This window comes from Arvicanthis niloticus, chromosome 5 (genome assembly GCF_011762505.2).
Source record: "Arvicanthis niloticus isolate mArvNil1 chromosome 5, mArvNil1.pat.X, whole genome shotgun sequence".
Lineage (NCBI taxonomy): Eukaryota > Metazoa > Chordata > Mammalia > Rodentia > Muridae > Arvicanthis > Arvicanthis niloticus.
Genome location: NC_047662.1, coordinates 98,345,509 through 98,486,952, shown reverse-complemented (window position 1 = coordinate 98,486,952; position 141,444 = coordinate 98,345,509). Strand labels below are relative to the sequence as shown.

Here is a 141,444-nt window from a genome sequence, read left to right as displayed (position 1 = left end):
TTCTAAAGTTGACATGACCCTAACTCTATGTATTTCTCTTAAGAGGCCATTGCAACACCTTCCCCCATGGCATAGTTGTGAAGGTTTCATAGTATGATGGCTAATTTTCACTGTCAACTTGACTGTCTTGTCTTGGCTTCCCAGAGTTTAGCCAAAAATTGGAAAACCCAACCTAAACATTGCTGGTGCCATGCTATGGCCTGGGTATCCAGACTGAATTAGAAAGGGCAAAGAAAGAAAGCCTGGTGTGCATTATTATTCATTTCTTCATGACTGTGGACACACGGTGACAGGGCCTTCACATCCCACTGCCATGCCTTCCCTACCAGAATGGACTGTATCCCCTCAAACGAGGAAGGGAGGTGTCCCTGGGCATTGGTGAAGTGCAGCATGTCTGGACTGCAAGTCTGAGCTGTGGTAGATACCATGGGTTGGAGGCCATCCATGTATCCAGTCGTCCTTTCTACAGGCTCCCACCAAGCTCCTACTTACTTGGCCAAGCACAGTACCAGGTCTCTTCACAGACCACTTGGGCCTTAAGACACTACTGTAAAGCAAGGGTGTTGATTTTTATTCATTTATTTTTTCCAGTAAGTAGAAACTGAGAGATTTACTTAATTTTAAGATGCATTGATGTGTATGTATGGACATCTGTGTTTGCATGCCATGTGTGTTCGGGTGCCTACAGAAGCCAGGAGATGGCATCAGATGCCCTGTAGCTGGAGTTTCAGGTATCTGTGAGCTGCCTGACATGGGTGCTGGGAACTGAACTCAAGTACTTTATGAGAACAGCAAGTGCTCCTAACCACAGGCCCATCCACTGAGAGGTTTGTTAAACAGCTTATTTGGGTCAGTTTCCCGTGAGCATGCCTGAAAAGTCAGACACAGGAGTATACGTAGGAGCCCACATAATCAAGCCTCTATGCCCAAGTCTGTGGTCCCCAATCCACAACGGTGTTTAAGACTCAACCACACCTGCCCTTGCCAGCTCTGATATCTCCTAGGAAGGTTCATTTGGATTGACACCATTATGGGTACAAGGCAGATCTCCGGTAATCCCCACTTTTACTAATTCTCTCAGTTCATTCATTGATCTGAAAGAGAAAAAAAGTCCTGATTGTAGGTGGACCGTTGGGAGAAGGCAAATCAGACAGACAGCCCTGTGGGGCTCACACTCTGTAAGCAAGACAGTTACAGAACAGAATGACATGCGCCGTGGCAAGTAGGAGTTCAGAGACCAAGACGTCAAAGAGCCCCTAGAGGAAAGGAGTGGATTTACCAAGTACTCACAAGGCACCAGCTCACCCAGATGCTAAGTTAAGCAGCTAAGTAGAGCTGACACAACCTGGACCCTCCTTTCTTTCCTCTGTTTGCTCCACTCTGCTCACCCTAAGGGCAAGGCCCGGCAGGAATGGGACAAGAATCCTGATGAATGAAGAGGTAACAAGACCACTGGTAAGGTGTAGGCCTTCTAGGAGAGGGAAGGGCAGAGCCTGTGAGAACTCAGAGACGGAGAGACAGGTAAGCTGTTCCCACAGGAGCAGGGAGACTGGGAAGCTAGGTAGGCAGGGGCTGGAGCATTCTGGCCTGCACCCTTAGGAAGCCATGCCCCCAGTAGGAAGCCCTAACAGGCATAGGCTCATATTCAATTTCTAAAGGCCACTTTGCTTCAATGTGAACAATGGACTTGGGAAAGACTGTGTAGGTCCCTGTTACTCTGTCTACTGTGACATTAGTTTGACCAGGGTGTGGCATAGTGAGAGATCCTGGCCAACCATGAAGCAGGATAAGGTAACAGGGAGACAGATTGGTGCAAGAGGAGAGTTAAAGGTAGCCCTTCTGGTTGGGGGGTGTGTGGGGTGCCAGCTACTATAAAAGGGAGCCTTGGAACTGTGGAGATAGCTCAGCAAGTGGAGTTCTTGCTTAGCATGCATGAAAGACTGGGGTTGGTCCCCAGTATCACATATAATCAGCCACGGTGATACACACCTGGGACCCAAGTACTCTAGAGGCAGAGGCACCAAGACGCCTCACAGGCAGCCCTGACTTATAATGGTGTTCACAATGCAGGAGAGAATGAGGCTCTACTGAGCCACTGTGGCAAGCCTGGTGTCGGGCTCCGTGTCCTGAATTCATTCAGCTGCAGACACCAGAGCAACGTGGTTTCCCTTAATTAATTAAAATATCACATAATAAGTCTCTCTGATTTAATGTTCATGAGTTCCCAGTGAAGCCAGAGAATGAGGAAAGTCATTAGAGGGGACTGTTCCCTGCTGCATTGTCTGGCCTACATCCTCAATCCTGGGAGACAGGAGGGTGGCATTTTCTAAAGATAGGAATTAATGTCATCGAAAAACCTGCAGGAAAACTATCCACCTTACCAAGACCCAACTTTTTGGTGGTCTAGGATAATAAGGGGACACCTTTGGGGTTGGATACAGGCTTTAGAATCACTGTGGTACCCCCTTACCCGTGGAGAATACATTTCCAAGACTCCTCAAAGATAACTTTCAGACGGTGTGTCGTGTGTATGCGTGTACACGTTTGTGCAGATAAACATGGGTATGCAGGCACATGAGCCTGCAGGTGCATACATGAGTTTGTGCACCTGTGGAAGGCAGAGGATCTCAGAGGTCATTCTTCAGAAGTGACCTGATTTTTTGAGCCAGGGTCTCTCGTTGGCTGGCAGCCTGCTGGTTAGGCTAGGCTGTCTAGACAGTGAGCCCCAGGGATCTATCCATTTCTTCTTCCCTGTTGTGGGATTACAGGTTTGCACTACTGTGCCCTGCTGCTGCTGCTGCTGCTGCTGCTGCTGCTGCTGCTGCTGCTGCTTCCTCCTCCTCCTCTTCTTCCACCTCCTCCTCTTTTATTTAGTTTATATGAGTGCACTGTAGCTGTCTTCAGACACACCAGAAGAGGACATCAGATCCCATTACAGATGGTTGTGAGCCACCATATGGTTGCTGGAAATTGAACTCAGGACCTCTGGAAGAGCAGTCAGTGTTCTTAACTGCTGAGCCATCTCTCCAGCCCCATGCCCAGCTTCTTATGTGGGTTCTGTGGCTCAAACCCAGGCCCACAGACTTGTGTGGAAAGCACATTTACTATCTTCTATGTATATTTTCTTATACCTGCCTATGATAAGCTGAGTTTATGGATTAGGCATAACGAGCATAAACAGCAATAAGAAATAGAAAAGCTTAAATATGTTATACTTAAAATTATATGGATGTTATTGCTTTCTCTCTAAACTTCTGGGCAAATGATGGCTCAGCCTTCAGCAGGTTCTCACTCCATAGCTGGCAGGAACCTGATGTCTTATTCTCCCACCCAGTGACTTGCATCCTTCTGGTACCCAATCCATCCCCTTCCTCACTCTGTCCACGGGGAAATGAGAACATAAGAGTAGTGAGAGATGAAAATGTATGAATGAATATGTATCAATAGTGGGACCTACAAGTTCAGGAGTCTCAGAAGGATCAGGCTGGGAATAGTGGATGGTTAGGGCTGGGAGAGACAGTCCAGTCATTAAGAGTGTCTGCTCTTATAGGAGACCTGGGTTCAGTTGCCAGCTCCCACATGGTGGCTTACATCTGTTAACTCTCATTTCAGGGGATCTGATGCCCCCTTCTGGTCTCTGTGGGTACTACATGCAGATAGTGCACAGATATACATGTAAGCAAAACAAAACTAACAAATACCTTCAAGTAGAGGGCTAAACATGATAGAATCACACTTTTAAACCCAGCACCCAGACAGCTGAGGCCAGCCTGGTCTATATATGGATTTTTCAGGCCAGCCTAAACTACACAGTGTGAGCCTGTTTCTAAGCAACATCAACAATACAAAACAAAACCACAAAAATGAAAGTCAAGACCAGGCAAGGAGGTAACCACTGCCCAGGTGGGCCAGGTGAGGAGGGCTATGTAGAAATAGCTAATGGAAGCAGAGAAAACAGACACGATGCATCCCAGATGACAAAGATGGATGAGTGGGACCTGGATCCAGCACCTGGATCTCTCCCAGGGTGGAGAGAGCAAGGAGTCCATCCTTAAAAACACTTATCTCAGAGTGCAGGGGTTGCAACATCATGAAGTCTATAAAAACGGGGTTGGGTGTGTAGGTGGGTAATTGTGCCTCCAAACGGTGACAGTCACAGCACGTGTTCTGGGTCTCAGAAGGGACCCTTGAAGCTTTCTCTAGAGTGAAAAGCCACTAGACTGAACAACCCTGTCGATCCACTTTTTTTTTGACATCGATGAACATTTCAGACAATGCACTGTTTATTCATATCACTCGTTAGTGTGACACACAACCCAGCCCCAGAAGGTCTCCACACTCAGCACTTCACCGGTCTCCTGCCTCCAGTGCAGATCTGAAGTGATCCAGTGACCACCTACACATCGTGCCAACTGCTATCGGGTACGTGGTACTTCTACCTCCTTCTCCACAGCCAGGTGCCTCCAAGGTGACAGTCTTCTGATGTCATTTCACTAAGCATTTGAGCATGTCATCTCCTATTCAATTCATAGGGATGTTATTAGCTGACTCTCAGACATGGAGATATTCACTATGGGGTTGGTGCTGAGGGGTACACTTCTAGTGTAGACATAAGTAGATCCCTGTGGTGGTTTGAATATGCTTGGCCCAGAGAGTGGTACTATTTGAAGGTGTGGCCTTGTTGGAGGAAGTGTGTCACTGTGGGGGTGGACTTTAAGACCCTCCTTCTAACCATGTGGAAGGTCTTTTCTTGTTTGCCTTTCAATGAAGATGTAGAACTCTCAGCGCCTCCTGCACCATGCCTGCCTCTATGCTGTCATGTTCCTGCCTTGATAATAATGGACTGAACCTCTGAACCTGGAAGTCAGCCCCAATTAAATGTTGTTCTTTTGTAAGAGTTGCCTTGGTCACGGTGACTGTTCACAGCAGTAAAGCCCTAAGGCATCCCCATTTCTGATTTTATACAGATAGAGGCTTTCAACATATTTACTAGAGGACACAGAGGCCCACAAGGGAAGGGGCTTGCCCAGAGTCATACAGCGAATACGCACATGGGCACCAAGTTCCAGATTCTCAGGCTTGTCTCCTTCTGGGTGTGCATGCACTACACAGAGGCTACGACATCCCAGCATTTCAGACTCAGATCTGCTAGGGTTAAAGGAAGAATGTTCAGTTCTAATGAGAACTCCAAAACAATAGTTATAGTTCCCCAGGGTTATCTCACTCTAGGTGGACTAAAGTTCCCTGGGCTATCTCACTCTAGGTGGGCTATAGGGGCTATCTCACTCTAGGTGGGTTAGGCTACAGAGAAGGAAAAACACCCATCCCAGTCTCCAAGGATAGGGGTACAGGGACTTCCTCCCTTCATAACACACATTGAGTCAGAGCACCCACTAAGCAGTCACAGACACCAAGTCATGAGTCAGCTGGCATGTGCCTTGTTTTGAGCCCTTTAGAATTACAAACACACAGTGTGTGGCCTTTCTTGGACAGAAGAGTTAAAAAAGAATTGCTCTAAAAAAACGGATTCATTCCAAAAGTGTAAAAAAGCTGCATGCATGTCCATCTTCCCGCCCCCCCCCCAACGGAATGCCCTGCTAAAACCTACATCTGCATAAGAATCTAGTTTGCATTCCCTTAAAAAAAAAAAAAAAAACATACAAAAAGCAGCCATCTACAGGCAGCTTCCCCAGATTTTCAGAGTAGAATGATCACCCATTCCTTGACAGCCATCGTGCGGTGACCAGGTGATCAGGAAGCCTGGGGAGAAAAGAAGGAGGAGGTGTTAGAGGCGATGCCAGAGCTTGCTCTGCTGTAATGACCTCTGTGTTCAATGGGAGGTGGAGGGTGTAATGTTGAGGTTCAAACCCTCCTCAGTGAGGGATGCAGCCAGGGCTGACAGGGAGTGGGTCCTGGGGCAGTGAGAATATTCCAGACCAAAGGCCGGATATTCCAGGCAAGGAGGCTTCTAGGAAAGCACTTTTCACGCCCTGAAAAGCCCCAGTATGGCTGACTGGTGGGAGTAAGCATTGCATTCCCTGAGACACACGACCAAGAGCTAGCCGAGAGTGGACAGAGGGAGCTCAAAACATGGATGTAGATCATGTTATAAGCTATATAAAACAATTCAAATAGTCATATGTGTTGGTATCAGGCTCCGAACCCAGTGACGTCACTTTTAGGCGACTCCCACATTGTCGCCGAGGCAACAGGCGTACGCTCCCAGAATCCACCTGGCTACCTCACCTTTACCTGGGAGATACTACGTCACTGCCCATATAAAACAGGCAGGACCCCGGACTCGCGCTCTCTTTAACTTCTTATCTCTCCCACCTACCTCTCCCCACCTTTGCCCCATCTCCTGAATAAACCACCCCCCCTTTGGAACCGCGTGGTCTGGAGTGGTCTATTCTGCATGGCGGCCGGATTTTCTTTCATCTTTCTTTCAATATGTATCATGCATAATAAAGAAGTTGAGTATTAGGATGGCAACTTGTAAGATCTGATTTCCAAGCCTCACCGAACTCAGCTGGTTTCACACTTCCACACTTTTTGTCCCTCTGACCTCTGATGACCTCTGACCTCTGACCTCTGACAACAAACCCAGCCTTCAAGCCCAGGGCCACTTCATCAGTGACTTCTTCCCTTCAGTTTCTCCAGTGTAAAGAAGTTTCTCCTGCCTCAAGCACACTGCACCCCTTGAATTATGGTGACGTTTCTCATTTCTCCATACGTTCCCTACAGGACTAATGGATGGCAGTCCAAGAAGAGTGGCCAAAAGGATCATGGGATTAAAACCACAGCGAAATCCTGCTTTTAAAATGTTTATTACAGATGGCTCAGCAGCTCAGAGTATTGGCTTCTCTTGCAGAGAACCTGGGTCCAGTTTCCAGCATCCACACGGCAGCTCACGACCATCTGTAAATTCAGTTCCAGGGAATCTAATGCCCTCTGTGATCTCCACGTGTATTAGACACACAGGTGGCACATATACATACATGCAGGCAAAAGCTCATACACATAAAAAAATTAAAATAAATAAAAATAAAAGAAAGTCAATTATATTTATCTCTAATTTTTCCTGTTCTATTAGAGCTTGTTGGTCAGTCTTGACAGTGGTTCATGATGGCAACTCCCACCCCTGGGAGAGGTTCATGCCTTCCTGCTCTTTGGCTCCAGTAAGTGTGTAAGTGGTGTGTGTGTGTTTGTCCCACCTCATCCACCTAGCACAGGTGTGACTTGCTATGGCCAACGATCCATCAGCAGATGTGATATCACTTTTGAGCAGAAACTCAAATGAGACCATGTGCTTGGTTCCTGCTCCTCCCATCTGCCACAAGGACGGACATGGCCCACACTGGGGCTGCTGCTCCTACCCGGTGTGGATTGAGAAAACAGTGGAGCAGAGTCACAGTCACCTTGTAGCAGTTGCATGTCACTTGGATATGAACAAGAGAGCAACTGTCTGTGGCTGTGAGCCGCTAAGTCTCTGAGGCCGCTTAGCAGTCAGAGCTGGCTTCCAAAGGACTCCTTTCCCAAGTTCCCAGTCACCTGTGGGTGGGGACAACTGCAACCAGCTGTCACCTAAGTGACGAGGAGGACAGAAGACAGAAATCTGCCCTTCTCCTCGTCAGGTATGTTGCCGGGCAGCACCCAGTACTGAGGACTGGGAGGCAGGGTTTAGAGCTGTCCAGGAGGGAGTGGGACAAATACACTGGCCTGGGCACCCTGTGGGGACAATTCCATAGTGTCCACAGTGACACTGTCTGTCTTTTTTCATCCCCATAAGAAGTAATTCTGGCTTTTTCAGCTTGTGGGACTTTATGCTCACAGCCCTTAGCTTTGCATTCTGAGAAACTCAGAGATGCCTGTATGGAACACAGCCGAGCTTCCAGTTGCCCGGCTTCAGTCTGCCCGCTCTCTGTTTTTCCTCAGATTTCCCAGGTTTATATCTCTCTTCTTTCTAATAGGCCGTCTAATAAACCACCTAAGTTCTCTAATGCTATGGGGTGGGAGATAGAAATGGCTTTGGACATGTACCGTGTCCATCACAGGAGGTCACCCGGAACTGAGGAGTAGAGGCTTTTGTATCTGTTCAGATCAAGGACCGTCACCGTGCCATGGGACTGAGCCTCTCCAATGGCATTGGCGGCGTGACAGTGGTACACTCCTTCATCTTCCTTTCTCAGAGGGTTGATCTAGAAATACAACAGGCGAGTTTGTAAAGATTGCACACAGCACACTCAAAACTGACCACCTTAGTCAACGTTCTCTCCTGTTAGCCAGGGTCTCTCTCTTGTTGCGCTCAAACTCACTATGTAGCTGAGAATGATCTTGAACTCCTGGGCTTCCTGTTTCTGCTTCCAGAGAGCTAGGACAAGGGACCACTGCTACCGTGCACGGTTTACATGGCGCAGAGGATCAAACACAGGACTTCCTGCATGCTAAGCAAGTGCTCCACCAACCACTTGCAGTCAGTCCACAAGGACAGACATGCAAGCTTGTTCCTTCTCAGAATCTGACAAAGCTGTCTGCTTTCTCTTCTTGCCACAGAGCCAAGGCACACAGGGCCTGCTCCTGCTGTGGCTCTTTTTCAGTGTTTTCTCTGTCTTTACTGTGAGCTACCTGGTCCTTTCACTAAAGGTGATGAGGGATGACTTTGAGGAAAAGAACAAACGTCTACCCACCAGAGAAGACCTCCAAATGTTCTTTATGGGGTAGTCTTTCTTTACAAGATGACACCAAGAGACCTTGTCCTCAACTCTCCTCACACACAAAAAGAGCCAATATGCGTGATTTGAGAAGGCCACACACGTTCAACAGTGTTCCAAGTCCCTCTCTTGGATGAAATGTTGAAGGGACTGACTGGTATTCAGTTCAAGACACCCTAAGACTAAGCTCTCAGCAAAAAAGAGATTTATTTGCCCCAGTGGGATGAAGAGACAAAGAGAGGAGATAGAGGATGAGGGGCAAAGGGGAAAGGAGCAAGGGAGATGGGGAGGGGTATTTGTTCTTGGGCAGGGAGAGGAGTAACAGCAGTTACCTCTGGATGGAGAGGAGACACACAGGAAAATGGCAGTCTGTGAAGGTAAAGAATCCCTGTGTGTGGTGGTTTAAATATGCTTGGCCACGGGAGTGGGACTGTTAGGAGGTGTGGCCTTGTTGGAGTGGGTGTGGCCTTGTTGGAGGAAGTGTGTCACTGTGGGGGTGGGCTTTAAGACCCTCATCGTGGTTGCCTTCAGGTCAACATATAGAACTCTCAGCTCTTCCAGCACCATGCTTGCCTGCACGCTGCCATGCTTTCCACCATGATGATAATGGACTGAACCTCTGAACCTGTAAGCCAGCCCCAATGAAATGTTGTCCTTTATAAGAGTTGCCTTGGTCATGGTGTCTGTTCACAGCAGTAAAACCCTAACTAAGACAGAAGTTGGTACCAGGGACTGGGGTATTGTGATAGGCCTGACCATGCTTTTGTTTGGAGGAATGTGGAGTTTGAAACTTTGGATTTGGAAATCCATGGAATTTTTAAGTGGGGCTTAATGGGACATCCCAGTAGGAAAATGGAAGACACTGGTGCTGAGGTACACTCCCTCATTTTCCTTACCTGTGAGTCTCCTTGGACAGCTCCATCTTAAAGCCTTACCCTCTTTACCCTGTAGCAGCTCACCCACAGCTGAGCACCGGGACATCTTTCAGGTCCCTTGCAGCAGATCGCTTATGCTCTTGGGAGCTATCTAACCTGCCCCACCTATTCCAGAGGGTCCTGTGGGAAACAGACGGGACAAACTGGGTCTGGTGGCCCACAGAAATGACTCAGAGGACTGAGGCAACAGGTTAACGACTTTGAGGTCAGCCTGAAAAACTTAGCAACACCTTGTCTCAAAATAAAATTTTTAGTGTTTAAAAATTGTATTTCTTTCTTTTGTGTATATGTATATATATACAGACACATGTGTGAAGATCAGAGGACAACTTGCAGAAGTCAGTCCTCTCCATCCATCATGTGGGTTCTGGGGAGTGAACTCAGGTCAAGCACTTTTACTCACTGAGCCAGTGAGGTCCTGGGTTCAATTCCCAGCAGAACCAAAAGAAAAGAATAAGAAACAGCTTTAAAAGTGTAACGTGCCCTGAGAAGACAAAGGGTGGTTTGTTGATAATATCCAATAATCTGAAACACTCACCAAAATCCAGGATGTGGTCTCATGGTCAGAAGGGCCCCCACGCACCTGGACAGCTATATTGACATGGTCTCCAGGCAACTCCTCCAACCCCTCAGTGCCCTCTGGAGAGCGCTTGACCTATTCAGTGCAGAGAAAGCACTGAATTTAGAATTAGTTTAGAAAAGTAATTCTGAGCCAGGATGACCTCCCCCAAGACCTCTGGCCACCTGCAACCTCCCTGGGACTCCAAGGCAGAAATCCAAATGCCTCTCATTCTTATGCAAATAACACCACCTTCTTTTAAATCTGTATCTATTCGGACAGTGCCCCCTGCTGGAAACTTTGCCGAAGGGTGGAGGAGGGTGGGAAGAGCTTGGAATTTCACAGTCCTTATTAGGGCTTTTGGGGCAAAGGGCCACCTAAGGTTGTGACTGCCAGTCTCTCAGATTGGTCTTCAGTGTTCAGAACAGGATTGAATCTCGATCACCAGCCAAGTCTGCCTATAGCTCCGTGCCACAGCAAAACAGGCTCTGATGACAGAACAGCTGATAGTATATCAGCTAGCAGAGCGTTCTAGACACCTAAGTGGCCAAATGAACAAAAGGTATGGGAAGGAATCAAACCCCTCCTTTGGGGAAGAGTTCTGGGGTGCCAGCTTTGAGGCACATGGCTGGTGTATCTTCGTTTAATCCTCTGGCTCACATACAAAAGATCCCCGTGCAAACACACCTAAAGAAAAGTATTTACCACTCATAGGTCCTTCTGATTCTGTCTTTCTCTCCCATGTTCACAGCACATGTGAATGTGCACACAGACAAATGCATACATTCTTGGAGAAGATTACCTTCTTCCAGGTGATAACTGGGGTGGGCACAGCCTTCACCTCACAGGAAAGGAATACTTGAGTCCCAGTGACATTGTGAATATCTCGAGGTGGCATGAGGACCACAGGAGCTGGGAGAAGACAAAGAACAACCCTTTACCCTGGCTGGTCGGGAGCCCAACCCTGGCCTCTGAGGGCCTGCAGGAAGCCCTTTGAGGAAGTAGCTGAAGAAAAGGAAAAAGCTATGTCCGGTGGCCAATGGGGGGCTCGGGTTTCAGCACACCCTCTCTCTGAGTACCCCTAGCACCTTGGCTACCATCTGCACATTTATTCCTGACCTAGAATCTGGCTTTATGAGTCACATAAGTACCTGTGGGGGCCGGGGTCCAGAAAAATCTGGTGATAGTCGAAGTTTTCTGAACACACAGTGACCAAAATTTAATTCAAAATCAAACGAAGAATGAATCTGGAGGGCTCTGGTAGTGTTCACGTGTCACACCATATAACCTCAGAGCTTAGAGCTTTACACTGTACACACTGTCCATCATACCACACAATTCTGACAACACAGCAGGGACAGACACCCCACAAACTCAGCTCAGACTCCAGACAGCTGTGTGAGACAAGCTGGGGGGTTTGTGGAGGGTTTATTTTATTTTATTTTTTTTTTGCTAGCTTTTTTTTTAATTGTACGTGCTTCTTGTTCTTGCAGAAAACATGACTGAATTGCAGAAACAGAGGTCTTTTATTGTGTTTTTTGTTTTGTTTTTAAGATTGGGTCTCCTGGGCTGGTGAGGTGGCTCAGCAGTTAAGAGCACCAACAGCTCTTCAGGAGGCCATGAGTTCAAATCCCAGCAACCACATGGTGGCTCACAACCATCCCCAATGAGATCTGAAGCCCTCAGATGGGTGTCTGAAGACAGCTACAGTGTACTTTGGGCCAGAGCGAGCAGGGCCTGGAGCGAGCAGGGCCAGGAGCCAGTAGGGCCAGGAGTGAGCAGGGGGGCCTGAGGACTCGGAGTGAGCAGGACCCTGAGCCAGTGGGACCGACCCGTGAGCAGGGCCAGGAGCGAAAGGGGGAGGGGCAAGGAGGGGGTGGAGCGAGATGGGGCCGGCGGAGCTGGAGCAAGAGGGAGAAAGGGATGTGTGTGTGTGTTGGGGGGTGGGGGGGAGAGACTGGGTCTTCTTAGCCCAGGCTGACCTCAAACTCTCCACAGTGCCAAGGATAACTTCAAACTTCCCGTTCTTCTGCAAGTCTGGAGTGCTGAGATTGGAGCTGTGACACCCGCTGGCTTATGTGACATCCACTGACTTACGTGGTGCTGTGAGTTAAACTCAGGGTTTTATGTGCACTAAGCAAGTGCTCCACGCACTGAGATACACCCCAGAACTCCTCTGACATTTGGTAGTGTATAATTATATGAAGGGGTGTTACAAAAATAAAAATATCAATCAACTTTGAAAAGTGTTGAGGATACTCTACATCCTGGAATACTGATTCCATTCCTTTAAAACATTTTAAAATGTTTAAATTTTTGTATATGTGTGCTGTTTATATGTGTGTCTGTGCAACACGTGTGTATCCAGCATCTGCAGAGGCCAAAGGGAGTATCAGATCCTCTGGAACTGGAGTTGCATATAGTTGTGAACTGCCATGTGGATGCTAGGAATTGAACCTAGGCTCTTTGGAAAAGCAGCCAGTGCCCTTAACCATTGAGCCATCCCTCCAGCCCCCAAGGTTGAGTTCTTTATGTGAAGATTGACAAGTACAATTGTCTTCTTAGGACGAAACATTGTTCTTATCGTCAATGGATGGTAAAAATTATACATACGCCAAAGAACTGGTTTAAAGTATATCTCATTATGATTTATTATCAGTAAGTGTTTGATGCTTATTTTATATACTCCACACTCAGGGTGACACAGGGATTTTTCTATGAAAAGAGGTTTAAGAACCCTGAATGTCAAGTCAAGTTACCAAAGTCAGGGCCGCTAGCAGGTGCTTTTCTGCCTCTGAGTACGAAGGGTTCAGAGAGGAGAGGTGTAAGGTTTTGCTTATTTAAGAGAACCCGAGACCCTGTAGCACAGGCTAGACTCTTGGTTCACCCTTCATACTCTGTTTCTTTCCACACCAGGGTTCAGTGAGGCATCAAGTCTCATCCAGGGGTACCTTGATGTTCATGTTCAGGATGCGGAGTTGAGACAGGCTTTCTTTGTGTTGTCTTGGAACTTGCTCTGTAGCTCAGACTGGCCTCAGACTCACAGAGATCTGCCTGTGTCTGCCTCTCAAGTGCTGGGGTTAAAGGTGTGAGCCACCACTGCCCAGCCAGTGCTCAGGACTGATTACCCTTGCTCTGGCCCCAGCTCCATGGGAGGATGTACTACCAGTCCTGCCAACCTAGCTACACAGTCATGTCCTAAACAAGGGGTCTGTTTGTCTCTGACCATCTGCATCACAGCTGGCTTTAGGATCCAGCCATGAGGTCTGGCAAGAAAGAGGCCTGACCAAGGGAAGGCAATCCGTCCTTGCCTCTTCACTTGGGGAGAAGACCCCTGCTTCTCCTAGTTGTAGAGTGAACAGCCATGGAATGAGAAAGCAGTTACTACGGTGACGACACATGAGCAAGAGTCAGGGACAGGTGTGGCAGACAGCTAGATGAAGAAAACATGAGAGATACCGACATTCTGGGGCCAGCAAACCAAACATGGAAGGGCCCACGGGGATACAGCTGCAATACAACCAGAGAACAAAGGGAGAGAGACCAGAGAGGGCCAAAGTTGGTCACAGAGAGGGATTGCAGGCAGTCTGAGCAGCCCTGTGGGTTCTGGGAACCAAGCCCAGGCCCCTCCAGACACAATGAAACAGACCTTGTCGAGCCAGTGCCTGATCACGGACTTGTGTGGCCAGCCTCATTTACACACCTCCATGAACGGAGAGCTCACTGCCTGCAGAGCTGGGCCCCTGGAGGGCTCTGTGGTGACCTCATTGTCAGGGCAGCTGCCTCTGTCCTCTGTCCTTCAGCACCTGATGACAGGGCCGGAGCCCTTGGAGCAATGGCTCCGAGTGAGCTGAGTACAGACTGCTTGGCCCAAGCTGGGCCACCTGCCCCTTCCAATCAGTCACACTTTCAGCTCTGCCCACGTGACTGCTCTTCAAAGGGATATCCAAAGCCATATCCAAGAGTGCAGCTAGCACGCGGGTAGAGCCCCCTAACTTCCAACACGCCCCGCGGCCACACACCCACACAAGGAGTAGTCTGGCAGAAGCCCCATCTGCCACAACAAAGAGGGGCTAATTTATTCACATTCTCCTCCTGCCAACACCTCCTCAGTGACACAGGCGCTCGCACAGGCAAGTCTGTCCCCAAAAGACGGTCACACCACCTCTGATTCCAGGGCCTTCAATGGGCTCCAAGGGGACGCTTAGTCAACGTGTTTCACTTTTCTTCAAGTAAAGTCATAAATTTTAAATGAGACCTCATCGCTCCCTTTCAAACCTAAATGAATAAACCAGTAAATCACATTTCCTGCGTGCTCCCTGCGAGCCTTCCGAGCCTTCCGCTCCCTCTCTTTCAATAACTACAATTAAGAAGGGCTGTCTGGGGAAGGCTGCCTGCGCCAGGGCTTTCACGGCAGGAAATGCCATTTCTTTTACAAAAGAGTCTTTCTGCTTTCAGTGTTAAGAGGACCTTTCCCAATGCATGTATTTATCTATAAATTTGTATGCTGCACAACTCATTCTGGTGCACAGATCCATGTTGAACTGATGCATACCTTTGGCATACAGTTGGGAAGTCACTGTTGGAACCAGAGCAGTTTTGTGACCTTGGAAGATTTCCTCAGGCTGTGTGGTGTCAGTCAACTTCTCTTAATTTGAATATGTCTGGCATTAAATTTGCGTTCTTATCCATTACAGCTCTGCACAGTCCACAGCAACCACAAAAAGTTACACTATGTAACAAGTCAACAACCATCATGAATAGTTACACCGCTGCTGGCTGCTTACAGCTGGTATCGCCTCCCGCCCCCCCCCCCCCCCGCAATCTTGTCGGATGCCAGCAGGGGGCGCTGCTCAAGCTCAATGGTGGAGGAGGTATGATCTCTTTTCAGTTCTCCAGAAAAACCAGCTTAACTTCTATCTTAACACCATCTTGCCTTTCCCCCAGGAGGGCTCTTCTGAACCCTCACACCAGCCCTGAAAGGTAAGTGTTCTAACTCCCATTTTACAGCTGGGAAAGTAAAGTTTAGAAAGGTGAAGGACCTGGAGGAACAGGGACTCAACTTCATGCCATGGTTCCATAACATTCCATACTATTTTAAAACTGAGAGTATTGTTATCTCGGTGGCTCCATCCTAGAAGAAGGGCCCCCAGGCATAGTGATTTGCTGGGAGATCTCACGGCTTACAGGGGACAGTCACACAGTCATGACCTATGTCAAGTCAAGGACACAGAGCAAACTCAACAGAGAGGAGTCAGGGAGGGGACCCATGCACCAGCTCCTGGAGGAATGACACAGGGCACAGCCATGTACAGAGACACAATTGTGAAATGCTGTCTAATGGGGAAGCTCACGGGAGGTCAGGGCTTTAGTAGGGGCTGATCACACAGGTACTGAATTATGACCCAAAGTCTCAGATTCCTAGATGGTAGCTCCTAATGTTCATGTGCTGGAGGCTGAGTTCCCAGGCTGGTGTGACAGTGGGGCGACAGCCTCTGCAGAGAGCAGAGCCCAGCAAGAGGCCTTTAGGTCACCAGAGGTGTGATCTCAGAGGGGACAGTAGGGTTCTGGTAGCTTCTCTCTTCTGCTTGCTGGCTTGGGAGGTAAGCAGTGTGCTCCCCCACACACTCTTGTCAGGCTGTGCTGTTCTTGCTAGGGAGCTAAAAGAGAACATGGGGTTGTAGATTCTGGACTGTATCCCTCAGAACCACAAGCCAAAGCAAAGCCATCCTGTCATGCTCGCTGCAGGTATTTCATGGCGATGAAATAAGAACACAGGAGTGGACCACATTCTGCAGTGTAAGAAGTCCCCCCGGCCCCTGCCTGCTTCTGGGGATGGTTCAACTTCCAGAAGTCCAGGTCCTCAGAAGCCAGCCATAGGACAACCTTGCCAATAGATCATTCTGAACTCACAGTCTCAGGCCAGTTACTTAGGCTCTGTTCTGCACAGGGAGAGAACACTCCACATATCGCCTTCCAGTGATGCCCACGAGTGATAGCCCATAACACTTGCAGGACAGACATCTCCAGTCCTCACAGTACTCAAGTGTGTCAGCAGGTTGCTCAGTGTCTATCAGAGGCAGGAGAGCTGGTATGATGGGCGGAGTCAAGGAAACCCACTTAGGGCTCTGTCTATGCTGTGTATCCAGTGCTATGCTTTAGTCTTAGCTATGGCTTCTTCAGAATGGGTACAGGTGCCCATCCTCCTCAGAACCTGAGTCAGTCCATGGCTAGCTGGCTCTGTGCCTTAGGTCTGTGGCAAGACAGAGACTTTATAGTTTAAGGGCGGAATGCATGAAAGCTGTTCACTTAATGGCTGCCAGGAAGCAGAGGGAAGATGAGAGGTGGCTCCTGAGACAAGACTTCCCCTGCAGAGGCATGGGTACCCACTTACTTCCTCTGGTTAGGCCCCACCTCCTGAAGACTCCACCACTCCCAATAGTGCCATAGCTGAGGATTAAAGCTTTGATAGACAAGTCTTCCAGGAACACTTCAGATTTAAGTCATAACACCCCCCGCCTGTCCTCCACAGGCAGATGTGAGGAACACTAGAAGGCCCCTTGCAATCTTCCACGGTGTCCTAAGGAGGGACCCAGCAGCTCATGTTACCTAGAACCGACCTTTCCATTGTGCTGTGTCTGCTGCTTGCAGCCCTCTGCTGACCTCTGGTGACAGGGAGTCTCTGGTGAATCTAGAGGCCATGACCCTTAACCTTCAGGATCGCCAGCGCTCAGAGAAACTGCAGTGGCTCAATGCCCTGCAGGCTGGAGCTCCAAGATAGCCATCTTCAAAGAGCCCAGAACCTAGCATCTCACCTCAGTGTTATCAGGGATGTCATCATCCTGGAAGGAGCAGGTTTTCCTTCCCGTCTCCCTTTGACTAGAATAAAGCGGCTTTCCCAGAAGGTCAGCTCTTGGCCAGTCAAGTTTTCTAAATGGATCAGTTCCCCACTCAGTGCTTGCTCCCTTCTGCTCACACTCAGCCCAGGGAATTCATGATGGTACAACCCCATCCTTTCCAGGGCAAGAGAACAAACAGGTCACGGTTAGCTTTGTGTGGTCAGGGTGGTCCTAGTGGATCTAGTACCACTGGATAGGCAAAACAATACCAGGGGGACTCAGCTGCCTGGGAGTCTGCGTGCTGTCCACTGGTGCTGAGGTGGGTTGTGAACCATTGTCTGCTTGGGAAGAGAACAACACTGCCCTATACCCCCTGGGATGTGGGACATAATGTCGGTGTCTGTGTTAGCTCTATGGGTCTGCACAGATCAAAGGATCTGTGTTATTGTTACTGCACGTGGTGATCTGTCTCCCTACCCCTTTCATTAAATGGGTCCTTGGTGGCTGAAATGAAAGATCGTCCCACATGCCTCAGAGATTTAAGTTAATAGTGCCAAAGTCATCCCCCAGGAGACTATCTGCTTGTACTAAGACACACACAAGCAAAGACTTTAATGATCAACGTGCCGAACAGGCTTGATAATTTATGCTCATAATCACGGCTGGATGTGGAAGGAGCTCCGGTTTAATCCCACTGCCTGAAGCCTGTGACTCAAATCCCCTCCCTCGGCATTCATGAAAGGCTTTGGAACACGAGGCCCCTTTCTTTGTCCCTCTCACAAAGTGGCATTCGCTGCCTCTTCTGGTTACCTGGTAACCCGTACCTCAGGCTTCTAAATGGAGCGGGAATTCCAACCAAGGTGAAATTTCTGAGATTCAGTAGCTCAGGCTCTAGAGAAGCTGCTGGGGCTCAAAGGCCTGCAAACTGGAGGATGATAGCAACCCTCCCAGAGTCAGGAAAACCAACCTGGGGGCCCTGTCTCAGCCGGGGCCAGCCATGTAGCTCAAGGAAACCCTCTTGGGTGTGCCTCAATGTTCCCTTCTATTAAGGCAGTGGTTCTCAACCTGTGGGTCAAAACCCATTTGGGGGTCAAATGACCCTTTCACAGGAGTCTCCTAAAACCACTGGAAAACACAGATATTTACATTACGATTCATAACAGTAGCAAAATTACAGTTATGAAATAGCGACAAAATAAGTTTATGATGGGGGTGGGTCACCACACCATGGAGAACTGTGTTAAAGGGTCTCAGCGTTAGAAAGGTCCAGAGCCACTGCCTTAAGAGGATGGGTAAGACCCCCTCCCTCTAGGCTTGCAAAACTCAAGGACAACAATGGATACAAAGGCAATGTCTAACAATAAAATATTCACACACAGGCCCTCCAGGTACAAAGATCAAAGGGCGCTCTAAATATTAGGCAGCGGGCAGTTCTGAGCCAAGGCTTCTGGGAAGGGCAGTTTGCCATCACTGTCCCATGGAAGCATCAGAGAGACACTGTCACCACTGGGGAAAGAGATAATCAATACTCTGAACCATCACTCCATTAAAGTGGAGGTGCCTGGGAGGAGCTGAGGAGTGACTGTCACCAACACTGAAGTAAAACTGTCTGTTTCCCTTCAAACGGGGTCCCCTGGGGCTTTGTTAAAAGTGCTCCCGCTGTGTCTTTTGAATTAAAGATGGCTTTAGGGCAGCCCAGAATGAGGTGCAGCCACTGTAGGGAAACAGTCCCCTGTGCACGGGTGCCCATACCTCCCTGAGACACAGGACAAGGACCACACAAGCTTGTGAAGACAAGAGGTGACAGGGAGACATCATCAGGTCTGAGGTGGGTGACAGAAACCGGGTGGAAAGGACAGCTGGGCGCAGGAGTGCTGAGGCTTGCCACTAATGAGGTCCTGGAAGGTAGCATCTGAATTGCTCCCACTGGCTCTGAGGACCGCTTTATTCTCCAGGCTGGAGCCCAGGGAGGGCCTCAGAGCCCGCAGAGAGTCAGGGGGCTGGCACATTTACTTGTCATTTGGTAATTTTCAGTGAATTAGGGGTGTGGGCTTTCCATCTGCCATCTGTCTGTACTCTGGTAACCATAGCAACCACCATCTGCCTGACTTAATATTATCAAGTCCAGTCCTGAAAGAGTACTGGACAAGGGGTTGGGACCTGGGAGGTGGCAGCCTTAAGTGGGCATCATGGACCAGTCCCTTGCTTTCTCTGGGTTTGGGTCTCCTCTGTACAGCAGCAGCTTTGAGTCATATGCCTGGAAGGGCTCTTTTTCCTAGGAACAGAATGTCGCTCCAGGAAAAAAAAAATCACCCAAGCCCATCAGCACAGGGAAGCTTTGGGGAGCCTGGTCAGCATTTCTTCTGTGTCCTGTGTGTGCCATTAGTGCTACCTGTCTCAGACAAAGGGAACTGCGTGCATGCGTGTGAACCAACTGCTGAGGAGGCAGATTGTAAAAACAGTGATAACAGGGACAGTGTAAAACAGGGAGTCTGTCGGTGCATCGGTGCATCGGGCAGACACAAGCATTCCGAGCAGAGCAGGCACCAACAATGGCTCCCCTGGAGCTGCTGTGGCTGGACGGGGAAAGACCTGGTTCAGTGTCAATGGAGAAGCCAGGAGCTCCCGGAGTAACCCCCAGCCAGCACTGTCCCCCACTGGAGCCTGAACTAGGAGACAGCCATGGTGACTTTTCTGTGTCACCCAACCTGCTTCAGCCCCTCACTGGGTTACACATAGTCCTTGTCTCTGTGTATAGTGGACTTGCTGCCCCATGGCCAGCAGAATCCTGGATGTGATCACATTGCCATGGAATGTCTGGAGAGGAGAGTAGCACAATGCCAGTTACTATCTGAGGGCTGGAAAAAGAGCCCCCAGGTGTCTTTCTTGAAGTGTTAACTTGGACATCTGGCTTAGACATCCTCTCCCAGCTCAGGCCTGAAATCTCCAGAAGCCTGAACCACAGGCTTCATGGCAGCATCTTGGCCCACTTAGCACACTTACCACCCTGAGCTCCCCACTGTCCTGTCCAGGCAGGATAGACAGACTGTTCTCTCAAAGCTCCTGACCAAGTCAACCCTCTGCCCCCCAACACGCACAGGCAAAGTAGGCTAGCTTCTCTGGACACCCATAGACACTAATGTTTTGGTTTATAAAATAAATGACACAGGATAGTGATCAGTTAGGGCACTAGGGACACTTACAGTGTGATGTTGAAAACAGCTAACCTTTGACATCCCTGGCAGTTGGTAGTTTTCTATTGATTTCCTTAAAGCAGGGCCCTTCAGATTATGTGCTCTTCAGACTGGATCAGCCTCTATGGTCCCACAATCTTTTCAGAGCTCAAGTTTCCAAAGGTCTCACCCTTTATGGATGGAAGCTCCTTGAAGCCCTTAATCTGGAAGCCTCCCTGGACACCCAGGATTCTGGTGCTCTGTCTTGGTGATGCTTGAATCCCGTGTGGGACTCCTGCACTCTGGGGATCCTCACCTTCTTTTCTCCGTTCAAACTATCCACCTGGACCCGGACCCACTTCAATCCCCATTTTCAAATAACTGCAATAGCAGGTTCTTAAGCATTCACATTCCTGTTTGTTCTAGGCATAAAGTCTTCATGAAGCAGGTAAGGCAGCCGGCAGGGTATAGAAAGATGTGAAACACTGCTCCTGAAGGGGAAACTGAGGCCCAGGTAGTGTTGTCCACTTTTGTACAATGAAATTCTTTGTCCCACAACCTAGAGCATTGGGGTCCCGCGTTTCCCATTCGCTTGGGCCTTTCTGGGTCAAACCCCACTCACCGAACTCGCAGGGCCCATCGCGAGCCTTGTGCAGGTGGCCATGGTGCGCGCGGGGTGCTTGTCGGGCGCGCAGACGTAGCGCGCAGATGCTGGAGTAGGAGCGGCCGTCGGAGCCGCAGACGGCGCCGCGTTGCGCACACACGCAGAGCCCGGTGCCCTCGGGCGCCGTCCCCGAGGGGCGACTCGCACACACCAGGCCAGGGCCGCAGCGTGCGCCCACCCGTCCCCCGCAACTCGCGCCCTCGGTGCCCAAGCAGCGAGCGCAGCAGCCGCACTCGTCGCGCGCGGAGATCCAGGGCGCTGGGCAAGGCGCGGGCGCAGGGCAGCGATCTGGCTGGCACGGGCTGCACTCGGGATGTCGTCTACCCGCGTCGCGAAGCCCGAGGCCCCGGGCTAGTGACGGCAGGAGCAGGAGCAGCAGCGGCAGACGCGGCATGGCCGGCTCCCAGACGGACGGCAGCAGCGCCTCTGCTCCGCTTAGCGCTCGGTGAGTGCAAAGCCACCGCGCCCGCCCCGCGCCCGCTGATTGGCCCGGCCCGCACCGCGGGGCGCCCCTCGGCCCGGGACCAGCGTGGCAAGGCCCTGCCGCTTCACCGAACTGCAGGGAAGTCTCCCGAACAGCTCTGCCACCTCCAATTAAGCTCTGGGGGAGACTCAGCAAGGTCCAAACGGCAACTTCTCCACGGGCCTTAAAATGTTACGACTCTCAGTCCTCTCACCAGGATGCCCAATTTTACTTTGCTCTCTTTCTAGTTTTGTTTAGCAAAGGGAATCTCTAGTTTAAGATACCAGATTTTACAAATGAATGGATAGATTTCTCTCCCAGATCGAATCCCAGTTCAACAGCCCTGTTTCCAGTGACCACTCTGGCTATCGGGTTCTTGGATATGTTTTCAGGAATCTTCCCTGCCTGTACAAATATGGGTAAGCGCATAGCCCAGTCCCCTCATATAAAATACCCACTGACCGAATGAACATATGACTTTGCACTTGGGCTTTTCTGCCTACAGAATTTCAGGTTTTTCACCTTTTATTATCTCTGGAATCCAACTCTCTTCCAAACAATGGGTGCACAGGTGAGAAGTCTGTGCACTCTTGCGGGTCTTTCTCTCTTTCTTTCAAAAAAAAAAATTCATTTAATTTATGTGCGTTGGTGAGAAGATGTCAGATCCCCTGGAACTGGAGTTACAGACAGTTGTGAGCTACCATGTGGATGTTGAGAATTGAACCCAGGTCCTCTGGAAGAGGAATCCAGTGCTCTTAACCACTGCACCAAGACGCCACCCCCTCGTGGGTATTTCTCAATGCTACATAAAGCCATGCATCTTATGGTTGATAGTGCCTTGTGGTGACTAGATACAAGTGATGTATTTTGGGCTTTGTGTGGACCTGTCTTGATTGTTACACTTTGCACAGTATTTAGATACACAAATGGAAATTAATCACTTGTGTTCTGACCTTTGGCTACTAAGAATGTTGGGATGGGGTCTCAGAGCAAAAATCTCAGGACACCCATGTTGAGGTGTGGTCTTTTGCTATGTATTGTAACGCTAAATTCTGGCCTCTAAGGCCTGGTTGAAACTCTGCATGTATACAAGTGATACTATGTAACCTTCCCCCCCCCCCCAAGTTATCCCTGATTGGTGAATAAAGATGCCTATTGTCTATAGCTGGGCAGAAGAGAGATGGGCAGTGAGTGTTTGGGTTCCAGGACTCGGGGTCTGAGGAGAGACCACAAGGAGGAGAGGGGAGAAGGTGGAGAAAGGAGGGATGCCATTCGGTCGGTAGGTGAGTCATGAAAACACACATGGCCGTGAGGGCTGGAGCTAAGAGCAGTCCAGACGGAACATAGCAAGTTATAACTTGGGGTTCTTGACAGGGAAGTAGACATAATAGCATAGAGGGTAGATATGTGCCCAGCTGTAGTGCGGATTAAGGCATATTGTAAATATAAAAGTTGTATGCCTTTTATTTGGGAGCTGAGTGATCTAAGGTCTACTACAACACACCTATGGCATAGCTGGTAAAGGATGTTGAAAGACAAGTTCCTGCTGTGGGGTACCCATACAGGATCCAAGGCAGGCGCTGCACACCTCCTCCCTGACAAAGGGGGCTCTGTTGCTGGACACTGATGTGTGGCTAGGGGATTAGACCCGAGGGAGAGAAGAACTTACCAAGCCAGGCTTCCCAGGAGCCATCACCTACTGCTCCTCGAGTTTGCTCTCCTGCATATTTTTGGCTTATGTCTGGAGATGGACAAAGCCTCTCAGTGCCTGGGATAAGCCCTGCAGATCTCACAAGTGACAGTCAGTTTCCTTTCTTATTAACTCAATTCCTGCCCAGTCTGCAGTTCTCTGGGGGAGGCCCTTATCCCGGAAAGAAGCCCTTGTGGAAGCCACTTTGTGTGGTGAGCAGAGCAGAGCCATTGAGCAGAGCCACATGGCTATTCACTCAAGCTCTTACCTTACAAAGGGCCCCGTGGAGCAGAGCTGGCCCATGCCTTGGGGAGTGCAGGTAAAGAGTGAAGAATGAGGAGAAGAATGCTGGGAAATCTCTCGGCACACGTTCACTACTAAGATTCCAGTCAACTCAAGACAGCTGCGGGTTGACCTAGACCGGCCTCTTCACCTGTTCACACCTCTTGACTCTGACCCCATCTTTGACTCTTTCCTAAGAAATTAATCGCTCTTTGGCTGGATAGATGGCTCAGCGGTGAAGAGCACTGACTGCCTTTTCAGAGGACCTGGGAAATCTCCTCACATAGAAATTTAGACAGGCAAAACATCAATACACATAAAATAAAAATAAGTAAGACATGCTTAGAGAGAGAGAGAGAGAGAGAGAGAGAGAGAGAAAGGATGGAAGGAAAAGAAATGAAAAGAATTGCTCCATTTGAAGATTTCATCTCTGAGTCGGCTACTGTGTCAAAAACTTGGAAACACTCTAATGATTGAGTAAATTATGGTCCATCTGACAACAGAGGACCAGGTAGACATTAAAATGAGCTAGGTGTAGGCTAATGGAAATTCAAAGGTGTTTATAATGTATCGCTTATTGTGATGGACCTTATAAAATGCACATCTGTGTATGGCATATGCACGGATGCAGGAGAAAGAGGGAGGGAGAGAGAGAGAGAGAGAGAGAGAGAGAGAGAGAGAGAGAGAGAGAGAGTTCATTTAATGATGTGAAGGAAACAATGTTCATGCAACAAAACAGGATTTGGAGACAAAAGTGATAGACTGTGCATTGCCTTTCAGGGACAACCTTCCTGTAACCCGGTGCTTGGCTCCATCAGTGTCCAGGCAGAGAGCAGTCTGCTTCAGAGTGAGTGAGCTCCCTGTCAGTGGATGCGTTTAAGGGCGAATCTTGGAAGCTACGGAAGGGATCAAAGTATTAGATGTTGGAAGAGGTGATCGAAAAATCCTTCAAACTGAGCCATCATTCCTGAGGTCCAAAGTAGTCTGTGAGGCCAGGGTGACCTAGACATGACAAATGTCTACAGCATGGGATTTCTCGGCTTTTTATGCAGGCACCAAGGAAGCGAGCAGACGCTGAATGATGTCACTGTGAAATTCATGTGTGCTTAATGCAGGTTGGAATATACAATCCCACAGAGGCGCATTTACATACGATCTACATTCCTTTTAAATGGTAGGGAAAGCATTATGTATGCATAATGGCCCTGAGAATTAAAGCAAAGGATTCATTTTCCAGCCCTGAGCCTGGGGCATCAAAGTCTGAGTGTGTCTGGGTGGGGAAACATACCAGGCTTTGAAGATGATCACCGCTGTCTCTTTTAAATTGCCCCAGTCCATAGCCCAGCAGAGTCAGTTATTTCTCTCAGTACGCTTCTCAGGGATCCAACTAACACTGTGGGCCACAGATGGGAGCCCCATAGGATTATGGGAAATGATGGGGGTGAACTCTCCTCATAGGGAAGGGAACTGGGGCAGGTGGTGAGATCCCAGGCACCTAGGTAGTGATTAAGCAATAAGAATGGATGTGACTTTTTGCCACACACAGGGCCTGGGCATAAACACAAGGAAAAACCAATTAATGGCCCAATGTGGATGCATGCATAGTTGTCCATTTCATCCAATGAATAGCGGGTGTCCCTATTCCAGTGGGGCACTACAAGGGCACTCTCATGAATAGCCCGACACCAGGCCGCTCCTGGAAGGCCTCTCTGTGTTTTTAGACTCCCAGTGGAGCACCTCAGAGCAGGGGAAGAGTCTTGTGAGTGATGTGCAGGGGTTTTCAAGGAACATGCTTGGCTTCAACGATGTATACAGTGAGCACAGCAAGATGCAGACTTCTGCAAAGACATGCATTCAGATGCTAAGCCGCAGAACAAAAGAACCGCGGAGGATTCCTCTTCTTGCTGGAAAGCTAAATAGAGCAGTGAGACCGGCACTGGACAGGGTGCATTAGGTCAAGGGGCGCACAGTTTTCTCTCTGGGTATCTGTTCCAGGCCACTGTGCAGAGAGATAGACCAAGCAGATCCAAGAGGTCTGGCTGGACAGGACAGGAGGAGGTCAGGGTTTAGGGCTGGGATAATAGGACATTCGGAGAGCAGGGACATGGATGAGGGAGGAGGTATAGAGAGGGGACCTCACAATTCTCTCACCTTCAGCTGACTCTGTACTGTGTCGACACAGAGCAAGATCAGGGCCTGGCGCAGAGCGGCTGCTGGGGCAGAGAGCTGAGCCATGATCCTGTGGCTCTTGTACTGATGGGAGAATGTCCTATCAGTCCAGCCCAGGTCAGAGTGGACTACCCCAGCCTTACTCACAGTGTCCCTTCTGCAAGGCTGGTGGCACGCCTATCAGCTGAGCAGTATGACCCTGCCGAGGTGTGGGGTTCTGCACCAAAGCTCCTCTCCTCTGGGATTCCAAGTTGGAATTATTCCAACCTCCCTTTGTTCTAGTCCTGAGGGCAGCAGCTGCTTCCTGCACTTGCCTCCCGTGACTTACTTAGCTAACAATTTCTTCCATTAAATTTTCTCCCGTTATCTGATAAAATCCCGAAGGACGTATTAACCGATACCGGAAGTGGTCCCGGGAAACAGCCCTCAAAGACGGATCACAACCAAACAGCCAGAGAGCTTCACTAGAAATAAGCTCCGATAATCACTTAAATTATTTATGAAAATAACAAGTGAGGGACGTATTTCTTAGCTGCAGGGCCAGCGTTGCTGAAAATGACGGATGCAGTTTAGTTGTGTGGACTGCATATAATCACAGCCTAAGCCGGATCCACAGCCTAAGCCGGATCCAGTGCCGAAGTCAGAACGTGGGTTTGGAAACGGTGAGCACCTGAAACTTGATAGGGGGATATCAGTGTGGACTCCAAAGAAGAAGAGTCTCCTTTGCTGGAGGAAGCTTGCCTGGCATTTCCTTACTGAAGACCCCGGGACTTACTCCCTGTGACCCCCAGAGTCTCAACAGGCACTGGACATGCATGAACAGGGCAAGTATAAAATCTGGAATATGAAGTTGCATTTATTGATCCACATGCCCTGATGAGAGATTCTGGACTTGGGGTCAGACTGATGTAGCAGGAGGTGGTACTGCAGTCAATTCTTAGCTAGGACCTCATGGTGCAATGACTTCTGTGTGGTGCCAGAACTTTCTTAGTGTGTTGCTGAGGAGGCAATGGAGAGTCTTAGGGCAATGATGGAACATTATTATATTATATTATATTATATTATATTATTATAACAACCTGCATGCCTGCCCTCCCACTAAGTTTCCCAGTGGGCTCAGGGGATGTTCCTGTCACTATGACACTGAGAAAGTCACATGTCTTTACCACTCCTGTACCACTCCTGGGAATCAACCCAAAGGCGTCTAAGGCAGCATATCACAGAGACACCTGCAGGTCTGTCACAGCACTAGTCACAACAGTCAAGCTGTGGACTCAGCCTCAGTGCCCAAGAACAGATTAATGGTTCAAGAAAATGTGGGATACACACACACACACACACACATACACACACACACACACACACACACACACACACTGGGGCTTTATTTAGCTATAAAGAGGGATAAATTTATGTCATTTGTAGGAAAACAGATGGATCTGGAGAGCCCCACATTAAGGGAAATGAGCCAGACTAGAAAAATAGCGTATGCATGTATGCTTTCTCATATATGTGGATCATACATAGAGGTGTGTGTGTGTGTGTGTGTGTGTGTGTGTGCATAAGCTTATGTAGGACATTAAAGTATAAACTAGACTCTTTGGCAAAACGAAGGGGACTAGTCGGAGGTGGTGAGGAGAAAGGGAGATTTGGGAGAGAAAATGTGGTCAAAATACATGACACACTTGAATAAAAATATCTTTATGAACACCCTCACGGTGAACAATGAGGTTAGACAGGTCATAGCCCCTGGAGAAAACCCACTGCTATTCTGCTCTGAGGACATCTTGTCACACCTACTCCTAGTGAATTATTGGTATATCCATAGATTAGTGCATCTCTCAACACTCATCAGAGAAAATTCTTTCTTCAGTAGATGTCAGTTAACACAGAGATTCATAGCCGGTCAAGTCAGAGAGTAAGAGACTTAAGAATGCCTAGCCCTAAATCAGTCTTTTATATCACATCTCCTCCTTTCAGGGTTCAAGCATCACTGAGGAAGGCGGGGCAGAAAGATCGTAAGGCCCAGAGGTGGTTGCTGACACAGGATGGCAGCTGCATATATAAACCTGCAGCAGCTGAAACAGCATGAGCAAAACCAGTGCAAGCCAGACAAAATTCCAGCATGGAGGTGGGAGGCTGAGGTGAAATCCCTCCCCCAGGGGAAGCGCTCCTGATGATTCATAGTTGGTAGGAGAAAGAGAGTTAGTTTTATTGACGTGAGAGGTCCCGGATAGGCTGACCATTCTCCAGTGGAGGTGCACACATCCAAGAGTATATGGGCGGCAGAAACTCAAGTTATTGGAGGTTTGTTTTCTTTTCTTTTGTTTTCTTTCTTTCTTTTTTTTTATCACAGCACTGGGAGGGTAGGGAAGGAGGGAAGGAGATGCATGTAGATTTGAGGGTGGGGATAGGGAAGGGGTGAATCTGATCAAAATAAATTCTATAAAATTCTCAAGGAATTTATAAAAAAGTAAAGAAATAGAAAAAATTAAAAGACAAAAGAAAAAAAGAGAAAAAAAAAAAAGGAGAGAAAAGTCACAGGACTGGAGCGATTACCCAGTGGTTAAGAGTACTGACTGCTCAATTGTGAGGACCTGAGACTAGATCCCGAGACCCAGACACTAGCCAGATGTGGTCTTGGGTGGTTTATAACCCCAGTGCCGATGGAGGGGACAGGAGGGGACAGGAGGGGACAGGAGGGGACAGGACTGCTGTAGGTTGGAGGCTGCCCGGCTGAGAAAGGGAAGCTCTAGGTTTGGCAAGAGAACCTGCCTCAAAGGACCAATGGAGAGGATGCTTAACACTTTCCTCTGGTCTCTACACATGCACACACGTGGATACATGCTCGCACACACACACATACATAAACATATACACATACACACTTGTACAATGCAGATATGCACATGCACACACATACATGCATGTGTTCGCAAACACACAAACACACACGTGCACACATACACATGTGTACACATGCACACACATACACACACATACATACATACACACACACATTTGGAAAGCCTTTTTTAAAAAATGTGGCTCTCCTTTGTCATCCACATATGACAACAGGAGATTCTGCCATAAAGGTGGCTTCTTAAATGCCAGTCCAGTTGGACAGGTTCCCAGAACAGCAGAAGCCAAGTGCGCCTTTAACTACCAGATACTCCATAAGAGGCAGCAGGATGTGTGGGTTTCTGTGATGACTGGTGGTGTCAACCTGACTGAATCTAGAAGGCCTGGGAGGCGGACCTCTGAGCACACCTGTGAGGGATTCCATTAATTGGTGGGAAAATTTACTGCAGTCATTATGGGACAACCACGTCACATCCGTGGTATGTAAATCTGCTTTAATCCTTAATAAAAGTTAAAGCTGTATGTCTACCGAAGAATGGCTTTAAAGTAAATTTCTCTCTGATTTATTACCAGTAAGTGTTCTATTTATAAACCTATTTTATTGACCTGCTTACTGATACAGAAATTTCTTTGAGAAAAGGCACTGTGAGAAGAGAGTTGAAGCCGTACTCTACAAGATGGGAGAAGCTCGCATCTGATGTCCCAAAGTGGATTTGAATCAGTGCCGTGAAGAGCCTGGCTCTCCCACTCAGTCTTCAGACTTAACCTAGTCATGGCACTTCTGTTTGAAATGATGTGTGCTGCCCTCAGGGGCTCTGAGAAGATGCTTTCTGTGTGTTTCTCTCTGGCCATTCTTTATAGTGAGTCACAGCTCAGTAGGGCTGATGGCACCCACATTTCCTGGTTCAGATCACAGGGCCTCCATTCTGGAGCAATCTCCAGGGTTCCTGAATGGACAGACACCCTTGACAACTGGTAGGTCTCATCTTGACCCTGACACACAGAGTACAGCTATTATGGGATAAGAGACCCAGGGCCAAGCAGAAGCCCCAGAACTTCCTCTCCTATGAAAGATCCATTGCTGCTTTCCTCAGTGATCTCTGGAAGAGAAGCTGCATTGCCGGCAGGATGCGTTTTCTCAGAAGGTAGCCTGCCTCCTGTAAGGAAAGGCCTCCTTTGAGCAGGCCTTAGCCCTTCTTTCAAGTCAGCACCATTCCTGTGTGTGGAGGTAGATCCCTTTCTGACCAGGTCGGTGGAAGAGCTGGGCGCTTTCTTTTTTGTCAAGGCACCGCTGAGTGAGGGTCTCAGCTCACCCCACACGGCCATTCATTCGTTTGCTCATCCTTCATTCGGTAAACTTTCTGGGGGCTCCCACTGCATGCCAAGCCTGTCCTGGACCCAGCGTAGGACACTCAAGAAGGTGGCCTGGGGGAGGCAAGGCATCAGTATTCCTTTTATATTTGTCTGTTTTGAGACAGAGTGTCTTTATGTAGCACCGGCTGGATGCTCTGTGTAGTTTAGGTGAGCTTTGAACTCACAGAGATTCCACTGACTCTGTCTTCTGAGTGCTAAGATTAAAGGTATGCACCACCATGCCTGGGATTTTTTTTTTTTTTAAGAAATATGTCTTGTTGTTGTTTCATTTTATTTATTTTAAATTTATTTTTATGCATATGAGTATTTTGCCTACATAAATGCTTGTGTACCGTATGTGTGACTGGTGCACTCAGAGGTCAAAGGATGTGGGTTCCTTGTTCTGGAGGGTGTCTCACGATGATCTCCCAACGTCGCTGTCTCTGACGGGTCTCTCTCAGGTGCTGCACCTGTCTCTCCGTGCTGAACCGGCTAGCTGGCAAGGAGACAGCTTGGTGTCCTAGGCAGGTTCTGGGAGAGCAGAGCTCTCCCCAAGTGTTACAGCTCTTGTGACAAAAACTCTCGGACACCAGGATGATTCTTGAACATGCGTGTCTTTACTTCCCCTAAATAGAGCCCTTATATACAGTTTTGGGGGTGGGTTAGGGTCTGACAGCAGATAATATCTATTGGCTTGACCTGAGAGCTTGGAGATACCTCATCTGCGTGTGGGAGAGCCTGAGGGACCGTTCCTCCTGACCGATGGTCATAAACCTCTCTGTGGGAGGGGTTGTTGGAGGACTGAAGCTAAGTGAAAAGAACCAGGGCCTGGGAGCAGAGCTGAACTCCTGCGTCTGATAAAGGTTCTGGGGTTCGAAACTCATGCTCAAACAAGCACCCAGCTGCTTCTCACAGCCCACTGCCCTACAAAAGGAGAGTTGGATCCTCTGGAACTGGAGTTATGGATGGCTGTGAGTCACCATGTAGCTGCTGGGAACTGAACCTAGGCTCTCTGATAGAGATAGAAGCAAACACTCTTAACTGGTGAGCCCCTCCAGCCCCACCCATGAGTGTGACAATAGAAAAGTACTGGGGAGGAAGGGCACAGAAAGTTGGGGAGAAGTTAATTCCTCAAGTGACTCTAAGTGTTAGAAGCTGTTTCCTGGGGAGGTTGTGTGTGGGGGATAAGCAGAAATCGCAACAGTGGGCATTAAAAGCAGAGTCAGGAGGCCTGAGGACCACAGGGAGCAAGGCACAGCCTGGTGTAGAAGGAGATGGAGAGAGGCCTGGAGAGAGGCCTGGCAGGTCACAAGCTGGTTATCTCAGAGTACTGCCTTGGTGCTAAGACACCCACACTGCATGGGGGTGGGGGTGGGGCAGGGCTTTAAGGAGAGTTCTGTCCCATACCAAAACAAAACTCTTTATGTCCCACTACTGAAGCAAGATCCCTTGACCTTTACACAGTGACATATTTAATAAACAGTAGCCTGTGCAGAAACTATATATATATATATATATATATATATATATATATATATATATATATATATATATATCAATCATTCCTCCAGGCAGGTCCTGGTTACAGTTTGCCAGTTGGGAGAATAGTTAGTCTTATATATGGAAAAGCCTTGACTCTGGCCAGGCTAATCACCTCTGAAAAGTTGACATTTAAGTTTAACTCTGTTTTCCAGCCTTGCAAAGCATATGCATCTGGTGTTCCCCCAACTGTTATTTTCTGCACATCAGCATTCGACAGAAAAAGTGCTTCATCCCACAGATCTACCCAGTCACATCTGAGAAGGCTTTACCGCACACTACTACTTGAGAGAGAAAGTGTTGCCAACCACCCGTGTGAACTTCTACCTCTGACAGCCTGTCTACTTGGCCACACCATACACTGCCAATGGAGACATCCAGCAGCTTCCCGTGTACACCTAGCATTAGAGAAGAGGTCTGTGTGATAGTGGTGGCAGGTGTTATTACTTTAATATCTAGGTAACTGAAGACCCATTTTTTAAAAAATGCCAAATTATTCTCTGCCCTAGACACAGCTTTTGGTCATGTGCCTCAGTTGAGGAAATGCCTAGGTAGGACTGACCTGTGGGCATGTCTAGCAGGAGATATCTTATTAACTGATGTAGGAGAGTCCAGCCCACTTTGGGCAACACAGACCCTAGGCAAGTGGTCCTGGGTTATATAAGAAAGCTAAGTGAGCCGGTGAGCAAGCCAGCACGCAGTGTTTCTGCTTGAGCACCTGTCCGCACTTCCCTCGTTGATGAGCTGTAACAGAGAAGCTGAAAAAAAGCCTTTTCCTCGTCTCAGTTGCTTCTGGGCAGTGTTTCAGAGTGAAACTAGAAGGCACATTTACCTTTCCTCTTCCCATGCTTTGCTGGGTTTCTACGGTTTCTGCAATTAGCATCCTGGAAAGGCGCCACCGTGTGGACAAAGCCAGAATGACTGTTTCTCGTTGGCTCAATGCTAGTTTCCTGTGATGAAGAGCCAGAGTTGATCAGGAGAGATGCCCAGAGGTGTGAGTCTTCTGTCGGTAATGAGGTGTGAGAACCAGCGACACCTTCAGAACAAGCAGCTGTAGACAGAAGAGCGCTCAGATACAACTCTGAGCCCTCCAGCCGATACCTCACTCAAGTGCAGCCCAAGGCAGGAGGGGACTTACGCCTGGTTGCTTAGTTTTCCTGAGAATAATTATAATTTATAAACAACGGGGTAGCTTTGTCCCACAGTTATGCAGCCGGGGAAGGTGGGAGCATCTTGCCAGCATCTTCTGTACTTCTGGAGAGGGCCCACTGTGTTTCAACTCATGGCCAAAGGCAGAACAGCAAGGGGACTGCAAGACAGAAACACCACCAGGGGGCTTGCCTTGCTCTCGTTTCCAATTGTTGAGATAAAGTCTCATGTAGCCCAGGCTGTCCTAGATCTTACTATGTAGCCAAGGATGATCTTAAACTCCTAATCCTCTCACCTCTGCCTTCCAGGTGTTAAGGTTACATAGCTAGGCCAACATATTCTGTTTCCGGCAGTGATGGGGGCGGAACTTAGGGCCAGATGCATGCTGGGTAAGCTCTCTACCAACTGAGCTACAGCCCCCAGGCAGGGACACATTTAAAACAGCCAGCTATGGTGCGAATTAACCCAGTCCTGAGTATGAAAACTCACCTGAGAAAGGTATTAATTGGCTCCCCCCTTCTCTTCCCCATCACCTTCCACATTCACCCCTACAACAGTGACAGAGTTCACCAAGTTTTGTAAAGACTGATCAAGACTCTATCCCTAGAAGCCACACTGCTCTTAGAGAAGACCTGGTTTTTGATTCTCCCAGCTCAGGCCTCTTATTCTGTCTCTGCATGCCTTTAGATTTAAGTGACTCTCACTGTTTATGTTATAAAAGTATCCTTCGAATGACTTCTGGTCCTACCAACTCAATGGCTTCTTGAGAGCCAAGCCTTCTCAGGACAGTCTGCAAAAATCATTTTCTTCCAGATCAAAAGTCATGGAATGCCTGGCTGTGGCGTTTGGTTTTATTTATTAATGTATTTGGTTCTCAGGTCTATTGGTGAACACAGAAGGAATGGAAGCCAACTATAAATTCGTTCTCAAAGAGAGAAAAGCAATTCCCAGTCAAGAATCATTCCCAACCCCAGAAAGCCCTTATTGTCACACAGTGATAAGACCACACTAGGTGACCCAGACAGCAGAGTTCTTTGTTCCTGAACTTAATAATTAAGCCGTATTTCTATAGAAGAAATGGGAGTTGTCCCATGACGAGCTCCTAACCCTCAGGAAGCAAGTGCAGCCATTGTGACACACTGTCCAGTTTCTTTCTGTGGCTTCACCCACAGAAGCACAGAAACCAAAGACAGTGACTTCTCTACTAGGTTCTAGTACATTCCATCATTGCTGTCTTGGCTCTGCCCATGTGCAGTCCCCCTCCACAGAGGTCTCGAGTTGAGGGTCATAGGCTCTTCTCTATACAGGGCTCTGGCTCCTTGCTGCTTGTTTTGTTTTATAAATCAATGACCTGGACAGACTCTGAGAGACCCTTCATGTATCCCAAAGCTGGGAAAAGGAATCAGTGTACATTGAGTAGAAGAAATAATATTCATGAAGCCTCCCAGAGGCTGGCATCCTGGAGAGAAATCAGCTGTGAAAATATATCTTAGACACATGTCAGTTCCTAGGTTAGGATTCAACATAGAACCTTGAGGGAAGGCAAGAAAGTCTGAGGGGGTATGAACAGAAAGGGGTCACAGGGGGCTCATAGCAGCCCCTCAGATATGGAGCCTTGTCTGAGGCCTCATACGTGAAACTCCCCTTAACTTATTCACCTGGGAACAAATGCCTTAGATTTTCTGCATTAGGTGGTTAGGTGGCTGCCTTCCCATCATGCCCTGGGCCAGTGACAATTCAACAATGAGGTTTTCTTAAGAGTGTGAGGAGAATGGTCACGGTCATCTGAAAGTGGAACACATTCACAAACAGCCTGGCCAGGAGCCAGGAGGACCTGCAGTGGGCGCCTCCAGAAGAGATAGGCTGTCAGTGCCTATCAGAGAGCTGGGCACCAGCACTTGAGAACTGTCGTTCCAAGGAAGCAGCAGCTACTTCCTGTGCCTCTCTGATTGCAGGTACCTAGAAGAGAGCTGAGTTGGGCTGGGCCCTCCTGTGTTCCTTTCTACATTTCTTTTAAGTCCATCTTGATACCAAGCATTGGTGGAGCCTCTTCTGTATCCTAAACATCGTGTTGATTCAGATCAGTCAGGCGTCTGAATTGCTGTGATCCATCAGGAGTGCCGGGACGCAATCACCAGTATCTGTGGTGTGACTGGATGCTCAGCTGGTTGGGATTCACAGTCAGGTACTCGACTAAACATCTTCACTGTCTTTGCTCACTTTAGCTTCAAATACCCATAACCCAGGTGCAGTTCATTTTCAGATGGGGTGCAGGAGACTGACGGCTTACCTGGCTACAAGCTACAAGACTTCTTAATGGTGGAGCTGACTCAAGATTTCAAACCACAGCACCCATCAGGTTTGCACACATCCAGAAGACTCATCTGTATGACAGGAGATGAATGTGGCTCAAGCCAAGATGACATTGCAGGAGTGGGTGGAGCTGAGCTGTTTCGGGCAGCGGTAGAAAGAGCAAGTGGGTGATCCCACTGTCTGGGATATCAGTGTCCACACGTGTTCCAACCTCTCTCCCACTATAGCTGATTAGACTGTCTGGGCAGGCTCTAAGCTCGGATGCCAACATGAATTCCTAGCATTTAGGATGTGACCATCTCTGGAGACAGGGCCCTTAAGGACGTCACTAGGCTAACCTGAAGCCTTATTCTTAAAATAGGGGACTTGGGACTTCAGGTGCTGACAAAGTACTCTTGCTCTAGGAAGTATCAGAAAGGGTCAGGTAAGCTCTGTGACAAGCTAGCCCATGTGTCACTGCCAGCTTACAAGTAAGTCAACTTTATTTTCTTGCCTGTGGGCTAGACTGTGAGGGGACAGCATGTAGAGACCAATGTTCTTAGCATGGTGTCTCAAGGTCTCGTGTTCCCGAGCTCTTGCCATTCCCCTCCCATGGGAAAGCAGAAGTGGCGGGCTCCCTCAGTCCTTAAGCACACTGTGCGGAGGGGGCACCCAGCACTCCTGCACCCGTCCCACAAGAATCCTTGTTGGGTGTTTGCTCTTAGAGGCCAGGGTGGCTGGAGCCTGGCCTTAATGGGGAAAAACTACCGAGTAGCAGATACTTTCCGCCCGGAGAATGTGAGGCTCAGCCATGGGCAGTTAGCAGGCTCTGCCGTGAGTCTGGGGTTCAATCTCAAATCTGTCTCCCCTCATTTCTCCAAGCAAGAGGCTGGCTGCCAGTGTCCAAGGAGAACCTCTAAGCCAGTCGTCCAGGTTTATGGCTTGGAGTCCTGGTTTATTAACTATAATAATTTTTTATAGCTAGCTTGGGCACACAGCTGCCAGACAAAGCCTCCACAGACAGCTGGGGGTCCTTGGACCACAGCTGTAGGAGTTGGGGGGATGTAATGAAAGGAAGATCAGGGAGGCCAAGGAGGAGGCAACAGAAGAGAGGAGAGGAGCCCGCGTTTGTGGAATAAGAATCAGAGCAGCCGGAAGTGTTGTGAAACCAGGAAGAGGGCTGCTGCCTGATTTCACTCCCAAGTAAATGTTTGACTGGATGTTTGCCTGTCTCTGAGTCTGGTTCTACAGATCAAACTGGGGAGAATGGGAACTCATGGGGAGCCATCATAACGAAGATCCCGAGCCCCAGGACTGCAGCATCCATCGAGCGGGCGCCACCCACCGTGGTAGTCCTTCAGCAAGATGCTTGCTGGCAGCACAAGGTGAGCCACAGAGGCTGAGCCGGGTCATTCCTCCTAGCTCTTTTGATGTTGGAGATTAACAAAGACGGGGAGAAAGGCACTGACAGGCTAATCTGCAGGCAGGCAGACCTGAAAAGGCAGAGCTAGGATAGATTTACTCCGTGTCAGTCAGTCAGAGCCACGGTGAGTGGGCAGAGCCCAGGTAAAGAGTTAGAGGATCCTGACTCTGCGGTTTCCCACTATATAATTGTTCACATTTATGGAGTACACTTTTATGTCTTGATATGTGTATGATACACTGATCTGATCTCAAACATTTATCATTTCTTTGTGATAAGACACCCCTCTCCCTCCCTGGTTCTACCCCCTAGTTTTGAACTATGCAGCCAACTGTTAATTCTAGTCACCATTCTGGGCCACAAAACAGCGGCCCCTTTCCCTCCTAACTGTAACTTTGTACGGTGGCCAGCCTCTCGCCAGCCTCCTCCTCCCCTGCTAGTTTCTGTCCTATCTTGCACTTGCATGTGTCAGCCTTTTCTGGTCACCGTAGATGAGTGATGTCATGCACTATTTGTCTTTCTGTCCCTGGCTCATCTCCCTGTAATGCCCTTTGGGTTCAGCCACGTTGTCAGGGTTTCCGTCCTTATTTGAGGCTAAATAATATTCCATCCTGCGGATGTACCACGTTCTCTTTGTCTCCTCACCGCAGTTGGACCTGCTGGTGGATGCCATGTTTTGGCTGTTGTGAATACTAAGCAGGGGTGCAGCGGTCTCTTTGACACAGTACTGGTACTTTCATTTCCTTGGTCTGTGTCTTCACTAGTGGGAATGTTGAACCGTGAGGAAGTTTTATTTTTAGTTTTTTGAGGCCTCTCCATGCCCTCTTCCATGATGGTCAGGCTGATTTACACCCAGCACGTGCAACAGTCTTCTTTTTTCTGCTCTCAGCAGCATCTGCCATCTTGCTGAGAAAAGCCATTCTGACAGGAGAGAGTGGGCCCACAAACTTGAGAGCATCAGAGAGGACCTGGGATGGGAGGATGGAGGCTCAGGGGAGTCCTGCCCATATGGTAGGCACTGAGACTCTCACTCTGATCTGCGAACATGGGGGTCAAGAAAGAAAACAGGCCCACTGCCTTCTGGAGTCCCATGATCTGGTCGGAATCCTAAGGGATCCCAAAGAAGACAGGAGAGGAGGGAGCCATGGAGACAAAGAGGGGATGATGGGAGTCATCCAGAAAAGGAAGACAGGTAGAGGGAGCAGGATGGTAATCTCTAGAGGGTGCGGGAGGGAATGGCATGCTTCAGAGTCCAGGAGAACCTGTCCCTCTCTCTCCAGTGGGCTCTGTGGCCAGGAGAGAGCAGGAGAGGCTGAGGTGACAGGAACCTGATGCTATCAGATGATGTGGGTTTCTAGAAAGTTCCCTCTGGTCCACATGGAGGATGGGTCAGAGATGGGGCAGAAGGCTGCTGTCTGGTCTTCATGAGGATGATGATTGCCTGGGCTATGGGCATAGACAGAGCTGAATGGATTCCACAGGGATGGAGGAGACAGCAGAATCGCTCTGGATCTGTGATGTGGCCCGATGGAGCCGCAACTCCTGTGATGAGGACTTCAGAGGCTGAGCTGGTTAGAGGGATCATGGGACACTCAGAAAGTGTTCCTCAGGAGGAAGGCAACTGGTGCGGCTGTGCTGGGGGGACTCAGTCCACCCTGTGCCAGTTTCGCATATCCCCACCCCCATTTTCTTGCAATGTCAGTCCTGTCCTCAAGAGCCTCCCTCAAGCACTGTCCCCTCCCTGCCTGTGTCCTGGCTGATTGGGCCTTTCTCACAGGGAGGCTCAGGCCTAAGCATGTTGCTCAGGGGTTTGTTTTTCCAAGCATAGAACTCAGGGTCATTTCCCCTCCAAGGACCACAAAACTCCCTCAGAATCTCTACATCCAAGTATTGTGAATACGTTCTCCATTTGGAAATGCTTAGACATGTTGGACTCTCAGCTCTGCTACCCAGGGCCACTTTGGGCTTTTCCTTGGCTTTTAAGAATTACTCTGTGGGGCTGTGGAAGGGGCTCGCAGGAAAAGAGCCCAGCATGAGGTGAGAGGTCCTCTTTGCTGTAGCTCCCATTTGGTGGGAGAGCATGAAGGAAGGTAAGCATCGCTGTGTGGGGCAGATGGTAGGGAAGGCCTGGAGAGACAGCTCAATGGTTAAGAGCAGACTCCTCTCTTGCAGGACCTAGATTTGGTTCCTAGCACCCATGTCTAGTGTCTCACATCTATTTGTAACTCCAGCTCCAGGGGCTCTAAATTCTCTTATGGCCTCCTTGGGCACCTACACATATGTACACACACACAAAAAGACACACATAAACTATAAAAATTTTTATAATTTTCTTCCCCCCCCCATTTCCTTTCATCTGTATGGGTGTTTTGCCTACAAGTATGTCTGTGCACCACATCTATGCTCTGTGCCCATGGAGAGAATATCAGATCCCTTGGAACTGTAGTTACAAATGGTCTTGAGTGTCCATGTGGATGCTGGGAATCAAACTCAGATCCTCTCCAAAAGCAGGCAGGGCTCTTAAACATGAGCCATCTCTCTGCCCCTGATAAAATTAACCTTTAAGCAAAGAGTGGAAGGGAGTAGAAACAGACCCCTTTCTTTAGTTGCCTATTTTATTTTTTCATGATGGCTGCTATGAGCTTTTCAGATACACACGAAAACAGTCAGGCATGCTCCTCAAGGAAAGGCAGCAACCAGGAGCTGGCCATGCCCAGCCAGGAAGTCGAACAAGTAGAGAGATGGAGACAAGGAACAGATGATGTCTGCACACAGAGAAGAGAAGGGGCCAGGGAGACAGAGTGGAAGCAGAATGTGCACCCCTGGATCTCTCCTGAGTCTTAGGCGTTGCTCCCCAGTGACCAGCTGAGAGCAGAGGATCTCTGAGCCCCAGGATCCCAGCAACCACAGCAGAACTGGGGTGTCACAGGGTCGTTCTCCTTGTGTGGCTTCTTTGATGGAAGAGGCTGGCAGTTCAAGGGGGCAGCTGGGACATCTAAGCAGAAGTGTCCTACCCTGGGCCACATTGCTGGGCTGGTCATGGGGCCAGAGAGAGCCAGGGCAGCCACCCTGGCTATTGGTTAACAAAGTGAGGGACTGAAATCTATGCAATCCAGCGTATGGCATGGGGCCCTGGGCAGAGCCCCGACATTGTAGATTGTAGCCACTGACATTGTGACAGTGACTCACTGGGTAAAGAAGAGGAGGGGCCGGAAGGCTGATCCTGGGAGGAGGGGCACCAGGAGAGTTGGCCAGGTGCTCTGGGGGCTGGGGAAGCTGCTCAGCCTCTGGAATCCCCTTCAGCTCTCCAAATACAAAATTAACAAACTAGCTAGCTAACTAACTAATTAACTAACTACTAACTTTCCTCCTCCTCTCCTCTCCTTCCTACTCTTTCTCCTCTTCCTTCACTTCCTCCTCCTCCTCCGTTTCCTCCTTCTTCTCTTCCTCCTGTGTTTCCCTTCAATCTTTACAGACACCCTCACTCTGTTGCCCTGACAAGCATCAAATGCAAAATCTAGCCTAGGTTGGTCTCAAACTCCCAGAAATCCTTGCTCTGCCCCTCAGTTCTCTTTAGTGCTTTGATTACAGAGATGTAGGTGCCCCGCTGGAGAAATTCTTTTTATACTCAGAGCTGACCATAGCAGAGGAAGGACTGAGAAAGGAGAGTCCAGAGTTTAGAGGTGAACCTCAAGTTAAAGGCTAGCCCGGGCTATAGACTGAAACTGTCTCAATGTCACCCCCCCTCCAAAAAACCCACAACTAAATCTAAAACAAGCCTTATATGGGCCTGGCTTCTCCAGTGTTGAGATGGGACTTGCAGTAGTGGAGGGTGGAGGGCAGTGGCCATGCTACAGGTGGGGTGCACTCTCCAGGACTGAGCCGTGTCCAGTCCTTATTACTTTTGCCTTTGACATAACTTATTTCATTTGTGTATATTTAATTTTTGACAATGGTATTTAACAGTTGCCGTGTAATGTTCTTCATAGTGACAGTTGACCAGGCCCAAGCCAGCCTTGGCAACACCTGTGTCAACGTCAACTCTCTAAGGCCAGAGTTGGTGGATTTGTGGGAGTCCCCATAAAGCAGATTCCCCAGCACTATGTGGGCACTGAGTCCTGTGCAGACACACTGCATGCGTCTGGTACCTTTCCCATGACCCTTCTCTGCACTGGACCAGGGGCCATTCTTTTTGCTGTCCATGAGACTAGCAAACTGAACTGGACCTGAAACGCTCCTGAACTCTGTGGCTGCCCTGATCACACCTCTCTCTGGATGCCAACCTCTAGAAGGAGGTTCTGGGAATCAGTGGCCATCCCAGGCCTCTCTGGGCCAGGCTCCAGCTAGAGTCTGAAAGAATCAGAGGAAGGAAAGCTGCTGTGCTCTGTCTGGGATGAGGAGGAGCCGTCAACCAGGAACTGATACCCATCCCAGGCCCGGTTCCTTATTTTAAAAAGAGGCTAATGCTACCTAACCTGCAAAAGGTTAAATTATAAATTAGGACATAGTTGGGGGGAGGGATGAAGAGGGAGGAGGGATGGAGGGAGAGGGAGGGCAGATACAGAGAAACAGAGACTGAGAGACAGACAGAGACAGAGTGAGACACAGATACAGGGAGAGTCTGAATTCTAGTTCACATCTCCGTGTGCTTCTCCACCATCCCTGTGCTTCCTGGAAGTACAATTCCCAGAAGTGGAATTACTGCATCCAGAGAGGTTTTGGGCAGATAAGCAAGTGGTGTTCAGAGTCCTCACACTGTTTGCAGTGTGATCCCAGTAAATGTAGGTGAAGAAGATACAATCTCCTCTCAGCCCTCAGCACCTCTGGCAGCTCCTCCCAGGGACTCCTAGTCTAAAGTGTCAGGTGACATCTCCTTTCATTTCAGTATTAGCTGAGTGTAAGGATTTTTAGTTTTAGTTTTAAAAAATATTTCCGGTCTTATGTAATCCAGGTTGCCCTGTGTTCCAAGGACAGCCCTGAATTTCCGATCCTCCTGCAGGCTCACACTGTACCAGATTATTGGCTTTGATTTGAACTTTTCAGCTGACATGCAATAGCAGCAAATGTTTGTGGGTGTCATGTGACATCCCCCCACCCCCCCAACTCTGTAGTGACCAGAGCTGGCCATGAGCCAGTAGTCATCTTAAACACTGAGCAGTTCTTTGTATTGGGAGCAGGCTCAATCTTCCCTTCTAACTATCTGGAAGCATCCAATACATTACTCCTGAGTGTGACCACCTTTCTGTGCGCTGTAACACTAGACCTCACCCCTCTTCTATGGCTGCATCCCATGCCTCTCTTCCTCTGCTCCCCATCCTTTCTGGCCTCCAGACTTCCGTGGAGCCAGTTTTTAAAATGTATTTGCTGTCTGTCTGGCTTATTTCACTCAACCTGATAGTTACAGACTCATTCCTATTGTTGCAAATGAAAAAAAAATTCTGAGTAAGTAACTGAGTAATATTCCATTGCATGCACGTACCACATTTTCTTTCTCCATTAATGAGCACCTCAGTTGATTTCCTTTCTTAGCTGCTGCAAATAGTTCTACAGAGAACATGGGAGCAAATGTATTTTCTTTCCTTTAGATGCACACACCCAGGAATGGTGTGGCTGAGTGTGGCAGCTCCATGCTTAGTCAGCTTGTTTATTTTTTGATAGTGTCTTATGTAGCCTTGGCTAGTTGAGAACTCACTATATAGATCAGGCTAGCCTCTAACTCACTGAGATCCTCCTGAGTAGAGGATTGTGCCACCATGCCAAGCTCTATGGTTAGTTATTTTTAGAAGCCTCTATCCTGTTTGTCTCGGTGGCTTTAGTTTTTATTCCCACCAACACTCTAAGCGTTACTGTCTCTCTCCATCCTCACCGGCTCTGTTACTCTCTGCCTTTTGGGTACCCAGGGGGGGGGGCTCCACACTGGTGTGTGGCCCACTTATGTCTTCTTTTGAGGAATGAGAGCCCGGGGGGCTCAGGAAGAGAGATGGCTCAGCAGGTTAAGAGCACTGGCTGCTCTTTCAGAGGACCCAGGTTCAATTCCCAGTACTCCACATGGTGACTTGCAACCATCTTTCAACTCCAGTTCCAGGGGACCTGACACCCTCTTCTGGCCTCTGCTGGCACCAGGCAGGCATACAGTGCACTTATATGCCTGCAGGCAAAGCACCCATCTACATTAAATAAATAAATAAATTTTAAAAAGGAGCACTAGGTCACTGGCCAATTTTGAATTTTAAGAATTTTTAAATCCGCGCCCCTTTCCTCCACTAACAGCTTAGCTACCAGTCTTTAGACGCTGCTAGACCTGTGGCGTCTCTTTTTATATTGACTTTATTTTCTTTCTCTTCCTGGTCGTCACTGAAGTGTTTTTTTTTTTTTTTTTCTTTCATGTAACTTTTTACTGTGGTGCTGTGTTCTGCCATCCCCCTCTGGTGATCTGCCGCTGAGTCATGATTACGCTCGGCTAGAAGTTCATTTTTACTCTTAAGCTACAGAGGGTGGAGACAAGAGTGTGCATTCCCACGTAAATGGGAGAGCACAACATGCAGTTTTTATTCCCCTCTGTCCTCCATTTGGATGTCATTTGGTACTTAGGTTGATGCCGGCTCAGACAGCCCACAAAGTTCAGACTGCCAATGTCAAGGCATTTACCTGGCTGTTGAGCACGATTGCCCGTTCTTCTATTCCTGTTGCTTTTAAACCCTTCTTCATGGGTTGCTTTTTATTACCTGAGAATTTTTATAATGGAAAATCTTATTACCTGAGCATGTTTATAACGGAAAATAATGTTCAGTTCTTGTATTTATACATATGCATTGACTACATTATTAAATGAAACATTACATGTGAAAACATTTGGTATTTATATATTTAAAATAAATATTTACATATTCAAATCCCCAGGGCTGAGGGATAGCAGTGTGTTCTGCCAATCCCTTGCCAGTCCTCTTCCTCTGATTTTCCTTGGAGAGCTCGCCCCCTAGCGTTTACTGCAGAGAGGACCGGTGTTCCTCTACAACTGTGTCATCCAGATGTGGTCTTAGTGCCAACTCCAGGGATGCTGGAGATCATCAGAGTGATGAAGGGGAGCACTCTATTTAGGAGGACTGTGAGTGAGCAGGCTGTGTCTGGGGAATGCAAGTAAGGAAGTTCAGATGGTTCAAACTCCTGCGAGAACTACTGCAGGCTGCAGCCGGTGCTGTCCTGTGACTACTGATGTGGCTGATGTGACTGGTGGCTGTTTTTCAGGACCAGGCAGTTAAATATCACCTGTGACAACTCAGTGGACGGGGAGGTCTTCCTCCATTACTCCCTCATCCCATCAGTAAGTAAAGATAGGGGAGCCCAGGGGAGGGGGCACTGAGTCAGGAGCAGTGAGGGGAGGGCCGGGGGGAGGGAGGGGATTTGGGATGCTCCACCACACAGCGTTTGAGCAGGCCTGGGTTACACAGGAGAGAGAGCTGATGGTTCTCCTTCCAGAACTCTACTCGGTTTCTTACAGTGTGCACATCCAAGCGCACATACAAAAGAAGCATTTTGGGTTCTAGAGCCAGCGATATGTGAGTTTCGGCAGACTAGGCGTTTTCTTTTTCTTCCTTTCTTTTGTTTTTGTTTTTTTGGGTGGATGTGTGTACAGGTGTGCGTGAACGCGTCCGTGCACGAGTGTGGAGCCCAGAGGCAATCCTGGGTATCGTTTCTCGGGTGCAATTCCCCTTTGATTTTTGTTTTTAAATGTTTAAATTCATGAATATGCTTGTCAGTGTCAGTGTTTTGTCTGCATGCGTGTCTGTGTACCACACGCGTGTCTGTGTACTACATGCATGTCTGTGTACCACACGCGTGTCTGTGTACTACATGCCTGTCTGTGTACCACACGCGTGTCTGTGTACCACATGCGTGTCTGGGACCCTTGGATGCCCTTGAGTTGGGTCTGAGTTCAGGACTCTTCTGAACAACTTAATAAGACATTAGACTGTGTCTTAAAATTAAAAGTCTAAAAGAGGGCAAGCCATGTAGCTCAGTGGTAAAGCACTTGCCCAGCGTGTTCAAGACCCTAGAGGTAGGTAATCCCGGGGGGGGGGGGAAGGTCAGGTTGGGGTGGATGAAGGAACGGGGCAACAGGAAAAGCATGAGTTTCATAAAAAACATGCTGAATTTGAGCTTTCAACAGAAATGCCAGCTGGGTAGCTTAACAGATCTGGAGCTACTGGGTGAGCAGGGTCGGGGCTGAAGGCAAAAGCTTGTGAATGTTTTGTGTCATTAAAAGTTTTCTCTAGGGAGGAGGGCAGGGAGAGGGAAAGGTAGGGCTTGGATGGAGCTGCAGGAACTCTCTATCCAGAAGCCGGGGAAAGAATGATCTAGCCAGGGCCTGGAGAAGAATGAGGGAACAAGCTCACACAGTGGATGAAGCCCAGGGGAGAGGGAGTAAAGAGAAGGTGCAGACAGCGCTGGAGGACTGCCGGCAGATCAGGCTGGAGCTGGCATTGCCTTGGGTGGTAGGTAAGTTGGCTGTTGGTGATGTCATAGCCCCCAAAATGCAATGACAGGGTCTGAAGGGCCAGCAGAGATAAGGAAATAGAGCACATACTGACATTCCTCAAGAAATTTTTAATAAAATTAGGATAAAGAATTTTCATCTGGAACATGACCAAACCCACAGAACTGAAGGGAAGAAAGATTTAAAATCTGACAGGCATGGCTGCCTTTCAAAGGACAGAAACCAAGGTTCAGGGAGGATGTGTGTGTGGAAATTGGACTCGAGCCTCTATCTGTGCAGGGCCACACAGAGGAAGGGTCAGACAGAACCCTCTGATAGCTCTGAGGGACATGGGGTGCCAGCTGTCACAGATGCAAGCTCTCCACTTGCCCATACATTCTTTTCTGTGGGGACACTGAGGCCACTCTGAGGGTGACTGGGTTCCCAGACACACTGTTCTCTCCTTACAGCTCTTCATCATTTTGGTCTTGTCTTTCCTCCAAAGACAAGAACATCGGAGACAAAGAGATGACACCTCCCACCTCCTGGGGAACCACTTTGGAATCATCGTGTAAGTTGACTGAATGTCATTTCCTGAAGCTTGGCATACCCTGTGATTGGGCCCCACACAAAGTGCAGGGCCAGGTAGCTCCGAGGACCCAATCTTCTCCCACTGGACCTATTCCCTAAACAATGTTCTGAGAGGCCACAGCCACCATCAGCACCCAGGGATGCCCAGATAAGAAGAAACTTCTCAGAGACCTAGACAGCCATGGATAGGGCCCTCCATGAAAGTGATTCCTTCGTTGCTATGACAAGCCATGAGACAGAGGCAACTTACAGGAGTAGGGGCTTCTTTTGGCTCACAGTGTAGGGGAGTATGATCCATCACGATGATGAAGGTGTAGCAGTTAGAACAGCTTGGTTTGTGGCAGCAGCAGTGTGTGGCAGAGCTCCTCACATGGTGGCCAGATCAGGGAGCAGAGGACAGACAGGAAGCAATGCTGGGCTATAACTTCAAAGGCCCACTCTTTCTGCTATACTTCTGCCATCTAGAACCTTCTCTGAGGGTCCATAACCTTCCAAACCACACCAATGGCTGGGACCCAACTCTTCAAACACACGAGACAGTGGGAAACATTTTATATCCAAACCATAATGCCTTCCCACTGAGGGAACTGTGGCCACCCCAGGAAACAAGGGGCAAAAGACTCCCAGTGACCAAAAGCAGCCACCATTCTGGTTGCGATGGCACCATGAAGCATGTGTGAGATCCTGCCCAGCTTCCGGAGTCTTCCTAGCTATGCCATTCTGCATTGTGGCACCCCTTAGCATCTTTTTTGTTGTTGTTGTTTGTTTTTCTTGAGTTTTAATTATTCTGTCTCATGACTCCTCCTCCTCCCTAACAAAAGGCAAACTGGGAAGAGAGCGTTTTATTTAGACTTCTAGTTCCAGAAGGGATGCAAACCACTGGGGTGTGGAAGGCATGGTACCAGGAGCATGAAGCAGGCCACATGTTCCTGATCACATTTCATCTGTGCACAAGAAGGAGAGAGAGAGAGAGAGAGAGAGAGAGAGAGAGAGAGAGAGAGAGAGGGAAAACAGGAAACAAGGCCCAAGACATACATCTTCAAAGGCTACCTCTAGTGATGTACTTCCTCCTGCGAGGCTCTTCCCCTAAGAGGTTGCATCACCTTCCTAGACAGTGCCTATTGGGGACCAGATATTTAAACGCATGAGCCTATTTCTTTCATCACAGTAACAGAAAAGTAACTAACATACCCCTTGTGTGTGTGTGTGTGTGTGTGTGTGTGCACATGTTCGCACAGCATTATCCAGCTTTATTTACTGTCCACAATGACTCTGTGATAAGCAAAGCAGGAGGCTTCTATTTCTGTTTTGAGCATGGGGAAACTGAGTCTCACACACACCTTAAGTGCCATGATCGGGTTCTGATGAGAGTCAGTTGGACAAGTTGCATCTCTGCAAACCTGTACTGAGCTTGAGTTTCTGTCGGAGGCCCTATAGGCCCTGCCCAGCAGAGTTTATAGTTTCCTAAGCATTCGGTGACATGGAGGGCAGTGTACTGAAACAAGAACGTGAACTTGATGCTGAGGGAAACAGTCGAGACAGCCTTCTGTGGTGGAGAAGAAGACGGCTCCTGAGGCTGTGCTCACAGGGAGGCAGAAGGGGTCAATAGGACTCTGATCTGTAGTGACCAGCTGTCATGCTACCAGAGTGCACTGTATTTTTCTCTCCTTGTGGCAGGGTCTCCTGTTACCCGCACTAGCCTCAAATTCACTAGGAAGCCAAGGATGACCTTGAACTCCCGATTTTCCTGCCTCTACCTTCCAAGTGCTGGGATTACAGGTGTGCGTCAGTATTCCCAGCTCCAAGTTCTGACTAAAGCCTCCAAATGGACCTTCTGGTTGGAGAACCCTTCCGACATTTGCATACTCTGAACGAGGTGAAACTTTTGCTTAGGACAAACAATATCTACCCACATCAAACCACAGGAAACAAGAAGAAGGAAATTTTAAAGTGAAAGTTGCAAAGTATTTGCAGTAACCAGCTGATTTCCTGAGAACGGAGAGGAAACTTCCAAGGAGGCTAAGCTTGTCTGTTTCTGCCCCTCACTCCCTGGGGCAACTCCGAGTTGCCACAGTGCCTTGTTCCTTTTGGCCACCTGACCTGGGCTCTTGCTGCTCCATGATCCTGGCTTTTCCGTAGCATCCACTCCGATCCTGACTTGGAGTGACTCTAACAGCTTACTGGCTCACAGCCTCGGGGTCACAATGAAAAAAAGACACAACCAGCCACTGGTCCAGTGCATCCAAACTGCCAGCCATGGCCAGGAAAGCACAGTCATGTTAGGGAGTGAAGATTTCACCGTGCCCATCATAGGGTTCTTCAGTTCAGCTTGAGCATTAAATTGAGGGCTGCAGAGATGGCTCAGCCATTAAAGGTTAGATTCACAACCAAAATGTCAAGAGAATTAAATGGACAGAAGACAAACTGGCAGGAACATAAAAACTTAAATTTACTTAATGTGACTTTTACAGGCACAGGGGCCCCATAAGGACATGAAAATTCAAAGATGCAGTTAAAATTAAAGTTGAGCGTGCGCGACACACACACACACACACACACACGCACGCACGCACGCACGCACGCACGCACGCACACACGCACATGCCCTTCCCCGGGTGCAGATGCCCTCAAAGTCCAGAGATATCAGATCTCCCTGGTCCTAGAGTTAACAGACAGTTGTGAGCTCCTTGACACAGACGTTGGAAATCCCACTCAGGTTTTCCACAAGTATGGTCTACACTCCCAATGCTGAGCCTGCTCACTGGCTCCCCCTTTTCTCTAGGTTTTTTTTTTTTTTTTTCCTAAAGTTTTTCTTTTTAACCTTCGTTTTTCTTTTATATGTATGGGTGTTCTTCCTGTGTGTATGTCTGCATGCCATGTGCATGCAGTGCCCGCAGAGACTTGAACAGAGCTTTGCATAATCTAGAACTGGGGTTACAGATGGTTGTGAGCCATCACATAGGTGTTGGAAATGAAACCAGGGTCCTCTAGAAGAGCAACCAGTGCTTTTAAGCACTGAACCATTTCTCTAGCTCCATATTGTCTTTTAACTGTCATTTTCCCCAAGTGTCTTTAAAAATATTCCATATGCGGAAGTGACACATTTTGAAGTGGAATAGTTTTAACTCCTGCAGTTATATGGTACTAGCTTAGTCAGTGATATCCAGACCTTCCTTGGACACCATATCAGAGGGAAAGTCTTCATAGGCTATGTCTGGGTCCCTGCCAGTCTCCCTACAACTGTATGAGATACATTCTTAGTTTGGTCTTCATAAAAGCTTGTTCTGTTTTGCTAGGTGTCATGGCTCCCTGGGATCCTTGTTGAATCCCTACTAGATTTGGAGATCCTCTGTGGGGAGGACTACATCTTCCTCACTTTAAAGCCCAGATTCTGTGCTTAGCTCCAGACTGTGGTTGCAGTGAGCAGCTCACTCTCCCACAATCCTTCACTCTCAACAGGTGGGATGGCTACTTTACAGGTGACCTGGAGACTCACACACCATTTCTGTTGTCTGCAGGCCTCTGGACTTCGTGGGGACTTTTAGTAACCGATGGTCCTATGGAGTGGCCTTTGGGGCCACAGCCAATAAGGTCATGTTCTTGTTCTCAGAAGGCTATCAGCCCCTGAAGGTTCCGCAGTGGGCCCAAGGTACCAGGGCTGCCTCCTCACACATCCTGGGAATGTCTCCTAGACATACTTGCTCTCAGAGGCCATAGGGATTGTCTGGAGGGGTGGAAGAATGTGAGCAGCCACATTCTTCTTAGCCTGTTACTTGCCCAGGGTCAATGCTTAGTAGCCTACAAACGTCACAGCCTGCCTGGGGGCTTCCCTGCAGTTAGATTCAGAGGTGCTTGAGACAGACATAACACAGGCACTGGAAGCACAGTCTTCCTCATCCTCCTCAGCCAGTCCCCTGAGCCTACTGTTTTCTGACAGTAGCAACTTCTGGGGCTCCTTGAGGAATGACCTTTTCTTGTCTCTTGGCTGGAGGCCTCTCTCCCCAGGCTCTGTGTTCATGTCAAGGAACTACTCTGATCAAAAGGTTTGGTGAGCCCCATACAGTCCTGAAACCATCTCTCCACCGTCTAAACTCCTCATAGTATACTTCTGGGGCAAAGTCAACACCTCCAGGAAGGCTGCTCCATTCTTTGCCTCCTGAAGACAGAGTATCACTGGCTTCCTTGTCTGTGTCCCTGCGGCAGGGTGACTGTGCCTTTGTCGCAGCTCAGTCCAGACCACTTTCCTGCCCACTGTACTGTCAATATTCAAAGCAAGAACCCTGGCCATTTCTGCCATGCAGTGCCTAGCACAGGGGCAGCTCGATGCTGACACAGAGTAAAGGGCAGCCTGGATGACTAAACCTTTCTTAGAAGCTGTCAGTTCATCTCAGAGCTAGCCAGTGGCGGGACCAATGTGACCATCACTTCCACAGAGAGTTTTCTATAGTGTGCGTTGCTGGAGCAATGTGACCATCACCTTCCCTAGAGTACTCTCCAGTACACATAACATGCCGGTGTGGGTCTCTGTGATACATGTGGGTGCAATTTTGGTTTGCTGGCTGGTCAGTCTGTGCCTGCCATACTGTGAGCTCCTCAGGTATAAAGTCTTCATCTTCATGGTCAGCTGTCACTTGTCATGGAAAGGGGAGCAGGAATGTTTAATGAAGGACATTGCTGCATTCCTTTGTCATGGTCTAGAGCTCTTCCAGTCAACTCTTTGGGTCCCGAGGCTCTGGCTTGAGCTCAGAACAGAACACCGCAGCTCTCCTGGTCACCTCTGAGTAGAGAGCAGAGGAACCCCCAGGGGAGCCCAGAGCATCTTGGCTTTGTCTCTTGCAGCCTTTGTGCTTCTCATCGGGGGCATGGAAGTTGGCCTCTCCTACTTCCCCTTCTTTGCCTGCCTGTCCTCAGAGTTCCAGCTGGTCAGCTCCATCCTGGGCTTCGGCTACTCCCTGACCTGGTAAGATGACTCTGCCTGCTCTTCTGGCCATATTGGCCATGGCTGAACTCCAGGCAGGAGGACAGGGGTGGGCTGGAACTCCTTGTGGAGAACAGCAAGGTCCAGAGTGGGCAGAGGTGACTTTGCTCAATGTCCCATTGTGACTTCTTCTTGGGGGTACTTCTGAAGCTTCCAAACATCTGTCTAGGATGCTGTGTGCCTCCTGAGAGGGTACCCATTGTTAGAATATTCCTGGAAGCCAAGAATTAAGGAAAATCCACTTCTGGAAACTGACAACGGTCCCCATAGAGGAGTTAAGAGCTCCATGTCTATGGCTTCTCCTAGAGAAGAAGTTGTCATGTCTCTGGCATTCAGGGCCACCTGGACCTGGCCTTGTCCTCGTCCTCCTCCAGTCCCTAAGCGTGTCCAGTGCATACTCTCAGTCACATGGTTTCTTACATTCCATTATCTCTCCATTTACACACTCAGCAGCCATTCTTTATGATCCTCATGGACTCTGGTCCCTGAGCCTCTGTGTTCCTATTCCTTGTGCAGGGCATCTTCCCTCCACCTGGGAGAATGTCTGGCTCACGTTAAATGGCTTCAGCACTGCACACTTATGCAGAGCTGTCACCAGGGATCATCTGCCAATGGAGTAACCTGCCTTGGAACAGTATCACTCCTGAGTCCTGAGGCCTAGTCCTGGACCCCCTCCCCCACCCACCCACCTACTCCTACACTCAGCAAGAGCCTTAGTCACAGTCAGGAGACCTGAGACCTTGCCCTGGCTCTATGTGTCTGTGAGTGGCTTGGACAAATCACTTGCTAACCCTGGACTTCTGCCTCCTTAAATGCTAAAGGAACATCTGCATATTCCTCCTTTGTCAAAAAGGACTCTGAGATGTGTCCCCATCAAGGCAGACTCAGAAAATGTAGTGTTCTGCTAGGCACAAGGAGGGATCCAATCAGGAAGGTGTGGGACCATGCTAGAACTAGCTCAGAGACCCAACAGGTAGAAGGGACAGATACAGTCCTTCTGGGGGTGGCAGGAAGTATCTGGGCTGTGTTCCTCAGGTTTCTCTGGGTTGTGTTGGGACAGAAGCCAACCCTACCCTGCTTCTGTTCTGCAGGTTTGTGGTTACTGTTCTTCAGATCTCACAGTGTCCCCATGGGCAGGTAAGTCCTCACTGACCAGCTCAGGGTGTTCAGTCACCACCTCAGGCCCACCAGGAGCTGTGAGCTCAGAGGAGCCTTCTTTAGACTTCAGCGTCCCCACCTGTGGGGGAGGGGAGCAGGCATTGCTCGCCCCGCTTCTGTCACTGTAGCATCTTTCACTCCCTGCGATGCTTGGTCATCAAACTTACTTTACAGGTGAGGAAATTATGTCAACTTTGTCAAGTAAGTCCCAGGAATGAGCAGAACTGGGAGCTGAGGCAGGGCCTGCCCGTTGTCAGGGCAACTTTCCACCCACTCCAGTTAGCCCCCCCCCCCCTTTCTTTCTCTTGTGAAATTGGATCATTAGGTAGGTGAAACCTTTCCAGCAGGAGTCATTGCTCTTCTCAGAGTTATTGAAAGTTGCAGGCTTGGTCTCCAAACCCAGAAAAGAAGCAAAATGAAGAGGGTATTGTTAGCCCATGCCACTCTGTAAAAGCTCCATGTGGTTGAACTGTGACAATTTCAGGGGCTGCAGTGAATGAATGTATTTCTCTAGATTCCTGCTTTCAGGACCCCAGTAATAGACTCTTTTTAACAATGGACACTCTTTAACTAACTACCCCTAGCAATGGCCAACTTGGGGCCAAAGCTGGAAGTTTTTCAACCTTCTTCCTCACCCCTGCTGCTTCTGCCATGTAACTGCCCCAGCTTGTGGGCAGCAGTGGGTCCTGATGCTTACGTAGGCCTCCTCTCTGCAGGTTTCCTCAAGTACAGGCCTGCACTGTCAGCAAGTTGCTTGTTCCTTGTCTGTCCTTCCTTCTCAGGGTCTTCCAGGTGTCATGATACACTTAGAGGGGTTCCCAGGAAGGTTTGAGGGAATCGGGAGGTTATCAGGGCCCAGAACTCAGGCCTCCCCAGCCCTTCCCAGACATGGGGGAGAAACACCAAAATGCTGATCATGGTCAAGGTGAGCCAGAAATTGGTGGTCCCTTCATCTCAGGGCCTCTCCATCACGTACCCTTACATCATCGCTAGCATCAAGCCCCAATTCCCCAAGGTCCCCAGAGTGTAACAAAACAAGAAACCAGCCAGCACATTGTGAGAGCTGAGTCCCACTAGCACTGGTCTGAAAGCAGTAAAACTAGGAATTTCAAAAATAAATAAATAAAAACAAAGAAAGCACTCCCTGAGAAGCCTGTTAAACTTTGTACCACCCAACTCCCAACCTTGTGGCCTTATAGGTCCTTTCTCCTTCCTCTCCTTGACTCCTCCCACTTCTTTTACCCCTCCTCCCCCTACCCCCTCCTTCTTTCCATTCCTCTCCCTCCTTCTATTTCTTCCTTTCCCCACCCCCACCTCTTCCTTCCATCTATCTACCCACCCGTTTCCCAGTCTCTCACATGTCCCCAAAGGGATATTCACTTTTTTCACTAGATTAAAACAAACAAACAAAACAGAGCAAAACAAAACCAAAACGCTGTTTTCATAAAATAAAAGGGCTCAGAATTTTCCATCCAGGGTTGCTGGACTCCAAATCTGGTTTTCCTTCTGACCATGTAGTGGGAGCAGACATTGGCTGATCCTGTAGGGAGGGGGAAGAGAGATTGGCTGACCACCTAGGGGAGGCGAGCAGGATTGGCCAACTATTAAGGGAGCGTGTCTCGTCGTGTCAGAGATTGGCTGACCATATAGAGCAAGGATTGGTTACTGTTTTAGTTGTTTAGAGAAGGTGGAGCCGCCGGGCAAGCAGAGCCATGTCCCATCTTCATAGCAGTATTCTGGTATTTCTTCAGTACAGGCTACTAATTCCCTGACCCCATCTCTGTTTCTGTTGCAGTTTCTGGGGAGGTTCGAGACCCTCATTTTCTACTGGCCCTCACTGTTGTGCCTGGGTTTCCTGCTGGGTCGTTTCCTGCACATGTTCCTTAAGGCTCTGCCTATCCACCTCGGCCTGGCGCCTCAGACAGTGAGTGCTGAACGCTTATTTCAGAGCAGAACGGGGCTCTCACATGCTTTCCTGCACAGCCTCTCTGGCGAGGGAGACAAGCTTCTTGGAGCAGGGGCTGGCTCAGCCTGGGCTAGGAGAGTTGAAAGGGACCAGGTCTCTTGCCTAAAGGACCAGGTCTCTGACCTTTGGGGACCGCAGAAGCCTGACAAAGTTGAAGCCGGCTCCTAGGCATAACCGGTGCTGGGACCGCTAAGCTTGATTTCAAATCCTGGCCTTCATGTCGATGACCCAGTAAGGGACTAAACCCTAGCAAGCATCTGTGAGCCAGCACATCCCCTCCTTCCTCACAGGAAGAAAAGTCGATGCTGGAGGCCCACCAGGCAGAACATGTGAAGCAGCTCTTGAGGAAGCCCCGCCCACAGTAAGCGCTCTTCTGCCCCTTCGACCCTGCAGTTTGTACCAGGCCTCTCTGACAGGCCCTGGGATGGCAGAGAGACACTGCAGGAGTCCATGCCGATAACAAGAACCAACCCAAAGCAGAACAAAGCAGGGGAAAACTGAGGGTTGAGGCCAGGACTCTAAAAAGACTTTGGGAGAGAGAGTTCGTTGCAGGCTAACTGGACCAGAGACAACTTCAGGACTGTTTGCTTAGTGCTCCCAGCTGCCTGGGCCGTACTCTGAGTGAGCTTTCTCCCCACTGCAGTCTCCAGGCTTTAGGAGAAAAGGCACATTACACTTTCCATTTTTGAAAAAAGTCATTTGAGTATGTTCCCTTGGATCAAATGCCCGCTGAAAACAATTACTCTGTCTAGATGATTGGCTGGGCTCATTTCTGGGTTCAGAAGAGAGACAGAAGCGACAACCTCACTTAAGTAGTAAGACCCAGGGTGGGGATAATTAGCTTCTGAGATGGTCCAGTCCAGCTCACCTCTGCCTCAGACACCACTCATACCAGGTAGATCCCAGAGAAGGGATGTATTTTGTCCCAAATCACCACCTATTGTGGTGAGGGTTAGCTTTGGAGGACTAGATTTGAAATTATACCGGCACTAACAAGACCCAGGCGTATTATTTTGTCATATGTAAGAACTCTGGAGGTAAGCAGTTCACAGTGACCCTAGACGGCTCCCAAGTCACCTGTGTCTTAGTCTGTGCCCCCACCCCACTCAGTGCTGCCTCAAGGGCTCCCGCCTGGACCAGCCACTAGTCTGCATTTCCGAGGATAGACAGAAGGAAACAAGACAGAACAAAAGGAGTTCCTGACTCTGTCAGCTCCACCTAGGCAGTCTGCCCTAAGTCCCACCTCACACTCAGGGTGACAGAAGCCAGTCAGAGGCTCTTAGCTGCTAGAGAAGTTGAAGTTTCTGGGTTTTGTTTTTGTTTGTTTTGGTGTTTTTGTTAAAGTCTTTGTTGGACAGTCTTTGTCCTTAAAGATGAGGGATGATGGGAAGCTCGGGGAACTTCCAATGTTCCTTTCTGTGTCCATTCATCCACAGAGAAGGAGAAAAGTCTTGGTTTCAAACCAGGGTGTATGAGTGGGACCCCTGCTTCCAGTTTCCCAGCAGGATGATTGGGACCCTCCTGCTGGCCTTCATCTGCCTCTACCTTGTAAGTAGCTCCAGAAAAATCCTTTCCTGTTTTGTAAACAGAGCAGAGTCCAGTCTGGGGTCTCCGAGTCTTTGGGACAAGCAGTGTGTGCCTGAAATTTGAGTCAGGCTGAAAATGGGGAAAGTGAGGGAAGTACAGTGATCAACCCTTTGACCTGCAAGGACCCATGTGGTGACACTCACTGGAGAGTTACCCAGCACAAATAAAACTGGTGGTGGCTCACACCTTTCATCCCAACACACAGGAGACCTAGGTGGATTTCTGTTAGCTCACAGCTAACCTAGTCTATATAGTTCCAGGCTAACCAGGGCTATATAGTGAGGCCATATCTCAAAAAAAAAAAAAAAAAAAAAAAAAAAAAAAAAACCATGTGATAAAATTTGTCCTGGACTAACAGTTGATAAGGAAAAAAAATGTTCTATATCATTTGATATGCTAAACTGACCCAGGAAAGTGGATAGAAATAATGATCTCTAAAGAAAACATACAACTATAGACAGTAAGTTATGCTGTGAAAACTTAAATCACCCCCCCCCTTCAAGACCAGGTTTCTCTGTGTAGCCCTGGCTGTCCTGGAACTCACTCTGTAGACCAGGCTGTCCTCAGACTCAGAGCTCAACCTGCCTCTGCCTTCTGAGTGCTAGGATTAAAGACGTGTATGTCACCACTGCCCATTCTCACAAAAATAACATATTTCAGTGACTTAAAAGGTGAAATTGGAAAGATAGAATTGATTTATAGTATGGATCAAAGCTCAACTATCTTTCATTTGCTTTTTTTTTTCTCAAGAAAATGTTTTCAGTGTTAATATGATTCTTACTTCAGTGTTTTATCAGATATAAAATAAAAATATTATACATGTTCTAAATCATTGGAAATAAAGTTGGCTGAGTCCAGGGCAGCTGCAGTCCGCAGAATACAGATGGCAAGGCCTCGTTATCTTTGCTTGTTTTGAAGGCGGGGCTGATGTTTCTGTAGAGTCAGTTTGTTGTTCAGGTTTTAAGGGAATGTGTTAATTAGGTTATACCAAAGTATCGATGCCATTCTAAATGCCAGCGGCTCGTCACTATATGTCCCCCTACCCCACTGCTGAGGGTGTGTTCAGGTCCAGGAGGCAGCTCTCTTCCTAGCAGTCACTCAGATACCCAGCATCCTCTATAGTGTGCCTATCCATTCCTAAGACCTCATGGCCACCTAGTCAGTAGCAGGGAGGGAAAAGAGCAAAATGCTTGCACAGGGTTTTCCTAGACTAGGTGTGTACCACCTTTCCCTTCTGCTCCTCTTCCATTGTCCAAATGGGGTCATGTGGTCACACATAGGGAGGCTGGGAAATGTAGTCCAGTTCTGTGACTAAAGAAAGGCAAATGATTTTTTTTTGTTAATTAATTTAGTGTACTTGGTTGTATAAGTGTGTGTGTGTGTGTGTGTGTGTGTGTGTGTGTGTGTATGCATGTGGGGGCCAGAGGGTGACATCAGGTGTCTTCCTCAATTGTCTTCCTTTATTTCATTAGGCAGGTCTTTCGCTAAACCCAGATTTTGGCAGTTGGGCTACTCTAGCTAGCCAGCGTGTCGTGGAGATTCTGTTCTCTAGCACTGAGAGGTCAGGTGGCTGCTATGCCCACCAGGCTTTCATATGGGTGCTCGGGATCTGAACTCTGATTATATTATAACATAAAATAATATGATATATGTAATATACTTGTAATATAATATAAATAATTATATTACAAGTGGTTTAACCCCTAACCCATCTCTTAAGCCCTTGCTCCTTATTTTTTTGGGACTGGGTCTCCCACTGAGACCTGGGAATTCTGATTCATCTAGGCTGGGTAGGGGGTTACTGAGGTCCTGGGATCTGACTGTCTCTGCCTTCCCAGCTCTGCAAGCCTGCACCACCACGTGATTGCTGGGGACCCAGTTCAGGTCCTTGTGCTTGCTCTGTAAACGCTTCATCCACTAAGCCATCTCCCTTGCCCCCAGACGATGGATTTGAAAGGACAGCTGAAGCTCTTGGCAGCATTGAATAACTCACTTGGCATTATGGTGTGCTTTAAGACTTTATTGAACATCTACCCTTGCCGGGAGCCAACCCCTGGCTTGGGGATGAGAGGGGGAGAGAGAGATGCAGCTGCTTCTTCTTTCTTCTCCTCCTCCCACCATCCGGTTCTTCTTGAGGCAGCCCCTATGCTACTGTAGCTGACCTGCAGTCAGCATCCTGGCCCTAAGACCAGCAAGGAGTTAAGTAAATAGCCTTGTACTTCTGAGGATAAGGGACTGCAGGCTAGGGTGATTAACACCTGTAGCCTAACAGCTGAGGATTAGGCAATGTGGCCTTTGTTCTATCTCAGCAGGAACTGCTGGGCTCTAACTTTCGACTGGGTTGCAGGAAGAAAAGACACTTAGAAAAGTTGCTATAGAGTTTATTAAGTGTAAAAAGTATCCTATGAAAGCTATCTGAGGGGAAAAGTGGAAAGGTCCTGAGTGGGGAAGAAGAAAAGATTCTAACAAAGTAAAAAACCTAAGGGAGAAAAATTCTAGGCAGGGGGAAAGGAAAGGGCGATGGGGTCTAACTAACTGACTAGTCTAACTCACCATTCTAACTGAACTCTCATCTCTTTGTCCTCAGAACTTATACATCTTTCAGAGTACATGGTCACATGTTACATGGTTCATCACAAGTTCACACCAAACTTCAAGTCATAAATTGAAATAGAAGTTTACAACACAGAATGTTTACATGAATATCCATTAGGAGTAATTATCTAGCTAGACATTCATCATCTGTCTCGCTCCACAGGTTCGTAGAAAGTTTGAAACTATAACTTAAGAAATTAGTGAAGTTTTGTATAGATAAACCCAGGCAATATTTTCTCTTCTGTCCTGGTACCTATAATAAATTGTGGATTCCCTCTAGTAACCTAGGCTAATTGTTTTATGACCTCTTGGAATGTGCTCTAAGCAGGAGAAGGTCCAGTTTTAACTGATAACACTCAGGAGACTGGCAGAGTTCTCTTTGCATTCTCGACTATGCCTGAGGGACTTAATAGCAGTCCCGTTATAAAAGAGCTTAATAATCACTGATATAATTTTAGGAATTCTTATAGGATCATCATTAAAACTTAAGAAGTCATCTATTTACCTATATAGTATCACTACAAGACAGTACATCTTCGTGGATTTGCAGAGATCTGCTACAAAGGGGTGTGCTATAGCTCAGTGATAGTTGCATATGGATAATAATAATAATGGGAAAAACATATTAATAGCAGGAATCTTTCCTAAAATCACATCCACCACAGCCTTGCTAATGGGGCACACTCATCGCAGATTATATAATAATCCGAGGCAAGCATTTCAGGATGATCATCTGCTCATTATTAGCTTGTCCCATTATGGCTCCCGACATACCGTATACTACGCATTGTCTTCAGAGCTAAGAGAGAGTGGAAAGATGCTGCGGCATAGCATAGTCCTAGCAGGAGAGGAGCTGTGGGTCCAAGAGAAGGAGTAAGATGTGGAAGGGGAACTCTGCCATTCTCAGAGAGAAAAGAGATGAGGTAGGCGTTCTGAAGTCCAGTGAGTTATTCTGGACTAAGAAACTGCCTGATGATGGCAGTGTTCACACTCCACTCTCAAACACAGACATGATTAGTTGTCGGAGAAAGAAGGTGGTGGGAACCAGAAAGGCAGGTGTGTGTGGTGGGCAGACAGGACAGTGGACAAGCGTTGCTATCATGTGGAATACCTTCTCCAGTGGGGCTCCTGTTTAGATCAGTGAAGGGGCCATGGGAGATATGGCTGGTCTTGCTCCTAGGGTCACCCTCTATCTCTAGATCACATAATCTTCAAGTGTTTTTTGAGTCATTCTGGGTGAAGAACAAGCTTGCATACTATCATGTTCAAGAGACTTTTGACTGTCTGCAAGAGGCTGGCCTCAAGCCCTAAGGACATTTGTATTTTTTTCCATGCTAAGCTGGTCTCAGGAGACCTTGACCCCTGTGCTTTGCATCCACAGTTCATCGTCATTGAGTTTTGTGTGTTCCTACATGTGAAAGACCAGTTGGACATGTTTGAAGACAAGCTGGAGAGCTACCTCACCGACATGAACGAGACAGGGACCTTGACCCCAGTCATCCTACAGGTGAAAGAACTGATCAGCGTCTCTAAAGGTAAGGCCACCCACTCCCATCTTCCAAGTAGCATTCACACTGCCTGACCAGGTGCCTGGATTTCCTTTGTGTGAAAGTAGATTTATGCCTTCCTGGGTCCACTAGGCCAGAGGGCTGAAGCTGAACTGAAGCTGCCAATAGAAATTTCTCATTTTAAGTTGTTTTATCCTGTTGTGATGGTAAACTACACTTACAAAAGCAACACAGGGAAGACATTTTATTCTGGTTCTAGGTACAGTCCGTCATACAGGGAAATTAATGTGGCAGGAGCTTGAATCCATGGGTCACAGCACGCCCACAGTCAGGAAACGGAGGCAAGTGCGTTTTGGGCTCAGCTTCCTTCCTCCATTTAAACAGTCCAAGCATGGGAACGGTGCTGCCCACAGTGGGCAGGTCTTCCCATTTCATTGAATGCAATCAAGATGATCTCTCAGATATGCTGTGGTGGTTTTAATTACAGTCCCGCGTAGGCTCATAGATTTGAACATTTGGTCCCCAGCTGGTAGTCCTGTTTCAGAAACCTTAGGAGGTGTGGCCTCGATGATGGAGGAGGACTTTGAGAGTTTAAAGAGTCACACTAGTCCAGTTGTTCTCTCTGCTTCCTGCTTGTTGGTGAAGCTGTGAGCTCTCAGTTGCTGCTACAGCTACCATGCTTGCTGGCTGCATGCCTCCCCACCATGTCCTTAACAGCTGTGAAGGTTTACATTGGGTTTTTAATTTGCATCTTCCGAAGATGAATAATGAACACTTCTATGTATCTGTTGGGTGTTTGTGTGGAGGAGTGTTTTTTTGAGCCCTTGTCTTTTTTATTTTTATTGGTAACGGGAAAGGTACTTATGAAAGAAGCTTTCTTAGAAAGTGATGTATATATATCATCTGTGGAAAGAGATGTCCACTGTCTCCTAGGTGAGGAAGAATTGTGGATAAGATGTCAGGATAGAAGCCTGTGGGAGAGATGACTAAATGATGGCCTTAGTGTTTTGTCACTGTGAAGAGATACCGTAACCCAGCAACTCTTATAAAAGAAAGCATTTAATTGGGGGCTGGGTAGTTCAGAGTTTAGTCCATTATTGTCATGGTGGGAAGCATGACAGCATACAGGCCAGCATGGTCCTGGAGAAGGAGCTGAGAAGGTGTTCTACATACAGATCCTCAGGCAGCAGGAAGAGAGAGACTTACTGGGCCTGGTTCTGGACTTCTGAAACCTCACAGCTCATCCCCTAGTGACACACTTCCTCCAACAAAGCCATATCTACTCCAACAAGGCCACACCTCCAATCCCTCCCAAGTAGTGCCATTCCCTAATGGCTAAACATTCAAACCTATGAGCCTAGGTGGGCCATTCTTACTTAACCACCACAATGAGTAAGGCACTTACTGTGCAAGCAGGACAATCCGAGGTCCCACACAAAAACTTAGGTATGATGGAATATGCTGTAATCTCTAGACTATAGAGATGGATATAGGGCAATCCTTGGGGCTTGCTGGCCCGCTAGCCCACACCCTAGGTTCTAATGTGAGATACTGTCTCAAAATAGCAACAACATCACAAAAACCATGTGGACAGCTCCTAAGGAACAATGCCCTAGATTGATTGACCTCTGACCTCCCGCACACATACACATGCATGCATGCAAATACACACACGTGCTTGCATGCACACACACACACACACAGAGGGAGGGGGAGGGAAGGGAGAGACAGAGAGAGAGAGAGGAGAGAAAGAGAAAGAGAGAGAAAGAGAGAGAGTGTGTGTCAGTCAGTCATAGGACAAGTCAGAACCTCCTTCTTGGTCTTAGTTTTCTCTTCTATAAAATGAGACTTAGATAAACAGACATCTTGATGGTCTCCTGAAGATTTTGTGGCATTGATGTCTTATGACCCTAACCCACTGAATATCCTTGACTTATTTCCTTTTCTATTGCTGTCATAAAACACCATGACCAAGGGAACTTATAGAAGGGTCTGTGTGGGCTTATGGTTCCAGAAGGATAAGAGTCCATTGTGACAGGAAGGTATCAAGCAGCATGGTGGCTAGAGCAGAAGCTAAGAGCTCCCACTGGGCTGCAGTGACATACTTCCTCCAACAAGGCTTCTTCTTTAAACGTCCCAAACAGCGCCACCAAGTGAGCACCAAGTGTCCCAACAGCTGAGCCTATGGGGAACATTCTCATCAAGCTACCACAATCTCTTAAGTCAGAGGTTCTCAACCTGTGGGCCATGACCCCTTTGGGAGTCCCATATCAGATATTTACATTACAATTCATAACAGTAGCAACATTACAGTTATGAAGTAGCAACAGAATAATTTTGTGGTTGGGGGTCACCACAACATGAGGCACTGCATTAAAGGGTCGCAGCGTTCGGAAGGTTGGGAACCATTGCGCAAGTCATAAAACACCTGTAGCAATGGGATTTTCTTCCCAGTACGACTAACAAGCTGGGAAACCATCAAAGCCAGAAGGGTACATATTTGGTATGAATTGTGTTCTTATAGCTCTGTGGTCATAGAAGGAGCGGAAGCAGCAGCAGCTGATCCTTCCATACCGCCGGGCTTTACTGTGGCCTGGGAACGTTTTACACGTCAGTGTGGATTTGTGTTCAATGTGATGGATCCTTGAGCGCTACACCTGAAGAGCGTTTATGATGCAAGTCTAGTGCCCACTCTTTTTCTTTTTATACTTATTTTTACTTTTGGTGTATGTGTACCCTGTGTGCCTGGTGCCCTCAGAGGTCAGAAGAGGGTCTCAGATCTCCTAGAACTGGAGTTAGGATGGTTTTGAGTCATCTCTCCGGTAACACCCAATCTTTTGTTTGTGAACCTTAGCCTCCAAAGCCTGAGATCTTTCTTCACTTTCATTCTTAATCTTATGACAGTCTCCACTTCTGCCTCTGTTCTGGACTTGTGTTTTTATTTTGAGGCAAGGTCCCATGTAGCCTGGGATAGCTCTGAGCTAGATAGAATGGAGGACCTTGAATTTCTGATGTCCTGGCTCCACCCCCCCCCACCCTCCCATCCAGGTGCTGGGGGTTCACGACGAACCTCAGCTCTTGTTTTCCTTGTCTGCTTGCTTGGGTCAGAGCCTCCTTTATAATTCCAGTAGAACTGGTGAGAGTGGATGCTGTTTTTTCTTGATTTCCAGGTTGGGGGGAGTGCTGTTCACACTGAAGGATAATGTCCTGGGAAGCATTTTAGCAGAAGCCCCTTCACAGGCTGAGGAAGTTCCCTACTGTTTCTCATTTGTTGTGTGTTTGTGAAAAAAGGTTCTCTCCACCTAGTGAAAGTCAGCCCTACTGATGCTTTGAGCCAAGTAGGTTGAGTTAATAAAGCAAGTGAACTTTCCCCTCTTCTGTTTCCGTATTCCTCTCTCATGAGCACCCATAGTCTCTCTGAAAGCCAATTAGAGCCTATGATGGTGTGTACTGATATCAACTTGGCAGCATCTTAGATCACCTAGGAAAGGAGCTTGTGGGCATCCCTGTGAGGGATTTGCTTTGTTACGTTACCTGAGGTAGGAAGACTAGCCATAATTGTGAATGGGACCATTTTATGAGCCAGGTCCTGGGCTGAATAAGAAGGAGAAGAGCTGCTGAGGGCCAGCATTTGTCTCCCTTCACCTCCTGGCTGTAAGTGCCAAGAGAACAGCTGCCTCATGCTAATGCCTCCATGACTCCCCACCATGACCTACCGAACCAACAGGAAAGTAGCCAAGACCGAGCCTAAACAGCGAAACCTGCTGAACGATGAGTGCTACAGCCTCTTGACAATGGAGGTCATGTGACCAATGCCCCACCCCAACTCTTTCAGAAGTCAGCTATTAGGTATTATTTTCCATTCATGGCGCCTACTGATGATGTGGATCACACATAGCCGTCCCAAAATTAATTGAATGTAGTTGAGACATTTTACCATCTAAGGTTTCAGAAGACCATGCAGGAAATCACCTCTACCAAGGATGTGTGTGGCTAAGCTGGGCACCAGCTCACCCACAGAGAAGGAGGTAAAAGAGTGGAACAGGCTTGCCTAGACCTTGCTAACGTGGATCTGTGCTCCGCACTCCCATTTCAGGTGTGTTTTACAAGCCCTCTCATGTTACCCTTTGTATTTCAGGGGTCTGGGTGGTGACCATTTTGCCTGCTGCCCTCACGTGTATCACCTATCTCTTCCACATTTTGGCCTGTTACAGGTAAGAGAGTTCTAGGAGTCATTCGCATGACTTCAGCTCCCCCCCCCCCCGCCAAAAAGCATGACGTTCCTTATTCAGAATCTCTGACCACTACCCGAATGGCTTAGTGTGGCCATGGGGAGTGAATACAAGGGCCAGGTATGGCCAAACACACCTTTGTTGAGAAGAATATAAGCTTAACTCTCAGATTGGGCATCTATGATGATCTATCATTGTGTTTAGAGTCCTCAGGCCAATTTTGCCCCAACCATGGCAGGTGAGTATTTTCCTCTCAATGTTTACCCTTGACAAAGCTGAGACTCAACAAGAATAAAGTGACATGCTCAAGCTCTGAGCAGAGGGACAAGTTCTCCTGAAACCATGGTATATCTGTGTATTCTGCTTCATTGTTGGGTATCAGATCTGTTCCACTCTTCAGGACTGATAACCCCAGGCTCCTAGCAAGTAAGTCTAGCTCGAGGGAACATCTGTAGAGGTGGGGTCATGAAGTGTGGGAGCATCTACCTCAAGAACAGTAGTGCAGGAAGAAGATGCATGCTGGTGTTTTCTCTCTGCAAGTCTCCCTGTGTCCCAGTGTACATCTTATACTTTGAGAGGCACTTCCTTCTTTAGGTTAGGGAACTTTTTCTTCTATGATTTCTGTTGAAAATATTCTCTGTGCCTTTGATCTGGATTTCTTCTTTCTCTATTCCTATTATTCTTAGGTTTGGTATTTTCATAGTGTCCTAGATTTCCTGGATGCTTTGTGCTTGGGTGGGTTTTACATTTAACATTTTTTTTTGACCAAGGTATCAAAGTCTTTCATTTTGTCTTGAGTGCCTGAGATTCTCTTCTATCTCTAGTATTCTGTTGCTGAGGCTTGCCTCTGAGGTTCCTGTTGGAGGTTCTAAGTTTTTCATTTTCAGTTTCCCTTCAGTTCAGGTTTTCTTCATTCTGTTTTCACTTCTGTGTCTTGAACAGTTCTCTCCATTTCATTCCACTGTTTGTATCTTTGTGGCTTTCATTAATGGATCTATTCATATCCTCTTTAAGGTCTTTGATCATAGTCCTAAAAGCCATTTTGAGGACCTTGTCTGTTTCCTCAACAATATGGCATTTCTCATGGTCTACAGTACTAGGATTCCTAGACTCTAGTGGAGACATGTTGTCCTGGCTGTTATTGATTGTATGTTTATGCTGGCATCTGGGTTTGGGATGATTGTATTTCTAGGTGTTGATGTCTGGCCTTGTCTTTGTTGGGTGGGTTTTTCCTTTTTTGGTTTCTGTTGCCCTCTCTGGATCTTAGGAGCCTGTGGTAGCTATGGGCTGCCTGCTAGGGAGTGCTTCTGAGTTCCAACCAGCTGTGGCCACTAGGGGTCCCCAGTAGAACTTATTTCTAGGTATTGGGGCCTAAGAGTACCCACAGGAGGGAGGAATGCTGGGTCTGCCGTGAGGATCTGATTCCCTGGCTGGCATGGCCAGTGGAGAGAGTGCCTGGGTGCTGGTGACTGATATTAAGGGGTGGGTGAGGAGGCTGTAAATCTGCTCAGTTCCCCAGGAGACGAGGTCAAGAGCTACATTTTTCCTTTTAGGCTAAGAGTTTCCAGTTCAGTGATCACGAAAAGTAGAATCCAGCTGGGAAAAAAATACTTGAGATTAGTATAAAGTGGGAAAAAAAAGTATCCCACAAATGTGAGTGTGGCCTAGGGACAGAAAACCTCCAGTGTGACCTTCACATATAGCCCAGTAACTGGACAGGGGTATTCGTGCAGTTTTAAAAGTGACAGCTTTTTCTTTATCCCAGCTAGCTCCCAAATAAATGAGACAGAGACTATACAATCTATTTAGTCAAACTTGATTAAAGTCATGATAGCTGAGCTGTATTAATTTATTCTAATCTTCTAAGCCACATCTGGCTACCTCCCAGCCCAAAACAGGGGTGTGGGAAATGAGGTGGAAGGGGTAGAAAACTCTGAGGGGTTGTTACCACTTTAAGTTTTTTTCTGTTTAAAAATGTAATATTAGATTAGGCATGGTGGTGTGTAAGTTTAGACTTTTCAAAACCTACTTTAATAAGGGTTCTTAAAAGCATCAACCTCCCTTCTAGCCCACCACCCACCAGAGGGAGTGGAAAAAGAAAGGGTAATAGGTTGATGTGTGGATGTGTGTTATAGACCTGTTTAGAAATAATCTTGGGGCCATTCTAATCTTTGTTGTCAGCAATCCAGTCCTCTAGCAAACGCCAGCATGGCTCAGCAGTGGCAGTCCAGTCCACTCAGCAGTCACTACTCACAAATCAGCAGAAGCAGTTCAGTCCAGAAGAAACCTCAAGGCTCTGCCAATCAGCCTGAGTCTGAAGAAGCAGCAAGAAGCTTCCTGAATATCATGAGTTCTTTGGCGAGTTACTCTCTACAAAGTTACGACAAGAGGAGATCAGCAACTCCATGCAAAGGCGAATCAATGCCAGAGCCTCCTCCTACTGTCTGTGGGGTCATATTTATATTCTTTCTAAACATCACACATTCTCTCATGTATCTACTTCAGCAAAACATTCTTTCATGTGTCTGCTTCAGCAAAACATCCTCTCACCTGTGTCTGCCCCAGCAAAACATCATATGACATAATCGAGTTTCCAAAGAAACCAGAAATTTCCACTTCAGTGGTGCACACTTTTAATCCCAGCACTCAGGAAGCAGAATAGTCAGATCTCTGTAAGTTCAAGGCTAGCCTGATCTACATAGAGGGTTCTAATACAGCCAAGGCTATGTGGAAAGACACTGTCTCAAACAAAACAATGTATTACTATTGTGTATGTGGGTGTGTGTCTGATGTGTGTGTCGGGGTCCATGTACCATGGCACGTGTGGAGGTCAGAGGACCACTTGTGGGAAATGGTTCTCTCCTTCTACCATGTGAGTCCCGGGGCGTTGAACTCAGGTCAATAGGCTTTGCAGCAAGCACTCTTACCAGCTGAGCCATCTTGTCCATCCTTGATTTTTTTTAATGTTGCTATAATATTAAGCTATCAACAAATCGACTTCCTGGTATTTACTGTTTTAAAAATATTATTAAGTAATATGTACTCACCATAACAGAATAAGAAATACAGAAAGCAGAATGAAGAAAAACCATATATATTTTATCCATCAGATTCAATTGCTCTTATGACTTGATCAGTATGTATTATTTTTACGAACTATAGTAATCCTGAAGACCGAAGAGAAATCAGAATTCTGCCAAGAGAGGCAGCTGACACCCACTGACTGCCACCCACTGACGGCCACAGGCCTCCACGGGCCTTTTTATTCAGCTTGGACCCCACAGAAAGCACCACAGTTATGAGTGTCACATACTCTTCCTCTTCCCCAGAAAGCATATGAAGAGGCTGTGGGCTGGAGACAAACACTTCCTCCCTCAGAAGTTCCATAGTCCCTCTTCAGCAGCGAGTGTGGTGAGTCTGTAGGGGAGCTGAGCCCCACCTGACAGGGCAGCAGATGAGCAGGAACATAGAGAAGTCAAGCTGGGCCTCTATCCTGAGACACAGACATAAGAAGAACCTGCTTCCGTAAATGGGTTACCCTCAGATCAGGTGGGGTCCTAGGTATAAGGCTTCAGGGGAAAGCATCTCCCGTTCTACTCTGAGACCCCCTGTTTTCCTTCTAACTCTCAGGTGGCCATTGCAAGATACTCTGGCTGGCAAATAGCCTACATCCTCTGGGGTAAGTGCCACCCCATGACCCACGTGACACAGTGCATGTTTCCTGGGCACCTGCAGAGCCACAGCTCTGAGGAGAGACACAGAAGGGCTAGAAAAGCAGCCATAACCTCTAGCTTTGGGGAGTCTGGAGAACAGTGAAGAAACACCATTAACATCTCCCCTCGGCCCTCATCTCACTGGCTTTGCTAAGGCCATCAGGGAGCAGAGGGGAAATGGTCCTCTGAGCTAGCTCAGGACTCAACGGCTTTCTAGGGGAGTTAACATTTGAACTGCATCCTGGACAAGCAGAAAGATAGGAAAACAGCGATAGGTAGAAGAAACAGTACTAGCAGTTATATCAAGTGCCTCTGGCGGAAGAGAGCATAGGTCAGGTCTGCCCGCAGGGAGGAATATAGGGTTCGGCCAAGAGAGATCCCTAGTGATGCCTTCTATTTCATCTCCAGGCTACCTCATCATCCATGTGGTTCAGAGTCTCTGTGGTGTGATGCTCATGTATGGCCTGGTGCTGCCCATCATCCACCACCAAGGCCTGGAGATGCTGCAAGGACTTGGCCTTGGGGTGTAAGTAGCTAAGTAGACATCTTCCTCTTACTGATCCTGGGGACCCAGTCCTGGGTCCAAGGTCTTGTTCTGATCCCCCAGGAAGGGGTCATCACAACACCTCACAGGGAGGGAATCTTACGTTGTCAACAGGCTTCCTCTCCCATCATTTCGTGGGTCCTTTGCAGTCCTGTGCATGATACTTAAACTCCCACTTTCCAGCAAGGAAACAAGTTGGGGAGGGGGGATGAAGTGAGAGGTGAAACAGGAAGGAAGGGCAGGGATCATGGAGAAGTCATCTGATGTGCTCTGTAACCCGGTGTAAAATCCCTACCCTTCCTAGAGCCTCCCTCAGCTCTCTGGAGACAGTGAGTGGCTGACTGCAGAGAACTTGCTGTACCCCTTCCCCATAAGAGCTCTGGGAGTTTGGTGTGGCCAGGAGACACATGTTAGAGGGCTTGAAGGAGAGGAGCTGGAGCCCAAGTCCCTGTTCGTCACCACCAATACTGCTACTCATGTCAATTCAGCATGTGTCACCCTCTGGGAACCTTGTTGCTCTGAACACCTTGACACCATATTTACCTAGAGCTTCTGTGTGCTCCAGTGCATTGCCTGCCTGCTCTCGGGCAGCCTTCTCAAACTAATTCTAGGTTTCATTCTCAACATGAAAGGACTGCATGACTGTATTCTATGCTTATTTTAGGACTGCCACCCTTGGCAAAAAGGGACATTATGGGCAGCCATGGGTTATGATCTGGAGCTAGAGAATCATCACGTGGCCTTGGGGGGGGGACTTCCTCCCATTTGTGACTCTTTTTGGCCTGTGTGCACCGTGGGCTCAGGAGTGGGTGGGGATCACAGCTCAGAGCTTGTTCTTCTACTGTTCTTCTGGTTCGGGGTTCTCTCTCTTCCTCTCTCTCTTCCCCTCTTTCTGTTTGTCTCTGTCTGTCTATCTCTGTCTCTCTGTTTGTCTCTGTCTGTCTCTGTTTCTGTCTCTGTGTCTGTTTGTCTCTCTCTGTCTCTTTCTGTGGGTGTCTCTTTCTGTATGTGTATGTTTCTGTCTCTGCCTTTCTCTCTGTCTGTCTCTGTCTGTCTCTCTCTGCATCTCTCTGTGTCTCTCTCTTTCTGTCTGCCTCTATCTCTCTGTGTCTCTATGTCTCTGTCTGTCTGTCTCTACTCACTGTGTATGCGAAGGTCCTGGAACAGTAGACTAGACACCTCGGGTTGGACATGTCCTGTGTTTCAGCCTCACCCTATCCGTAGCCGTGGGCCTTATAATCCTACAAGTGTGGATTGCTGGCACGTTCTTCCTGCAGCCCAAGCTGGGCATAGCTGACAAGCAGAAGCCCCTGGCTCTCAACAACAGGTGAGGGCGGAAGAGGGAGATGGCATATGTAGGGCTTCTGTACCTTCTACCTAATGGTGGGCGGCTTCTGGAGTGCTCTGAATTCTGTGAGAGGCTATGAAGCTATGCACAAGGGGTGAGATCTGGGGTGTGGCCCTGAGATCCAGAATTGCCTTTTCAGGTAGTAGGAGAGCCACATGAGGTTGTGTAAGCTCAGTAAAGCTGTGAAGCTCACCTTCCCCGTTTGTACATTATTGTGCATTCCTTCAAGAGGAAACAAAATATGGACAGCCAGCCAAGTGCCTGAAAATCCTTTGTCATTCATTCATTCATTGAGGAAACCATAGCACCGACAACAGAGAGACAGATATTCCTACCCACCACCTCTGAGAGCTTTATAACTTGCTGTAGAGGACTGGCACATGGATAAAGGCCAGAAATTCCTGAGTGATCTAAAGATGAGGAGGAGAGACTGAGGAGGGGGCGCAGAGGCAGGGGAGGGGAACAGAGCAGTGGGTGGAGAGGAGGAACTAGCATGGTTGATAGCTCCCACAGCATGGATGGGAGTAGTAAGACACAGGCTACATGTGTTTAGAGATGAGCAAGAGCCCCTAATGTCCACCATAAAGTGTTACACAGCACGGGCACCAAGGGACACGGAGTGACAAGGCCAAACAGTCCTCCATCAGAGGGGTCTGTGACATTTAGGATGCAGTTTGGCCCTGAGGCAACAGGACCATGTCATCGGGTGGCCCTTTGGGACTTTTGGTCCTTTGGAGACTAGGGACAGCTCTGGCTGGGGTAGGTCCAACGATGGTGGTGAACCACAGCGTTGTTGCAACCTCTAAGCCAGCTGTAGCCCCATAGTTTTTCTCGACCTTTAAGAAGCCTCATGCAAGAATCCAAAGGCCTGTATAAAGCAAGAAACACTCACACTGCGATATGCCTAGGGCTCCCCAGCTTCTGGGACCACACATCCCTCCAGCACTGTGGGCAAATACTCAGCTCCACCTACCACCAAGCGTGATGTCATAAGCTTAGGAGAAAGAGTTGTGGAGTTTAACTCCCAGTCTGGATGAAGCCAGAGCTGGCTGTGTTGCTGTTTTGCCTGACAGCAACCTCTTGCCTGCTTCCGTCTGCAGGAGAGCCTTCCACAACTTCAACTACTTCCTCTTTTTCTACAATGTGCTGCTGGGCCTGGGTGCCTGCCTCTCCAGGCTGCTCGTCAGCTGCCTCCTGGGCACGTGGCTGATTGCACGAATTGACAGGACCATCATGCAGAGCGGCTATGAGGGGGCAGACATGGGTGCGTAACAGTCCTGGCCATCTCCTTGGGGGAACAGCTGGCCTCATCCCTTTGTGGAAGCTTCCTGGAAAAGATGGCTATGAGTTCACACCTTCACTTGGGCTTACAATTGGCTTCTGGCAGAGGTCATAAAGCCAGGCACTTGGTTCTGGGCTGGGGAGATGACTCTGCCATGGAAGGACTTGCTGTGTAAGCCCGAGGACCCGAGGTTGATCCCCAGAACCTATGAAAAGAGCCATGTGTGGTCTGCTCTGATTGTGATCCCAGTGCTGGGGATGAGGAGGCAGGAGGTTCCTTAGGGCAGACTAGACAGCCCTTAGCTTAATCAGTGAGCCCCTGTGAACACACACAAGAAATGTGTATTCTGGTGTGTGGTCAAAGGTTCAAGGTTGTTGAACTCTTCCCATCCCCCAGGCCACTGAAGTGTAGGATAGGTGGCTCATACTTTCCAAACAGATTGGAGACTCGAACACAGCTCTGAAGCATCAGTGTTGTGGCTTCAACATTTAGTGAAGAAAGTATTTAGTTTAATATACTCTAAGGCCAAAGCTGTCCATCTGCTCCTGAGGATGTAAAATTAGTCTTCTAGCCTCAAGCCTGGTCATGCCTTCCCTCAGCTGTTTAAGATCTGCACTGACACATGAGAAGACTCTGTCTTCTCATGGCTGCACTGATACCATCTCTCTTCTCATGGCTGCTCTCAGCGCCTTCAAGCTTCGAGTTCTCCATCGAACGCACAGAGTAGAATGTTCTCTCCAAGAATCCTTCCAGATCTTTACACTCACTCTGTAGATTTCTCTGTAAGAACTCAGACCACCAGGGGCAAGGAGTTGGGCGGGGATGGGGTTGGGGGTAGGGGGAGACTAGCAGTTAGCCAGCACAGGAGAGACAGAGGCAGGCAGATCTATCTCTGGGAGTTCAGTGGCAGCTTGTTCTACACAGTGAGTTCCAGGCCAGTCAGGGCTACACAGGGAGACTGCCTTGAAAGCAAAAATTAAAAAAGAAAAACAGCAATTGTAATATAGAAAGTACCAACTGGGCAGTGATGGGAGGTGCAGCCTGGCCGACCTGCTCTTACTTGGGTTTCAGGCTTCGGTGCATGGATTGGTATGCTCTTTGTGGACCACTACCACACCAACCCTGTGTTGGTTAGCTTTTGCCACATTCTGATCACAAGCCACAAGGATGGGAAGCTGCAGAAGACTGTGAAATACTGGTGCCTGAACCAGTCAGCAGGTAATGTCTCCTGTTTGGGCCTGTGCTGGGTTCAGAGTGGAAAATGGATACCCATGGACTCCCAGGGATGCTCAGGAGGCACCAGATCTCCTTCCCACTGCCCTTGCTCTGCCTCCCTTTATGCCAAGCTGCTCGGGAGGCAGAGCTCCCATCATTCAAGCTGCATGGTTGTCCTGCAGACTGGCTCACCTGCCTATTCTGGAACTGAACCCCGGTTCTGCAGGCACAGTTATCTGAACCCCATTGTCTTGGGATGCCACTACACACCTCAGGCTACTCGGCAGATCCGATTTCCAAAATGAAGATCAGTTTGTGGGATTTTTTTCCCTATTGTTTACAGGAAGTGCTCTGAGTTCCTCCTGCCCCTGAAGGGCTTAGGCACACCCACTAATATTCCCTACAGGTCTGGGGATAGCTCACACCCTTCTACCTCCCATTCCCCAGGAGTCCTGATCTAATGCCTCTTGCCACAACTTTGCATTGTAGTTAGCTGCCCCAAAAGTCTTTGAGAAGAGTAGAGGCAACACCCCACTTCCACTCCCTGATCTCTCTGTCTTAGGTCCCCGATTCTCAGCCAGAGCCAGAACGAGGTGGTTCCTGCTACAGACGCTCATCAACAATCCCAGGCTTGTCACGCTCAGAAAATCAAAATCAGGTCAGAGTTCAGGAGAGGTCACACAGATTCTCCTGACCTGCTCAGACTGCTGATTGGGCCACCAACTTCTGCTCCAAGGCCAGGCCATCCCCTCTCATGAAGGCCTCAACTTAACTACCAGCAATTCCCTACAACAGGACAGGATGACATGGGCACTGTTCATGTACATGATAGACAGCACTGACCACTCCTGGGATGGCCATAGAGACCAATGGCTTAAGTCTAGAATGATCTCAATTCCTTGGGAAAAAAGAAAAATAATATAAAAAGCAATTCTGTGGAACAAATTTTGCCCATCAGTGACCTCCCGTGTTTGTGGGAAGGCCGCCATGGGGGTCACCTGCTAAGAAGCATGAAGTAGAGGCTGGATAAATGAGATGGCTCAGGGGCTAAGTGCACTAGATTTTACTTGCAGAGGACTCAAGTTTGGTTCCCAGCATTCACATTGGGCAGCTCACAAGTGTCTGTAACCCTAGCTCCAAGGGATCTGACCCATTTCTGGGCTCTTCAAGCACTTGCACAAATGTGGCAGACACATATACACATAAGTAAAAACAATAAAGAAAATGAATCTTTAAAACAATTTAAAAAAAAAGAAGTATGAAGTGAACTTCTTGCCTCAAAGCCTACTGGGAGTAGAATCAGGTGATCCAGGCCTTCCTCCTAAAGCTAGTCTATCTGTGGGATCCCCTACAAAAGCCAAGCAGACGTGGAATAGGCCTGCATTCCAGGTGGAGAACAGCAATACTGAGTCTGCGAGCAGGAGACCTAAAGCATTTTGATGATGCTGTTCATGTTGGGGACAGAGGCTGAAAGACAGTGAAGCTTATTCAAAAGACACATGTGTCAGGCTGGGCGGTGTGGACATTGTCCTTGTGCAGATCTCAGTACTATCCAAATGGCCCAGGACAGATACAGTCTGGCCATTGAAAGTCCTGAGCCCGAGCAAGTGCTGTGAGGACCCAAAATCTCGAGCACTTGCACCCAGTTGCTGTGTAAAGTTGGTCCTGCTGGTGCATGCGCCAGGGTTGTCACTTTTAGCTGAGTCTTTACGACAGCTCTTTGACAATTTGTTGGGAAAATTAAGAGCCCCTTCCCCACCCCATACACAACACATGTCACTTTCTAGCTCTGTGGCCAAACAACTTTGTCTTTCTCTATTCTCAGACATCTATATCTGCAAAAGGGGCCAGCATTCCAGCTCCATGTATTATCTTGAGGATAAAATTATTCAAAGCACACAGATTCATCTAAGCTTGTGCCTGATACTCTAAACTCTCAAAAGCAGAGATTCAACTTTGGTTGTCTGTATGGTTTGAGTGTAAACAGTATCTCCCAAACACCCAGGTACCTGTTAAGACTTTGGTCCCTAGGATGGCACCATGCAGAGGGGTGGGACCTTTAGGAGTGGTACCTAGTAGGAGGTCCTTAAGTCACTGGAGGCATGTCCTTGAAGGAGACCATGGGACTCTGGTCTTTTTGTTTCTCAGCTGATGGGATGAGCATTTTTGTTTACTAGACATTCCTATCACACATGACATGATGCCTCATTAGAAACCAAAATCAATGGGACATTTCATCGTAGACTGTGGTCTCCAAAACCATGAGCTCAAATAAATTTTTTTTCCATACATTCACTATCTCAGATTTTTTTTTGCAGTAACAAGGAGCTAATACAGATCTCATGTCATAGAAAGATGACATGTGTGTCATAGAAAGATGTGTGTGTGTGTGTGTATGTACAAGCATGCACCTTGTTGTGGCTATGGGTGCATGCGTATGTACATACCTGTGTGTCTGTCTGACTACATCCATATTATTCATCAGGAAAATGCAAAATAAAACCATGATACCATACCACAACATAATGTCTAGATAAAATCTGGTGGCACTACTAAGTGTTGGTGAGGATATAGAACACTAGAACACACACACTGTGGTGTGTGTGAGCTGTTACCACTTTCAGAACCTTTGGTAGTATCTCCTAAGATTTACACACTCACGCTCTCTGACACAGCATGCTCACCATACAGAAGAATGGTTAGAGCAGGGATTTGGATACATTCCCAAATTGTAGAGAATGATGGAATGTTGACATAGGACCCCACAGCTTCAGACTCAGAGGGATTGTGAAACCTTCCTGAGGGGGGGTGGTGAGTGTAAGTGTTGACACCCAGGAGTGGACAATAGAAAATGTCTACCAGAGTGGCCTCCATCCAGATGTTTATGGCCTGAAAATGGCTCCCCTCCAGAGGCTGCTCCTACTGAGATTAGCTAAGTCTGCCTCCTTGTTTCAGATGCATACTAAGAACTCTGCATGCAACAATCCTTGTTTATCTGTATGCAACAATCCTGCCTCTCTGCTCAGCTCTCTGTATTAAACAAACCAAGCTTCTGGGGTGCTGTATTTTCTCCATCTGAGAGCTCAGACCACCACATGGCTTTCTGTCTGTGTGTGTTGGGATGTCTTATCTTTTTTTTTTTTTTTTCATGCCCCCAGTCAGGTTGAGTCCCTGGAGCCAAGAGGGACACAGCTCCAAACTGAACTGGGAAACACACTCATGTCTGTTCTATTTGCATTCTGTTTGCTGTGGTAAAACATTCTGATCAAAAGCAACTTAGGAAAGGGTTTATTTCCAGGTCAAAGTCCATCACTGTGGGAAGCCAGGGTAGGAACTCATACAGGACAGGAACCCAAAGGCAGAAGTGAGAGCGGAGTCTGTGGAGGTGCATGGCTTACTGGCTTGCTCCTCTGCCTCATGCTCAACCCGCTTTTGTAAACCACGCAGGCAGAAGCACCTGTCCAGGGGTGGCATTGCCTGCAGTGGGCTGGGAGCATGAATGTGTGCCTTACACTCATAGTCACAGGTCAGTCCGACTTGAGCAGTCTCTCAGTGGATGTCTCCTCTTTCCAGGAGACTCCATATTGTGGCAAGTTGGCAATAAAAACTAGTCAGCACAGTGCCTTTTATTTTATTTTAGAAAATATAACTCCATGAACCCAGTTAGTGCTGATTCCATAGGCATGGATATGGGGCCATCCACTGGACCGTGGGCAACCCCTCAGATTCTACCAGAAACACTTAGAAGTGATAGATACTTTCAGCAGAGTGTCAGGATACAAAATTAACATTATCATCAGTAGTAACGCTGAATAACAACGGCAAAAATACTAAGAAACAAGGTGGGTGGGATTCCAGTCATAGAAGTCTTTAGAAAAGGTACCTGGAATGTGAAAGAGCCAAAAACTTAAAAACAAAACAAAACCAAAAAAAACAAACCAAACCGAAACAACAACAACAACAAACTTCTGTAATGAAAACATTAAAACACCAAAGAAAGAAATTGAGGAAGACACTTAGAACACATGAAGGGATACTGGATTTTGCCAATAGCATTTCCTACAGTTGAGATGAACAGGTGGCTTTCGCCTTTAAGTCCCTTTATATAATTTGTAACATTTATTGATCTGCTTAGAGTGAGCCATCCTCTCCTCTTGATTGCGGTGAATGATATTTTTGATGTATTCTTGAGTTCTGTTTGCAAGTTTTTTGCAAGTTTTTTTCTTGAGAATTTTCGGACCCATGTTCATTGGGGAGATTTGCCTTCAATTTTCTAATCTCTTTGCTTCTTTGCCTGGTTTTGGAGTCAAGATAATACCAGCTTCATAAAAAGAGGCCAATGAAGTTCTTTTTTTCTGTTTGGTGGAATACTGGGATGAGAAGGACTGATGCCAGTTCTTCTTTGAAGGTAAACTCTACAGCGGCTCCATCCCTGCCGCGACTTTCCATAGTTGGGAGACAGTAAATTACTGCATCAATCTCAAGGCTCGTTAGAGATCACGTGCTACCATGGCCAGCTCCCAGGTAGCTGTAACTGCTGGAGCAGAACCGTCCAGGCAAGGGACAAGTTTCTGATGTTCGAAGCTCAAGCCAGCAGCCTTTCCTGGGATGAGAAAGGGCAGAGACTGAAAACCCCTACTTCCTCAAAAACAGAACAAAACAAACAAACAAGAGTCAAAAAAAGAGTACTGTTTAAAAAAAAAAAAAAAAAAAAACAACCAAACCAAAAAACAAACAAAAAAACCCAACCAAACAAAACCCCATTTTTCATCCCCTTGCTAGGTCACCTTTATTCTTTCTTTGCTTTTCAGCTAAAATGAATCCAGTCTTTATTTTACTTCATCCTGGACCAAAGAATGAGTCTAAAGGGTTTTGCATTCACTGCTTTGTCATTTGCCTCTGTCAAAGAATGAGAATAGTGTTTCTGACTCGAGTTTCTGATTCTGCAGCCAGCTGCGGTAGACCACTCACTCTCCCATGTTACTGTGGGAAGGGCTTGCCAGCAGGTCTGTTCCTGGACCCCACTGACTTCTCCGGAGTGGCCCATAGTACACAAGAAACTCTAGCTCAGTGGTTCTCAACCTTTCTAATGCTACGACCCTTTAATACAGCTCCTCATGCTGGGGTGACTCACAACCATAAAATTGTTTTTGTTACTACTTCATAACTGTAATTCTGCTACTGTTGTGAGTGAGAATGAAAACATTTTTGAGTATAAAGGTTTGTCAAAGGGATCTGACCCACGGGTTGAAAACCACTGCTCTTAATGATCTAGTGCAGGTGGTTCTCGTTCTGGCCAGGCAGGTCTTAAAGCCCTGAATTCTGAGCCTTTGAACTGGGAAAGATCTGATCTCTTTCAGTGTCTTTCAGATTCTTACAGGCAAGGGCCACCTTGTGCTCCCTGCCTGCACAGGTTGATTTTAACCAGCGCAACACTGAGAGACTGGATTCCTTGACCACAAGAGTCAGGATCTGCACAGGCTCTCTGATCTACTAGCTTTTGGGAACATTTTAAGGGCACTCCAAGGACCCAACATTAAAAAGAAGTGGTGAGTTTCACTACTCCATGTCGGCCTCTGCTATAGCCGAGTGACCCGGTTCCCTGAGAAGGAAGTGTGGGCAGGGGCAGCCCCGCCCCTCGCGCTGCCCTGCCCCCTCGGGTTGCCTAGGAGACCGCAGCGTCTTGATGCAGTTGCTGCTGGCTTCTAGGTGAATCTGAACTTCAAGGTGCGGGAGCCGCCAGTCTTGGGTCAGGACCTCAAAAATCGCTGGGCTTGGGGGACAGCCGGCTGATTGAGCAGATAGGAAGGTGGGCGTGTCGCAAACGTAGGCTTGTAATTAGCCAGGCCGGGATCAATCTGCTCCTTCCCTTTGCACCACTCCCCTATTTCTCCCAGAGGATGCGGCTGGGTTCCAGTCTGACATCTTAGGCGGATTGACCGTCCGAGCGTCCCCTGGAGCACAGACAATAATCCTTCCTTTTCCAGAAAGTGCCTGAGGGGTTTACACCCTGTGTGCTGGTGAAAACCCACTCTCTCTTTCTGTCTTTCTCCCCCTCCCTCCCCCACACACACCTTATTTTGTTTGAAATCTAAGTTTCTCCTTAAACAAGGTGTCCTGTGGGATCTGGTGCTGTCTTTGAGCCGGAGGTCCTAGCAAGAACCTGCAAGGCAGGTCCCAGCCTCTGAGTGAAAACTAAGACCAAGTCCCAAGTGTGTTTCCAGAACAAAGGGGAACTGGGCCAGCAGCCAAGATGTCGCCAGTGGGGAAGGTGTCCCAAGTACAGAATGGCAAAGTCTACCAGCAGATCTTCCAGGCCCAGGTAGGCGCCCTGCGGGCCTCTGTTCCGGTTCCCTCGGATCCCACCAAACTTTCCTGATCCCTTCTAATTATCTTTGTTCTGAGAGTCTCCCTGTCTAAAATTCATTTTATTTATTTTTTATTGAAAATAGATATTTCATACAGTACTATTCTGATCTCAGTCCCCACCCCATCTTCTCCCAGATTTTTCCCCACTAAGACCCAATTTTTTAAAAAGCTCTCCTTGACGTAACTTTGATCTTTAAAAATAATTGCTATTGGGTATATTATAATGTACACATAGAAGAGCATTGGGATGTTTGGTCTCAAAATTAAAAACTTAATTCTGGTAAAAAAAATTATCAAAATTATTTAGAATTAGTCTGAGTTAACAATTTTGTGCCTGAGTCTTTTTGTAGAGCATAAAAGCAATTCTTTTTTCTTTTCTTTTTTTTCTGTTTAAAAAGTGAGTCTTGGCCAGGCATGGTGGCACACACCTTCAGTCCCAGCACTATGGAGACAGGGGCAGGTATATCTCTGTGTGTTTGAGGCCTGGTCTACATAGCAAGCCAGAGAGACACTGTGTCAGAAAACCTATGATGATGATGATGGTAGTGGTGGTGGTGATGATGATGATGGTAGTGGTGGTGATGATGATGGTAGTGATGGTGGTGATGATGATAATGATGATGATGGTGGTAGAGGTGGTAATGATAATGATGATGAGTCTTTTTTTGTACTAGTGTTTTGAATCTCCCTTTTCTCCTTGGCAGTCTCTCAGAACTCATGCCCATAGCCAGGGGTATTCACACACTTCACTGGTAACCAGTGTCCACCTCCGTAGAGGACTTGTCTTACAGTGTAAAAGGCTTCACTGGCCATGGCTATTGTACAGACTGCTATCCTTTCTTGAATGTACCTTGCAGACCAAAGAGACCTACAAGCTTCAAATCTAGTGTACTGTTATTGAAGTGGCGTTTTTATTCCTCGTTTGAGCCATAAATCATCCTGCCCGTATAACCGTTAGAAATAATAAAGGTATAGAGAAACCAGAGGACTCAAATTACTCACACAATTCAGCTCTTATACATAAGCACGATATCACTCTCAACTTTCTATTGTTTCCCCGTGTATTTTAAAATTTGAAACCATAATCTAATTTGGGTTGTAATTTTTAAAATATATATAGCAAAAAGGTGACTTTGTTAAATGTACTGGAGGGGACAGCAGGTCTAGCGGTATCCGAAGTGCCACCTTCCTATAATTTTTATTTTATGCTTTAAAACAAGATTTATATTTATTTTGTGTGAGTGTTTGGCTGAATACGTGTGTGCATGGGTGGTGCTCTGGAGGGCAAGCAGCGAATTGTGAGCCACCTCGAGGATGCAGAAAATGGAGCTCTGGTCCCCTGTGAGAACAGCAAGTGCTCCTAATCCTGGAGCCACCTCTTCAGCCCTGCAATTTGTGTTTTAATTGATATGTTTTTAAAAAAATAGTTATTTATTTATTTTGTGTATGTGAATATACTGTCACAGTCTTCAGCCACATCAGAAGAGGGCATCTGATCCCATTCACAGATGTTGTGAGCCACCATGTAGTTGCTGGGAATTGAACTCAGGTCCTCTGGAAGAGCAGTCAGTGCTCTTAACTACTGAGCCATTTCTCCAGCCCTTAATTGATATGTTTAATGGCACACTATTGGGTAATGGTTTCCTTGTCATAAGAAATTTGTGGTAATTCCTGTCTTTAGTAAGCACCTACCATTCCATCAAAAGAATTTTACTTAACTAGTCACCTATTACTGAATGGTTCTGGTTTATTTTGTTCTGTTTTTTGTTTCATTTTGTTTTTCATTTATTATCAGTTTCTTATTATTACAAAAATAATTGTGTACACTAAATGATCTTCCTGCAAAATTCTTTACACATACCTTCCTTGAAACAGCCCGTGCCTGTTAAGAGATCTTCTGCAGTGGGTGGGCACGGAGTCAGAGTACAGGGTGCCTTCTGGATGCCAGGTGCCTCCATGTCCTCATAGGAGGGGCACAGTCATCGAGAAGAACTTGGGCACCTGAACCTTTCATAATACCTATACTCCATCTTTCCTGCATTCAGGTGCAGCTGGTTCAGTCTCTGGCAGCCACCAGGAAGCGGGCTGCAGAGCATTCTGAGACTCCAAAGAATGTCAAGACACCCATGATGAGGAAGGTGCCATTACCTGAGGGGGAAACTATGACCCCTCGGCAGAGGAAGTGGGTGTGTAGCCTCCCCAATGACTGGGTCACAGAAAACCCAGTTCTCTATAGGTAAGTCTTGCTACCAAGCCTCATTGTAGGTTCCCAGTCTTCAAAGACTCAGGAGGACGTGTGCTCGGTAGGAATCTCAAGTACCTTCTCCAAAGAAGGGAACTCGTCACATCTGCTTGAAAAGACGTTTCTCTCCTCCCTCAGTAGTTTTGATGGGGTGTCTAACTAAGGCCAGCGTCTGGGTAGAGGAGCCCCACTGTCACAGAGTTTGACTTCTCAGCAATAGTGACTAGCCACATCCCTTCAAAGGTGGGAAGACCACTCAGAGGACAGGTCAGGAAAGCTTCCTGGAGAGGAGCCACTGCTGAGATGGGATGCCAAGGGAGGAGGGTGGGGATATAGGCTGAGGTCAGTGGGTCTAGATCAGTGGTTCTGAACCTTCCTAATGCCACGACCCTTTAATACAGTTCCTCATGTTGCAGTGACCCCTAACCACAAAATTATTCTTGTCGCTACTTCACAATGCTAATTTTGCTACTGTTCTGAGTCACAGTGTAAATGTCTGTGTTTTCCGGTGGTCTTAGGTGACCCCTGTGAGAGGGTCCTTTGACCCCCAAAGGGGTTGTGACCTACAAGTTGAGAACCTAGAGGGAAAAAGGGCTGGCGCTGAGGCTGGGAGAGGCTTGTGTGCCAGGCATAGCTTTGAACTTTGAATTGATTTGAGCATCTGAAGTCCCCTTGGCAACTCCATGCAGAAAGGTGGCAAGACCTACAAGAAGCGGTTAGAGGTAGAATTCTGTACTCAATGCACCTCGCCCTTTTTTCTTTTGGTTGGGAGATTTTAAATTACTGCTTCTATTTCACTAGGGGTTATAGGTCTATTTAAATTGTTTATTTCATCTTGATTTAACTTTGGTAGATTGTCTACATCAAGAAATACATCCATTTCAAGACTATTAGTTTTCTCCATTTGGTGGTATGCAGACTTTAAAAGCAGCTCTGTGGTTCTCTGACTTTCCTTGGTGACTTTTGTAACGTCCCCCTTCCTCTCTGATTTTCTTAACTTGCCCTGCAAGTCCTCAACCATCAACCCCAGGGCCTCTTGTCCTACTGAAAAGAGAACTTGTCTCAGTCCCTGTCACCGCCCCCACCCCCTGTTTTCAACCTGTGTCTATCTGGAAGAGCCTGTACCTCAACAGTAGCCCCTAGGCCTTGTCCACCCCAGCTGGTTTTGCTGAGGTGTCCAGGGCACTTCTGTCAACTCTGGCTCTGTTCCTGACTATTCCTGCCTCTCTCTGTGAGTCAGAGCTCTTGTGCCTTCTGGGGCCTTTGGGAAGTTCCTCCAGGGTTGGCAGAAGCCACACTAGGATGACTGACAGAGCTACAGTGTCCATACGGTATTCCTCAAGGCCCTTGAGCAGGTGCTTGGGAATTCCATGCAGAATTGTAAAAGGACAGTAAATCCATATGCTCATTCCATTCAGGTTGGGGAGGCCAGCCCACAGTGTGTATGGGTTGGACTAGGGGTGGAGGTGGTGGGGGGAGTTAGAGCTTCACTATACAAACCAACTCCCCAAATCCTGGGGGACAAGTGGCTGAGAAACCAGAGCTGACAGCAGACCTCATTGTCCTGTGGGCTCCTTTGGAGCTGCTTTGGATCCAGAACATTTGAAATACCAAGGTCTGAAACAGCCCCCCCCCCCCGTTCTGCATGGCTGTCTGGCCCCATCAAGCTGCAGTCCAGACCTGTTGTCTTCTCCCACCTGTGGGACAGCGTGGCGACTCATAAGAGAATGGATGGCAAACACTGCTTGCCTAGGACCTCTGGGAACCGTAGAGCACTCTGGGCTTCTCTTAACTTTCCTCATAGACGGACTATTTGTAGACTTTATTCCAGAGTTGATGCCACAGTCTTTCCTCCCAGGTCTCTCCATGAGTTAGCTTACTGAGAGATCCAAACCCGATGGGCTTTGGCGTCATGGAGTGGCTCTGAGCAACCAGTTCTGCTTGAGACAATGGCTCCTTTGCATCTCCTTCACAGAAAATGGGCTCACTCCAGTTGCCTCATAGGACAATGTCTTGGTTACGGTTTTAGAGGGTTAGAGTTCATGGCGGAGAACGTGGCCACAGGCAAGCCTGGAGTAGAATCTAAGGGTTTATATCAGAACCATAAGCATAAGGCAGAGAAAGGGAGGGGGAGGGCGAGGGGGGAGAGAAGAGCTAATTGGGAATGGCATGGGCTTTTGAAACCTCAGCACTTACCCCTCAGTGACGAACTTCTTCCAACAAGGTCACACCTCTAATACTTCTGTCTTAGTTAGGGTTTTATTTCTGTGAAAAGACACCGTGACCAAGGCAACTCTTGTGAAAGAAAGTATTTAACCAGGGACTCGCTTACAGTTTTAGAGATCTAGTCCATTATCATCATGGTGGGACGCATGGCAGTGCGCAGGCAGACATGGTGCAGGAGAAGAAGCTGAGAGTTCTGCATCTTTATTGGCAGGCAGCAGGAAGTGAGAGAGACACACTGGCCAGGCTTGAGCATCTGAGGCCTCAAAGCCCACCCCACAATGACATACTTCCTCCAACAAGGCCACATCCACTCCAACAAGGCCACATCCACTCCAACAAGGCTATACCTACAAGGCCACACCTCCTAGTAGTGCCACTCCCTATGGACAAAGAATTCAAACGTATGAGTCTATGGGAACCGTACCTATTCCAACCACCACACCTTCCCCTAAAGTGAACCAAACCATTCAAATATACAAGCCTATCACAGCCATTCTTATTCAAACTACCACAGATGGTCTGCTGAAGGACCAAATAAGGCTGCATGCTGAGAACTTTATTCTTTGTTGGGCTGTTCACCCATCATGATCCTTAGTTTCCATTTGGAAATGGTTCCAGCCCCCTGACCCATATTGGCCAGCCAAGGAATTTACAACTTGTGTCTGGGGCAGGGACCTGACTCTCTGTCCAGGTACCCTCAGAGACTAAGCTCCGGAGACATAGCAACATTGATTGGGGGCCTGGGACATTGCCTCCAAGGCTCTCTGGGATAGGAAGAAGGCCTGAGCAGTGGCCAATGTCTGTGGTGTCCTGGGTGGGTGTGGGGACAGGGCTTATTCTTCTCTACTTCTTTCCTCAGGGAAAATGAAGAAGCCAGAAAGAAGAAGGAGCGTCTGACGGAGGACATGATTGCTTGCCAAGAGGTGCAGGGCCTCATGGACAACATAGGTGAACCTCTTGCCCTTCAGTTCCAAGAGCGGGCCTGCTCCAGGCAGGAAAGTCTCCAGATGGCACTGTCTGCTATGGCTCCTCCTCAGGGGCTCTTGCCACTCTCACTGGGGTCCTCTGCTCACTTTCCCAGAGGATGCCTTTTGAGTGTAACCCCAGGAGAGACAGCCAGTGGCTACAGCACACTGGGCTACTCCTAAGAAGGAGGGACTGAGGAGCTGGCCACCTTGTGTGATTTGTGGCCCTTGCACTTTCTGAGCTATGGCTCCTCCTCACTGCCTCCCAGCTCCACATTATTTATCCCCCTGTGGGCGACCCTGCTCTTGTCCTTATGGTTAAAAAGTGACTCGGTATAGAAAAACAGAAGGCTTGGACTGCAGATTGCAGGAGTGCCTTTCTCTTGCTGAGAGCCCCAGGGTGGCAGCCAGCTTCCAGAATCTTAGATAGACACAGAGCAGAGCAGGGGATGGGGAGGGTCTCAGGCTCAGGGCTGAGGGTTCAGCTTCACACCTGCTTCAGCAACCCCACCCCCCACCCCCACCAACTTAGTTCTTTAACAGTAAACCAGAGTGCATGGGCCTGACTCTGGTTCTGCTCCTGGGGTATTCCAACACCATTGAGCCAGTCTAGAAGGAAAGGAAGGAAGTTTGTCCAGGTGGGTGGGTTAGCATGATTTTTGTCTGGCTGTGAGTGATGCGGGGGGTGGGGGTGGGGTTGGGGGGAAGGTGGGAGTGTCCTCTGAGAAGTGTTACAGCTCTCCTAGACAACTGCTCTTTTATTCAGAGCTATAGAAACCTTGGGGAGTGGGTAGGGGGCTGAGGGTGAGTGTATCTCATTGGCTGGAGCAGAGGTGCTGGGAGTGCTTCATTTACATAAAGAAGAATTCCAGGTGCTTACACCTGAAATTTGGCCAAGAGTCTAGGTAACTACCTCAAAGGTGGTGGAGGTGGGTGGGTCTGGCTAGGTACAGGCTCCCTCCACACTCCCTCCCACCATTACACTCACCCCAGATCAGAGTGTGTACCTTACAGAAGGCTGTTAACAGCACCAGTCTCCTGAGTTAGTCCTTGGATGCAATAGACTTAAGATGGCGCTGCCATGTGGAAAGCATACTCTAGTGTTGACCAATATTGCCACAGATGAGCTCTCTCTGGTTCAAGTGTACTTCCTGCTTGCCTTTTTTTTTTTTTTTGAAACAGGGTCTCTGTTATGTAGCCCTGGCTGTCCTGGAACTCCCTATGTAGACCAGGCTGGCCTCGAACTCACTTTGAGGTCTCAATCACTTGCCTCTGCCTCCCCAATACTGAGGTTCGAAGTGCTCATCCCTAGTCCTGGCTTTTCTATGGTATGCTGTGGCTTTTAAATATGGTAATATTCCAGCTTCACAGTGGCACAAGGGCATGCTCATAAACGGTTACTGCCCTTTCTACGTTCAATACAGATTCCTGCTCAGATACTCAACATTTTGACACAAAACAGGCTTTGTGTTGTATGATTTTGCTCAGTTGTAGACAAATGTAAGTACTCTGGGCACATTTAAGAGGGACTGGACTAAGCTTTGAAGCTCAGTAGATGAGGTGTAATTAAATATATTTTCAGCTTATAATACCTTCTATTTATAATGATTTCATCAGATCAGGAGTCCTTTGAATTAAAAAAAAAGCACCTATATGTGTATTTGAATCTATAAACCTTTCTTTCTTTCTTTCTTTCTTTCTTTCTTTCTTTCTTTCTTTTTCTCTTTCTTTTTTCCTTTCCTAGGTTGGCCTCAAGCTCCAGCTGTTTTTGCATTAGGTTTCTCAGTGCCAGGATGATGGGCATGGGCTGCCCACTCTTGGCTGAAACACCATAGACACTGTCATTCCACATATACCTGTTGGGAATTTTGCCCCAGTAGTCGCCTGTTTACTCAGCTGTGGTACAGGGGGTTGAAGCCAGGGCTGTGAGCATGTAGGCAAAAGCTAAGCCATCCTCACCGCAGTCCCTTGCCTGTGAGTCAGAACCTTAGTTCCCACAGGCTCACCTCAGGATTCAGATTCATTTGCATCTTTTCTCAAGATTCTCAAGTTTCTGCCCCTGCTGGCCTGGCTTTGGGGTCTGCCTCTGAACTCAGGCCTGAGTAAAGATGCTCTCTGCCATGCTGAGCTCTCTGGAAGCACTCTGCTTTCCCTACAGGTTCATCAGTTCTGTCATTTGCTCCGCAGTTCCCGAGAGGGCGAGCGACCTCCAAGCTCAAGAAGAATACAAGAAGAGGAAGTACCTGAGTGCACTGGCAAGCTTTCAGGAAGAGGTGGAACAGATTGGGGTGGTGAGAGCCTGCTCTTCTCTCCTCTCTCTTCCATTCTTGCAGCATCCCCTGGGTGGGGAGGAGTGTGTTCACTGCTCCCAGCCTCCCTTCTCCTCCCGGTGTCCTCGGTGTCTCACCTAAACATAAACAGATGGGATCACAGGGGGCGTGTTCAGGGGCTTGTTAGAGGACCGGCATAGGCGTAGGCTCCCATAACTCTAAGGAAATCCCTGTAAGTTAAAGGCTGTTACCTCACCTTGCAGAGAGCCCCAGAGTCTTGCCAGGATAGGTTTGAAAGGGGTCAAGTCAGAACCTCACTTGGGTCTGGCTCCAAAGGCCAGCCTTTGACTCACTGCCTGTCCCGCCGATGGAGGGGCAGCAGTATCTAAGGACCACGAATTCCAATGCCTGAGACCATGGAGGACATTTCTCATTCAAACCACCACAGACTCTTCCATACTTCCCCACCCAGGCTCCTCTTCTCTAGAGCCTAGAAAGTTCCGAAATGAGACCAAATTATGCGCAGGCCTGCACATTTCACCCTCTCTCTTCTCTTACCCCGTCTCGAGTCCAAGTGTTTGCTCTGTGTCCAAGGCACTGAGAGCAGACTCCAGCCTGTCCTCCTTACATCCCAACTAGACTAGATGCCAACCCCGCGGTCACTGTCCCTCGCTTTCAGCGGCCTGGCTTTGTATCCACAGCAAGCCCGGCTTTCTCTCGTCTACTCCTTTAGTCGCTGTTTGTGGAACCCCAGTCATGGGCTATGACTGGAATGAGGACATGATCGGTCCCCTGTACAGTTGGGGAGAAGGTTTTTACTGTAGGTATGAGGGAGAGCACAGCCAGAGGCATCTGGAGGGGTCCACACTGAACCAGGGCTATGAGAGGAGAGGTAGGGGGAGAGCGAGGAGGAGAAAGGACCAAGAGTCAAGAGCAGGAGCCAGGAGAACCAAGAAAAGAGGACCAAGAGAGCATGTGGCCAAGACTGCAGGGTTATATAAGAAAGAGAAGCTGAGGAAAGGGGAGGGGAGGGGAGGGGAGGGAGGAAAACGAAGGAGAAGAGAAGAGAGGTGAGAACAGGGGAGGTGAGGGAAAGAAAGGAGAGAAGAGGGAAGGGGAGAGGAGGGGAAGGGAGAAAAGGAGAGGGGAGGGAAGTTTATGATAGAGGGTGTGGTAAGAAGGGTGTTGTGTGGAGCCCTAGGTACTGAATGAGTCTTGAAGCCAAGCAGACACTTTGGTATGTAGGTAGGCACCTCAGCCATTTGCCCTGAGTTTCTTTGGGACCTGACAGGCTGGACTCAATGGCAGGTACTCTTTCAGCTGCAGAGGGGAGACTCAAGTAGTATTAAGCATCACCGGGGCACTGTGCCTGGCATGCTGCAAGGTGTCCCGGTCATCTCTGGGTGTGAGCCCATCATCAATTCTCAGCTTCCCGGGTTTAGATAATGATCTTTCTTGAGACAGGATGGGGCCTGGCACCCCCCACCCCCCATAGGGAGGACTGCCTCCTGTTTGGGGTGTTGCTGCCCTAACCCTCAACCTCCTGGCCGGTCACAGGAGATGGAGCCTCTCATCCTGGAGAAAGGGGATCTTCTTTTGAAAAAGATATCGAAGTCTGATGAGGACGTTGACAAGCTCTTCAAGAAAGTCGAAATAGAGCCGGACCTCGATAGCTACACTATTGAAGTAGGGACTCCCCAGTGACTACGCCTGCTCCCCCTACCTCTCCAGGAACGCCTGGCCTGATCCAGTTTCCCTTTGCAGACCCTGATGGAACTGTGGGAAAAGGTGGCTGAAAGATTCATGCAGCAGAAGCAGGAGATTAAGGAGCTGGATGAGGAGCTGCTGGCACTGGAAGTCTCTCGAGCTGACAAGGCAAGTTGGCTGCAAATGAGCTCCTCAGTGGCTTTCTCTAGAAGGGTTTATGGGCATCTTTCTTTTTCCTGCTAGTGGCCTAGGAACTGAGAGTGACTCATGGCCTTCTCCTCCCCAGCTAAAGGAAGTGCTGAAGAGATATGTCGGCATCATAGAGAAAACCACCTATATCCTGCAGCCCGACATATATAGGCTGATAGATAAAGAAGCCATGGTAAGTGGTGTTCTGTGGTAGGGGGAGCGCGACCCAGGGTATCCTGAGCCTGGTGCCTCAGGAATGCAGGATACCACATCTGTGATGTACCTTAGTAACTCACCCAGGCTTTTTGGTTGGGAACCAAACCTTTGTAACTGCATTTTCAATAGCAGTCATTATGGACTGCTTTTTCGGTTTCCCGCTGTCTATAGCTGTGTGCCCACCATGTCCCAGCTACTCTGTGGTGCTATGGGTGCTATACTCTGAGGTTGTCATCTTAGGGCTTTTACTGTCTCTTCTAGCTCGGCAGTCCCAGCCTACTCTGGTTTTCTCTTTCTTCCTGACTTTCCTACTGGCCAGGGGTATCTATGGCTGCACCACACCTACCTGTTAGATCTCTGTTCCCAGTCTCCCCACACCGCTGTCTGTGGGGGGGAAGTGAGAAATTCAAAGTTGTTCATGATGTCTCTAGAAGAAAGCCTGACCCTTCTGCTGTGTGAGGGGGCTCTTGTTTGGGCTGCTCAGATGCGTTGTGCAGTGGTGTTTGTGCAGAGCTGAGCCTGCCCTAGGTCTTCAACTGAGGACAGCAGTGCTCCCTGCCAGGATGTGTTTAAAGGATGACAGCAGAGGTTTTGACAGTAACAACTGTCCTTATGTTAAAATGTTATTCTTAAGGAGTTATTTTTTTAGATTGATTTATTTATTTCATATATGTGAGGACACTGTCACTATCCCCAGACACACCAGAAGAGGGCATCGGCTCCCATTACAGATGGTGGTGAGCCACCATGTGGTGCTGGGAATTGAACTCAGGACCTCTGGGAGAGCAGTCGGTGCTCTTAACCACTGAGCCATCTCTCCAGCCCCAAGGAGTTATTTTTAAATTTATGTGTATATGTACACGTCTCTCTGTGTGTATGCACCACATGTAAGTAAATACTTGTAGAGACCAAAACAGGGCACTGGATCCCCCAAAGCTGGAGTTACAGGTGGTTGTGAGCTACCCAATATGGGTGGCTGGGAACCAAACTGAGTCCCATGGAGGAGCCATAGACACTTTTAACCACTGAGCCATCTCTCCGGTCCCTAAATTTTCTATTTTAAATTAGCATACAAAATATGCTTCATTGTGGCATTTTCCAAACATGATTTGTTTTGTGGATCCTTCCCTACCCCCCCTGCAGCTCTGTTTTCTTGTCACCCCTCCCCTTCCCTGACACCTCCTTTCCTCTTCTCGTGGTCTCCTCTGTAGTTTAATAATTTATACCTACACTCACACTCACACGTGTACATTAACCACATATAAACATCAGCAGGGCCACATATGACAGAGACTATGCAATACTTGTCCTTCTGAAGTTCAAGCTATATGTGTCTCTGGAGACCCTCCCATCTGGATTGTGACCCAGTGCTGATCTCCTCCCTGTCGCCACCTGGCACGCGCTACACATGTTGTGTGCATTAATCTCGTCCTATTTCAAAACTGCTCTACTGTGACCCTATCCTCAAAGCACTGCTATGGACCTGGAGGGCGAAGAAATACTTGCTTAGGCCCCAGCAGCACGAGGCTTGCTGTGAAGCCTCAGGCTCTACTGGCAAGCCATGCTGGGATTCCTTCCCAGTGGCATGAGCGATGACGGGGGAGGCTGCTCTTTGGGTTAGCGGCAGGGTAATAAAGGGCAGAACCATGGAGCATGATGGAGACCACTGCTGTCCTGTGCCAGGGAATGCAGTTGAGCAATCTGGAAGGACCAGGTTTGGATCTGGATAGGACACATCCTTGGATCTGGATCTCAAAGCTAGCCCATGTGACTGGGGCCCGATGGCAGGGCTCTCAGCTTTTCAAACAAATTTATATAAGGGTAGCAAACAGTCACTGGAGTGCCACCTGCTCCCATTTTTAAGCAGTGACCCAGGGTAGCAACATATCTGGGTTGGGGTTCCTGCTATCAGGAACATGATTAAGCCTTCCAGGAAGACCCCTGAAGAAGTGGTCCTCGCCACACTGCACAGCCAACCACAGCCTCACTTAGCCCTGGCTACCCCTCTCCTGACTTCTCCCCTGGTCCCTCTTACTGAGTCTTACTCTGGCCAGAGAACTGCCCAGTCTAAAACCGTATCCACCTCTGACCACAGGCCATGAACCAGGCTCTCCTGGGCAACCGGAGGGCCATTGCCCAGCTGTTAGTCAACCTGACTGAGGCCACCCTACAGCAGGAGCTTGACAACCGCCACCGCTGGCAGGGGCTGGTGGATACCTGGAAGGCTCTCAAGAAGGAGGCCCTGATACAGAGCTTCAGGTAAGTGGTGACATCCCTCTCCGCCCTCAGCACCCCCCACCACTCCCACCTACAGGTCTCTCAGCCGCCAGGCTGCTCTTTCCTGCCCTCTTCTCTATCATTTACAAATGCTACTGTTTTCTCTGCCCCTATATTTAAAGTTAGAAATAGATAAAAGCATCAAAAATAAACTGAGTCACCACTGACGCTTCCTAGGAGGGGTACAGCAAGGACTGGAGCATCTCAGACCCACAGAGTTCACACCATTTTAGATACCCCCCTACCTCCCCACATAAACGTTATTTCACGACTATTCTCTGAGCTCACTATGAATTATCAGAAAGTGGTCATGCCATTATCTGTATAATTTCCATGCTTTTTGTATTCGTTATAACCCCTGGCCTGGAAGGACAGATATCTCTCAGGTGGATATCTCCCAGCTTTCAGGAGCACCTTTCCTCTGTAGGAGAAATGGGGAGGAGAGGACCCATCTCTACACTGTGTGCTGAGGCTCAGCCTTGCCCTTCCATGTGTTGGTGAAGTCCCCAAGTATTCCAAGCCTGCCTCCTCCACATGACAGGCACCCTACCACCCCTGGGTTCTCGGTGATGACTCAGTGAGATGCTATAAACAAAACCTGTATGGGCCCAGGATTGGGACTGTTACAAAGGTCAACAGCAAATGGCCACAACTGACTTACTGGGCACTCCCCATGATGCAAGGCACAGGCTCAGGGCTTTGTCTGTCATCCTTCTGAGTCCTTACAAGTTCCCAATAAGGACGGTGCTGTCATTAGCCCTATGTTATAGTCTAAAGCTCGGAGTGGAAGTGGGACTTGTTCCGGGTCACAGAGTAGGAGATCAGGACTCCATGGCATGTGTGCTGAGAGATGGGTTGCAGTTCTTCCTGCCTGTCTTCCTCCCTTCACCTCCCTTCTATCCTCAGTGGCCCAGAGGGAGGCCCAGGTGGGATCACTACGGCCTAGGGTGGTAGGTCAGGGTTATGGGGTTCTGAGTGTTCTTGCCTGAGTCTCCCGCCCACTTCTCCCCTGTGTCTGGCTGTCCAGTGAGTTCATGGCTAGTGAGGAGATCCAGGAGCCCCCAGAAGTGAAGAAGGAGCTAGAAGAAATGCAGAAGAACCAGAAAGCCCTTCAAAGAATGAGGCTGGATCATCTCTGTACCATCTGGTATGGTGTACAAGAAGGAGGACCACTGGGGCCAGCACCTTTGGGGGGTCTAGTAGGGAGGCCATGTGGCCTAGATCTTTCCCCTGAAACCCTTCTGTTCCAGGCTGTCTCTTGGTGCTAGAGGTCTGGGCTGGGCTTGACCATCCCAGCCCCATGGCAAGAAAGGTCATAGGTCACTTGCTGTGGAAAGAAGCTTAGATTGGTCCTGCCAAAAAGTTCACTAGGACATAGTGGCCAGGGTAGAGGGAGTAGAGAGGAGAGAGGAGAAGAGGTGAAGGGAGAAGGAGGAGACAGGAGGGAGGAAGGAGAAGGGAGGGATGAAAACATGGTCCCAACAGAGCTTTGGCCCTCATCCTGAGGCACTTTAGAGGCAGGTAGGGGGACACAACACTGGGATGCTGCTGTCACAGTGGAGGCTCCATTCAGAGTCTTTCTGATAGTGACATTGTGAATAACAAGAGGCCTTTTTGTGAGGGGAGACCCCAACAGGTTCTTTAGCTTCTTCAGTTTATTATTGACAGTATGTTAAATATGCTAACCATTTTGACAAACTTCGAGCACACAAGGGTTACCTGTTATCTCTTCTTTCTCCAGCGACCTCCTCCCCCCTAACTATAACAAAACCCAGCTGACTGAGTGGCACGATTCTCTCACTTCCCTGAACAAGCAGCTTGGTGAGCAACATCTGTGGGATTTTCAGAACTTCTCAGACCAAGTGGTAGCTTGTTAGAGTCAGCCCTCCAGCCATGTGTCTGAGGCGCTGAGGCCCCGCTACACTGGGACTTTAGGATGCGGGAGCTCCAAGAACCTCGTCTGTTCACTGCCCAGTTCACAGCCATGCTAGCCTCAAATTCTGACCCCTGACCCCTGACATCTGACCCCTGACTCCTCACCCAAGCCTGGGGATAAAGTCATAGAGTCTCTGCTCAAGTCTCCAGATGGTGCGGTGGCCATGCCCTGAGAGTCTTACAGTTGGAGGTATGAGATTAAGGCCCAACCCTGCTTTGTCCTGATGCCTCAGTGTCTTCCCCTGTAGAGCAGAGTTGTGAACAGGACTAACCCTGACCCCTACCTTGTGGATTAATGACTCTGCATAGTTCAGTCCATAGCTCACACGCAAGAAGGCTCAATCATAAGTGGTAACTATTTAGACTATCCCACATTAAGAGAGTCAGGTCACAGCCACAGCCCAGCCGCCTGGTTTGGAAATAAACTGCAGGGCACGGTCGGTCACACTTGTTTGCCTTCTTGCACTCTCAGGCTGCCTGCTCACTGCAGCAGAGACCGTGTGATCACAAAGCTAGAAATAGTGAGTCTATCACTCGGTGGACAAAGTGTGCCAAGCCGTACATTTGCGGATGTGATCAATTTTCCATCTTTGAGGCTCACCACAAACCCAGTGCGGTCCATCAGTGGCAGTGCGTTAGTGGGACACAACCCTTGATGAGCAACTGAAGAGAGACCAAAGATCTGCTCTGTCTCATGATTTTAGACGATGCCAAAGGCATAGCTGCAAGCAAGATGGTGGGAGCCTGTGGTAGAGACTCCGCACGTCACAGTGGACCAGGGAGCAGAAAGGGTACTTGAACCATGGGCAGAGCTGTGATCTTTAAAGGCCCACCCCTAATGAACCACTTCTGCCAGCTAGGCTTCAGCTCCTAGAGGTTTCAAAGCCTCTCAAATAGCGCCACCTTGCTGTAGGTGGCAAACACGCGCCCAAAAGCGGAGCTCATGGTGTACATTTCAAATTTAAAACTCTCACATGCACCATTGTCTTTGTGTCCCAGAAGACCCCTTCTGCTAGAGATGAACTCTTCATATGAGGTCATCCTCTTGGGGTGCTAGGAACTCTCTGAGGAGGGAGATACCAGCCCTTGACTTGAATAGAGGGCTCTGACCAAGCTGAGCTGGACAACCTGCACCGCGGAGGTTCTTTGCTGAGCAGAGCTGATTCCGTTTGCGACAGGAACACCTCTCCTTCTAATTTTTCTCTTACTCTTGGGAGAATGTCTGACTCATTTGACCCATTTTATGTTCTCTCCCTGGAGACACCTACCACATGGACTGCATGTCGCTGGTACACTTCCTGTATGAGAAGATTTGGCAGCAGTGCCTCTCCCGTGTGCAGGAATGCAAGGTAGGCTTTCCTGTGTGCTGGGACCTTCTCTGCTTCCTCCATCCCCTTCAGTCTTGATCTAGGCTTTTCTTCTTTCCCACCAGTCACCAGGTACCTTCTGGCCGTTGGGCATTCTGGTTCCCTCTGCCTGGCTGACCTTGCAGTCTACAGGGCTTAGCCCAGCATCAAAACCCCCTGTAAAATGGAGCTGTATATTTATAAGTCATCTCTGTCTTCACCTCCCGGCTGTATTCACAGCACTGGGCCTTGTCAATGATGGAGGCCATGTTCTAAGGGGACACCACAAGGCCCCTCTCATAGACAGTGCTGACCTTGGCTCGAGTCCCACCATTGTCTCTGGCCTGACTGCCTCTGGGCAGGGTAAAGCAGCGAGTTTATTCCCATCCTGTCCAGGACAGTGATAGATTTTTCTGGTATTGGGGAAAGTTTGTCAAAATAACCCTTCCCTGCCTCCTTGGTAAAAGTGTCTAGATGAAAAGTCTACAAAATCCTAGGCATTTTGAAAAGTTCTGAGCTCCAATGGCCCACTGACTACCCACAGGGAGTGTCCCCTATTCTCTGGGTACCTCTGGCCAGCTCTTCTCTGCACCCCACCCAACTAGGAACAGACCCAAGGGAATCCACCAGCCAGCTGTAGCCCTCTTGGGCCCCTGAAGCGGCTCGTTGATAACAGCATGTTTCAGAGCCCCGTGCCAGCCTCTGCCTTGTTCTCTCCCCCGCCCTGCAGCAGCAGCTGCTGGACTGGAAAGCTTTCTCTGAAGCAGAGGCAGAGAGCCTAGTAAATCCAACCTTCTTCCTGATGGTAGGGGAATTCCAGAGCAAGGTGGAGAAGCAGCTGGAGCTCCTGGATGTATGTACAGAGGTGCTGGGGACCCTGGAGGTGGGGCACATCTCTGGAGTACTACACTGGAAATCCTACAAGGCTAGGGTGCCCCTGGTGGAGCCACTCCCTGGCCCTTACCACTCCCTTCCTGCATAGGCCTCCTGTGATAACCATACCAGGCTCATCACCTGGGTCCTGGAAACCACCCTGACATCTGGGCTATTTAGGTTTGGGCAAGCCACATAGGCCACGTGTATGTCAGAACCACTGTTGACCCTGTGTTGAGGGCTGGAGAGAGCAAGAGTGTCCAGTACCAAGAAGTCTGTAGTTTTGACCCAGAGTCAGCACACTCTGTGAAGGGCCAAGTATTGTGTGAGGTCTTGCAGGCCACAGGTGTCTGTCACAGCCTGTCACTTCTATCAACCTAACCACCGTGAAAGCAAAGGGCGTGACTGCGCTTTTATTAGAGGCCACGGTCTGCGCTTTATTTATTTTTTCACTACTTTTGATTTATTTAAAAAACCATTTAAAAATTGGAGAATCTGTGACTACCTCACGAGTCCAAACATAAACAGAAGGAGGGCCACATTTATCTCGAAGTCTAGTCTACCAGTCTCTGTGCCAGACTAATGCGTAAAACCTTCTTAGGTTTACTTTTCATATGTGTGGTGTTGGCCACCAAACTCAGCTCTTCACGCATGTTAAGAAAGCCCTCTGCCAACTGACTATCTCTAGTCCTATCATGTAGAATTCTTTTTAAAAAATTTTATATTTATTTTATATATATGAGTGGTTTGTCTGCATGTTCCTATATGCACCATGTGTGCCCAGTGCCTAAGGAGGCCAGAAGAGGCCATCAGAGAACTGGAGTTAGGAATGGTTGTGAGCCACCATGTGTGTGCTGGGAACTTTAAAAGGTAAATTTGTGTGTGAGATTTTACCAGCAGATGTGGAATATCCAGATGCTAAGAGACAGTGTTCTAGAGAAAGATGCCCAGGTCCTACCGCCCCATGCAGGGAAGGCCAGGAACCCAGATGGAGCCTGTCTTAGGAGTGTCAGCTAAGACATCACAATCAAAACAACGGGGAGCAATGGGTCTATTTTGTTTACGTTTCCACGTTGCAGTCCATCACTAAAAAAAGTCAGGACAGGAACCTGGGGGCAGGAACCTGGGGGCAGGAGCTGAAGCAGAAGCCATGGAGGAGCGCTGCTCACTGGCTTGCTCCTGATGGTAGGCTCAGTCTACTTTCTTTTTTTTTTTTTTTTTTTTTTTGTTTTGTTTTGTTTTTTGTCTTGTTTTTTGGGTTTTTTTCAAGACAGGGTTTCTCTGTGTAGCCCTAGCTGTCCTGGGACTCACTCTGTAGACCAGGCTGGCCTCGAACTCAGAAATCCGCCTGCCTCTGCCTCTGCCTCCCAAGTGCTGGGATTAAAGGCGTGCGCCACCACTGCCTGGCAGTCTACTTTCTTATACAGCGTAGGACCCTGGGCCCAGGTGTAGACAGCACCGTCCACGGTGGGTTGGGTCTGCCCACATTAGTCACCAACCAGGGAAATGCTCAACATACTTACCTATGGACCAGTCTTATGGAGGCAATTATCTTAGTTAAGAGTCTCATTTCCCAGCTTATGCCAAGGTGACACAAAACTAACCAACACAGAGCCTAAAGCAGTCATGAGGGATGGTGCCCAGGCAGTAGCTTGGAGACACAGGCTTCTGTGGACAGGCCATCCTTGGGGCTTGGGTTAGTCTGCCCTCCAGGTAACCTTCCCTGTTTTACACCATGGCAGAATTCCTTTGAGGCTTTGGCCAGGGAGACAGAATTGCAGAGCTCGGACATCTTCAGGTACTTCCAGGACGCTGTGAGGCTGTGGGAGGGGCACCAGAGTATTCTGATAACACAAGAGCTGGAGCTGGAGAAAAGGATAGAACAGCATCGGCAGAAGCACAACCAGGAGAACCAGGTGCCTGAAGCCTGGAGCTGTGTTCCCATGCATGTGAGGAGATGTGGGCGGGACCCGGACTCCAACTGCCTGAGCTCAGCCATCTTTCAGATGGGGTGGGGGAAGAAGCCAACTGAACAAAAGCACCATTAACAAAAATGAACTGAACGTAGATGCTAGACTCAAATGTAAAACTCTTAAACTACAATATGTGTGCAGGCAGAGACCCCGGAGGCTTGCCCTCATCCTGGGGGTTGGGGGGAGAGATGGGAGTAACAGGAAGAAGCCTGAACCATGCCAGAGTCCTGAGACAGATCTTGGGAATCAAGCTTGTCTCTAAGAGAGTGCACAAGAAAAAGAGGCAGGACAGGCAGGCAGGCAGGCAGGCAGGCAGACAGACAGACAGATTGACTGACTGACTGACTGACTGAATGGAAGGTGGTCTTTGTGGTTAAAATAACATGATGGGGGCAGGCAGGGCCTAGTTTAGCAAGTCGGGACCCTTGCAGGCAAGCCAAACAATATGAGTTCAATCACTGGGTCCCATAAAGTACCAGGAGAGGCTCCCAAGAATTGTCCTCTGACCTTCACACTCATGTGCCTGTACACACACACACACACACACACACACACACACACACACACACACACAGAGGAGAGAGAGAGAGAGAGAGAGAGAGAGAGAGAGAGAGAGAGAGAGAGAGAGAGAAAACCAGAAGACTTATATAAATAAAAAAATAAGAAGACAAACAAGATGCTTGGAGTATAATTTTATGAGCCATGGCTTACTGATGGACAAAGAGAATGCATTCTTCCTGTCCCCGCCCCCTAGTGTTGAAAGAAGATGCAGGAACTGCACTGCCCCCATAGTGAATACCAGAATTATTCATATGCAGTTGTTCAAGTGGCAGGGGAGGGGGCACAGACCCCTGTAGAAAGTAAAGTCTAATTAAAGACATGGTGAACCATTTTATGAGAGGTTTCTCAGGAGAAACCAGCCAGACCTCTGTTCCCAACTTAACAAATAAGGCTGCTTCCTCATGAGCAAGTGCCAGCATTAACTCCCAAGCTTGTGACAGTCTACAGGGGACAGTGACACCTGCTGAATCCTGAGCTCTCAAAGTGTCTAACTCTTGAGTCCATGTGCCTTTTGAAGTCCCGTTCTGGAATGTGGTCTGGTAAAGTGGTCTAGGATTAGGTAGCATTTCACAGGACTGGCTCCAAGTTGTCACCGAAGGAATCTTGTAAGACATCAGTTGCCTTCTCTAGGGATGGGGAATACACCTCAAGTTCACAGTACAGCATCACAAGTATCATTCATGTAGCAAACTGTGTGTCCAGGATCATTCAAAGCTATGTAATAGGGATATTGGACCACATGTCAGTCGCTCACCTGCCTGTACAGCCAGCCCTGGCCCTGCCTACCTTCATACATGGGCATTCCAGGTGTGACTTGTGACTGAAGTGCAGATGCCTCAGAAAAGTGTAGTTCAGGCCTAGCTATGGGGACAAAGCCATGGGACATGGGAACTGTCCTTGAGGTGGCTCATCTGAGCTGGGCCCTTGGGGAGGTAGATAGGGAAGAAAGAACATTCCAGAAACAGAGAACAGCCTGAAAGTGTATGCTGGGGAGAGTGAGTGTGGTCACAGACTTGGTGGCCCGCACAGGCATTTTGCCTAACCCCAGCTCCATAGGCAGTGGGGTATGCAGGTCACTACCATTCCGTCAGCTCTGGACACTTACCTGTGCTCCTCTTGTTTGCGGAATGGCCGCCAGAACCAAGAGACTTCCCTCGATAAGCTGCTAGACCAACTGAGACAGCAAAGTCAAGAAGAGTCGCTGAAGGCACACATGGAAAAGGCCAGGACTTTTCTGAAGAACATGAAATCCAGGTAGGCTGACCAGACCTCAGAAGACGGGCGGGGATGGCCGGGATTCATTGTTCGAGGTCTCCAGCTAGCACAGACGACCAAGGATGGGATCAGCAAACCCAGATAAAAAGCCACGTCACCAATGCTGGAGAGCATTAACAATCCTTTGCTCCTCACCCACAGAACTTCCCAGAACGAACTGTGGCAAGTTTGTAGTGGGAAATGTCATGGCAGTTGAAATTAAAGGCCAAGAACTTGGGCTTCCCTTTAAAAAAAAAAAAAAAAAAAAAAGGTGTAAACATGTAAACTCTTTGTTAGTGGGAGAGAAAAGTCAGCTTCTGTAACAGACATGTCCCCATCATACTTACCCAGCTGTTCCTTTGTATGAGCAGACACACTTATGCACACAACTACATACCGATATATACATACCGATATAGTGTTTTTAAAATGAAGGAAAATTATTCTGTAACTAAAGATCTATTTCAGTTTTTAAGTGACCATGTAGGATTTCTTACTATAATTACACACACACACACACACACACACACACACACACACACACACACACAATACTTTATCATAGGTTAGCCATCTCGTGACAAGCTTTTGTCCCATTGGTTTGAGCTTCTCCATACACAATTACAAACAGTTCTCTGTGAACTGCTTTCTATTTGTGTGCCTCTGTCCAGCTGATTCTGTAAAGACCATTCACTGAATTAGACTTGCCTTCCATGTGATGGCTGCGCATAGATCCTGGGAGTTTATGTCCAGATGATTAAACTTTGGAGCCTTGTTTACTTTGCCCAAGAAACAGATAAAATGTCTGAGCCTGCTGATGTTTGAGGGTTTGATGGAATAATGTAGATTAAGTTCAAAGACAAAAGGTAGGGATCACAGACAAGAAAAGTAATTCTGCAAAAGTATGAACCCATGTCAGGATGTCAAGGATGAAGAGACTGAGCAAAGACCTTCACTTCACAGTTTAAAAAGATCAGGGACTAGGTAGCTGGCTCGGCAGATAAAGTGCTTGCTTTGCAAGTGTGAAGACATGAGTTCAAATCCTAAGAACCCACCTTACAAACAAAAAGCTCATGAGTTTGACAGAGTCTCTACAAATAGTGTGCATGCCTCAGTATGATCAGGAAAATAGGACAGTGGCCTACAGTCTGCTTCTATGAAAAAGACTAGCCGAGATGGAGGAGAGAGGTAGACATGGAGGCAGATGTTCGCTTGTCTGTATCAGTCAAAGGGAAAGATGTTTGAGAGAAGGTCTCTCTGTGTAGACCAGGGTAGTATTGAACTCCCAGAGATCCTCCTGCCTCTGCCTTCTGAATTCTGATCTTCCTGTCCTCCTGAGTGCTGGGATTATAGGCATGCACCATCACACCTAGTGTTTGCAGTGCTGTGGTTGAAACCCAGTGTTCTGTACATGCTAGGCAAGCACACTACCCACTGACCTGCATCCCCAGCTTTACAAAGGCGGATGGGTTTGAAAACACTGCCATTGAGATCTTCCATTTCAGCCAAGTTTTTATTTGTTCCAAGTTCTGGAGGTGGGACCAGCCTGGAATACTCACCAACATGCTTGGGAGTTACTACTGTTGACAGAACTTCACCCAGAGGTGGACAGACAAACAGCCCTCATGTCCCACCCTAAGACAAGAACCCCATCGGAGCCAGCTGCAAGCAAGGTACACCAGCAGGTACTCGGGTCTCATACACCTGGGCTCTGATGAAGCCTTTGAGCCACACAAGAGGAGAACCCAGGATGACTGATATCATTCTTCTGGAACCTTCTCACTCAGCACAGGAAACACCAGCACTCTGGCATGCTTGGAGTGCCCTCCAGTCCTCACAGAATAAACACACTCCCTTAAAGAAGTGCTGAGAATGGGGAAACGAACTCAGGCCTCATCCCAGCTGGCATCTCAAGCCCAAAGCAGCCTGGTAAAGTGTCAATACCTATGTCCAAGTTCAGGGACAGAAGAGAGGTGACTAAATCTTGGTGCTGTTGCCACGGTGTCTCAGCAAACTTGGGACCCAGTGCCTTGGCACCTTTAGAAGGCTGGCTTTTCTTGGCATCCAGGTTTCGTATGGGCCTCTGAACCCATGGCAACTTGGAGTCAGTACAGATCTTATGGCCTTTCTTGGTGACGAAGCTGTAGGAAAGAAGGGCAGGGGGTTTAGTTTGAAGACTGGCAAGGTGTGGAGACTAATCTTCCCTTCATGAGGAAGTGAGCGTGAGCCAGTCTCAACTGCTCACCCTTGGCACTAGGATGCTCCTGACATGAGACCTCTCTGAGCATTCTGCGTTTTACCACCACAGGACAGGATGGTGGGGTGTGCGGATCCCATCCTCATTCTGTGGCCTCCCTGTGAGACAAAGGAGGTCCTGCCTTTGAAGTGCGATGCTGGATATGATGGAAAAGAGATGGTCTCTATCTGTAGCAAGAAAACAGATCTAAGAAGACAGCTTAGTTGGTAAATCATCTGCCTTGCAATTGTGAGGATCCAAGTTCCATTGTCAGGACTCAAGCATGGTGGTATGTGCTGGCAATCCCAGCACTGGGAAGGCAGAGACAGATGGATTCCCCACAGCTTGCTAGCCTAGACTACTTGGTGAGTTCCAGGCTGGTGAGAAAGCCAGACATGGTTCAACAGAAAAAAATGCCTGCCATCAAACCTGAGAACCTGAGTTCTATTTCTGGGACCCACAGGGTGAAATAAGAGAACCTCTACATATGTTCTGTGGCATGCATGCGTGTGTGTATGTACACACACATATGCACACACAAAACTTAAAAATTAAAAAAAAAAGGCTTTTATTTTGAAGGAGGTGCACAACATACTGGGTGATACCCAAGATTGGCCTCTGGCCTCCACAGGCATGCACACACATGACATGGACACTCATATGCCTAGCCTGTCTGTACATACACCCATTTTAAAAAAGATAAATGTCATCAGATCATACTAGGCATGAAAACATGGCTCCTGGGCACGCTGTAGCTGAGAGGGGAGACTGGGATGCCCCCTTCGGTACCAGCTCTCAGGGACACTCTGACGTCAGCTGGGGAATATTAATGTCATTCCCACTGTACAGCACAGACTAGGACACAAGGTCATGCTTGTTACCTCAGGTGAGAAGGTGGCTCTGAAGTGATGTGAAATCTAGTTGGTCATGTGACCTTGAGCCAGTCGTGAGTCTTACTGAGCCTCAACTACCTTCGGTGAAATAGAAAAAGTCCTATGTTCTCTGTCAGGTTGTCATTGGTTTAGCCATGATGAGGAAGAAACCCAGAGTTTTATACTTGTTAGGAAAGAACACTATTGTTGAGCCACGCCCCCAGCCCCTCACTGGGGGATTCTAGGCAGGGGCTCTACCACTGAGCCACGCCCCCAGCCCCTCACTGGGGGATTCTAGGCAGGGCCTCTACCACTGAGCCACGCCCCCAAGACCCTCATTGGGGGATTCTAAGTAGGCTTTTTGGTATTGTCTTATGAAATTGTTGAGAAGACTAGTTAGGCTAATGACAAACCATGTATTCCCCCCATGCACATGCCTACATTTGGTACTTTGTGGATGTTCTTAGCCTTTGTAGTGTTGGAAAACAAAAACAAAAACAAAAAAATAAAAGAAAAAGACTAGCCACCCAGCAACTCCCCACAATGCTAGTTGCCAGACAGAGGCAGGGGCATGACTCTAGGAGGGTGTCCCAGACTCAGCAGAGTTCCCTTCACACAGTAGTCTCACCTCCCTCCCTCCCAGGTACGAATGTTTTCACATCCTGCTGACCAAGGAAGTGATGGATTACCCGGCATTAGTGCTGAAAGAACTCAACTGCTATAGCTTCACCCTCAGCCGACACTTCTTCGTTCGTGAAATCTTTGAGCAGGTATGAAGGACAGATGGTGTACCTCTGTACCTCTGGCCACTTGCCAAGTAGAAGAGGGAAGATGGCTTCCTATCTGATCGGCTGGACATCTGTAAGCCATCCTTAATTCTACAAAGGAGGAATCCATGTCAGGATGTCAAGGATGAAGAGACTGAGCAAAGGCCTTCACTTCACAGTTTAAAAAGATTAGGGACTAGGGAGATAGATGGCTTGGCAGATAACATGCTTGCTTTGCAAGTGTGAAGACCTGAATTCAAATCCTAAGAACCCACATAAAGTCAGGCACAGTAACTGTCTTAGTTAGGGTTTTATTGCTGTGAACAGACACCATGACCAAGGCGAATCTTATAAAGGACAACATTTAATTAGGGCTGGCTTACAGGTTCAGAGGTTCAGTCCAGTATCATCAAGGTGGGAGCATGGCAGCATCCAGGCAGGCATGGTGCAGGAGGAGCTGAGAGTTCTACATCTTCATCTGAAGGCTGCTAGCAGATACTGACTTCCAGGCAGCTAGGATGAGGGTCTTAACACCACACCCACAGTGACACACCTACTCCATCAGGGCCACACCCTCTAATATTGCCACTCCCTGGGCCGAGCATATACAAACCATCACAGTAATTGACACCTGAAGTCCCCATGTTTCTTTCTTTTTTTTTTTTTTTTCTTTTTTTTTTTTTTTCTTTTTAGGTTTCGAGACAGGGTTTCTCTGTTAGCCTTGGCTGTCCTGGGACTCACTCTGTAGACCAGGCTGGCCTCGAACTCAGAAATCCGCCTGCCTCTGCCTCCCAAGTGCTGGGATTAAAGGCGTGCACCACTACTGCCCAGTAGTCCCCATGTTTCTATGGAGAGATGGGAGTGAGACAGGAGGATCCCCAGAAGCTCAGAAGGCAGCCAGCCTAATTTTATATATATATTAGGTTCCTTAAAATGAAAGGTCTAATTTCTATAATGCTTTAATTTCTATAATGCTTTGAATTTCATTCACAATGTCTATTACCGCCATGTGATTCTGCTAAAATTAAGCCCAGCCCCATTTACCCTTTCCTCAGATGACCCTCACAAGCTCTAATCACTCAAGATCATGTCAATCAGGCTCACTGTATCCATCCTCCTCGGACACTGGTGCAGTGGGTTCTCACTGTTCTGCTCACCCTTCACTTCTGAGACTGTGTCAGGAGCCCTGATTCCATCGTCCAGTGCGTACCAAGCAGGTGTGGTAGCCTGCTGGACTTGGGACACACTGACTGCCCCAGTGAATGAAGTGGGTCATGGTCTGCATCAGAGCCTTTTAACCTAAAGAGACACGAAGCTTTGGAAGTAGCACTCTAGAGAAAGGCATTGCTGGTCTTGTGGTGACTTGTAATTTTTTTCCTTGTAGAACTTGGCTGGGGAAGTGATTTTTAAATTCAGGCAACCAGGTAACACTTATGACCAGAGTCTGGGCCTTCCTGCCATCATCCCTGTACACCTGTGGGTGGGAGCCCCAATCTGGGCAACACTGTGTTCTTACACTTTAATATTGGTCACCAACAGAGACCCACGAGACACTCTTCATTCAGAAAATCAGGAAACTGAAAAAAAAACAAAGGGCGAGAGTGGGGATATACAAAAGCGAAGAAAGCATGGGGCAAGTCACGGGTTCCAAGAAGACAGCAGAAGGCGTGAAGGAAGAGGGAAGTGAAGAGTCAGAGCCCGGCACGGCTGGAGATGCACTGAGCCAGCAGAACAAGTCCCCGCAGAGTGACAGAATGTCTGGGCCCAAAGAAGAGACTCCTCAAGGAACTGAAGAAATGCGGGGCATGAGAGAGACCCCCTCAGAGATATCTCAGGACCTAGAAAATCTAATGGCTCAAGAAGAGAAGGAAGAGATAGAGGAAGAGGAAGAACTAAAAGAGGAGAGAGAAGAGGAAATAAAAGAGGAGAGAGAAGAGGAGGAAGAGAGGGAGGAAGAGGAGGAGGAGGAAATAAGAGAGGATGAGGAGGATGAAGATGAAGATATGAATGAAGACGATCTGGAGTACTATCAAGAGACCTTTTTTATGGGTCAGGTAAGCTCACTGTTGGGTATGAAGAAAGTTTACTCTGTTTGTCTTACATATACTCTGCAGATAAGCTAGGGTTCCCAGTGGTTCAGTCTCTATAGGAGTCCAGAAAAAGTCCCACAAGAGTATTTATTCCTTCCTATTTTGTCAACAAAGCTTCAATTCTTCCCCCACAGAAAAGATTTTTAGAATTTACCACCCTTTCCTCATGCCCTGTAGTCTACTCTGGAGTCATCCTTCCCAAGGCTTACTTCACCCCTGCTCCCCACCTACCCAGGGTCTCTTTCTTATCTCCTATTGATTGCACAGATTGCCTCAGGTCTCTTCTACTTCAACCCTCTTTCTTCCTGTTCACTGGATATGTAACAAAACATTCATTCAAGGCTCTCCTTGCTGGGCAGTGTTAAATTGTCAACTTGTTGCAACCTAGAATCATCTGGAAAGAGTCTCAGGGAGAGACTGTGATCTCAGGTTTGCCTGTGGGCATGTCTATGGGGACGTTGTCCTGAGTTAATTAATGTGGGAAGACTCAGCACACAGTGGGCAGCACCATTCCCTAGGCAGGGTATCTTAAACTGTATAAGCGCAGAGAGATCATGCCAAGCACAAGTAAGCCAATGAGCATAGAAGCTCATTTCTCTCTGTTGTCCATTGTGGATGTGACATGACTGTTTCAAGCTCCCACTACCTTGACTTCCTGCTATGAGAGACTACGATCTGGAATTGCAAGCTAAAATAAACCCTTTCTCGATTGCTTTTTGTCAGGATGTTTTACCATAGTGTCAGGAAAGGCAACTAAGACACTCATTTGAGGGTTGGCGATTAGCTCATTTTAATTGTCTTCAAACTGCATCCAATCACACAGAGCCATAGCTTGAGTTCTATGGTAGTAGAATGGCAACATTTTGAATCCTCCTCCTCTTTTTTTTGCATGAATTCCAAACTCAAATGTTGACACATGTGTTGAGAAAAGAGGGTTGGAGGCCATAGGTCAAAATGGCAAGTGGTGAAAATGTGCTGTCACTACTCAGTCTCCGCCAATGTTAAATAGCACGTTTGGTGTTGTTTCAAAGGAAATAGAGAACCGAGATTTATATATGAAACTTCTCACTCTAAAATCACTGAGGATGTAGCTCAGGAATCCAGGGCTTGCATGCAAACAGCCCTGGGAGCAGCTCTGCACAACAAATAAGCATAAATAAATAGCATTCTTTGTGTGGAGAGGGAGGTTAGGGAAAGTTCTTATTGGCAACCTGGTACAGCACCTTTCATCTGGTATCACCTACATCAGCTGGCATTGATTTTCAAGTCTCATTCTCCATACAGGCTGAAGGCAAGGAAGAGTCTGTGGAAGAGATACCCTATGACGAAATGGAGTTCTTCACAACTGCAAGTGGGAACACTTACTTTGCCTTCCTGTCTGTGGAAGATGAACAACAGATACACAGTAGGCCCCATTCCCACCACACTGTGCTCTTCCATGACTCTTTCAGCACCAAGTACATAGAGCAAGTGTCTATTCCTCAGAAACTAATCCTTCAGATTAAGAAAGGGTGAGTGGCTCAACCACTGTGCTCCCATTCTCTTACCCTGAACTTTCTATGTGAGGTTCTAGAACTAAAGATTCGCTTTAGGTGGAAAGACTGAAGGCTCAGGTAACTGAGGGAGGTTAGGGGAAAGAAGCACCAACATAAAATGTCCCAGAATGCTCCACAGACATAGCCAGCCTTGGTGGCTGTGACCCTAGCATGCTTCCCAGGGTGCTCTGTAGGGCTGGGCTTTGTCATAGAAACGCTTCCCCTGCCACCCACTCTGGCTTGTAATTCCCAGCTCATCCATAATGTTAAAGTTTATTTCTGAAAGATTTGTTCATTTTTAATTTTATATGTATGAGTGTTTGCCTGTAAGTCTGTATTATATTATGTGTGTATGGTGCCAGAAGAGGGGACCAGAACTCCAAGAACTGAGAGTTCACACAGAGTTGTTACCTGTCTTGAACCAAGGTCTTCTACAAGAGCAGCAAGTACTCTGAACTACTGAGCCATCTCTCCAGCCCCCAACACTTCTTTTATTTAAAAATTCTATGGATATAAGCCAAAGGTATGCTACATCGTGTGTGGCATTTTGTATTGACCAAGACAGAAAAGGGGAAAGAAACTATAGATGATGAAGAAATGACCCGTGGTCTTAAAAGGGGGAAAAAAAGATTATTCAGCCCTTTGTATCCCAGTGTTCTGAGGCACTATTCCTGAGGAGATGTGAAAAAAATGTAGAACCCCATATCTTTTAACCTTTGAGCACCTCTGTACTTGACATAGGCACAGGGTTATTTATAGCAGCCTTCTCTGTGAGAATGAAAGATTGGAAACTACCCAGCCACGGTGTGAGTGGATGGATGGTATGCATCCATCCAGTGAGATGAACTGCACGGTGGGAGCAGTCCGAAGCGTGACAGCCGAAAGCGTGTCTGGTCTCAGTGTGAAAGAGCTCTTACTGCTCTTGACTGCTGGCAGAGATGACTAACCCTTGCTCATCTCTCCCCAGGCTTCGAGCTGGCTTCTTTGAACATCTTGAGAAGTGGTTTGACCAGTGTGCCCTCAATGCTCGTGTCATTGTGGCTTCCAAGGTTGATGAACTGGATTCAGAGCTGGAGCTGAGGCTGCACCTGCACAAGCCAAGACTTGAGCAAGTGGAGAAGGACATTCACAATGTTAGAGCAGGTTCGAGCCATCCTGGGAAGGTCCGCCTTGTCCTCAGAGATCCCCTGAAGCACCTGCTGGCTAATGGGAGCATTTTTTTTTAACTGCCTCAGTTTATCCCCATGCAGTGCTGAATAGATTATCATCACACTCTGAAGGTGTGTCGGGAATCAGCATATGAGATTTAAAAATCTTCCTTCTTCCCTCCCTTCCTTCTTTTCTCCCTCCCTTCTTGAGACAAGATCTCCACTTAGCCGGGAGGTGGTGGCCCATGCCTTTAACCCCAGCACTTGGGAGGCAGAGGCAGGTGGATTTCTGAGTTCGAGGCCAGCCTGGTCTACAGAGTGAGTTCCAGGACAGCCAGGGCTACACAGAGAAACCCTGTCTCGAAAAACCAAAACAAACAAACAAACAACAAAAAACCAAAACCAAACCAACCAACCAAACAAACAAAACACCTCCAGGTTGGCCTGAACTTTGTAATGTAGCCCAAGCTAGCTTCAGACTGAAAAACCAAAACAAACAAACAAACAACAAAAAACCAAAACCAAACCAACCAACCAAACAAACAACAAAAAAACCCGCCTCCAGGTTGGCCTGAACTTTGTAATGTAGCCCAAGCTAGCTTCAGACTTGTGGGAATTTCTTTGCCTCACCCTCATGAGTGAGTCTGTGGTACCCGGGTTCATTGTAGGCACAGGTTCTGCCTCTCTTCACCAACACGTCAGCAGGGCAAAGTCCGGGACTGCTAATCTGCAGGCCGCATTACCCTTCACCGTGTCAGAGTGTGGCTGCTCACCAGACCGGAAGGGGAAAGCGGGATCTGGGACGAATGTTTTGGTTCCCGGTCTCCTCTCAGGGTACCCTGGGCGGGCGCTGGTGCCAGTATACCTGGAGAGGAAGTCAGGAAGGGGTTGGGGGCACGTCTCCCTTTGGGGTAGGAGAGCACAGATGCACAACAGACCTAGAGATGAGCAGGAGCTCATCCAACTGGGAGCAAGTGCCAGAGCGGTGGGAGAAGAGAAAAGGCCTTCTTCTTCGGGAGTCTTAGTTTTACCACTCTGTGAGGCAAAGGGCTCCCGGTGCTGGTCCTTAATGAAGCAACTCTTGAGCCTACTTATTCTTAGCTTGTTTGTACTTCTTTATAGGGTATGGGTGTGAACACATATGCTTTATTTTGGGTGAGCCAGGGATTATATAATCCAGGGGAAGAGTGTGAGAATTTCCAAGAAGCAGGTCATTGGTGGAAGGCTAAGGCTATTAAGATTACCTCATTAGCATGGAGAGGTGTTCTAGGTGCTGCATTACCTGACTGACTGCCTGTGGTCCTCTCAGTTGTGGGTTGTGGTTATGTGTTCTGTGGATCCCTGTTCTGGAGGGTGTCCCATGAGGATCTCCAGCCTGGCTGGGGACAGGGTGCGAGCAGGGAGGGTGCGCTACTGCCACTGCCTATGCCCGAGTCTCTGCTGTCCATCGGTCCCCCAGCTGACAGGGTTCGGGAGGTCTGGGGAGGTTCGGGCCAAGGGGAGAGAGTGCCGCCTCCGCTGCTGCGTCTGACCAACCATGTCTCCGCTCGTGCTGCACTCATCTCTCTGTCTTTCCATACCAAGCCAGTCAGGGCAGTGGGGAGGGGAGAATCCCAGAGGCGTTTGGGGAGAGCAGACCTCTTCCCAAATGTTATAGCTCTAGTGTTACAGCTCTTGCAACAGAAACTCTCAGACAACGGGATGATTCTTGCACACACTTTACTTCTTTTGAATAGAACCCTTATATACAGTTTTAGGGTGGGTTAGGGTCTGGCAGCAGATAAGCCTATTGGCTTGGTCTGAGAGCTTGGAGATACCTCATCTGTATGTGGGAGAGTCTGAGGCACTGTTCCTAGTGACTGATGGCCCTAGACCCCTCTGTGGGAGGGGCTGTGGAGGGATGAAGCTGAATAAAAAGAACCAGGGCCGGGGAGCAGAGCTGAACACCTGCTGTCCGATAAAGGTCCGGGGTTCGAGGCCTATGCTTGGCCAGGCACCCAGCTGCCTCTCACAGCCTACCGCCCCACAGTGTTCCAGAGCAGGCACTAGAGGCAAGGAGGGGGTAGCTCCATTCTTACCACCTCAAATCTCTGAGATTCCTCACCTCACCAGTTCCTTATGTCTGGTAGCACGGGCCACATACACTACATGAGTCTTCCCTATCTTCCTCTCTTCCTCCCTCCCTTCCTCTGTAGAGGGTCAGGGGCAAAAGGAAGGGTATCGGCCCATTGTAACTCTTGGATTTCTGATCTTCTCACACATCTGTCAGATACACATCTGTGTGATGGATGATCTAGCAGCAAGTCTATAGCTTAGAAACCAGAACTCTCCTCTACAGGAGAAGGTGTTCAAGTGGTGTGGGAGGAATCGTGAGCAGGTGGTCTGAGGCACGGTGCCCCAGAGGGGAAGCCATTCTTCACACACTGGTTTTACTCAGAATGGCAAACCTTCTCTCTTTTAGGTGGGAAGCTCCATTAATGGGGAGGAGTGCATAACTTTAGTAAGATTCTTAGGTGGCCCCACGATATTTCATTGCCATTTAATGCTCTCATGGAGCTCCCACATGATCCCATCCAAACTCCCAAGGCCCAGTGTGGTGATGACGGCAGGTTCCCAGACCTGCAGTCTTTAGTACTGGGAAATGTGTGAACTAAATGTTCCAAGGGATGAAAAAGACCTCACCAAAGGCTGACTTCTTTTGCCTGTTTGAATCCCCAGACCAATGCTCAGCTTGGAAACCCAGACCACAGCAATGAAGTCCCAGTTCCACACTGTGTCTTTTAAATTTCAAAAAATTAATTATTGGACAGAATAATGGCTTTCACGATGACACTTTTCTCATTTGTGCATATATGCAGATCACTGTACTTTGCTCAAAATAATCCTCCATTACTGTCTCTTGTCCCCCATTCCTGCTCCTGTCGGTCCACTTCCTTCCTCCTTTCTTGTTTCATGTCATTCATAGATGATAGACAGACAGACAGACAGACAGACATATAACAGCTAGATCCCACATGAGAGAAAACATGTACTATTTAACTTTCAGAGGCTGGCTTGTTTTGCTTAACATAATCTCCAGTTGTGCCATTTCCTTAAAAAAAAAAATCACACAATTTCATTCTTTTCATGGTTGAGTAATATTCCATTAGTACTATGTACCACCATTCAGCTAGCCACTGTGTGTTGATGGTGGCCACCTAGCCATCTTAGGTATTGGAATAGTGATGAGCTAAGCATGGGTGTGTGGGTGTCTGTGTGGTTTGCTCTGTGTGTGTGTGTGTGTTTTATTAAAACCACACCCACAGCCCTTCTACCAATTACTCTAAGTAGTAGCACACTCAGTTGGGAAGTGTGTGGCTCTCTGCCTGCCACGAAGGTCTGTGAAGGGGCTCTGGAAACCTGATCCTTTTTCATTCCTCCTCACCTTGGAGCCATTTAGAATTTGGCTCCACTCACCCCTTTGCTCCCTGAGATTCTCTGTATTCCTAGTTTGCCCTCTTGGCAACCGGAAGGCTCCACCAAGCAGGAAGTCCAGTCTCACAGCCTCTCTCCAGTGTGGACGTTGAGACGGATGCTCATTGGCCTTCCTGGGGTCTCAACCCAGCTCAGTCCCACCCTGGAGAGAGCATTTGGGGCAAAGCGAGAGAGAGGCCTTCATTGACATGAGTAATTTTTGCCCTGGGCTGGCCTAGGAAAGGCAGCGGGTGGATGGGATGGCTGCAGACAGTAGCAGCTCTGCCTGCCTTCCCGCAGCTGAGCTTCTGCTTCACCAAGAGAGGCTGGATAGCCACTGTGCCGGTGTGATCGAGACTCTGAAGAAGGAGAGGCTGATGTTCTGTCAGTTCCAAGAAGAGCAAGCCCTACGGAGCAGGAACTTTCGCCGCAAGATCTATGACATGGAGCACATTTTCTTGAATGCCACCAAAAGCCAAAAGTAAGCAGTTGGAGCCTCCTCTTCCCAATCCTGGTTCTAGACGTCCAGCTCCTTCTGGCAAAGGGGCAGAAGGCTTTGTTTTTTTACCAAAGCCAAAGAACCAGAGTCCATGGGAAACCTTTGATGTGTATGAGGCAGGGTGGGGGGAAATAGCCTGGGAAGGAAGAGGTACACGTAGTCCATATGCAAGGTTACAGATGCTGTGCCCCAAAACGTCCACAATGAGAAAGACAGCTTCCCTTTGGGGTATTTAGAAGGGCTTCCTGCATGAGGGCATTGCTGATGAACCCAGAGGCTCCTGTCAAAACCTGGGTCATCTGCAAGGCAGCTAGAGCAAGGAGACTCAAGACAGGGACCTCGTTAGTGATAGAAGGACCATAGCCGGTCTGCAGCAGCCAATCACAGGGGCAGCGGACTCAGGAGGCCTTTGTTATAGAGAAGTAACTTTCAGGGCATTATTTTAGAAGAGCACAGGGCAAATGCCACACTGCTGGGGTGGGGGTGGGGGGTCAGGATGAGGATTCAGTGGAATTTGGGACTCCTTTACTAATTTGCTGGCAATGCGTTTTTACTTTTTATTTTGAGCAAGGGTCTCACTAAATTGTCCAGGTAAGGCCTTGAGCTCACTGTCATATAGGCTGGCATCAAACTTGTGATCTTTCTAGCTCAGCCCCTTGAGTGCCAGGATAATAGGTCACACCTAGCCCTTCCTTGCTTCCCAGGCTGGTCACTCACCACTACATACCTCTCCCCTCTCCCCACAGGCTAGTTAGTCTCACCAATACACTACACCGGGAGCTGCTCAGCTACGTGGATGTCATCCAGGTGTCCCTGCGAAGCTTCCGGCAATACCTGGAAGAGAGTCTTGGCAAACTCCGCTATACCAACATTGACTTTGTCAAGCACTGCAGGTGGGGAACCAGTGTATATTTTATGCCTCTATGAACCACCACTGTTTACTCTTGGGGAGCGGACATGTTTCTCTCTTTACTTATTTTTTAAGGATTTGTAGATGTCCGGAGTGGGTAGTGGCTGGTCCCATTGCTCCCCTCACCAGGAGGCAGAGTCTTACTTCTTTGAACGTCTCACATTTGGTTATTTTGTAACTTATGTCAGATAATTGCAACATGTTCTTCCTTCTGCCCCCTGTTATCTCTTCGTTTCTATTTATGGTGTCTTACTTCCTTATAATTTTTTTTTTCACTAGAAGGCATTTCCCCTCCCCCACCTTGGATTTTATCAGCAGCGTCCTCTTTGGGGCCTGAACTCATGAGGCATTCCTTCAAAGAATCACATTTGTTTTTACTGGACCACTCAAGGCAACACCTACTCAGGATCAATTAAAAATCCTGTTTTGTTGTGTTATTCCAGAGAACACACATTCAGTTGGTAAACAAATTCTCAGGAAAGAAAGAGCTTTCTTTCCTCCTTGCCCTAGAATCTCAGTATCCTGGAACCTGGTGGAGTCCATGTGTCACTCAATCATACTGAGAGTGCCCTGCTCAGGCTCCAGCGCCATGCTGGCCCTCCCTGATGTGCAGTCACAGAGGCTCAGAGTCGAAGTCTCCAGGTCAAAGTCAGCTTTGGCACCACCCACATCCCAAGGAATCCTGTAGTTTCACTTCATCTGGGGAGGGCAGACATCTCACCCTTATGTAAAATTTTTTCATTCATTCATTCACACATTCACTCACACATTCATTCATTCATTCACTCACACATTCATTCATTCAGTGGTGTTGGGAATTGAACCCAGAGCCTCCTGCATGTTAGACAGGCACACTGCCACTGACCTGCATGCTGAGACTCTCTGTGCACTATTTCATTTGTTTCAGCTGGTCTATCAGGGCACCCAACCTGATACCCTAGCAAACCGGCAATGTCACTGCCCCTGCACTTACCTTCCATCACCCACACTGGGATGTTAAGTCACCGGCCTTGGGGTGTGTGGGGATGTTCACTTTGACTGGTGGTCTTGGTTTCTCAATCTTTCTTCAGACTGTTTTCAGAGGGTGGCAACTTTTCCCCTGAAGAAATCGAGACACTGTGCCACCGACTGGAGAAGGAGGCTACCCGGATTGAATTTGTTGAAAGTTTAATCATGATCCACATGGAGAAGATGGAGACAGAGTACCTGGACCAGGTGGGGGCTCCCCTCTTCCCTCCAAAGAGCCTCCAGGATGGCCGGCCAGAGGCTGTCACTCCTAAAGAGAGGGCACATCTGGGTCACAGCAATAATTAAGCTCCCCCATTCTTCCGAGGTCTAACATTCCAGATCAAGGTCCCCCCAGTTTACCTCTTACCTTTCCTTACAGGCCAATGACGTCATCAACAAATTTGAGAGTAAATTCCATAACCTATCTTCGGACCTTATTTTTGTAGAGAAAATCCAGCGGCTGATGACAAATCTTCAAGTGAATATCAAGTGTCAGGTAAGAAGTCTATCTTCCATCTACTACTGAACAGCTAACACACACACACCTGCAAACCAATACTGTCCAGCAGAGTGGTGACTGTACCATGGTACTTATGCCTCAGCCAGGAAGACAAATTGACTCTTAATAGCCCCACCCATCCACTGATTACACAGTGCAATCACCCACTTATTTTAGTCAGCACTATGTGTCCAAGTAAGACCTGAATGTTCGGCCTTTTAGCTCCATTTTAGAGATTAAAGAAACAGAGACAGGGGTTGGGAGATAGCTCAGTCCTTAAAGCGCGTGACCCACAGCGGGACCTGAGATCAGTCCCTAGAATCCACATTTAAAAAGCTGGGTTTGGTATACATGCGAGTGCCGGGGAGTGGAGGCAGAGTCAGGCAGATTCCTGGGGCTTGCTGACATGTCAGGCTAGCCTACCTGGCAAGTTCCAGGGCAGTGAGAAACCCTGTGTGGACAGCACAAATCGGATCCAATGCATTATTAAGTAATGATGATGATGATAATAATAGAGGATATGAAGTTGGGGTTGCTGAGGGGGTGGAGAAAATCTGAGGGGAGTTAAAGAGTTGGGGTGAGTATGGTGAGAATACAGTGTATAAAATCCTCAAAGTGTTAATAGTAATATTTAAAACAAAACAAAAGTGCATCCCTCCTGACATATAATGTTGACCTCTGGCCAGTATCTTCACACTCTTGCACATACTCTTACACACACACACACACACACACACACACACACACACACACACTCGGAGAGGGAGGAGGGAACTGAGGCTAATAGTAATTCCATGACTTAGACATGTATAACTCTTTTTAAAGATTTATTTATTTTATATCTGTGACTACGCTGTTGGTGTCTACAGACAACCCTGAAGATCCCATTACAGATGGTTGTGAGCCACCAAGTGGTTGCTGGGAATCGAACTCAGGATCTCTGAAAGAGCAGTCAGTGTTCTTAACCTCTGAGCCATCGCTTCAGCCCCCAGGAATGCATAACTCTTAAGTGGTAGAGCCAGAATATGAATCCTGGCCTGTGTGGAACAAGAGATGCTGGCCCAAACAATGGCCAGAACACCTGTGTCCAAAAGGAAGGTGTTTGAGGACTAGAGGGGAAGATTGACATGGGCTGAGAAAGCAAGAGTGCCCCAAAGTTGAGACAGAAGTCAGCCAGAGATGAGGGAATAGCATGTCCTAGAGAGGTGGTAGGAAGAATCCAGGTGCTGTGTGTGACAAAGTGTGTGACAAGTGACAGTGAGAAGTGAGGTTGGATAAGCTGCAGTCAGCCTACAGGGCTTTGGTCAGATGGTGAGGGTCATGGAGGGGTCCCACAGGACTGAGAGCTCAGGGACATGTATGATGAGAATGTCTGGCTGCTGGCTGCTGGCTGCTGGCTGCTGGCTGCTGGCTGCTGGCTGCTGGCTGCTGGCTGCTGGCTGCTGGCTGCTGGCTGCTGGCTGCTGGCTGCTGGCTGCTGGCTGCTGGCTGCTGGCTGCTGGCTGCTGGCTGCTGGCTGCTGGCTGCTGGCTGCTGGCTGCTGGCTGCTGGCTGCTGGCTGCTGGCTGCTGGCTGCTGGCTGCTGGCTGCTGGCTGCTGGCTGGCTGGCTGGCTGGCTGGCTGGCTGGCTGGCTGGCTGGCTGGCTGCTGACTGCTGACTGCTGACTGCTGACTGCTGACTGCTGACTGCTGACTGCTGACTGCTGACTGACTGCTGACTGCTGACTGCTGACGACTGCTGACTGCTGACTGCACAAAACTGGTAGTGAGTGTGAGGCAGGCTAAGGTGAAGGCTAAAAGAATGGGTCTACATGGGGCGTCAGCAGGGATGTGTCCTGATTCCAGAACTGAGAGGCCATGGGATAGGTGGGACTTGGGATACACTAGACATGAAGAGCCTGGGCTGACCACCTAGTGACCTAGGTTTAAGTACAAAACTTTACCAGTCCACTTGTACATAACTAAGGAGCTTAAGATGCTGTATACTCATGGGCATCGAAGATTGAGCTGCACCAGAGGCTCCGAGCTCATTACCTCACACAAATGATGGCTAACAGCTCAGACACCCATGGGAGTATGCAACATGGAAGCAGTCCTTGTTGATCATTAATTACTACAGAAAAGTGAGACATCGAGAAAAAGTAAGAACTTTTTAAAAATGTAAGAGAAACTCCTGAAATTGAGAGGGGTTTCTAAGAAATGGAAAGATACTATATTTCTGTTGTCGAGGAGGGTTTTGTAGGGCAGGGTCCAGAACTGGGAAGAGGTGGGGGTGACCTATTAAAATTGGTTAATCACCTAGCCCAGGTGATAACCATAAACTAAGCAAATGGAGCCCCCACTCCCCCCACAGAGAGAGCGCCCCACTCTCTCTGCACGTCTCCTGGGCCCAAGCAGAGTGATAATCACACGCTGTCCATGGGCTGCTAGGGGTGGTGAAGGCCTTCCTTTTACCATCTCTGACTGGCTTTGTTCATGAATGATTTCGTCAGCTAGCTGCTTGTCATTAACTGGCATTGCTACCTCAGACCTTAAAGGTTCATTGTTGTCTATTGTACCTAGCTCTCTGTGTTCTCATGCTTACTTGACCAGCACGTTGTTCTATCATGACAGAGCTAACTCTACCACAGCCACCGAGATGTAGCTGCATCTTTCTGAGTTCTCTCATAGGAGCCCCTTGTCTGTAGGGTGAGTGAGCCATCTCCCAGTAGAGGGTTCCCGTTAGAAGTCACCCTTACTTATGCTTTAGTCTGTTACAACGAGCTACGTGAAGCAGAGATGATTGAAGGACTGTAGTGACTTATCTGTTCCCGGAGGACATCACAGGGACCAGCCAGGCAGCACTCAGTGGCCCAGAGCCCGTTCCTTTTCTTATCTGTCCCCATGGTTGTCTCATACACAAGCATATGCCTTCTTACTCACCTTCCTCAGTGCTACAGATCCAGCCCTTTAAATCCTTCATTTTCCTTTTAACTCCAGCCTCTCCCTGTTCTCACTGCAACCTTTATGAGTGACTTAAACCTTCTGTCATGGGTTCCTGTCTCTTACTGCAGAGAGAGCAATCTTCCACATCTCTAGACCAGCACACATTCAAGGAGCAGAGTCTAAGGACCTTCTGGGGTAGGGCCAGCCAAGCTGAGGAGGACCTGTCTGTCTCCTGAGACTTGGGGCATTCCAGCAAAAGAAGTGTTCACTGAGGTCTCAAGCTCACAGCCAGCTGTTCCTGTCACTCCAGGGACCTACCGTACACATCCGTGAACTGGGAACCATGCAAGCAACTCAACAGTTGTGTGGCCAGCCATTGGGCTAATGTGTGCTACATTTGACATGGGCCCTGGTGCAGAATGAGTAAGGGGAGATGATCATATACTTTTAACACCTCCAATTGAAGCTTTCAGTCACCCCAGAAGGGTAGGAGAGAGACAGCTGTAGGGAGCAGAGCCCAGAGCCCAGAGCCCAGAGCCCAGAGCGCCCAGAGCGCCCAGAGCGCCCAGAGCGCCCAGAGAGCCCAGAGAGCCCAGAGAGCCCAGAGCCCATGGTGACCCTGCCCCTGTTTAAGGAGCATGTTCCTCCAGCCAGTGAAGGACTCCTTCCCTGGGCTGCTGTCTGCCTCCAGGGCTTGAATCCACTCTAGCAAGTGTCTTAATCAGAGTACATTTGCACTGAGGACATGATTGTTGGTGACACAGAAAAAGGCAAACAGCAGTCTGTGACTCTATGACACGTCATATTCCTAGCAAGTACTTTCTTTACCAGTGGAACCATTGTGCCACGCCTCTGAAGTCACCAGTTCTGTTTAAAATGCTGGCTTGTGATTGATTCTACAGTGAGAATTTCAAGCTGGCATATTACGGTTTATGTGACTTGATAAGCTGCTTATTCTTTATTTTGTGTGTGGTAGTGTACATGTGATGCATGTATGCATGTGTGCACATGTGCATGGAAGCCAGAGTGCATTTGATATCTTCTTCTGTCACTTTCCGGCTTACAGCCTGAGACAGGGCCATCACCAAGCCCACTCACTGTTTTAGTTAGGCTTGCTGGCCAGGAGCTCTCTGGAGACAGCACCCCAGTCTGAGGTTACAGCACAAGTGGCTATGCCCAGCTCTCTGTGTGAGTACAGAGGATTTGAACTCACTTCCTTTAGCCAGCATTCTTCCTACTGAGCCATTTCTCCAGGGCCTTGCATCATCCTTAAAAGTTCTTCATAAGTATTCTTTGGGAAGCCTCTCTATCATGGTGGAGCTATAAGTTTTCTTTTGGAAGTCTTCTTTCGTCATGGTGCTATCCAGGATTGTGAGAAAGACCCCTGTCTGAATACTACCTATGTCCTAGGTATCTTAAAACCTGGAACTCTGTGTCAAGAGTGTGGGGTTCCAAAGGTCTGTATGCCTTTGGACGGGCTTTACAGACTTACCCATACTCTGTGTTTGAGTTAGGGCTTTACTGCTGTGAACAGACACCATAACCAAGGCAACTCTTCTAAGGACAATATTTAATTAGGGCTGGCTTACAGGTTCAGAGGTTCAGTCCATTAATCATCAACATGGAGAAACATGGCAGCATCCAGGCAGGCATGGTGCAGGAGGAGCTGAGAGTTCTACATCTTTATCTGAAGGCTGCTAGAAGACTGACTTCCAGGCAGCTAGGAGTAGGGTATTAAAGCCCACACCCACAGTGACACACATACTCCAACAAGGCCACACCTACTCCAATAGGGCCACACATTTTAATAGTGCCACTCCCTGGGCCGAGCATATACAAACCATATGCTCGTGTGATACCAATTTCATTTAAACCATACTATTTGATACAGAAACAAATATTTTAAACTGGTATTGATCTACTTTCTGATAAGGCTGCATACACCTCTCCCACTTCCCCCCCCCCCCAGCATTTAGTCCATTTCTCATATATCCTGAAGAACATTTTCCTGTTTTTAATACATATTCTAAAATCAGAATCTCAAAAACCCCTGGTTTTCTAGGTGGCAAAGTCCAATTCCCAAGCAGAAGGATTAAACTCTTCTCTGGAACAACTTCAACAGAAGATACAAATGTGTCAAGGCCACCGAGGAGATAAGGGCGTGAGTCGATCACAGATTCTATGCACAGGGTGGCAACAGTGGTGTTAGGCTTGCGTCAGGGTACCAGATTCCCCCAGCACAGAGATGGTGGGATGTCTCTGAGCCTCACTAGTTAACTTTTGTGCTACTCAACAGAAGGCAGAAATTAAAAACAATAACAACAACAACAACAACAACAACAACAAAACAGCTAATTTCCCCTACCCCACCAGCCTTAGGCAAGTATGCAGAGGTCAGTGAAGATGGGGGCCTGAGCCTGGATTTGGGGACCCTACTTTCCCTTGCTGTGTCATCAGGCCTTCCTCTCTGGATTGAGAATTCATTCCCAGGTGAATGAGAAAACCAGGGGCTCTGGGCAACTTTTTATCTTAACCCATAAACAGATTTTTCATGTCTAACCTGTGAAATGTCAGAATTGCTACAGAGTTCCACAAGACCGTGTTTTCCAGTGTCTCTGACTCCCCAGTCAGCAGAACAAGTCTCTGAGTGTGTGCAGTCTTGTTTTTCAGTCACGAGTGCCTGTCTCTGCCCCAATTCACATATGTCCTAGTCTCAAGGCATCACCCCTGGGCAGCTCACCAAGATGACTCTAGAACTGGTACCTGACCTACAAGACCATGAGAAGTGCTTCCTGCTCCCTTTTTCTGCAGGTCAGCAGCTCAGGGCTCTGTCTCCATTGATGTGAGCACCAACAGGATGCCTTTTTTTTAAATCATCATTTGAAAATTTTTGTACAGGAAGACACATAATTTTTGAGAAAAATTCCCACAGAGCATCATGTGCAGAATAAATGTCCCTCTGGAGACAGAGACACTCTGGGTCGCATTGTGTGCCTTCATGTGGTCTCCTACAGACAATGAGTTGTCACTCTCAAGAGCAGATGTGCAGACTAAGGTTCCTATGTCTTGTCCATCACTTCTCTGGTCTCCTTTTCCTGGTATCAAGGAGCAAACTAACTGTTCTGCTAGGACCATCAATAGACTCTTTGGGTAAGCCATAACTGAATAGCAACATTTTAGACTCATTCCTTACCCTTCCAAGCTCCACCAGTTCTTTTGTGTTGAGTGGATATCAGGAGACTCACTCAGAAAGCCTTGTTTCTAGTCTGCAGAGCAATGATTAGGAGACAATGGGAATAGTGTCTTAGATTCGTTGCGAGGATAAAGATGGTTGAGGGTGCATGATGGAATCTGTAGGGTGCTGCTAAAGGAAATGCCAGTGAGGTGTTGCCATAGAGACAGTCAGCCCCCCTGCACAGCTCTCCACACCCTTGCCGACTGGACCAAATACATCCTTCTGAACATAGAATTTTAAAGCTAGTGGAAACACAGGGGCATGTTCCGTATCCCTATCTTATAGATGAGGATGCTGGGCCAAGCAGGTTTGAGTCACTTGTCTATAGCTGAACCTATAAGACCAGGAACAGAACTCCCCATCCATGAAGGATCTGCCACCTCAGGACATCTGCCCAAAAAAGCCAGCGTCAGCCCCTTCCCTACTCCAGGACCATTTTTACAAGAGAAGGAGCTTGGGTGGACCAAGAGTTGTCCTTCCTGGACAAGCCCTTGTCCCTGCACTTGTGGTGATTTTGCCTGGTTCCTGAGGTGTCCTCCCTCTGTGCTCCCACCAGATGGTGACTACAGATGACCTCCTTGCCTTTGTCCGATCCTGGAAAGAAAAACTGAGCCAGAGGATTAAGTACCTCAACTGCAGCCTGGATATGGTGTCCATCACTCAGGAGGTCTTTACAGTAAGGAACACAAAGGGATGATGGGGGGAGGGTAGACAAGCTGTATGCAGGCTGGGCTCCCAGGAGACCACATGAGATCTAGCACAGCATAAGGGGAGAGGAGGCTCCCAGGCTTCGTCAAGCCTCCTGGGGTGATATGGGAGGGTGGCATACTGTGGCATCGGGTCTGAGCTGAGGTCCCCGTGGGCCAGCTCCTTGTACTTGTCTCTAGGAAATCCCTCACATCCTTGACACCGCTCTTCTCTACCAAGGCTCTTAAGTTAGTCAGTGTACGTGGCCTCAGTCAAGCCCGCCTACCTCAGCCTCTGGCTTCCCGTCTGCCATCGCAACAAGACCCCAATGTCTTTCCATCTACTTACTAAATCTTCTCCCATGCTTGACGCCCATTCCTCAAACTACAGCAAAGGCCCAAATAACTGTCATTCTCCTGCCTTCAGTGTCAAACCCAAACCCTTCAACCAGTCACATAAGCAGCCTGGGGTCTGTCATCAACACCCCTTCATTCCTTTCTGGCCCTAGAGTGTCTCCCACTTCCCCCATGAGTTCACAGACAGGTGAGGTAAGGTCTCTGGTTAATGGGTTATCTGCCTGGGGCAAAGGCTGCATGGCCTGGCCCTTTCCCTATGTCCACATCAGGCTTTGCCCGTGAGGGTCTCAATCACTCCCAGGGAACTCAAGAACCAATTGCTTTAGAGTAGGCTGACCTTGGGCTCAGCTCTCACTGTCACATTTTGGGTACTCTTCCTTCCATGGGGAGGCCTTCCCTCCTGTGTAGCTGGGTTAGCTCCCGGCCACTTCCTCCACTCCTTATGGCAATATAGAGGCCCCAGGGACACAGCCCATGCCCATCTCCAAGGCCTGACTGGAGATGAGACTCAGAATAAATGAAGGAACAGTCAGACTAATCACTCTGTGGATATCATTACTACCCTTTCTCACAGGGAGTTGGTCACTCGCAGCCTTGTCTTCACTTGTCCCCTCATCCCATGTGGTCAAGACACCAACCAGTTGGACATCTCTGTGGCTGACTCATGCTCACAGGAGATGGGAACTTTGCCTTCATAGGACTGGTCCTGTTTCCGACCGTGTGTGTGTGTGTGTGTGTGTGTGTGTGCATTAAATATCTGTCTTTTTACCTCAACTACAAGCTTCAAGAGATCAGGGACCCTAGGCAGGCACTCCACTCATGTCCCCAGGTCTCAGGCAGAGCCTTGTGGAGAGCAGGCACTCAGGAAGCCCTTTGTAAAGGCTAGAGTGCATGATTTGAACGATCAGTCGATTTCCTGAGTGAAATCGGAGCACATCCACTTTATAGAGAAAATGAGCTCTCCCACGAAGTCAGGCAGCTTGCCTCCAGCCATCACCTGGGCAGGATGGCAGTGGACAGTACCTGCTGCCTCCTTCGAATGTGGTCCCCGTACTCAGCTTTTTTCTCTGGACTGCAGGACACTGTCCTGACTGACACTGAGATGGAGAGCGACATCCATATGAGTGCAGAAGCCCTTGATGAGGAAGCCAAGGTGGGCCTTGTCACCCCCGAGTCCTTTGCCCAGCCAACCCGCATAGGGAGGCCCATGATTGAAGACCCTGCTGTGGACGTGGTCAGAAGGATCCTACAGTGAGTGCCTACACTGTGGCCTGTGGCCCTGAACCAGCAGGGGCTGGCTCTGGGGCTTTATTCACTGTAGTACCAAGGGAGTGCTGATCCAGGAGCCTGTGACCTCGGGCCAGGGGTGCTCCTTCTTAGAACCTCAGTTGCTCACCCAAACTGTTGAGCTCATGGTGAGACTCACACATGTGGTATTGATAACCAAGTTTGTTACCCAGGGCTTGGCCTGGGCTCTTGTTGGTATGGTCGCCATGGAAAATTTTACGTCCTTTCCTTTGGTTTCAGAATTTCTCAGGCAAAATCAACATACCCGTGTGACAAGGATCGCTCCCAAACAGGTAGAAACACAGGCCCATGGGTCTCGGGGAAGGTAGTGGCAGGGAAGTTGGTGGCAGCTGTAGCCTACATCACCTTTTCTCTGTTCTTGACCCGGATACTTGTCATCCAAAGCCTTGAAGAGACATCGGTACCGGGGAGAGAAGGCCTTAAAGAAGGCCTTGGCCAGCTCCAGTGTTACCTCAGCAGGGAGGTAAGGATTCAAGGCCACTCTAAATTTCTCCTTCCAAGACCCACCCTGGGCCCACTTGTCCCCAGACAGAGGCCAGATGCCCCGTCTTTTGCTCAGACTCCTGAACTTGCACACATGCTTAGGAACTGCATGGGATGGAGGCGGGATGGGCACTACTAACAGTGGCTTTATTCAGGCTTGAGTTCATCCTCGGTGGATCACAGCCCTCACATGCTAGTTCCTGGAGAAGTCTCTGGGTGGCTATCATTGGGGTGATAGGTAGATCCTTACCCTTCAATCTCCCAGCAGGCTGGGCAGCATTAGAAAGGGAGACAGAGTGAGCACAGGAGCAGGTGGGTCTCCTGGAGCAATGTCACAGACACAGGCAGACTAAGACAGGGTGTCCCAGTCTGTGGTCATATGCTAAGCTCTGGAGAGGTCATCAGACATGAACGTCTCTGGCCACTAGCTCTAACCAGCATATTTTAGGGAAAGCAAACAGCAAATGCCTGAGCCAACTTTGGCTCTTTACTAAGCCCTAGATAACATGGTTGAATTCCTGGCTGGGAGAAATGAAAGGAGACCCCATTTTGCTTTAACCAGTACAAGGTCTCTTGAACCCTGAAGAGAGAGTAAGAGTGGCCATATGAACGGAGCAAAGGCCACTGGTTTGCAGCTGTAGACAGCAGCGAGCTGCTTTCAGGTGCTTTTTGGCAGACTCAAGCGTGGGTAAGCGAGTAGGAAGGCTCTAGTGGAACTCAGGGAAGGCCTGAATGTCCTCGGTCAGGGGTGTGGCATCTCAAGCTGCAAGCAGGCCCAAGGAAGTAGAGCATCATTCAGGGTCTGAAACTGGAAATGTCAACAAAAATGAGGCAATCTGTGTGCCATACAATCACCAATCCCTGACCATTTGGAGCCCATCTTTTCATTCCTGGACCATCAGGAGACTGCAGTCTGACTGCCTGCATGTCCAGGCGGCAGCAGACTGGCTTCAGGCTGTTTGTCCTAGTCAGGTGGCAGGTGCTCTGGGCACAACACTCCAGGTTGTTAACCGAGAGTTCTGTTTTGTAACAGGTGACCCAGTCAGCACTTCTTTCTACACCTACTCTCTCAGGGGCTCATGAATAGAGCAACAGCTCTATCACTGTGACAATCTGGTGCTGTCAGATAAAAGAAGGACCCAAGCTCAAATCTAATTGCAAGTCAATGCTTAACTATTTAGACTAACCAAAAAGATATAAATGTGGATATAATATGTCCCGATATTTCCTGGATATATACATATACATACACATACACATTATACACACACATATCTATCTATCTATCTATCTATCTATCTATCTATCTATCTACCTATATCTTGTTGTGTATATGAGTTCACAACTAACTAGAAGTATATGCTTATCTACTGACCATGATGGCTTTGCTTTAGTCTTCAAACAGAAATAGGAGGCTGCAAACTTCTGGGCCTGACCACACCTACCTCTTGCTCTGTGCCTAACCTTGACTGTGAATTAGCAATAAACCTGAAGTTATTTTCAGAGGAGTTGAGAAAAGCATCCTGAAGGACCGTTCTAAAATCCAATCATCCTACCCTACAGGCAGCTCAGCTTCCCAGGCATCCCAGGCAGGGTTCAATGGGTACAGAACCCCAACACGTTGTACAAAGTACTGACCTCCTTCTGTCCCACAGCATGACACGACACCCCAAGTACATCAGAGCCGACAAAAAGTTCCAGGTGCTCGGGGAAAAGCCTTCTGCTCAGGCCGAGTAAGTAGTGGCACATTGTTTCCTCCTGTGGAACCCTCTTCCTCGGTAAGATCCCTTTCCCTCTGCGGTGTAGTGGTGAGCTTTTAACTACACCACTTTATGCTCCTGGTGGGTCGTGCTTCCAGCCTCCCTCCCAGGGAATCTTAGGATCCATGAAAGAAGGGCTCCATGCACTCGCAACACACACACACACACACACACACACACACACACACACACACACACACACACACTTATCTTTAATATGCTGTCTAGCTCAATGGCTGGGCACTTCTAATCCTTCACTTGCTACCCTAGGCCCAATTACCCAAAATCTCTCACATGGCTGGTTGGCTTTATCTCCTGAAGCTCCAACTTTTATCTGTAGCCCACGGCTTCATGGCGATTTCTCCTTCTCCTCCTCCCTGTGTCCTAGCCTGTGCAACTCTAAGGGTCCCCACCCCCATCTCCCTTTGCCTAGCCATTGGTCGATGGCTTCTTTATTGATCAATCAAAAAAAATTGGGGACAAGGACCTCTAGTGTTTAGACATACAGATTCCCAATTGAGTCAAAGCATTAGAACCAATCCCCAACACTGTGGAACCCTTCCCTCTGTGAAATCCTTTTCTTCTACGAGAAGGCTTTCCCTCTGTAAGAACCCTTTCTCTCTGTGAGAACCCTTTCTCTCTGTGAGGACAGTTGATAAGTAGGAAAGAAGATAAGCTTACACATCAAGGTCAGTTTGTTTTAGCCTAACCCATGTGTTTGTTGAGAGACATTTTCACCAAAATGTTCACATTTTCACGTTTTCCAAGCTCAGCACTTCATGGTGCCAAGACCCTTTTGAGGTTTGAGGGCTGTGCTTGTTTATCTTGTATCTGTTTTTGTTTACACCTTTCCACCTCTACTGCCTTCCTCTTTTACTTCATCAGCACTTTAGTGATCAAAGCAAAAGCCGGTTTTCTTAGGAGAGCTTCTTTTCAAGCAAATCAGCAGAATTTCAAGTTGAAGAAATCAGAAGCCCTCAGAGGACACCAAGTTCTAGAGTGGAGCCCCATTCTCTCGCTGGGGGACCTTTAGAAACAGCTTCTAGTTGACCTTTGACCTCAGGAGAGTCTAACCTCTAGAGCTGGGGAACTATGTGAGGATGTCCATCCCACCAGGTGACTCAGGAGAGACGTCAGCTTGGCACCTTGATGTGCCCTCATCCTATGCGTGTGACATCCCATGTCACAGCAATCCTGACTCTGTTCACTCTCGTTCCACGTCATTTAAATCCCATACAGAGGTGAACTCCCACCACGGTTCAGATTCAGAACCATTCCACAGCCCCCACAGACCTCTCCCTGTTACCATTCCCTTCCTTCCCAACACAGAGCAATCAGGAATTTGCTTGATTTTTTTTCCCCTTGTAACTCTGTCAGTTGGAGAATATCATACAAACAGACTTGCAGCATTTGACTTTCTTGGTAACAGCACACTTCCCCTGGCCCTGTCTTAGTCTTATTTTGCTACTATAACAGAATGTCTAGGGCCACACAATATGAACATCAGAGATTTGTTTCTTACAGTTGTGAAGGTTGTGAAGTTCAGGGCAGAATTAGCAACATCAAGGCAGGAATAGAGTGGTTCTTGCCTATAATCCTAGAGCCCAGGAGTTAACACATGAAGATCACAGATTTAGGCCAGCCTAGGCTACATAGCAAGTCCCTGTCTCTTAAAAAGGGAAGGGTGCATTGTCCCATTTGGGAGTGAGAGGGACAAGAGAGTATAGGAGGGCATGTCTTTTCACCAGGACCTCAACACTTCTTAACCTCGTGGCCTTGGGGACTGAGTTTCCAACACATGCACTTCATTTGTTTTTAATTTTTATGTGTGCTTGCCTGGATGTATGGTCTGTACTGTGTGTTTGCAGTTCCCGTTGAGGACAGAAGAGGGCATCAGATCCCTGCAACAGGTGGCTGTAAGCCACCATGCGGGTACTGTGAATCAAACCCAGGTCCTCTGGAAGAGCAAGTGTTCTTACTCGCTAACACCCATCTTTTCACCTACAGCCAGACAGTTCTTTGTCTGACTTAATGACGTGATTTTTTTTTTTTTTTTTTTTTTTTTTTGTCATCTCTTGGTGGCTGCCAGGATTTTCACCTATGTTTTTCTTTTAAATTCTAATAAAATTGTCTTTGAGTTAAAAAAAAAATTATACCAGAAAAAAAGGAACAGTGTTAGAAATAAACACACAAGATAAATGTTCAGCTTCACTGGGGCACCAAGAAATGGCAGGAGACAAGCTCAATCTGTGCTTCACCTGAGACCGACCGACTAACTCAGGACTGCAAGGAAGCAGCCAGCCTAGGGAGGGAAAGCACTGAGGGTGGGTCATCAACCATCATCCTTCCAGAAATTCCAGAAAGTCACCAGCAGAGGCTGATGTGAGCCATCAAAGCAAGCCACACTGCATGTCTGCATACCTTTCAGCTCATCCTTCCCCACAAAGGAAAAACTCCCTGAACAGATATTCCATGCAGCTTGCATTGTGTAACCAGTTGCTTGGAACTACTGTTCTGGAGCAAGAAGAAGCCCTACAGGAGACAGAAAGGCACACTCTCAGAAAGCATGAAGGACAGTATACTGACTGTGCCTGAGCACTTTAATGCCCCATTGATGTTCTAAGCAGAAGAGGGTCCAGAAGAGTACATATTTGGCCACAAAGACAAATACCTTTGATGCATTGAGGCAAAGAGCCAAACCCTCATTCAGCTGGAGAGATGGCTCATAGCCTCAGGCCAGATTCAGTCATTGTGGTGGGACCACTCAGGGTAAAACAGAGGTGGATGGTCATGATCTAGAAACTGGGGAACCTGGATATGTACCATCAGGCCTAAGGCCATATGATGCTACAAGGGATCCAGAGCCAGCTCCTAACAGAGTGTGACCTCAATACCACCCTTTTTAGGGTCCATCCATAAACCTAGGACCGGTCTCTGCCAACCAGGATGAGTGGAATCAATCATCTCCCTGGAAGTTACTCAAGGTCACCCTTGCCAGTTGTTTAGTAGTTTGGAGTTCTGTTAGAGTTCTCTCTACCCATCTCTGACAGACCTCCCTTGGGAGCTCCCCTTGGAAACTAGAATGTTGGGAGGCCTTCATCAGCCTTTGAGAAATATGTAAAAGTGACTGAAGGAAGTTGATTGGTGGACCATCATGTCACTCTCAAGGAAAGACATCTCCTAAGGGTAAGATTCTGTTAGACTGGCAAAATGAGTTGCCTAATGGGCAAAAAGGGGGCGGGAGGAACCAACCAAACAAACAAATAAAAAACTCCAAAACAACAACAACAACAACAACAAACAAGCGATATCATATTACTGCCCCTCGGGCCTCACACATGCTAAGCAAGCTCTCTGCCACTCAGTGATATTCCTGCTCAGCTAAACAATGCTTTTTGTGCAGAACAAAAACAGAAATAGAAGCCTCTGAAGTTCTAAAAACCAAAGGATTGTGAACCACAGTGCATCCATGTTGAATGATGTTTCACAGTCATTTAAGTCTTTAGCCCAGGAAGTAGGGGGCAGTAAGAGTTTGATAAGTGAACAGTCTACATGAAATCCAGGCAAAGCTAATTGTGACTGATTTTAAGTGAAATTATCTGGAGGGAACTCACTGAAACGTTGGTGTTAATTTTCACCATTATTTCAATATAGTTGCATTTTTTAAAAGTATAATAAATAACTTTTGGGATGAAAGACCACTGACCCAGGTACATGGATGTTCAGACCTGGCTATCAGTACTGCATATGGGTAGCAGATTCTGAGACTTGTCAGCATCATCGTAAAATGTTAAGTGTTCCACGACCCCATGCAACCCAAAGGCATTGTTTCCTCATCTCACTTTTGAGTTGAGCTCATGGAGTGGAAATCTCCATGGTCAGTAGAAATTTGCTTTTAAGTCCCTCCTGGGTGAGCCATGGGCCTGGTGGCTACTTAAGAGTGATCAGAGGAGGTGCCTGTCTTAGTGTTATTATCACTGTGATAAAACACCATGACTAAAGTCAGCTTGGGGAGGAAAGAGTTTATTCACTCAGAGTTCCATAAAACAGTTCATCATCAAAACCCATGATGGTAGGAACTTAAACAGGGCAGGAACCTGGAGGCAGGAGCTGATGCAGAGATCATGGAGGGGTGCTGCTTACTGGCTTGTTCCCCATGGCTTGCTCAGCCTGCTTTCTTATTGAACCCAGGACCACCAGCCCAGGCATTACCCACAATGGGCTGGGCCCTCCCCTACCAATCACTAATTAAGAAAATGCCCCCCACCAACTCGCAACTGCCTGAAAAGCCAGCCTAGGGAGATCTGACACCCTCTTCTGGACTCCGAAGGCACCGAACAAATTGCACAAACCCACCCACCCACAGACCTGCATATAAACATGTAAAATGTAAACACTAGAAATAAAAGTAAGTCTTAAAACTCTAATTAAATGTGGTAGGAAAAAATGCTTTCTGAACATCATCTCTGGAAACTTGCAGCTCTGTTGCCTTTCTGCCCATTCTTCTCTGTCAATGAGGAGAGTACTAAATCCATGGGTAAGAGCCCACAAAGCTGAGCGAAATAAAATATCTGATGGGTTGGGGGAGATGGTGCAGGCCTGCCTGCTGCCACATCACACGGATGCATTTTTTTTGTTGAGGTTCCCTCCTCTCAGATGACCTTAGGTTGAGCCAAATTAACACAAAGCTATCTAGTACAGTTCCCCCACAGGATGTCCTACTCATTGGCTTCCTATTTGTAAACTTTTAATGTACTTTTATTAGTAGTACGAGAGAGTGATTGTGGATGCAGGCCCATGTGTGCCACTGTGTGTGTGTGTGTGTGTGTGTGTGTGTATGTCTGTGTGTGTAAGTCAGAGAACAATCTTCAGGAGTTGGGTTCTTTCCTGCCTTTTTAGGCAGGGTCTCTCTTCTTGTTTCTGCTGTATCCCATGCTAACTTTGGGATGCTGCTCCAGCCTCTGCCTCCAGTCTCATCATAGGAATGCTGGGATTATAGCCTGGCACTTCATCTGGCTTTTTTTTTAAACATGGGATCATGGGATCAAACTCACGTCTTGGGCTTGCTTGGCAATCACTTTTACCCCGGGGCCATCTCTATAACTTTGGCTTACTATTCACAACTACTCTTTTTTCCCTCTTTCTTTTAAAACTTGTTATTGTTTTTAGATAAGATTTCAACAGTTCAACCTGGCCTGGAACCCAGAGGTAGCCACGGCTGACCTTGAACTCGTTGCCGTCTCATACTACTGCCTTTACCTCCTCCTGGAATTATAGGTGTGGTCTATCACAACCAGCTTGTTCTTTTCTCAAAGAGTGCAGGGACCACCAGGGCCTCTGATGAATATCACTTTTGTCTTAGGGTTTTACTGCTGTGAACAGACACCATGACCAAGGCAACTCTTATTAGGACAACATTCAATTGGGACTGGATTCAGAGGTTCAGTCCATTATCATCAAGGTGGGAGCATGGCAGCATCCAGGCAGGCATGGTGCAGGAGGAGCTGAGAGTTCTACATTTTCATCTGAAGGCAAACAGGAAAAGACTGTCTCCCAGGCAGCTAGGAGGAAGGTCTCTCAAAGCCCACCTCCAGAGTGGCACACTTCCTCCAACAAGGCCACACCTCCTGATAGTGCCGCTCCCTGGGCCAAGCATATTCAAACCACCACAATTTCACAGTCTACATCCAGGGTTAGAAGTCAGGCATACTAAAATGCTACCACCAAGTTGATTTGTGCAGATAGTCATTCGTAAGCGGGGACTGTGGACTGTGTGTGGTCCAGAGCTCCATGGAGGAGGCACCAAGAGGAACTATGTTCACCTTCACAGAAGCAAGAAGAAAATGTTTGATTAGCTACTGTGCAAAGTCCCTAGTAAGAGGTTCATTAGCTATTTCTGAGGTTAAGCTAGTTAAGGTTAAGTTTCATTTTTGTGTACTGTGGCCATCCATTTATTCTGAGCTCACGAAGGAAACTCAGGTACCAGCCATATGTCCACCTTATAATCTCCCAATCAGTGTTTTAAGTACTTGGTAGATTTTATAGTCTGCTAGAAGAGACAGAGAGATTAATCAGCCAATCAAACCAATCAATCCCCAAACCACTGATTAGGGTGGATCAGAGGAGCTGAATAGGATCTGAGGAAGAAAAGAAACAAATGATAAATGAGGATTAGGCTGTTCAAAGGGCAAGGTCCGGGGGTAGTATTACATAGTTACTGTGAGTGATAGGGTTAAAATTGAACACTCCAAATACTCTGATGCTTGGTTTTGTCTACCTTGGTGCATCTGGAAGAGGTGACTCACAGATCCGCCTTGTTGGTGTTGCAGGGATTTTAAAGGCATCATCCTCAATCTCCTGTGGGAGAGCAATGAGCACCTGCTGGTCGTAGTGGAGGTAAGAGCCACAGCCTGCAGGCCCCTGCCTACCCTGGAAGCCCCCTCCAGCCCTCTCCAGCCCCCGCCTGCAGTCTGTTGAGCAGGCCACTCTATGATTCCAGCTCAGGACCTTGAACCTGTTGTGTGTTTGATTTGTTTGCTATTTTTGTTTTGTTTTTAACTTTTCCTCCTGGACACTGATGAACACTTGTCCATCAGTGTGCATCTATTCATTTGTTCAAGCAGTCAGAAAACATTTCTTGGACATTGTGTGTCAGTTAATGAGTATGCCAAGAGGAACAAACCTAACCTTATCCTCAAGGGCCCCAGCAAGCAACCCAGACTTAGTGGAACACAGGGAGCCAGGTGGGGCTTGGGAGCAGAGCGCATGCTGTCCTGCGTTGATGCTGTCCCAGAACATATCCACGCCTCCTGCCTGCCTCCTGCCTGCCTCCTGCCTGCCCCCTGCAGGCTGGGTTCTGCCAGGCAGAGCTCATCTGTCTTTGTGGTCCACATCCTGTTGCTTTCTAGTAAACACACGGCCTTGTTCCAGTTTGAGGCGCTATGGACTCGGGTCTCTAGGGTTAAATAAGGGTTTGCCATCCACTCATTCAAGAATCCAACATGATCTGTTTGTAGCCATGCTAGGTGGGCCTGGGATGCAGAGAAGGTCACAAGGGCAGAGGGGGAGTCCATGTAAAAGCTCAGAGGTGTGGATCAGGATAGGCCAATGGGGCCATACATGATCACCTCTCTCTGGCAGGATTTTTACCGTAAAGAGAAACGCCCAGTCACCAGGCCTGAATGCATGTATGAAAACTTTGACCAGTGCGCCGACCACATCAGCAAGAAGATCTTAGAATATCACCACCAGGCGGATGAGTACCACAACTCCTGCCTTCTGGGTAAGTGCAATTATGCTGGGAGGCCAGCAGAGGGAGCATTGGAGCAGTTACTCCAGGGAACCAGGGGTAGGTCTCAGCTCATCTTCCTTTTGACTCAGGAACAGAGGAAAAGCCAGTCTCTTAGAGTTAAGAGAAATCAACTGTTAACTTTAATTGGGTTAAAAAAAAAGTAAAGGTTCATTGGTTTTTGGAACGTAGTTGTTTTTCCCCTTTGTTTCCGTTTACCCATGAGGAGTACATTCAATGGCTTTCAGTTCATTTCCAGAGTTGGGGAATTGTCATTGCTGTCACTGTTAACCCCCATCAACCTATCCCCTCCCAGACACAAGCAGCCGACAACCACTGTCTATAATTCCGTGGGAATGGGTTCAAGTGGCTCTTTTTGACTGTCTGCCTTAGTTTTATGGAATGTTTTGAGGCATGCTGTGGGTTGTATGGCACTTAAAAAAAAACCCACAGAATAATATTCCTCGGGGCATATCGATCTCACTTTATAGATCTCTACGGTGTGATTTCAGAGGGAGTAGGGAGAAAGAATGGGGATTAGGAGGTACGCAGACCTGGAGCCAAAACAGCCCTGTTATCTCCCAGCTGTGTGACTTTGGCAAGGTGATTCTACCTCTCTGAGCCTCCGTTTTCTTGTCTGTAAGCCAAGGACGGCTTCTTTGGGGATTAATCTCTCACAGGGAATGACCAGCCACAGCCCATGATTGTAGAATGGGTGAAATCCAAGCCATAGACCACATTTCCCACTGAGCTCGGAGAGATCCCGTTTTCTATGGCTGTCCTCAAAGCAAAGGCCCTGAGGCCAGGTGTTCTTGGGAAGCACTGTAGACTTGTGTTCCTCTCTTGTAGATGCCTAATCTGCTGGTGGTGACTTCTGTCCCCTTCGTTGTAGCAGCCCAGCCCCTCCCTGTAACTTGCCGAGGGCACATAAAGCCCCAGATTTTGGTATTAAGTACGGCATTTGGGGCATAAAATCTTTTAAAGTGGTTGTAAAGTATGAGATGCACAAAAGCCAAAAATCAACTGAGAATAGGACACATGTTAAATAGCGCAGAGACCACAGCTGCTGCCCAAATCCGTGGGACCAGAGCCTCTCCGTCCATGGTCAGGGCATTGGGAACAGGAGACGTGTGCCAAGGCTACCCCACGTGGGACCACACAGGGCTCTGCCTGCAGACTGAGGCAGCTGAAGCTCAAGTCCCTCACTCAGGCCGGAATGCACAACTCACCCCACCCCCCCCACCAACTAGAAGCAAACACCTCAGCAGAAACCGCGGTAATATGGACAATGAAGGCAGCAGACAAATGCTTCACAGACAAACAAAGCAGAAGTTTGGCCTGGATGCGGTTTCTAAACCCGATTCACATTTACTGAAACATAGATTCTATTTTATGTGAATCATTCAAAAAGATCTGAAACACATCCTCTGGCTTCAAGCTACCATTCTCTGATCCTCTGGCTTCAAGCTACCATTCTCTGACAGTGTCCAGAATCTGCTTAATACTGAGACATCCTCTCTAGAGAAACCTGCCTTTGCCTCAGCCCTCAAACTCCAAGAGACGAAGTTGCCAAGTTCTCCCTGTGAGTGCAAAGCACTCGGAGTCAGAGGCACAGAATGAGAACAGCAAAGATCTCAGACTCTGTAGGAACACCAGAGACAGCTAGCTAACTGGACGTGGTAGCACACACCTTTGATTCCAGCACCGGGGAGGCAGGGTTTCAAAGCCAGGGCTAGCCTGGGCTACACAGTAAGACTGGGGGAAGAATGAGGGGAGAATTTAAAAAGAGGTGGGAGGGAATGGAAGGGAAAGAGTGGGAGAGAGGAAGTGAGAGGGGTCAGGAGTGAAACACCAGGCACAGAATATAAAATGATGCACCTGTAGCTAGCAAGATGAAAGAGGACACTGGAAACGCAAGAAGATCCTACAGAAATGTCCGATTTGATATCAAAAGGAATGAAGTAGAACTTCTAAAAAGGAAACATCAAGTGCTGACAACTTAAAATGATGAACAGGCGTTCGCCCAGGTTACACTTAGCTGAACGTGGAGTTGTCGGGCTGGAAGGCAGATACAGAGAGGAACTATCCAGCAAGACAAGGAGAGGAAGACCTGAGAGTTAAAGAGATAGGCATGAACGAGTAGGTCTCAGCACGTGTCGTCTGGAGGTGCAGGAGGGGGAGACAAGGTCAAGGCAGTACCTGAAGACGTCATAGATGGAACCTTGCCCATGACGAGACACACAACACATCTTAAGCACACTGAAAACCCCTCTGAATTTGTTTGACCGTCATTTCCCATCTTGGTCTGGCTGCAGATCTCCTTTGGATGGCGTAGCTCTTACCGCACTGGAGACCCATGTTCTCCCTTTGTTGGAGACGCAGCCTCAGCAACTTCCATCTCCTCTGTCCCCTCCTGACACCCTGCCCTTGATTCCTGCAGAACTGCGTGCCCAGGTGAGGAGGTTTGAGGAGCTGCTGCCCCAGGTGTGTTGGCTGGTGACAGAGAACTACAAGGAACAGCACTGGAGCAAGTTCTGCGTATCCATGAAGGAGGTCCGGGAGCAGTTTGAGGAGCAGCAGAAGCATCTAGAGAAGAAGAAGGTGAAGGTCACAGGTCTAGGAGTACAGTGAGTTGAGAATGGAGGCAGGTCATGAGCAAGGTTTCTGGGGACAGGGGTACTGGCAAATTGGTAACAAAGCCAACACTCGTTGAAGGCACTCCCCAAACTCTAGGCTGTATCTGACATCTTTGACAGGGCCTTGGTCACTGAGATCAACAACAGTTCCACCATGTTCTTTGGTGCTGTGGGGTATGCTTGGTGCTGATTTTATTGGACTAAAGGCCCAGACTGTGCTGGAGCGGGTACCCAGTTCACCTTCTCTCCAACCCTCTGAGTACCAACCACATTCCTACCTTCCCACACTCAGATCACACCCAGGTCATACCTGTCTGCTTGTGGCCTTAGCTGATGGAAGACATCGGACCTGATTTTAAGTCCAGGTCAAAATCTCTGCTCATTTCTGCCTTGTTTGATTGAAGGATGTAAACGCTCAGCAACTGCACCCGAATCTCGGCCACCCCACATACACCAGTCAAATGGAGTCACTAAAAATCAAGGAGGAACTGAGGCAGAAGGAGCTGAACCAGATGATCCACACAAACCAGGAGAAGATGGAGGTGAGGATTGCCATTCAGTCTCCACCCCAGGTGCTCGGGGCCATACTCCCCTTCAGAGAGTTGACCCTGATGGTTAGAACCAAGTTGTTGGTTTGTTGAGACAGAGTCTCTCTATGTAGTCCTGGCAGTCCTAGAACTTGCCATGTAGACCAGGCTGACCTAAAACTCACAGAGTGCCTCCCAAGTGCTAGGATTAAAGGCAAGGGCCACCACACCTGGCCATACTTTGATTTTTTAAATTATTTTCAAAAACTAGTAATGGCCATTTTCTTCAAGATCCATACCTACTTTTATTTTATGTTTGGTGACTTGTCTGTCTTTGTACCTTGGCTATTTTTGAAGTGTGTGAGTATGCACATATGCGTACGTGTGCGTGTGCGTGTGCGTGTACGTGTGTGTGTGTGTGTGTGTGTGTATGTGTGTGTGTGTGTGTGTTAGAGTGGGGCATACACGTGAACACATGCATTGTCTATATGGAAGGCTGATGTCAGTGTAGAGGGTGGTTCCTCTACACTGACATGTTTTATGAGACAAGGTCTCTCACCAAACCTGGAACTCACCAAGTAGACTAGGCCAGTTGGCCAGAGAGCCTCAGGAACCCTGGTCTCTGTTTCCCCAGTGCTGAGATTTATGGCACATACCATCACACTCAGCTCTTCTTGTGAATGTGGGAATTGAACTCAGGTCTTCACGCTTTGATGGCAAGTACTTAACCCACTGGGATATTTCACCAAATCCTCTCAATCCTTTCTTAGTCTCAAACCAGACCAGAGATCTCTGGGCTCCAAGGACCAGGTACTAGCTAACTCCGGTGCAGCTGTTCACATGACACCAGGGTTGCCTCACTAGTTGGCTCTCCCTGGAGCTGTTCTATCCTCCTCCTGCCAGCCTGGTAGTGGCTTGTTTCTGTAGTTCATTTTCACTCTCTTTCTTCCAGGAATTTGCCAAGAAGTATGCCCGCTTCTTCATAGCAAATTTAGCCTCTTTCACAGAGAGGTTTCTGTTGCAGTTGGATGAAGTGATCACCATTGATGACATTCAGGTTCCACGTAAGTGGTACACCAGCCTCACGCCGTGGCCCTAGGGCTCACAAAGTGTAGGGTGATTGGGGCTTAGGGGTGTCTGCTGTCCCTCAGTCAGGGTGAGAATGAGTGATGGTCTGGCTCCAGAATGATGTACAATAGCCATACTTGTGGCTTTGAGTATTCCAAGCCAAAGTAGCAAAGTAAATAGCAGGTTGCAGATAGTTCAATAGACAGATAGCAAAACATCATCACACAGCGCTCAAAACATCCAGTTGGAGAAGTCCCACTGAGGCACTCATCTGGAACTACTGATAGATAATTCTGGACAGAGCAGGGGTCTTCTCAGCTGAGGCTTCTGTTATCAAACTTGGGGGTTACAACCTGTTCCCCAAGTCAGATCTGGCCTCCTGGCCTCTTTAAGCCACTAAACTAAATGGAAAGCAGAAAAAGGAGATTTACTCAGAAAAGGGACAAAGAGATCCTGCAAAGCTCCAAATCTATCTTCTAGGTCCTGAAATAAGGTTGAAGTTCAAATAAGAGGTCAAGTATGCACATCCCCACAAGCCGGGTGAGAGTGGACTCCCACCCACCACTGACTGTCACTGTCTGCTTCAGTGAGCATGTCGTGTGAGATGGTCTAAGTTCTCAGGACTGTGCAAAATTTCTGTCCAGGAGACAAGTTCCCCTCTGGAGAAGGCCTTTTCCTTCTCCCAGCATGAGATTTCTAGAAAATTCCCATTTCTTGGAGTCCATAGTTTCAACAGGCTGAGAGACACATTGAGAGGCACAGTGTCTCTCTAGAAGCTCTCTACTTCCACCAGCACCAAGTACAAATCCAGAGCAACAGATAGAGGCCATCAGATACTGACAGCATCCAGCCAGACCATCCAGAGAATCTGAAGCCAAGGGCTGGGGTTCCCCTCTGAGGCTTTTCCCCATGGACGGGCCCCTCTGGTCTCTCTCTCACTACAGGTGTTTTTATGTTAGACCAGTGCTCACCCCTGTTGGAGGTCGTAGGGATTCTAGCTGTTCTCAGGAACGTTCTTCTTGTGCTTTTTTGATGTTCTCTTTCCTTGGAGGAGGCTTTGAGACAAACACGCTTGGGTCTGAAATGGGCGAGGGGGTGAGCAGGCTGCTTCCAGGGCCAGCTTCATAGTGAGCTCAAAGAACATGTGACAATTTACTAATTTAATGTACATCACAAGTGGACTGATTTTTACTTATTTTTTATCAAAAACTGTTTTGGCTGAACAAGTAACTGCCAGCCGAATCGAAAGAGTAAATATCAAAATAAAGCCCAGGCTGAGAATATCTTCATACTCTTAGGGTTAGGGCACCGATCCTGAATAAAGAGTAAGAGTCAGAGGACATAAAGGAAATGGTGGCACCTCTATGGGCCGAAATTAAAACAAGGGGGACAAAGTTCAACATGGAGAGAAACAGAAAATCCGAAGAGTGTTCCTCCTCACAACCCATGAGTCAGAGAAAAACCAGCTTTCCCCGGGGTGCACAGAATTCTCACAGGTCAGTCTTAAAAGCAGACAAAACCCAGAACCATGTGTTTCCGAAGAGAAGCAGTCTCTGTGCCAGGCATAAGGCTCTCAGCCAACCCTCGCCTACAAGGAAGAACATGGACATAGCATGGCTGAGATAGAGCAGCACGTTAAGAGCCCACCAGAGTCTCCCTGTGCTTGAAGACACTCTTGAAATACACATTAGTACACAAGATCATCCTGCCTCGACTTCCTGATGGCTCTGTCCATAGGCATGTATCCATTCAGCTTCGTGGGTTCAGTTCAGTGACTACTGGCGCCTGGTGAAGATGTCAGGGAGCAGAGGCCCCACACTGGAAAGACAGACAGATGGGCCTCTGGATAGACGGTCAGACAATAGGAGATGCACCTTGCCAGCTGCTCTCTTGAAGAGTGCTACACTCTGCACTCAGAGACCCGCTCTCCTTACCAGGAAAGCATGCCAGAGTTGGATCCCCAGGATAGACATCTGGTGAGCAGCCTTGACTGTTCTTTCCAGGGTGAGGCCTCTCATCTCTAAATAGGACCACGGTGTCATATCCCTGGTTCTCAAGCTGTCCATGAGGTCACAGTCAATAACGCACCTCTTTCCTGTCAGGGACGGAGCCCCAAAAGCAGAAAGTATCAATCCTCATACGGCGAAAGCTGGCCATGCTCTCTCTGGAGGAAGAGAGTGAGAAGCCTCTGATTGAACGTGGGAGCAGGTGAGAATCTAGGGACTGTGTGAATGGTTGAGTCCACTGAGTACGGGACAGGGGAGTGGGGGAGGGATTCAGGCTCAGAACTCAGACAGACTTAATAGCCCTGGAAAGTCTCTGTTGTCCAGCCCTCAGTTTCTGTCTCTGAAATGAGTGAGGCTGTTTGAAGAGAAAGATGAGGTCACCCAGTGCATACTGAGAATTCCAGGGCTACAAGGGGCTACAAAGAAAAGGAGGCCTATCCCTAGGGAGGTACATTCTCAAGTTGCTGTCAGCACTGTGAACCACTCCAGCTGTCTGTCCAGTTGCCAAAATGCCTGTGCCCTGGGTCTGAGGGCAGTGACTCCCAACTGTATTCTCCACAGAGGTTACTACAGAACAATAGGAAAAAATAGGCCAGGAGTTCATGGCTGCTGCCTGCATGGCAGCTTGACAAGGAAACCAAGGCCCAGAAAGGGGGAAGAAGCTTGGGTGTGGCATTTCCCTTTCTCATACAGCAGGCCCCACAGCTATACACACTGTTAGGTCATCACAGAAATAGGAAGCAGAACATAAAGAACCCAACAGGAAAAGCTCAGGGGATCTTTAACAAAGCCATCTAAATCCACGCTAATGGCTGAGTTTCAAGCTGTGTGTTGGGTGGCTGACAGAAGATGAAGCCAAGCATGTTTGTCTATAGGAAGTGGCCAGGAATCAAGCCCAACGAAATCACCATTCAAACCAAGATACTGACTCGGAGGACACCATCAATAACCACCTCTAAGACCACCCTGGGTCACTTGGCCGCTGTAGAAGCCCGAGATGCCGTTTTCCTGGTGAGTCAGGGTCAAGTGGTATATGTCAGGGGAAGCAAAGCAACTCAGATTGGCTGCCTGAGGAAGGAGGGAGCTACAATCCACTGGGTACCTCATCACCTGACCCATGGAGAAACAGCACATGCCAGCATCCCCAGAGCTGCAGGTCTCAACTTTTCGATAGGCTCAAGGACACATGCCAAGGGCCATGTCTATCCCCGGGACCAGTTTGGTGGCTAAGCTGTGACTTAAGCTGTATACTCAGCAGATACCTCACCTAGCAGTCATGGAGAAGGGCTGTTGCAGAGGGACAGTAGAGTCAGGCACAAGGCAGACAGACATAGCAATGCCCATAGCTGCAGAGGTACAGGGAGGGGAGAAGGGGAGGGTACAATGACAGAAACATCCACAGCCTCCAGGCGCTAATCAAGTACCTCCTATTCTCAACATGAGGCATCTTGTGACATCCTCTCTGCCACTGCTGAGGGATGTAGAATCTCTCCCATTTTCCTAACAATACCTGAAGACACCTGCCTTTCTACACCACTCCCAAACAGCAGAGCCAGGGTTTGATCCCATTGACAGGCTGTAGGACTGGCCTGATGAAGCTTCACCCAAATGCCACCTGAACTATCTCCTAGCTCAGAAGATGTACAGATCCGTGCTCCTGGTGCCCACAGAGAAACCTAGTCATATTCACTGGTCCCAGGGAAAGCCTGAAGTGCCTAGTGCTGGTGTGTCCCTAGTGCTGGTGTGTCCCTAGTGCTGGTGTGTCCCTAGCTGCTGTTCTACTCCAGGCTCCAGGCAGAGGGAAAGACTCTACCTGCTAAATTCAGTGAGGGATGGAGACCCAGGGCTCAGCCTTCTGAAGAAGCCAGGAACCCTCATGGGAGCTCCACTGCAGGACAATAGTCAGGAATGCTCACAGCCCAGAACCAGAGACACACGGGTCTCTGCTCCTGCTTAGTTTCTCTTGAGCTGGGTGACTATAGGTCACAGATCTCCCATTGTAAGGTAAGAGAATAACCTCACCTATGTGAGAGCTTGTGGGGTGACTTCCTGAAGAACAGCATGTAGGACTAGTGCTGTTCCTGAGGGTCAGGGGTCAGTGCTTGCTGTGGGCCCCAGAGCTCAAAGCTCCCAAGTCTGTGAGGGCAGGAGTCCCCAAGCCTTCCTTTTGCTTCCCTTCAGAAATATTTGGCGCTGTTTGACAAAGAACTGAAGGGTATCCAGGATTACTTCAGGATCCTGCTGTCGGAGTCTCAGCGCTGGAACGAAAGCTGGAAACGCTCCCTTAGCACCATCCAGACCCTATACTCGACCTGTCCTTCTCCATCCCCCAAATAAAGTCTTTACTCTTCCCCGATGCACATCTGTCTACAGATTTCCATCCATACCATAGTTTTATCAGAGATGAGGACACTTTGATTAAAGAAGACAGACGTGGAAGGGACCCATGGTTAGCAGAGTCATTTGGTGGGTACCAGAACCCAGCCACTTAAAATAGCACCCAGAAGCATGCTTGATGCTTCCTTTCACTCTCTGGTTGGAGATCAGCTAAGATCATGTTCGGCAGGCAGGCAGGCAGGCCAGGAGGTGTCAGGGGCATGCCTGGCCCTCATTGTGGGAGCGCACCACCATTAGAAAGCCTGCCCCTGGGGCTGGAGAGATGGCTCAGTGGTTAAAAGCACTGACTGCTCTTCCAGAGGACCCAAGTTGACTTCTCAGCACTGAGCAGCTTACAACCACCTGTCACTCCAGCTTCAGAGGCTCCGGTGCCCTCTCTGGCATCTGTGGGCACCTGCCCATAGCACATATGTACGTACGTACACACACACACACACACACACACACACACACACACACACACACACACACAAGAATGTGCTAATAGGGAAAGCTGTGAGGTTACTTACCCACTGTTGCTTTTGGGGGAAGATACCTTCTCCAAATGGCCACAGGCTTCAACGGTGAGGGCTGAGCCAGTGTTTGCTGAAAAGGGCCTCCCATTCTAGATCTTTCCAGTGCCTGAGCCTTGGAAACACAGATGTGACCTAGTAGGTGAGATTGCTTGCCTGATGTCCTGAGTTTGATTCCTGGAATCCATGTGGAAGAAGGAGAGAACTGACTCCTACACGTAGTCCTCCGACATTCACATACACAATAATGCATATATATACATACATACATACATGCATACAGTATGTGTTCAAAGCAAACAACAGAAAAAGCCAGTTGTGTAGCAGTTAAGTATCTTGCTCCTCTGACGCTCTCTGGTCAAGTGAGAAGTATGGGACAGGCGCTGTCTATAGAATATGCTTGTTTTTCCAAAGTTCTAAGAGCTACCGAGATCGCTCACCAGGAAGTGAGTTCACTTCTTCAAGGTTCCGTTACCTGGTCTTCCGTTAATGAGACCTACAAGCTCCTCACCTAGTGGCTGCTCACCTTCCTCCCGTGTCACTTCCTTGACTGTACCTGGTTCCTGCCATTGAGAAGATCTGGATGTGTCCATGGGGGCAGGACTGAGGGCTCTAGAATCTTCTTAACAGTTCATTGTGCCTCTCCCATCTCCAGACGGGCACACTGGGGCTTGTTCTAGAGTCTGCTGCTGAGGGTTAGTGCTAAGTGAATTCAAGGTGATAGAAAACCTGCAGGTCGGAGTCATAAGCCACACATGCACAGACTCAGATTCAGAATGGGGAGGAATCATAGAATACAACACTAAACCTGCCAGCTCCCACCCCGTGGTACTGACCAGCCACTTCTCCTGAGGGCCTTGTTTTCCATTCTGTGCTATGAGGGCGTGGGAATGAAAGTTTATATATTACCATCCTGTGACCCAGAACCTTCTGATGGCTTCCCACTGTGCTCAGAACCAATCCATGTGCCCTTTCCAGCCCATGTGGTAAGCAGCAGTATGCCATGACTTCCTATTCTTGGTGGACTGGTCCAAATGTAACCACTGAGTGGTTAGTGGTTCACTTCTGACTAATGTAATATGTCAAGGTCAGCGGGATGCTCCCCTTGTCTCTACAGACATGAGCTGTATGACCACATGGCTGTGCCCTATAGAACAGATATTTGTTTCTCTCAGAGCTGGTGGCTGCAAGTCTGATATCAGGGTGTCCATACAGACCAGCTTTCATAAGATCTGGCTACAAGGTTTTAGACCACCAACTTTTGCTGTTATTTTTTTTTTTTCTCAAAGGACTGAAAGAGGAGGAGAGCTCTCTGGGCTGTCTTTTAAAGGAACACTAGTTCCTCTCATGAAGACTCTACCCTTATAACCTAGTTACTTCCTTGAGGTTCCACAGTGATGGCACTGTGGGGACTAGGATTCAACGTAAGACTTCGGGGTACCATAAACATTCATGGTACTATAACTTCCAAGGTTTAGCCAGCAAAAATACTGCTCTTTCACCTTCCCTTGTGGATCTTCCCTTCTTTCCTCTCTCCCCCATC

At 48.2% G+C, this 141,444-nt stretch overlaps 3 protein-coding genes and 1 long non-coding RNA gene across 10 annotated transcripts; 2 read left to right on the top strand and 2 right to left on the bottom strand.

The window, feature by feature from the left end:
- Positions 1-5,422: 5,422 nt before the first annotated feature.
- On the bottom strand, positions 5,423-21,344 carry Igfbpl1 (insulin like growth factor binding protein like 1). Of its 2 annotated transcripts, none has more exons than XM_034503926.2 (5): positions 20,840-21,343; positions 11,008-11,117; positions 10,185-10,301; positions 8,041-8,198; positions 5,423-5,760 (listed from the first exon to the last, which is right to left on the bottom strand). In XM_034503926.2, the coding sequence occupies exons 1-4, from the start codon at positions 21,273-21,275 to the stop codon at positions 8,049-8,051; spliced, it is 813 nt and encodes a 270-aa protein (XP_034359817.1). In that variant the 5' UTR covers positions 21,276-21,343; the 3' UTR covers positions 5,423-5,760; positions 8,041-8,048. The 2 variants fall into 2 exon arrangements, with proteins under 2 accessions (XP_034359817.1, XP_076791153.1); XM_076935038.1 differs by lacking the exon at positions 5,423-5,760 and adding an exon at positions 6,809-6,918 and having other exon boundaries at positions 20,840-21,344.
- A 14,564-nt stretch (positions 21,345-35,908) lies between these two features.
- Positions 35,909-73,584, top strand: LOC117708933 (stimulated by retinoic acid gene 6 protein-like). 2 transcript variants are annotated; one of them, XM_034502934.2, is made up of 18 exons: positions 35,909-36,065; positions 43,349-43,424; positions 45,047-45,147; positions 48,686-48,816; positions 50,007-50,127; positions 51,237-51,282; positions 53,099-53,227; positions 53,560-53,630; positions 54,706-54,817; positions 58,833-58,986; positions 63,098-63,173; positions 66,521-66,602; positions 66,822-66,870; positions 67,313-67,430; positions 68,656-68,775; positions 69,897-70,060; positions 71,150-71,296; positions 71,856-73,584. In XM_034502934.2, the coding sequence occupies exons 1-18, from the start codon at positions 36,046-36,048 to the stop codon at positions 72,002-72,004; spliced, it is 1,866 nt and encodes a 621-aa protein (XP_034358825.1). In that variant the 5' UTR covers positions 35,909-36,045; the 3' UTR covers positions 72,005-73,584. The 2 variants fall into 2 exon arrangements, with proteins under 2 accessions (XP_034358825.1, XP_076791152.1); XM_076935037.1 differs by lacking the exons at positions 35,909-36,065; positions 48,686-48,816 and having other exon boundaries at positions 43,345-43,424.
- A 3,372-nt stretch (positions 73,585-76,956) lies between these two features.
- On the top strand, positions 76,957-139,352 carry Ccdc180 (coiled-coil domain containing 180). 5 transcript variants are annotated; one of them, XM_076935034.1, is made up of 38 exons: positions 76,957-77,102; positions 77,406-77,615; positions 79,708-79,898; positions 82,990-83,078; positions 85,283-85,386; positions 86,923-87,051; positions 87,130-87,240; positions 87,359-87,454; positions 89,573-89,736; positions 90,782-90,901; positions 91,496-91,575; positions 92,950-93,038; positions 93,766-93,888; positions 95,651-95,824; positions 97,581-97,696; positions 101,448-101,574; positions 102,956-102,995; positions 103,111-103,625; positions 104,946-105,172; positions 106,164-106,339; positions 110,098-110,278; positions 111,043-111,189; positions 112,277-112,421; positions 112,594-112,710; positions 117,701-117,799; positions 119,430-119,549; positions 120,995-121,167; positions 121,444-121,496; positions 121,609-121,687; positions 123,363-123,440; positions 129,797-129,863; positions 130,608-130,749; positions 133,196-133,356; positions 133,796-133,933; positions 134,871-134,982; positions 137,089-137,194; positions 137,868-138,003; positions 139,174-139,352. In XM_076935034.1, exons 2-38 carry the CDS (start codon positions 77,547-77,549, stop codon positions 139,327-139,329), a joined length of 4,950 nt encoding a protein of 1,649 aa, XP_076791149.1. In that variant the 5' UTR covers positions 76,957-77,102; positions 77,406-77,546; the 3' UTR covers positions 139,330-139,352. The 5 variants fall into 5 exon arrangements, with proteins under 5 accessions (XP_076791149.1, XP_076791151.1, XP_076791148.1 ...); XM_076935033.1 differs by having other exon boundaries at positions 76,959-77,020; XM_076935036.1 differs by lacking the exon at positions 93,766-93,888 and having other exon boundaries at positions 76,957-77,020.
- On the bottom strand, positions 112,211-112,721 carry LOC143442459 (uncharacterized). Its single transcript, XR_013110697.1, has 3 exons — positions 112,582-112,721; positions 112,413-112,482; positions 112,211-112,305 (listed from the first exon to the last, which is right to left on the bottom strand). It is a non-coding gene; the product is annotated as an uncharacterized LOC143442459 (long non-coding RNA).
- Positions 139,353-141,444: the final 2,092 nt, after the last annotated feature.

Bases quoted from the DNA above. Each gene is read 5' to 3' on its own strand.
- Igfbpl1 (XM_076935038.1), bottom strand. From the start codon at position 21,275: ATGCCGCGTCTGCCGCTGCTGCTCCTGCTCCTGCCGTCACTAGCCCGG. The intron at 11,118-20,839 runs GTGAGTGGGGTT...GTCTTCTCCCAG, and splicing joins CGATGGGCCCTGCGAGTTCG to CTCCTGTGGTCCTCATGCCA. The intron at 10,302-11,007 runs GTAATCTTCTCC...TGCACTGAATAG, and splicing joins CAGTTATCACCTGGAAGAAG to GTCAAGCGCTCTCCAGAGGG.
- LOC117708933 (XM_034502934.2), top strand. From the start codon at position 36,046: ATGCTTGCTGGCAGCACAAG. The intron at 50,128-51,236 runs GTAAGATGACTC...TCTGTTCTGCAG, and splicing joins TTCGGCTACTCCCTGACCTG to GTTTGTGGTTACTGTTCTTC. The intron at 53,631-54,705 runs GTAAGCGCTCTT...ATTCATCCACAG, and splicing joins TTGAGGAAGCCCCGCCCACA to AGAAGGAGAAAAGTCTTGGT.
- Ccdc180 (XM_076935032.1), top strand. From the start codon at position 77,547: ATGTCGCCAGTGGGGAAGGTGTCCCAAGTACAGAATGGCAAAGTCTAC. The intron at 93,039-93,765 runs GTAGGCTTTCCT...CCCGCCCTGCAG, and splicing joins CCCGTGTGCAGGAATGCAAG to CAGCAGCTGCTGGACTGGAA. The intron at 110,279-111,042 runs GTAAGCAGTTGG...CTCTCCCCACAG, and splicing joins AATGCCACCAAAAGCCAAAA to GCTAGTTAGTCTCACCAATA.